The 144179-nt window shown below is 30.6% G+C and overlaps 1 protein-coding gene and 1 long non-coding RNA gene across 2 annotated transcripts; one reads left to right on the top strand and one right to left on the bottom strand.

Annotated features, from left to right (window-relative positions):
- Positions 1-26837: 26837 nt before the first annotated feature.
- On the bottom strand, positions 26838-107107 carry LOC142323756 (putative inorganic phosphate cotransporter). Its single transcript, XM_075363936.1, has 10 exons — positions 106657-107107; positions 59134-59267; positions 48755-48985; positions 46526-46613; positions 43487-43710; positions 34919-35068; positions 32925-33057; positions 31114-31355; positions 28261-28399; positions 26838-27103 (listed from the first exon to the last, which is right to left on the bottom strand). The coding sequence occupies exons 1-10, from the start codon at positions 106709-106711 to the stop codon at positions 27090-27092; spliced, it is 1410 nt and encodes a 469-aa protein (XP_075220051.1). The 5' UTR covers positions 106712-107107; the 3' UTR covers positions 26838-27089.
- LOC142323757 (uncharacterized) lies at positions 63935-141384 on the top strand. The gene is made up of 3 exons (XR_012756160.1): positions 63935-64523; positions 101778-102094; positions 141071-141384. It is a non-coding gene; the product is annotated as an uncharacterized LOC142323757 (long non-coding RNA).
- The last annotated feature ends 2795 nt before the right edge of the window (positions 141385-144179 follow it).

Below are 144179 nucleotides of genomic sequence, written 5' to 3'. Positions count from 1 at the left end.
TAATAGATATAATGATGTATTCATACTATGTTAAAAAATTCCTTTTAATTTGTAATTGTTTATTTTTTAGTATAATAATAATAATTTCTAAGCATTTATTATGACTTGTAATGGTAAGATTTGCTCAGCATTACTGTGTTTCTTGTTTATAATTTTTTAATAATAGATTTTTTAAGTATTTATAGACATAAGACAGAAAAAAAGTTGTATTTTAATAAGAATTTTTGTTTTGTTTTTATAAATAACTATTTTGTAAAAATTACATTTTTCATAAATAAAGATGTTCATTTGTTATTTCATAGAAACTAACTACCGTTCACTACAGATGTCCATTCCAGTGGACATGTTCATATTTTTTTGCCAAGAAAAAATGTTTGGTCTAAATGTATTTGAAGTAATAAAAATTACTTAAATAAACATAGCTGTGGAGTAAAAAATAATTCTGATGAGCGACAAAAATTTGGTAGTGAAAGGGTTAATTTTAATTTAATATTAACATTTATTTTAATTTTTTATTTTTTATTCATCAGTGTACACCCATAGCCATTCATTTTCATGGTACATTGTTTCCACATGTTCCATGAAAATTTTCACCAGACACTGAGGTTAAGATTTTGCTTCCTGACCTCCAGCTTCTGTACTTCAAATGTGGCTGGCACATTGTGCCAGTTTAGAGGGCACAATGGAAATAGAGGCTCTGCTGGTGCTGGTGGGCAGAACCTTTTTCTTAATTCTGTGATATACTACAAGAAACCTTTTTGTGTTTTCAAGTGATGATTCTGCCCAATAACTTTGCCAGAAACTGATGAAAGGCAATCGACTAATTTTTTCTGGTTGTAATACAGCCAGTTGCTCCTGCACCTCAGAACATATAGCAGCGTTTTTAATAGTTATCAAAAGAGCTGAAATAGGGATTGTTTTTACAGCATCTGTAATGAGCTGCATAGCTTGATTATGAACTAATTTAAGGTTTTTGCAACCATATTGGATCATTGGTTTATACATATTCAAAAGATGTCATTTAGAATTAACAGTGAGCTACCCCATTTCTTAACAAGCATTCGAGGATACTTAGCTTATCCTTTGCTGGTGACCTGTCTGATATGATTCTTCCACATAATCTTCCTGTCGATGGATGAGCCAAATATTGGGGTTATCGCTTTCCTTTATGTCTGCACTTCATGTTTCAGGATGATTTCTGGCACATAGTGAGCAAATGAGAAAATATGATAAAATGTTTTTTCTACTCTCAGTCATAAGATTTTCAGCAGCCCAGTCTGTAATGCTTGCATTGTCTCATTTAGCACTGAGGATAATTTATTTATTTTTTCTTTTGGCAAGGAAGCCCGTATGACTAAGTCATCCGCATACAATGCTGTTTTTATATCTTTTATGTTTTTAAATTCATGTGGCAAGTCATTTATCATTATACTGAACAGAGTCAGGCTTAGTACAGCTCCTTCTTGTACTCCAGCCCTTTGCTGCTTGTATCTTGAAGTCACCCCATTGATCCTGGTAGCACAAAAGCACTGATTAATAAAAAGATATATCCATCGTATCATCTTCCCCTAACCCCAAGTAAATGCAACTTGTCCAGTAGCTTCAGTCTCGATACAGAATTGTAAGTACCTTAAAATCATCAAACACAGTCACTACAATCTCCCTTCTGTCCATCACATTTTTAACCTCTTGATTAAGATGGAACACTTGCTGTGTGGTCAAACAGTACTTACGAAAACCAGCTTTCTCTTACAGATGATATAACTGGATTCTAAAAATTAAGCAAGCCTGTTGTTAATCATTTGTTCCATAAGTTTAGACATTACACTAGTCGTGAAATTGGGCAATAGAGTGACAGAGAATCTGGAGATTTCATAGTTTTTAGAATGGGTATAATAACTGACTTTCTTCAGGAAGCTGTTGCTCCTTCACCACAGATTTGATTTAAAAGGCAGATTACTGTCTTCTGATAACAAGTCCAAGATGTTTTAAAAATTCTGTGGTTATTTTGTCACAGCCAGCACTTTTCCTATTTTTTAAGGTACTCAAGGCCCACTGTAATTCATGAAATGTGAAACTGGCATTGGTTATTGACTCTGCTACATCACCTGATGCAGATTTCAGCTGCCTTCTAAAATAGTTTTCTTGTATTTTGGTTTGTCTAGTTGTTAGGAGAGAAGTTGAAAAGAGATTGTTAAAAGTATTTGCTAAGTCCAAATTCTCATAGAAAGTTTTTTGACCTGACTTAAGAGGCTGCCATGAGGATGTCAGTTATCCATCGTTTTAATTAAATCTGTATGTATACTTTACTGGACTGTGTTTTCTAAAAAAAAATATTATTTAAAAAGTTTGAAAAACAGTCTCTCTTAGCATTTAACACTTCTCTTTTCATAGACTGCCTTTTGCCTTCATTCCCTTACATCATTTGGATTCTTAGTACATTCTGCTCACCTACGTGTAAACTCCCTCTCCGTTTTCAGTTTTTCCAGATCATTTGTCCAAAAAGGTGTGCAATTATTACTCTTCCTCTTGGGATATGACATTTAGCAGCTTGCAATATAATTTCACCCAGGAGGATGGCTGAGGGGTCTGATGCTGTTGTAGATGTATAGATAGAATAGCAACTTGGGTGGGTAGGGGCCAGCTTGGCTGCTTATTTCACAAAGGTAGGCGTTTTGTCATCGAGCCGCAGTTAGCTGAAATATTTGCTGTTAGGGTGAGAATGGATGTATGGACAGCACTCTGATGGAGCTGGGGTGTGGGAGGGTGTAAGCTTTAACCTTGCTCTCCTGAACATGTACTATAGCAGACAGAGATGGGTATGTTTTCATTAGTGGCTTATTAAATTTGTGAATCTGTTTCTTTATTTTTAAATAAATCAAGAGGACTTTGAGTAAATTGAATTGTTGGACAAAATTGTCGTTTTTGCGATCAACACTTTTTTTGGTATGAGAAGAGTATTTTTGGTGTTTAAAGACTCAATGAAGTAATGATCTGAGTGCATAGTCTAATTGAAGTTAGATAAGGGAAGAGTTTTTGTGTGAAACTTTTGGTGTTGGAGAAAGGTGCAAGGATCATGTTTCCACGAATTGGTTAATTTGATAGTTAATGGTTGTAAGTTATGGTAGGTGGTCGTGGTTGGAAGAGGCCATACAAAGCTAATTAGGTAGCCATATAATACCTAATAAGGTAGTTGTGTAAGTACATTGATGGAAATGTCTGCTGAGGCATTTGCATCGGTGGCATCCTAAAGAAGCTAAACTGAAGACTGTGATGTGTTATAGATTTAGAGGTTGTAAAAGACTACTAATGAGTAAAGCCCATCAGAGCTAGGAACAGAGGGGGTAACGTGGTGATGGGATTGTCATGAGGCAGGTGTCTTCCTCTTTGGGAGTAAGGGTGGATGAAGAAATTTAAAAAGAATCAAATACTGAATTACAGAGATTTGTTCAAAATGCTTTTTAACTTGTATGACTGCAAAAGACTAGGAAAGAAATAAAAATGAGACCGAATAAAGTAATATTGAAACATAAAAAGTCAGAAATGAAGAAGTTACAAAGAATGGCAAAAGAGATATAGATGAAAGAAATATAACTGATGAAGTTCCTAATAAATTTGAGATGAGTGGTTATAAAATTCTTCAAGATAGGTTATTAAATCTTGTACTTTAAAAAATTGTAGGTCTTCAATTTTTTTACTTTTTCTAATCACATGTTTTAATCTTAGTTAACTTAATTTTTGTTTAACATGTAAATAAAGTGTTTCATATCACTAAAATATATTTAATAGTCATTTATTAATTACTGAATTAAATAAAAATACATTTAATGAAATTAAAAATAATAAATACAATTCTTAACTATAATTCTATAAGTAGGCCTTATTTTGCTCCTCCTTCTTGTTCTTTATTATCTATTTCTAATTCTCTCAGGTTTATCATTTCATTTTCAATTATTACACTTTCTGGAGCTTCTCAATTTTCTTTATAAACTTTTTCAAATTCCCAAAATTCATTCATATGTTTTAAAATATTATCCAATACTCTACATGCAACAATGGCTTTGAGTGTTTTATCTAACTTGTCTTTATTTGATTTTTGTAGCAATAGAAATCGCTTCTTCAGTTATCCTATTGTTTTTTGAAGTGTTGCTTTATCTTTTTTATGATGCATGTTACACGTTGTTTCATCTACAATTACAGGTAATTGAAATACATTTAATAGACATGGAGCAAGCCCCTCACCATCCCTAACAAACAACCAGCATCGTAAAATCTCTTTATTATTATTATTATTATTATTATATTATCCAACTACATCTCGTCAGAAGCATCAATACTTGTATTGTATTTTTAGTCTGCATCTCAGGTAATGTGAACTTTTAAACTTCTATCAATTTTTTGGTTAATGCAAGTCTCCAAAATTCGTGGGTTTTTTAATTTCTAAGTGGCTGCAGTCTACTATCCCACTCATTGGGATTCCAAGTTACTGGAATACACAATATATTAGTTCAATTATGTTTAGTAACATAAGTTTCATTTATGTTAAACTTCATTTAAATTCTGAGGAAAATGAATCCACTACTTAAAGTTTGCTACAATCTAATCTGTGGTTTACTGATTGCACTTAAGAGTACAAAAATCTTCATTTAAACCAGATTAAAAGCTGGAGTCAGAAAGGTAGCGTAACAATACTTCAATTTTTTGTCGACTTGTTCATATCATTTAAAGGAATAACATTTTTTATGTAATGAAGTTAGCGATGTTAAACTTCATCAGGATGAAGTTTAAATACGTAGCAATAAAACTGTAGCCATCTCTTTTTTTTAATATGATTATGATTCCGTATATTGTGTACGACAATGAAACTTGATGAACGAAACTTATGTTCTGATTCGTAGATCTAACAGTTTAATACCTACTTAACAATTCTTATTTAAGATTACTGCTTGTAAGATTTGTAGCAATAATTATACAAAGCTAATATACAAACTATATTTTACCAGCTAACCAATGACGGTTCAAGCTTACATGCGCAAAGATGAAGAAATTTTGAACACAGTTTAGTTTTGGTGGACGTGCAGACTTGTTTCCAGAATATATGTTGCAATCTAATATAATCTTTGCTGCATGATTTGCACAATCTGATAATGTCAACAACTTTACCTTTTAATTAACCTTTTATTAACGTGAGATATGTTTGGTTTACTTTATGTAAAAAGTAATACATAATAAGTAATTGATTATACAAATGTATAACCTATACCGGTGTACTTGGTTATTCTTATAATTATCATCATCATTCACTAAAGGCTATGCCTTGTCGATTTAACCACGTCACTCTCATCTCCGCTTCTCTCTTCAAGTCATTATATGAACCAAGGTTCATCTCTTCTTTAACATTATTGATGATGGTTGCTCTCGGTATATTTCGATGTTTTTTACCCAAAACCTTGTCCTCAAATATATTCGTCAAGAACTAGTCATGTCGTATTACAGGTCCTATCAATTTCGCTCTTCTTCGTATAACATTTAGCAAGGGCCTCCTCTCACTCACTTCTGCTAACACTTGATCATTTCTTTTCCTATCCATCCAACCTGTTCTTGTTATTCTCCTACAAATCCAGATTTCCATTGCTTCTAGTCTTCTTCTTTCTGCTTTATCAAGCGTCCATGTTTCACACCCATAAGTTAGAACATTCTAGACGTAGGTTTTAGCGAACTGTTTCCTTATTTGCATACTAATACGATTATCAGTCAGTATATTCTTTTTATCCTGGAAAACTCTTTTTGCCAGTGCTATTCTTCTTTTTACTTCTGTGGCACATTTATTATCGCTAGTGACAGTGTTTCCCAAATAACAAAAACCTTCTCTACAACAGTACAATATTTGTCTTCTTATTAGTTTTCAGTTTAAGTTTTGTAAGTGCTGTAGATAGTGTTTCTAACATTATCTCCATTACTCTTGCTGATTCCGCCAGTAACACAATATCATCTGCAAAGCAGATACAATATATGGATTTTCCATTAATTCTGATTCCTTTTGTTTTTTCTTTCATTTCTACAATTGCTTTTTCAATAAACAAATTAAACAGAAACCGTGACAGTGGGCAACCTTGCCTGACCCTTCTTATTTTGGCCTTTTTCTTTAAGCCATTGATTTCAATCTCCGTTTTCTGCATTATATACAGATTCAAAATTAATCTTCTATCCCTCCAATCAAGCTTTATTTCCCTCATTGTTTGAAGTAACAATTCCCAATCATCTTGTCAAAGGCTTTTTTTTCTATGTTTACAAAAGTCATTGAACAGTCAGTGAACAGTATTCACAGAAATCTAGCAGTCTTTCACCTCTGGCATTCATCTTTCCTAATCCAAATTTGCCCATCCATTTTCGTTTAGTGCTTTCACGGACTGATGCGTTGAAATCACCAACTATAATTAGATTATCCTTGTCTTTAACGAACTTCATTAAATCATCTATCTATTCATATATTTCCTTCACTTCTTCATCCTTAATATTAATTGTAGGTAAGTAGACTATGATAACACATAAATTAACAGGTTGGGCTTTAATTGTAACCATAATTACTCTGTCACTACGGTGGTATGTGTTCAAAATGTTGTTCTTCCATTTCCCTCTTAAAACTACTGAAACTCCATTTCTTCCTGATCTGGCACCACCACTGTGAATAACTCTGAAATCTTCAGACCGAAAATCTCCGTTTCCTGCCCATCTAGTTTTGCATATGCCTAAGATGTCCATTTCTGATTTCCTCGTCACCATCTTAACTTTCTCTAACTTCCCAGCTTTTAAAATAATTCTTACATTCCATGTTCCTATTCTAAAAAGTTCCTTCCCATGTGTACTCTTTGCAGCTTTATCCAAGACATTCGGATCTCCTCCCCGGAGATCTGATTGGGGGAATTAAAGCTCTGGATAATTTTGAATTGGACACAGCCATATTACTACTTGGGAATTCTATATGGGATAATTAATGCAGTGGTTTCCTGTTGCCTTCATCCCCTTGCTATTGACCATGTTACTGGTTTCTCCGCCTGTAGGGACAATTTTTCATCCCTGGGACATACATTACATTATAAGTACAATATTATACTATAATGCATTATACTGTAATGCATAGTTGTTTCCGTGTGCATAATTTCTAAAATAAAACTGATTAAAGTTAAAGTAAGTGGTAATATTGTACATATTTTTTTTTTTTAATTTGTACCTTTTTTGTTATAAAATAATGGAAAATATCAACTAGTGTGAAAATGCAGTTGGAATTAACATAAGAGATTACTTCTGAGTACATTCTGTACTCAGCTGGATTAATAATGATATAAATTATAAATAAATATATAAGGGTACATTATTCATTTGTTACATATTATTATTCTGTTTAGTATTAAATAGTTTTGCTTACTCAAGAGGTAAAGTGGCATTTCAATATTTTCAGATTTTATATTGTTACTAAGAAATAAAGAACTTTATTCCTTTTTACTATAATAAATTACAAATGAATACAGATTACTAGGAATCCAGTTTTGTAACATTATACCTGATTATTAATTAAATGTGTTTTATTTAATTCTAAACTGATGTTTGCGGATGAAAAGTAAAAAATGTATTACAGAAAATCTATTGTGATTATAACTAATGAATGGAATATTAATGAAATTCATAATAAATTCTTTAATTCAAAAATATTTTCTTAGTCCTTGTCAAATTTACAATTACAAAATTTGTATTTGTAAAGTATTACTGTTTTGACAGACTATTTCTTATTCACCATCCATTGCCTATAAATAAACCTTTCAAATTAATTTTTAAATTTGATTTTTAATTATTTTCATGACTATTATAAACGACAGCCAGTACATATTTTCCAGCATATGATCCACTGGATATGTAAAACTCATTTTTCTGTAAGTATGGAAAAGTTAGAAAAATAGATAAAAGCAAATAAATTGCATCTAACATCATACTGACTTGTTACTAAATATTCATCTTTATCTGTGAAACTATATCCTGTTCCAACCAGATTATCTACGAATAGGACAGAAGTAAATTCTCTCAATGATTATTTTCTTAACTGTATTTCATTATTACTTTTTACAAAATTTATACCATTTCCTCAAATAAACCTTACATTGATGATGCTGCAGGGTTCCTTGTAACTGTAAAAGTGTCTTTGTACTTGTTTCATGAACTTTCTTTGTTATTGGAAAAAACTAAAAATAGAAATTTGAATTGCATATCTTGAATAACTTATCAATTTTAGCATTTTTCAAAAGTGGACCCTTTGCAAGTTTTTGAACTTCAGAAAACTTTCCATTTCTGTAAATGCTGTAAGATATAGTCTTATTGCATGTTTCATTCTCCGTAAGATAATTTATTTTATTGTAATGAAAAACATTACTACCTGGTAGCTAGCAGATCGTCAAACAAAACAGAACACTGATAAATACAATTGTCATAGAAGTGTAATATTTGAAGTCTGTTTCCAGAAGCAGTATTACAAATTAACTGCTTTTATAGGATAAAGAGAAATGAATATTCATTTTTTTTGTTGTTCACACTTTTATTCTTTCACCTCATCAGTTATAATAAATCACACTTCACTAAAAGTGACATATTTCACTAAATAATGGCGCATTTTATTATAAAATTAATGTATTTTGTTAATTAAAAATGGACAGCACCATCAAACTATGAAACAGTTTAAAATTGTATATAGCATTAGTTTTTCCTGTTACATATATATTAGTACAAACTGTATTAAAAATTTATACTTTTGTATACCTTCAAATGTCAAAATATATTTGAATTCTATTTCTGAGAATTTTTAAAAATTAATTTTAACTAAAGTTTTTACTCTTAGAGCTAAGTTAATTTAAACTGTAAAAGGGATTTTTCTCTCAATTCTAACAACATAATTTATTATTATTCAAGAACATTTATGAGCATATAAATGCATTTAACAAAAATGTAATTATACTGATCATATTAGGGAAAATAAACACATACTTTCAAACAGTGAAAACATTTAATCAGTTTTGTAAATATGTAATACATTTAATGTAGATTATTCAAGTTTATATTTAAAAAAGTGTAATAAAATTATTGTATTAAAAACAATAGTTTTACTTTTCATTATTTACCAACAAATTGTAACAGCAACAATCAATTTTATATCTGTAACAGATATAACACATTTGTGAAGTTTTAAATTATATTTTTTGATTGAATTTTGTAACGTAACTTTTTGATAAAGTAGAGAGATTTCTCTGAAAGTATTGATTACGATAAATAAAATCAGTCAGTGAATAAAATTAATCCTCAAATATAATAGTTCAAATAATTTCAATTGTAAAATCAAATTTATATTATTAAACAAAATAATTGCATTCACATCATACGTGTAACAAGCAAGTTAAAAGTACTATCTGTAAAATTACCTTAAAAAAAGTTTTGCATTTAATTTTGATTACAATATTTATTTATTACTTTAAAAAAAAGTTTTGCTTTTAATTTTGATTATTCTTATTTCCATGTACACTTTTTTTTATTTCTAAGAGATTAATTTGCTCTTCTTGTGTTTCACTTTCCTGCTGTATTCCATTTTCTTTTTTTTTTCTTTGTAATTGTTTTTTGTTAATGTCCCCTGTATGGTATATGAGAAAAAAAATTAATTTAATTTTTATTATATAAAAGTTAAGTTATATTATTTTGATTTTTTTATATAAACTGATTTTGTGGTAAATTTCAGTACCTTGCTGTTTCCTTTTACCCATTGGTTGCATTGAATTAATAACTTACAATATGTAAATTGCTTTTTCTAATTTTGTTTGATCCAGGTTAAAATGTAATTCAGTTTATAGTTTAATTAGATTGTGTTCCTGTGATGTGTAGGTATATCAGTGTTGTGGTTCAGATTACCACAGAGAACTATCTAACTGTTATGTAAAATTGTTGCACTGTTTTAATCACATTCTTTCTTAAATATCATAGGCTATAATAATTTTTAATCACCATATACAACATAAATTTTTCTTATTTTGGCACCCCTTTATTGTAATATGATTAATAATCCATTGTGTCTTTCAAAGAAATGGAAACAATTTTAGGATATGTTTTACAAGTGAAAGAAAGAAAAATGTTCATATAAATATGGGTCCAGAAACACATTTTTGCTCTGATTTCTGCTTCAAGAATAAAATGAAGTTGAAATTCTTAAAATTTAGATTAGGATAAATTTGATGATTTCATATGATTTTGACCTGAAAATTATGGAAATTTTTGAGAAAGTTATTGCAAAACATAAATATTGGTGGTACAAACTTTGTTAAAATTGCCATAAACAAATAAAGTTTTGCAACAAAAATTTTTTTAGGTAATTTAGTTTTGAGAAAATCTATTAGTAACATCAGCTGAACATGAAGAGTTAAAGAAATTTAATTTTTAATAACAATAAAGATGCTTTTCCAGTTTTAAAAGTAAAGAATATGTAGACATAATTTTTGTTTGTGATGGAAATATGCTAACTGGATATCATGAATATCAAGAAAGATTTTCTAATATCAGTATTCCAAATCCATAAATCTTTGTAACAATAGTCAGTCATGAACAGTCGAACAGTTCGGATGTGTTATGGAGAGATAAACTTGTGCTATTATCCGAGTTTAAAGTTTAATATTTACTTTGGTGATTGTAAATAAAAATTTTGTATTTGATAATATGTCTTGCACGGTTTGTGCTAAATCTCTTACAGGCCAGCTGTCTCAAACTGTTTGCAGTGATTGTTCTTCAATATACTGTGCCTCATGTGTTAATATGAACAAGGAGGATGTTAAGTTTTTAAAAGAGGAAAATAAAACCTGGAGATGTGAAAATGCTCGAAGGAAGAAAGGTTAAGTATTATTTTACAAAATGTGGATGAAAAAGACATTACATTGAAAGATGTATTTAATTTAATTAAGGGTTTTAGAGGTAAAGTAAAAGAAATGGAGAGGAATTTGGGCAGTTCAATTGAATTTTGTCACACACAAGTAGACACAGTTATTAAGAGTTTAGAGGATCAGAGGGGCACAACTGAGGGAAAGTAACAAGAAGATTGAAGAGCTTACTATTGAAGTGTTGTCATTTAAAAAGAAAAATCTAGACCTTGAATTTAAATGTGAAGATTTGAAGTAGTACTCCAGAAAGAATGATAATAAAATACATAGAATACTGCAAACTAAAGGTGAAAATTTGTTTTCAATTATTGAAGAGGTTAGGCTCTTCATTTTCCTATTGAGAATAATATGATTGATGTTTTTCATTGGATGCAAAGAAGAAATGCCGAAGGAAGAACATCTATTTTTGTGAGATTTGTGTGAGCTCCTGGCAAGGATGAATTGATGAAGAAAAGAAAGATCAAGAGAAACCTTTCCATGCATCATATGGGTAGGCCAGATGACATTCTGGACTACATAAATGAGAGTGTTGGAAGAAGAAAAGTTTTTGGTGCTGCCAAGGCGATAAAAAAAAATAAGTTTTACAATTATCTCTGGATAAAAGATGAAAACTACTGATTAGGAAAGACGAAGGAAGCCCAGTAATATTGCTTAAGTCATTACAAGATATTGATTCTTTGTAGAATTATTTAGAGAGGAGAGGAGTTGTTGGATTTTTTTATTTTTGTTTATACATTTTTCTGATGGATAAGTTTGTGTCTTACAATGACTGTAAGTAGTGATAATGATTTTTATTTAATTCATAAAAATATTAGTAGTATAAGGAAAATTTTTTATTTATTTGTAGAAGATATAAGTAGAATGTTAAGTATGTGTTAAATTATTTTATTAACAGAGGTTTAGGAGTACGATTATGAAATGTATAAATATAAGATTAAGGATTATTTTTGTTTTTATAATTGAAATAATAACTACAGGGCAGGTGGAGTGGTTTCATTTGTTCATTAAGAAATTGATTTTTGCAAGTCTATCAATTTGACATTATTATCTGCAGACCGATTAAGACTTGAATGCAGGCATGGGAATTTTGATTATATTATTGTTTGTTTCTATCACTTTAATTTTTATCCAGAAAGAATTTTTGTTGAGGAGGTTAATTCTTATTTACTGAATTTGATAGATAGTATGTTTTTTGCTGGGGATATTAACTTGAATGTTTTGTCTGATATAATTTGAATGATAAATTTAAATTTATGTTAGACAGTCACAGTCTGCATTTGCTGACTAATGTTATTGTTTGCAGAGCTAGTGGAATGTGTATTGATCATTTAGCTTTAGGAATTATAGATAAGCCTATGTACAGTGATTATTTCATTGCTGATGTATTAGATAGGAATAACTGATCACTCCATGGTTATTTTATAGATTGATAAAAGTATAACTGATAAAGCTGTAATTAAATCAAAAATAGATTTTACTAAACTTAGATTATCTTTGTAGAATATAGACTGGAATAATTTATATAAGTATACAAATGTTGAGGCCACATTTAATTTTTTTACACTTAATCTTTCTGATTGTGTTTCAAAGGTGACTACTTTTTATCGTAGTTCTAATTAATATAACATTTTGAAACCCTTGATAAATGTTAATTTAGTTAGAAAAATAGAAAAAAGGAATATTCTTTATAGGAAGGTAGGGAATGAACCTGGGACTAACAGGCTGCTCCAGTATTATATTAATACACTAAATCTTTAGGTGACCAGTTTAAAAGTGTAAACAAACATATTTTAATGAAATGCTAGATAGTTGTAAGGATTTTAAGTCCTAGTGGAATGTAGTCAATAAGCTTATTAATAATAATAATAATACAGATAAATGTAAGGATATAGGGGATATGATATCTGAGGAGGGGAGTATTGTAAGGGATAATTTTTTAAAAGCCCACTGTTTTAAGAAGTGTTTTCTAGAAATACTACAAAAAATTAAAGCAGAGCTAGACAACATAAATCATTCTGGTGGAAATGACTGCAGTAAATTTTTTAGGGAGGAGTCTTCTAAGATGTTTTCATATATTGAAAAAGGTTCCTGTACCTTTGTTTAACAGATTTAGCTCAGTGTTTAATGTAAATCCTTCAACGTTGCTTCTTCTGTTTTCTAATCGTTGTGAACCCCAAAGTGGGTTATCAGTGTTGAAATCCCCTACTAAAATTATTGGTTCAGGAAGTCAGTCATATAATTTTTGCAGAATATCGATGTTCAAGTTTCAGTCTGGCAGATAGATGTTACAGACTGAGCCACCAACCGGAGATAGTAGATGCATAGCGACAGCTTGTAACACAATATTTAATTGTATTCGTCGAAAAGGCAGATGTGAACATACAAGAGTAGCAATACCACCACTTGCTCGCCAATCAGGTTCAACATCTGTAGGTATTACATTATATCCACAAAAATTGAAATCATGTTCTGGCTTAAAGTGTGTTTCTTGAAGACACATGCATGTAGGGTTGTACTCGTGTATAAGTAGTCGAAGCTCAGACAAATGTGAGACACGACCATTAATATTCCAGTGTATTGTATTTTCCATTTCCTTTATGGGCTTGGTTTAAATTTTGGCCATCCTCTCTTCTTTTTTGTAACCGTAGTTAAACTTGGGTCAGTTTGTGACCCCACAGAGCTGCAGTCACTCTCCTGAACTGAGATTATAGCAGTCTCAGGGTTTGGCAGAGTTGTGCCCTGTGTTAGATCAGGATTTGCTGGTTTCAAATATCCGGTTGAGGGTGCATGAATTACCAGCGGCAACGGCGAGGAAGGTTCCATTGTCGCGCCTTGTGTCGTTTCCATTTTCTCTAAAACCACTTGAACAGAAGTATCGCTCTTCTGCGCTCTCTGTTATTTTGGTGTTTGATTTCCTTGAGAGAGATCTTGAGGTCCAGAGGACATTTGATTTTTGAAAAACTCATTGTTCTTTCATCAGCATTGTATTGCTGTTTATCGTTGCGCCTAACCTCAGTAATCCCTTGTATTTGCGACATCGATGGTTTGTTTAAACTGGCGTTGACAATTGTCTACTAGTCGGCAGCACTGGTTTAACTGTAGAAAATTTCTGTTCTGTATATTTGTTTAAAACTGTAGTTAGAGCTGGCTTCATTTACTTTATTAAAATTTCAATTAGCTGTGGCAAATGATGCGGAGGACCATTTTTGTAGGAAATTTTGTCAGCTTTAATTTTTTTGATACAATATTTTGCTATGGATGATGTTTTCTGAGATATAATCGAAAAACTAAAAAACGCCACCATTAAAGGCCCCCCCTTCAAGCTTAGACTAACTCTAGATATTCTTTGTAATGTGTGGCGTGAAATTGAATATTATGTACACATTTTACATGCACAAATAGTGCAGATGTGGAGGAAGTTGTTTGAAGTTAGTAATTGTAAAGAAAACTGTTTTAAATGCCTCATTCAACAATAAAATATGTATGCAAGTACATTGCTTTATTATTTTTTTTATTAACATCTAAAATGTGCTGAATAATTTATGATCATTCTGTACTTTCTCAGTCTTGTTTGATTGAAAAATGGCTGATTTGTCATCTAATTATTCAGCTTCTATTATAACCTATTAATTAATTTAAAATTCATTACTATATGTAATGATTATTATTGGTAAATATTAGATTGAAGTACTAAAAGTTTTTCAGTTTTAATATGTAATTATTCATTTTTACATTTCTCAAGACTTATTTTCATACATGTGTGCAAATAGTACGAATGTATGTATGCTGATACTGTTATTTAGTATTGGTTAAATTTATGATCATTGTTGCCCAATATCTAAACAGTCCAATTTAAGATACAGAGTATGTTACAGTGATATCAAGAAGTTAAACAAATTATGATTCACATTTGGTTATACTTCTTTTTTAGACTTCAAGCACTACAACAATACTGTTTAATATTAATATTTTTAAAGAAAAATTTTGGTAAATGATATTCCTTGAAATCCTTGTTAGTAGAAACAGTTTATTTTCTAAACTATCTTCTCAATGCAGTACCTAGATCTTATTCTCTATTGTAGAACTTGTTCATTATTTCCATTACCTTTCTTTTGTTTATAAGGTTTTCTTCTAGTCACAACAAAGAAAAAGGCAAGGATCATCATTATTAGAAAAAATTTAAAAAAATATATTTAGCCTACTGGTATCATTAGTGAATCTTCGTATTGACATCATAATCATTACCAGTAATGATATTGGTGCAAACTTATTAAGTTATGATTTTTAAATTAAATTATTGATTACAATATTATCAGAATAATTAGGTTACCAAAAATCACTTTTTTATTAGACATGATGTTCTTTCTGATTTTTCTGAACTAGATCAGAATAGTTTAGATTAAGAAAACCAACTGGTTGGGCTGTATCATGAAAGGAGAAGGATTGATTAAAATTTGAAAAGAAGAGTGTGAAAAAGAGTAAAAATTATCTATACTGTAAAGAAAGTTGAGCAACCAAGAACAAAAAAGCTTAACTGAAAGCGGAAGTACATCAAAATAAAATGCTGTAAGTGATGATGACCTGCATAAATGCAGATGACAATGAAATGAGAACACAGTTATTTTCTCTGATTTAAAAAAAAAAATGTTATACTTAATTTAAAAAAAATAAAATTGTACTAATTTGTTGTTGTCTGAAGAAGATAAATCTGTTACCAAAACACAGAAAGTGTATTTTTAAAAGCAAATATTTAATCTTTTATTTACGTTTTATATATTAATTTTATGTTAAAACAATGATTATTTATAAGTGATTCAAATAATGATTTGTACCACTCATTTATATTTTCTTTCTTTTAATTTGATTAATGTTTGGCAATGTTAAATAGTGCAATGTAATTAATTTAACGGCAGGAAGTACATTATTTACACTGATTATGATTTTAATAAGTTCTAGTTCCCTTTTAACAGATGAAAACGCTATTGTAGTGATTTTTGCAATGAGACTTTCCTTCAACATCTTGTAATGAAGCCAGTGAGACTGCCATGTCCAAAATTTAACTTGTCTCCATTCTCATCTATTAACCAGGTAAACCTTTAAGATGCTAAAATAGTTCCTATTTCGTTTTAGATTGCCAATAATAGTCTTTACTCTTTTCCAGTCCCTCTTAATTGCCCCATCTAACACCACTTTAATAAATCCTTCTCTTGTGATACATCCCAGTAAACTACTTTCCTACTCTGAAATGTTATGATTAAGTTTCTATTTTCACTAATGATTCTTGTTACTTCGTTTTTCACTTTTGTCTCTCCATTTAATCTTTTCCAATCTCCTCTCATGCACACTTCAAATGCCTTTAGAGTGTCTTTTTCGTAGTGTATGTGTTTCATATCTGAGAAGTACTCTCCAAACATAACATTTCACAATATGGTTCTTCAATTCCACCTAATCACATACTATTTATTTCTGTTAAATGGTTCTTTGGTGGTTGATACCCTTGTTTCTAATTTGTTCTCATTTTTACAGGAATTACTGTTGGTGGAAAAAGAATAAAATAACTGTTTCCTAAAATATTTTTTTTTAATCATACCTTCTACATACATATTCAACAAGATTGGTAAATAGGCAGAATTCTTACCGTACTCTTTTAACTAGGCTCTTTATTTATTCTTTTATAATTGAAACTGGATTCAGTTTTATAATTTAAGATAGATATTTAGAACAAAATAAAAATCCGTTAACACTATTTTATTATTATTTAATGCTTTATTTAATTTTTAAACTTTTTTCAGAAGCACAAAAAAATATTTAATCAGCCAATCATATAATAATAAGTATTTACAAGTTTTAAAGTTTATTTAAAGGTTTATTTAGTGATAATTAATGGTATGCGACTGAAATTTGATCAGAAATTATCAATGTTATATTAGAATGAAGCAGGAATGTTATTTTTGAAAATAAATTTAAAATAAAATTTCTGGTATCAGAGATCCAGGAAGCTTAAAACTTGAAAAACTTGATAAATCAGGATGACTACATTATGTACGTCTGAATTTGAGATTATGTTAGATGAAATATTTAACCATCCTAAAAAAAGTACTTGAAAGCAGCCTTAGAGATCATTATTAGTAATTCAACCCATTTAGAAAGTTTTGCATGAGCAACAACTCCATTCCTTTCACTATCAGTAAGTATAACCTATTTTACTTTGAGATTATACTCACTATGTTCAGCTATGTCAATGGCTTATCCAAAAATTTACTAATCTGAATTTCTTGAATGATATTTTCTTTACCAATAAAGCCAAATTTACAAGAACGACCATTCTTAACACCCACAACACCACATATGGTCAGTTAAAACCCACATCCATTTCACAGAATTGTCACCAATATCAGTTTTCTGTTAACATTTGAACTGGTATTCTGGGTGTCCACTTATTTGTTTGTATTTTTACCAGAAACACTCAGTGGTGAAAGATATTTACATTTCTTGACAGCCGCTCTTCCACTTTTACTTGCAGATTTGCCATTAAATATACACAATAAAATGTGGTTCCTGTTGAATGGAGCTCTGGCTCATTAGAGATTACAAGTTTGAGATCACCTAAATTAAGCATATCCAAACAGATGGATTGCTCGAAGAGGCCCAGTAGCATGGCCTCAAGATGTCCTGATATCAATCCTCTTGTCTTTTTCTTGTGGGGCCGTTTAGACACTTGTATACAAACTCCCGTGGATACCAAAGAAGAATTGCATGCAAGAATTCTAAATGGGATTAAGAGGATTTGTCAGATACCTGGCATCTTTGAAAGAGTTTGGCAGTCAATGAAAAAATGCCTGGATGCTTGTATTTTGAATGAGGGCTGCTATTTTAAACAGCTACTGTAGTTTCTTTTATTAACATTTTATTATCTGATAGGATAATTGATTGTTGTTAAATAAATTTTAATTAAATAAAAAACTATTTGTTTAATAACCAGTGTCTGTTCATTAAATGAAAAGCATGTACTGCAGATTATTTCTCAATATTAATATTTATTATTATAATTTCTTCATGATTTCATTAATATTTTATTTTACTGCAATATGAGAGGTGGATCAAAAAGTAAGTTCCACCCTCTTGCCATGTTCTTGAACTGAAAGGGATATATTAATGTCTTGTGATGGCAGCACTGGTTATGTTGTCTTCTTGCTCCCCCAGCAGCAATTCTGTACGACATTCAGTATGTTTGTAGTGTCATTGTCAATATGGTGTGTCTTCTAGAGGTTTCGTCCAGCATAGAAGTGTGTTAAGTAGTTCGATTTTTGTGGGAAAAAAAATTACAATTGTTGTGAAATTCATTGCCAAGTGTGTTTTCGATTACTCATGATCAGCTTGATTTTTTTTCTTTCACAATCAGCTTGTTTACCGTAAGATGTGTGCATGATCTTGTGTGCAGATTCAAAACAACAACGTTCTGTATCTGCTCTTTCTTTTCTTCAACATTATTTCAGCACTGGTCCACAGTTTTTGAAACAAATCATCACAGGGGATGAGAGCTGGGTGCTTCATTAGACTCCTGAGACTAAACGAGCATCACATGAATGGAGACATAAAAATGTGCTGCAGCCAAAAAAAGTGAAAACATCCCCACATGTTCAAAAGGTTATGCGACAGTCTTTTTCAAATCTGAGGGAGTAGTTTATAGTAAATTTATGCCCTGAGGAGTAACAATCAATGCTGAATCTTACTGTGAGATTTTAAAAAAATTGTGTAAAGCCATTAAAGTTCGAAGACCCAGAAGATTGAGCGATAGGGTCGTTTTTCTTGACGACAACATTACTCCTCATTCAGCCTCATGTGACAACGGAATTACTGCAAAAATTCAAGTGGTAAGTATGGTCCCATCCATCTTAACAACCCTGACCTAGCACCCTGTGGCTACCACTGGTCCTCACAAGCGAGACCTGGGAGGAGAGCGTTTTGTTAATGATGAACTTAATGAAGCAGTCCTTAAATGGTTGAAGGAAATTGGATGAAATTTTTATGAGTGGAATTGAAAAACTTGTCACAAGGTATGAAAAGTGTTTAAAAAAACTTTGTGATTATGTCGAAAATATATAGTTTTTGTTCAATAAAAAAAAAATGTCTTATTAATATGTGTTTGTTTCATAGAGGAGGTGTAACTTACTTTCTGATCATTCCTTGTATTTTCAGCATTATTAAATTATAATGTATTGCATGATAACTTTAATAAAATTGGCCCAGTTGAAATAATGTTGAGTTGTTTAATTTTATTTAGGAGGAAATGAAAACTCTTTTTTTAATATAGAGTGACTCACTTCAAGAACTGCTGTTATTTATGCACAGATTTGAAGAAATAAAGTGTTACTCTCTTTATCATAAAACTCTTAACATTTTTCTAGTAACAAAATATTGAAATAAACTAGCAGTGGCAAAGGTATTAACATTTAAAAAGTTTACATGGTCGTTATTTTAAAATGGATTGAGAGATTAGGTTCATTATTTTTATACAGGTAAACCTCTAGTATCCTAGCAGTATACAATTTCAGCTCAGTATGATTAATTATTCCTGAAAAACAGATTTTTATGTTAAAAATAAGGAAACTTTTACGTCCAGAAACTAAGCATTTCTATACATATGTTGATATAAAGTTTTTTTATTTATTTCGGAGTGAGGGACATCCCCTGATTCCTTGAAACGGTTTTTGTAAACACCTGTATGTACAAGTGTATCACAAAGTTCTCCTGGGAGTTTTATAACCTATTGTAGTTGTGAAAATAATGGAAAAATGTCACATAAACGTATGTCCCAAACTGCTTCATTTGCGAGTTACAGCTAGTGAAAGATTTTGTTCTGATTTCAGCTACCCGGATGAAATGAGGTCATACTGAAATTTTTAGAATGTTATTAGAGGGGCAAATTAGTGATTTCTTATGGTTTTTGACCTGAAAAATCTAAAAAATAAATCCCAGAACCATATATGCAGTAGTTTTTTGAGAAATCTGGGATGAATACCAATAGATTTGGGTAAAAACCCTGTTTTTTTATGTTTGACGTATAGTAAATTTGTAAAATAGGTAATAAACACAATATTTTTAAATAAAACTTGCTAAGAATTTAATTGTAAACAAAATTATGCAAGATAAGTTGAATAAAACAAAGAAATATTAAAAAGTTTGAATTTTATTTAATTTCTCAGAACGTTTTACTCAAATTGATGTGGTTTATTTTTTGGCTCCCTTTACTTTTGTTCCTCCTCTGTGAATCATGAGACCTTGCCGTTGGTGAGGGGGCTTGAGTGCTCAGGGATACAGAGTAGCTGGACCGAAGGTGCAACCATATCGGAGAGGTATCTGTTGAGAGCCAGACTAAGGAATGATTCCTGAAAGAGGGCAGCAGCTCTTTCAGTAGTTGTTAGGGGCGTAAATCACAATGACTTAAACGGCCATATCAACATCACTCAGTCCTCTGAGTACTGCGCAGCTGAAAGCAATGGAAAACTACAGCTGTTTTTTTTTTCCAAGAAAATGTGGCTCTGCATTTTCAAAAGCAATAATGGAGGCGCCTTCCTTGGTAAAATATTCCGGAAGTAAAATAGTCCCCCGTTCGGATCTCCGGGTGGGGACTACTAAGGAAGGGGTCACCAGAAAAGTAAAAAATAACATTCTACGAGTCGGAGCGTGGAATGTTAGAAGCTTAAAAAAGGTTGGTAGGCTAGAGAATTTAAAAAGGGAAATGGATAGGGTAAACGTGGATATAGTAGGAATTAGTGAGGTTCGGTGGGAAGAGGAAGGCGACTTTTGGTCGGGTAACTTTAGAGTAATTAACTCAGCGTCAAATAACGGGCAGGCAGGAGTAGGTTTCGTGATGAACAAGAAAATAGGGAGGAGAGTGGAGTATTTCAAGACGCATAGCGATAGAGTCATTGTAATAAGGATAAATTCAAAACCTAAACCGACAACGATTGTTAACGTCTATATGCCTACAAGCGCCCATGATGATGATGAGGTAGAATGTGTATACGAAGAGATTGATGAAGCAATTAAACACGTAAAAGGAGATGAAAATTTAATAATAGTTGGAGATTGGAATGCAAGCATTGGAAAAGGCAAGGAAGGAAATATAGTGGGTGAATACGGGCTGGGCAAAAGGAATGAAAGAGGGGACCGACTTATAGAGTTTTGCACGAAGTATAATTTAGTAATTGCCAACACCCAATTTAAAAATCATAATAGAAGAATATACACTTGGAAAAAGCCAGGCGATACTGCAAGGTATCAGATAGATTATATCATGGTTAAGCAAAATATAATACGAAAGGTAAAGTCGATAGATGGGTGGAATATATTGAAGAGTTATACGGAGGAAATGAATTAGAAAATGGTTTTATAGAGGAAGAAGAGGAAGTTGAGGAGGATGAAATGGGAGAAACAATACTGAGATCTGAATTTAAGAGAGCATTAAAAGATTTAAATGGCAGAAAGGCTCCTGGAATAGACAGAATACCTGTAGAATTACTGCGCAGTGCAGGGGAGGAGGCGATTGATAGATTATACAAACTGGTGTGTAATATTTATGAAAAAGGGGAATTTCCATCAGACTTCAAAAAAAGTGTTATAGTAATGATACCAAAGAAAGCAGGGGCAGATAAATGTGAAGAATACAGAACAATTAGTTTAACTAGTCATGCATCAAAAATCTTAACTAGAATTCTATACAGAAGAATTGAGAGGAGAGTGGAGGAAGTGTTAGGAGAAGACCAATTTGGTTTCAGGAAAAGTATAGGGACAAGGGAAGCAATTTTAGGCCTCAGATTAATAGTAGAAGGAAGATTAAAGAAAAACAAACCAACATACTTGGCGTTTATAGACCTAGAAAAGGCTTTCGATAACGTAGACTGGAATAAAATGTTCAGCATTTTAAAAAATTAGGGTTCAAATACAGAGATAGAAGAACAATTGCTAACATGTACAGGAACCAAACAGCAACAGTAACAATTGAAGAACATAAGAAAGAAACCGTAATAAGAAAAGGAGTCCGACAAGGATGTTCCTATCTCCGTTACTTTTTAATCTTTACATGGAACTAGCAGTTAATGATGTTAAAGAACAATTTAGATTCGGAGTAACAGTACAAGGTGAAAAGATAAAGATGCTACGATTTGCTGATGATATAGTAATTCTAGCAGAGAATAAAAAGGATTTAGAAGAAACAATGAACGGCATAGATGAAGTCCTACGCAAGAACTATCGCATGAAAATAAACAAGAACAAAACAAAAGTAATGAAATGTAGTAGAAATAACAAAGATGGACCACTGAATGTGAAAATAGGAGGAGAAAAGATTATGGAGGTAGAAGAATTTTGTTATTTGGGAAGTAGAATTACTAAAGATGGACGAAGCAGGAGCGATATAAAATGCCGAATAGCACAAGCTAAACGAGCCTTCAGTAAGAAATATAAGTTGTTTACATCAAAAATTAATTTAAATGTCAGGAAAAGATTTTTGAAAGTGTATGTTTGGAGTGTCGCTTTATATGGAAGTGAAACTTGGACAATCGGAGTATCTGAGAAGAAAAGGTTAGAAGCTTTTGAAATGTGGTGCTATAGGAGAATGTTAAAAATCAGATAAGTGGATAAAGTGACAAATGAGGAGGTATTGCGGCAAATAGATGAAGAAAGAAGCATTTGGAAAAATATAGTTAAAAGAAGAGACAGACTTATAGGCCACATACTAATGCATCCTGGAATAGTCGCTTTAATTTTGGAAGGACAGGTAGAAGGGAAAAATTGTGTAGGCAGGCCACGTTTGGAGTATGTAAAACAAATTGTTAGGGATGTAGGGTGTAGAGAGTATACTGAAATGAAACGACTAGCACTAGATAGGGAATCTTGGAGAGCTGCATCAAACCAGTCAAATGACTGAAGACAAAAAAAAAATTACTTTTGTTCTTGGTAATAGTCATTTGACAATTTTATGAAATAGTTACAGATTTTTATGCTTTAAAAATGAATTTAACATGCAGATTGTTTTATCTGACAATTCTTATTTTATTAGAAATAAAATGAGCATCTTTAGGAATATTTTCTTTATTTAGTTTAATGAAAGTGTTATAAAGTGTCATTATTTGTCTTTTTTATACTGAGAGTTGAAAAGTCTGTATCGTGAACTAAATAAATTACATATTTTAATAATAATATTTAAAAATAAAACATAATTTAAGTATAATTTGTTTTATATGAAGTGCTAAATTTGTAATTGTTCTTGTTCAAGATATAATTCTATTTTTGTTATCAAATACACTTGTTATCCAATATTCCTTTGTTTTTTAAGTAATGGAAGTAGTGTGAATGGATGGAAGTGATTGTTTCAATTCTGTAAGCCTTGAGTGATTTTGCTACTATTTAAAAGTAAAAGTCACGATATCACAGACCAAAATACTTTTAAAATGATGCAGTTGCCAAAGACATCTATTAGTAGTACTGTAGATGTTTGAGTATGCATTAGTGCTATGTAGTTGAAAATACTACCAATTCAATATTTGACTCCTTTCAGTCTTCCTGATAAATGGAAAGAATTTCTGAATAAAAACATTGTGCATTTATGCACAAGAAAGAAAGAGAAAAAAAACCTTTTTATTGTTTGTGAGTTTAAACAATTAGATAGATAAATCCAAGCCTTGTTAAAAGAAGTTTCATTCAGTGTTTAAGCTTTGATTTGTTCAATGAGTCTTTTAAACTAATCACAATATTGTATTCTTTCAGTATGATCTGTTTGCTATAATTCTTAAGCAGTGACATTTGCGAAGGAAAATAATTAATTTGTTTTCTTACAGCCATGTTAGTTGTTTTTACAGTAACTGTTGATTGAAATTAAATATGAGAAATTCATACATTGATTAATATATTGATAAATATATATCAATGATTTATACATATATATATATATATATATATATATATATAGATCTATATATCTTTCTTGAAACATCTATGACAGGATCCATCTTACATTTTTTTGAATTAAATTAATTAATTTAAACTCCATGACTAACTGATAACAAACAGCATGTCTGTCTTTCATCCAAAAGGTTCCGGTTTCAGATCCTGCTCAGGATTGCCTTTTTCAGATGCTGCTACAAAACTCATTTATTATAAGAAAAGTCTAAAATAACTATGATTATTGAATGTATGCCTGCAGTTACTGGTGAGAGAATAAAAAAAAAAAAAAAAGTTAAACAGTAGCTTGGTGGTGGTACCAAAGTTTATAAAAAACTCATAAAGACATTTTCCACTAAAATTGTACATTTTTTGATGGTTAACATAATTAAATACTACACAAGTAAAACATTAAAAAGAATTATTATTATTTTTTATTATACTTATTCTTAAAAAATAACCACCCGAACCAAACTTGACAACAGAACTTTTTTTCGTGTAAGTCATCATAATACTTCAGCTTATAAGAAAGGGCCTATTAAGCTTTGTTCAGGAATTTTGGAATAAAACCATTTAAACATTTTTAAAAATAGAAAAATTTCTCCATCACCCACAGTTTGTTTGTTATTTTAAGTTTTTTAAATATTTTAAAACATTTTTTCGTCCATTTGTCCATTGTCAACTAAAAGCTCCTAAAGCATTGTAAATATAATGGAACCAAATGAGCTAACTCAAAGGGTAACATTGCTACTGTTATGCAGGTTCAGACTTGTATAGACATGTACAAATGTGATCTAGTGTAGCACACATCCATCAAAACGATGCGAGTTGTGAGATAGTGAGCCAGTAAAAATATCATTGTGAGTGCTTTGTGTGTCAAAATTATTGTTTATTCTTTATTGCATATTTACAACTTTATTTCTTTTAATTAGTCGTTAGTTACAAAATGCCTACAGTTTGTTTAAATCATCCTAACAATTTTTGTTATGTACGTGGTGAAGTGATACTCAACACCCAAAGGTGAAACCTAACTCCATTAGTAAAAAAAGTGTTATGAACTTTATTTTGGGTGTAAAATCAGAGACCAAACAAGGACCTGGACCCCGCATCTATTGTTTATCATGTTCTAGGCTTCTCACTGTATGGAAAAATGGACTGTGCCACATGCCATTTGCTATCTCCATGATTTGGAGGGAACACAAAGATCACTCTTCTGACTGTAATTTCTGCTTAATAAGCATTAAAGGGATTACATCACAATCAAAACATACAGTGGTGTACCCTAACTTGCAATCAGCAATGAGACCAGTTCCACAATACAAAGAATTGCCCATAGCAAAGCCTCCAGAACATGTGACAATAGATGAAGATAGCTCAGAGTCTGATGGAAGTAAGGAAGAAAACGAAATAGATTCTGGTGATACAACTTTTGAACAAAGCAGTTCATCTGAGCCTCATTTACTGACTCAAGAAAATATTAACGATCTCATATGAGATTTAAAGTTATCCAAAAAACACTTTGAAATGCTTGCTTCCCGGCTAAAGAGATGGAATCTTCTTCAAAAGAATACAAAGATATGTGTACTTATCGTAATCGTCATTCTGAATTTAAAGACTATTTTTCTGAAGAAAATGGCTTCGTGTTTTGTAATGACATTTCTTCTCTTATGGAGACACTTTGTAATGAACATAACCCAATAGAATGGCGCTTGTTCATTGATTCCTCTTAAGTTAGTTTAAAAGCTGTGCTTCTGCATAATGGCAATAAATTCCCATCAGAACATGTGGCTCACTCTGCTAGTATGAAAGAAACATATAAAAACTTTAAATTTATATTGGAAAAGCTTCAATATGCAGTGTATGAATGGAATATTTGTAGTGATTTGAAGGTAATTTTCTTATTCTTGGTCTGCAGCTTGATAACACAAAGTACTGTTATGTTTTGTGTGAGTGGGATACTAGGGACAGAAAAAACCATTTCATCAGAAAATAATAGCCTAAACGCGAATTGCTCATTCCTAAACAGAAAATGTAAAACATGACCCATTGTGTATTCCTAAAAACATGTTATCTACCTTCGTTACATATCAAACTAGGATTAATGAAGAATTTTATCAAGGCCACAAACAATAGTCCTGGTTTCATGTACTTTGTGTAAAAATTACCTAAAATCAGTGATGCAAAAATTAAAAAAAGGTGTATTTGTGGGCCCACAAATAATGCATGATGAAAAGTTTAAGTTTAAGTTTGGGAAATCGAAAGGCAGAAAATTACTGTGATATTGTCAACAATCTTATAACATCTTATAAAAATTTGGGTTGTAATATGTCCTTAAAAGTACACTTCCTGCACTTGCACCTAGATTTCTTCCTGGAAAATCTGTGCGATGAGCACGGGGGACATTTTCATCAGAAGATTTCAGCTATGGAAAAGAGGTATCAAGGCAAATTGAATCCTAATATGCTGGTTGATTATTGTTGAACCATCAAGAGGGATGCTCCAGAGGTGAAATATAGCAGAAAATCGTCATTTTTTACTTTCTAGATGAGTCAAATATTTGAATATTGTGTACTTAACAATGCAGAAAGTATTAAAATGTTGGAAATCATAAATGCCTGTCTCTTGGAAACCTTGCATGATGGGAAAAAACCGATATCATATTTGAATTTAGGAGAAAAAATACTATCAAAATTACATATTTTTCTTCCCACGACAAAAAAAAATTCTTTTTTTTTCACCAGTGTTATATATGTTATTTCTTAATGAAAAAAAATGACCAGTTTTAATAAAAATAGTATCAAATAATTTTAAATTTTGTAAAAACCTCTATAATTACTGGGTTTGTTGATGTCAATCTCTGTTATTTTCCTACTAAATGCAATTGCTTTTCTATAATAAAATATTTTTGTCAGTTGCAATAAATTTGTACCATCCTTTTGAAACAGAGTTTATGATATTTATTAAAAATAATATATAACTGCTTTACTAATAGTTTTTGTTTAAAAAAAATTTACAAATTAAGTTGTAATAAATATAATTAAATTAAATTTATATACATTGGAGTCTTTCTGAATGATAATTTCTTTTTTTTAATTTTTGTGATGATTTTTTTTTTGTTGATAAATGAACTGGTGATACTTGCACTTGATGATCATAATGAGAACTGTCATTTCAAATGATTTATTATCATGCAGTGGCTCCTGTAACATAAATAATTTGTTATAATTTTTGTAAGTTTTTTTATTAATGATTAATCTATTCTATTATATTAAAATGAATTAGTGTACTGAGATAATAAATGAAACATTATGAGAATCTTCCAGCTTTATATATTTTTACTTTCGTATATATAATAGTTAAAATTATCCTCTGTTACGCTTCATTGAAAGACTTGTTAAATTGTATTCCCTTTAACCTCTATTGATGGATCCTCCAGTAAACAAAAATCTAAAATATCATCCTATGGCAATTATTAGTGAAGAAATTACAATGAGAGTATTCTAATCTCAGATATTTTCAGGCAGCAGAATTCATTCTCTTTCCAAAAAAGTAACTAAATATTTTGGTGAATTTATAATAACAAAGACTAGTTTTGGGGTAAAATACACAACATGATGTGAATTTTAACATAAAGGGTTTTGTAATTCATAAAAAACTATAAAAGTGTTAGGCACAATAATTTTATCGCATCTCTGGTTCTATTCTCATATTCTTTTTAATAATAAAATTAAAAAAAAAAAACAATCCATTTTTTCTGTGGTTTGTTATTGGAGTTTGTTTATTTTCGTTGCTTTTCATCAAATATTTTTGTAAAATTTATTTTAGTTACCATTAAAAATATAAAGAAAATCTATGATAGTATCCCTAATATGAAATTATAGAAAAAATGGATATCCTCAGAATTTGTAAAAATTAAAGGCATCTTTTAAAATTGTGAAAACACAGTCTCAGTGTAAGAGACTCAAAAGTTTTTGGTGTATTAAGACAAGTGAACTTTCACCTTTATTATTAACCACTGATATAGCTGAAAAGTAGATTATTTTTAAATCAACTTTCTGATTTCAACTTGGACTGTCTTACAGAATACTACATAATGTTTTAGTTAGTGGTTTTATTTTTATATTTTTAAACTTGTAGAAATACGTTTTTCCCATCTTCTGAGTAATGGTTAGATAGTTATTTATTAATGCAATTCTTTGTTTATAAATTTTTTATTATATATACCTTTGTGATTCTCCTTTATTTACTGATGATGATTGTTCAAGTCAAAATGTGTACATAGTTAAAACTGAAGGTTTTTATTTTTGTAAATAAATAATTTTAGAGATTATTATCTAATTTTAATTTTGTATTTTACCTTCTCTCTTTTGCTCTTTTGATTCTGGATTGTTCCAGGTTTGTACATCAGTGGAACCAAATAATACAAATATACTGTTGCCCAAAAAGAAAACTGTTGCTGAAATGAGAAATACTATTCTCCATTCACTTTCATCTTTCTGTAAACATAATACAATACTATTATTAAATTAATCATGAAATTTTGTACTGATTCATTCAATAATCTTACTTCATAAATAAATTTAATGAACTGCCAGTTATATTTCCATCAGTTAAATTGCATTATTGGTTATAATGAGAGTCCAAATATACTTTTAGCGCTCCAAGGCAGAACACTATTATAGAACTTCAGTAAAGTAATGCTACCATACAATGGTTCAAATCCAGGTTTGGGTGTAACTTTGATTTAAGTGAATTTAAATGTATTTGATTATTGGAGACCAATTATTTGTTCTGCCTCATAAATTGGAAAAAACAATATGAAACTATAATTACATTTGTAGACTTTTGTATGGTAGTTATACTTTTTTTTTTAAATATAAAAAGAGCCAGGTGCGATGTGAGTCGCTGAAAATCATTACTGGGTGGGAAGATAAAGTATTGACACAGTAGCCATCAGGTAATGCCATCTAAAAATGTTCTAAATTAAACTAAAGAGGTACTAAATTAAACTTAAAGAGGTAAATTTTGTTATTCAAATATGTGTTTTACTTTAAACTAGTGTTGGAGTGCCATAGATTGTTACAATTGCCTTCGCATACAGGTGATAGACAGTTCAAGACCTTACGGAATCAATGTATTTGTTTAATATACATCTTGGCCTGGTGGTGATCCATAAACATAATAAAATTTCCTAGAGATATACTTACTACACAAACAAAAAACAGCTGCTTATGGACAATCATACACTACCTATTTGGAGATCTTCAAAATATCAGTCAGTATTAGTCTTAAAGTAGTAAATGTCATGAATTTAACTTGATTGAGATATTACAAGTAATATCTTGTAGTAATGAGATAATACATTATGTAAATTTTCTTGAATAAATTCTTTAAAACATACTGCATTAATGATCAGACTGCTACACACTCTTATCAGTTATAATGTGTTCTCAAAATTTTATTGTGAAAAAATTAATTAAATTATTAAGTTTGTAAAAAATAAGTAAGAAAAGTAATATTTTATTTCTGCAAAGATCTCTGCTTCTTCAGAATGAAAAAATTAAAAAAAGGTATTAAAAACTGCAGTGATACATCTTAACTGCTGCATTCACTAAATTTAAGTAAAAAAAAAAAAAAAAAAAAAGTAGTAATTTATTAATTTTAACAAAATAGTTCTGCTGCTAGGGGCCAATTTGCTAAGATAGTTATTAACACTAAGGGAAAAAATCGTAAGAAATGCAGCTAAATCTGATCTCCAAGTCTCCTTTAAAAAAACATAACTCGTTAAAAATATTAGACTCCCAAATATTCAAATCAAATCTCTAAAGTTAGCAAATTCAAGTACCTCGAAGAAACCAACATTTCTAAAAAAATAAGCAACAAATGAATGAGTATGCAGTCTGTAACCCGAATACCAATTCAGCTGAAACATCTACAATAAAAAATGCACCTCCATTAACGCCAAGGTCCGTCACTTCAAGACCATCATTTAATCAAAATTCCTGAGACCACTAATAAAACTCAGCATCTAATACTTGAATGCTAAGATAAAAAAATCCTCAAGAAAATCCTAGGCCCAAGGAAAACTGATAACTACAAACTCCAAGCTAACAAGGAACTCTACAGACACTGTAAAACAACTCTATAATTCAAAAGCGCAAGATCCAACTCTATGGCCACATTTCTCAGATAAATATCCTCACATACATCATAACTCAGTAGAACAATAGATTGATCAATGTTATCCATAAAAATATACAAGAAGTAAATGACTGTTGAAGAAACTCAAGACCAGAACATATTTCAAGATAAAATTAAGAATATCAGTAGGATTCAAGGATTTACAAAACAAGTCAACAACAACTTGGCATGGTTTGAGGAGAGAAAACCATTCAATTAAAAAAAATAATAAAACATTACTGGGGGTAAGAAGATTAAAAACTACATGTAATTTGTTTATACGGTCCATAGATGCCTTAAATTAAAAAAAAAAAAAAATTATTAGGGATCAGTACATAATAATACACTTATTATGTAAATATATATACACTTTTACAGTTTTTCTAATTGATCAGATGTTATTTAAAGTGTAATCAATACTAGAAAAGTATATTAGTCTATACAGAAATAAAAAATATTTGGTCACTTTTGTTCCTTCCCTCAAAAGTATGCTATTCTTAAAAAAAAATTAAATAAAATTACCCTGAATTAAATGTGTTCATACTTCAAAATTAGTATGCTTTCATTATTATATAGAGTCATATTGTATTAATAAACAGAAATCATAGCTAAATATAAGATTTAAAATAATACTTTATATTCTTGTTTACAAGTGTGATAAAATTTTCTAAACCATATAAGGAGGAGAGTTTCTATTGCACTTAAACTTAAAAATTAAAGTGGTATTATTTATTTATTTTTTAAACATTTTATATTATTCATTCATTTTTCTTTGATACCACTTTAATTATTACTTTGAAATGAATCAGTCTTTGTACAGTGCACCTATGTTAACATTCAGTTCAGTAAATATGCAAACTAATAAATCCTTCTCTTTCTGGAGTAGCTGTTGTATATTTTTAAGTTAAATCATAAGTTCTCTTTTTGAAAATTAAATTTTAGTTCTGCTATGGCAAAATTTCTTATAAGATTATACGAAGAAGAATTAACAAAAAGATACAAATTTGTTATTTACAAGAATTATAGTTACCTCATTTGTCACAATGAAACCAGCAACCATTGGACCAAGTATTGATGTAATATTTGATATACCATTAGTAATACCCATCAACACTCCAGCAAAATTTGGAGCTAAATCAAGGTGGTTTGTTAAATATCCCATGAAAGTACCACTATTTAGTGCTACTGCTAATGTTAGTAATGTGACAGCACTTTCAACACTTCTTGCAACTGTTGCAAGTAAAACGAGTGCAGCTGCACCTCCCCAAAGTCCTGAAAATATTAATTATTTAGTTAATTTATTATTTATATATATTTATATTTTTCAAAAATATTTTTTTTATTCAATTAATGCAGTTAATTTTTAAGTTAATTAGTATTAAATTTGACATTCAGTCAAAAATAGTGCTGACAAACTTTTTAAAATAGCACTTTTACGAATTTGTCTAATTTTTAACTTCAACAAAAATATTATAAATTATGTATTGTTTTAAATAGCAATATTAATTGTTAAATTTTTCTCTTGTTCCTAACCATTATTTATTAATATAATTTACTTATAATAATTATACATAATAAATTATAATAAAAAATAAACAAAAGAAAATCTGAAGTAAAAATAATTCATTAAAGTATAAAAGTACATTCTACTGCTAGGGTGCAATCTGCTTAGCTATTTAATAGTATAGTTACAAGTATGTGTGACTAACATAAGTACAGCATACATTACAGACCAGAAAACCTCCTAAATCAATATTATAAAATAATTGACCAATTGAAGCTAGATTCTATTTAACTTGACCTTTTTGGTTAATTGTGTGTTTGTTATATAGTTACACTCAAGCATATTCTCTGATCTTTGTGGAATGGAACATGTCATTAAATGGAACACATATGTGCAATGATTTCTCATAATTTTTTTTTCAAAACTGGCTGTTAAATGATGGTTATATAGCTGTTCAAAAGAGGACTGAAACTTGTGAAACTTGTTCATGCCAAAAATAAGAAGGAAAAATGCACTTGTTTTAATTTAATAGTTTTTTATTTCATGGTTTTAGGTAGCAAGTCGTTTGATATTCACATTAGATTTATTTTGTGGACGATGAAGAACATCTAAATTTTTATACTACATTAATCCAGTCCAGTTTCTTATATGAACTGAATTTATTGCAGTGTAATGTCAAATGTCAGCCATATATTAAAAAAATTCTTGTGAAATGGACCTTCAGTTTATTAGGGGTTAGCTACCCTTATCCATTTTGCACAAAACCCTTTAATTTTAACAGTAATTATAGTTTAAGTCTGAGTGAAATATATGCCATTGTAAAATAGTTCCCAGTTTATGTTCACTGAACAGTCTGTGAGGAAGTAATAATAATTGTCCAGATGCACCTTAACACTTTTGCAAAACATCATTCATCACTTCCATGTTAAGTTCAGTGTATGACCGTAGCAAACAGTCGGTATTCATTGTTACTGATATTCACTGTGAGATAACCACAATTTGTATGTTGCTTTTCTCTTAAAAAATATTATTAAAATTTTGTTGATGAAACATTTGTTAAATGTTATGCTTAAATGTATATTTTGTTTGAAGTGTCTGTCAAACTAATTATTGCTTTGATCCAGACCAATACTACCATTAGATATTGTGCAAAGCTTAGATGTACTGATAAAAATTTAGAGTTGTAAGAGCTGTTTCTTTCTTACTGTTGAATGGCTATAGAATTTATCAGAGAAAAAAATGAGAACAATACAGTTAGGTTGTACTAATTAATAATTGTGAATCAGCAATAAACATGGATTTTATATTAAAAAAAAAAATAATAAAAATGTTATTACCAATACTATTCCACATTTTTCTTGCTGTGCTGAGCATTAATATTTCCTTTTGATTAATTTTATCTGCTACCCATGAGAAGCATAACGTAAGAATAAAATTTCCTAGATATGGCAGTGCCGATAATGTCCCATTCTGAAAAACAAATTTATTATTTTTTTAAATATGAATAAATTTTGAGTATTTCTGTTAGTGGTTAATGATTTTTTTTTTTGTAAATATAAAAAACAATTGATGATTTTGAAAGCTTTCAAAACTTGTAGAAATAAAATAAAAGTTACAGTTTTTATTTCACCCCAGATTTTTTGAATATGTGTTAATCTAAATACTTGTCCTTTATTAGTATCACATGCTTAGTCCAGATACCAGCTTGCTTCCTATAATAAACATAATTAATATTTGTTATTGCATATTTTATCTCAGTGTTTACTTATTAATTACCTCAATGTTAATAATCTCTCAGTTACAGAGATTATTTCTTTTTTTGTTTGTTTAATGATGGAATGAATTAAATGATTAAAGCATCCCAAATCCTTGCTGGCAATCAAATCCAAGACCAGTTGAATGAGAAGCCAGCATGCTGATCAAGTACATAAGCCGACTGACCATTATACTGTTCTGTACTCAAAAAAATAATGTTTCTATAAAAAAATAATAATTAAAGTAATATTATTACTTTATATGTGTCTATTATTCCGTTTCTGAGTGGAGGTAGTGTGTATAATGCATTATTTACCACACAAAGGGACACATTAATCTGTTTCTTTACATCATGAATTACATGTGGCACTAATTGGAGTTGCTTTCTCTAACAATTCTGCTGTTCATACAGATGTACACAGAGAGTACAGCCAGACCCTGTGCTATTCTGAGTGAATATCTCACAATGCCACTTACATGGTTGAATTACTCCTATAATTCACTGGGTTCAGCATACAGATTTGTAAAAGTACATTTGGCTTCCTGAAGAAGTCAACAGGAAATCACTTCATTCCTTATGTTCCTTTAGTAAGCCTGGTGTGGGATGCTTGTTATTCTAGGAATGACTAAGGAATTTTTTGGAGTCGTGTCTCCTGTCAGGTCACCTGCAGCTGTTATAGTTATGGCACTTAACGTTCACAATTTTTTTTTTGTCAAAGATACTCTAAAAGCCAAAATTTAATAATTTTTACCCAATTGCAACATAATATAGTTAATGTTATCTATTGATCTTTGTAGTTGTAGAAATTTACTTTTATTTTATTGAAGTAGTGTGATCTGAATAGTATGAATAAAATGCCTTCTAAATTAGGAGCACCAGCTTCATAAAGTGCCATTTAATAATAATAATATTAAAAAAAAAAAATATATATATATATATATATACATTTTTGTATATTCACAAGTACAATTGTTTTCTAAATAAATAGGTATAAAAAGTAAGCTCATACATAACAGAGTTTATTAACCACCACATACAAATTTTACACACAGCTTATAAAAAGCCACAAACACACTCAAACATATATATAAATAAAATTTGACAAAAGTAATGTATATAATAAATGAAAAAATGTGTCAGTCAACTATACCATTCAGTCATTAATTAAAGGATTTTTTAACCATTTCAGATGAGAACTGTTCATAACTGCATCACTATTGATTAGGAAGCTGTTCGATTATTCTGCAAATAAAATTCCACTACAGGATCAAGGTAGGACAGTTTATTAGTAATTTGTGTAGATTTTCTAACTTAACTGTTGCTGTTTAAAATAGGGCCCAAATTTGTTAAAAATTTATAACCTAATGGATTATGTTAATCTAATCTTGATAATACAGTTACTTCTGTTTACATAAAAAGCAAATTACAAGCTGGTTTGACAGGTGTTGATCACATAATTCTTTTTTACTGTTCTTAATGAAATGAGGTTGAACTGGATGCTTCAATACTGAATCATACAGTGGGTATAATTTAAAATTGTGTTCTATTCTAAGAGTAATTTTTTATATACATTACACTTTTGATGTCGAATCCAAGAACAGCATTAATATACGATGGCATTAATGTTAATAAAGTCCAAAAACCCCAGTTTTGTGCCAAGTGTGTTAAAAGTAATGCCCACATCGGCACTGAAGTTACTATTTTTTTCCATGGTACCTTCATAGACTGAAATTAAAAAAAAAGTAATTGCAATGGAAATATGTAATTATAATTATAAATAAACATGTACTAGTATACAAAAAATATAAAATTAAAGACCCCCTACAAAAATCTGCACAAAGACAAACATAGTAAGTGTAGAGAAGTACCAAGAATTATGGATTGACAAATGTAAAGAAACTGAGGTACTTAAGAAGAAACACAATCACTTTAGCTTATATAAAAAAGTACAAGAGCTGAGTAGTGTGCGAAGGACAGTGTGGTCAAATTTTGAGAAATGCAAGCAGTGAGATTATCCTGGGAGTTAAAGAAAAACTTAAAAGATGGTAGGAACGTCTTTTCAAGGATAATAAGAGATGATCTCCACCACGCCTGACAAAATAATTAATGAAGCCGGTCCTGTAATCACAAAGAGTGAAGTATTAGTGTATGCTATTAAACTTCAGAAGAATGGTAAAGCCACTGATCCAGACAGAGTTTATGTTGGAAGTTATTAAGCAATAGTTGAACAGGAGTCGATTAGCCTTAGTCTTTTAACATCATTGTTGTATGTTATTAATGCATCGGGAAAGATACCTGCTGCTGGTTGAGATCAATTTTCATACCACTGCCGAAGAAGAGCAGTTCCCCACAATGTAATGATTATCATCTGATTAGTTGTCTCATGTGATTAGTTGTCTGATTAGATGTCTCATGTACTCAAAATATTTCTGAGAATTGTACGTACCCAGACATACAGGAAATATGAATCTCACATGGATCAGAATCAGTTTGGCTTCCGAAATGGTGTTGGCATGTGTGAAGCACTCTTTTTTTAATGTATTTGTGCAGAGGAGCAGGGACGTGAACGTCAATGTATATGCGTGTTTCATTAACACGCATGAAAAAGCATGTTTCAAGGCATGAAAAGATGGTGGAGGTTCTGAGATCAACCGGCATTGGCTGAAACGATTTACATCTTATTGGCTTATTGTACTGGATTCAGACCGCAGAGGTCAAAACTGACCAAAGAACATTGGAAGCAACTGCAATCAGGAAGTGTGTTTGTCAGGATTGTGTACTATCACCCTTTTGTTCAACATTAATTCTGAAGGAGTTTTTAGGGAAGTGTTGACAGAAGAAAGCAGTGGATGATGGTAAATTGAGAGGTTATCAACAGCATCAGGCACACTGACAGTATTGTCATTAAGCTGAACTACTTGTGCTTCAATGCATGATAGACGATTTAGTTCAGTGCAGTAAGGAATTTAGCCTGTTTGTCAGTCCTTCTAAGACCAAGGTTATTGTGTTTTGTAGAAGGAAAATTCAGGCAACCTGATCAATAGAGGGCCTATCGAGCAAGTATCCTCCTTAAAATACTTGGGTACTGTACTGTATGAGCAATGTGATTGATTGCAAGAGAGAGATAAAATTTAGAATAGAGCAGACTAGGAGGCAATTAATTGGTATGAATCAACTCTTTTTAAGATCAGATCTTAGTCTGCAGTTGAGAATCAGAATGATTTGTTGTTATGTGTTTTCCATTTTGCTCTATGGATGCGAAAGCTGGACCCTTGATCAAAGTGTGGAGAAGAGAATTAATGCTTTTGAAATATAACTGTATTACCATCTCTTGCGCATACCTTGGATGCTCAAAATTTCAAATGACAAAGTTCTTCATTGGATGAGGACATAAAAAGAACCGCTGCTCACTATAAAGGAAAGAAAGACTCAATATCTAGGGCACATAAGGAGAGGCGAGAGGTACCAGTTGTTACAGCTCATAATTGAAGAGAAGATACAAGGTAAAAGATCTGTTGGGAGCTGGAAGAATTCGAGGTTGAAGGATATTCAAAGATGGTACAATTGCGCATCAGAGGAAGATTTCCTTGCTGCAGCATCATGTTCAGAGCTGGTTACGTGGATCGCCAACCTTCGCTAAGGAGAAGGTGCTTAAAAGAAGAAGAAGTATACAATATACTTATTTAGGAATTATTCTTGTTTTACATTATGGTGTGAGTTTAAGAGTAATGATAGCTATTTATATTTATGTATAAATGTGTTTGCATGTATTATGCTACATTAATATTGGTAATTTTATCGCCAAATGTATTGCTATTTAGTGTTAAGAGATTATGTAAAGTTTGACTTGTCAACTGATTGTATCATTTGCCCAATATGGGTTTTGTGTTAATAAATATATTTATGAAGAAATTGTATAAATACTAATATAATATATTTTTTATGATTACACATCATATAGTAATTTTAAAAAATTCAGTTATTGTAAGAAATGTTGAAATGATTTACTTGCTTTAATAACTCGTATATATATTGTAGCACAATATCTAGTGTCATAGAATAGTAGTAGTAGTCAATCTGTAAATTTCTGACTAATTCTACCCTTAATTTTTAAGTAAAATGTGCATAATAATTTTCCATATACAGTGGAAAACGATATTGTTCCACTCTCATCCAGTTCTTTTAACTGAGCAGCCCTGCTACTCTTTCTGTTGTAGTGTGTATGTTTTTTCATATGACATGCATTGGTTTTTCATGTATTTAGCTCACCCACAAAGCAGTCTATGGATGAAATTGTTACAGCTGTAACGGTGAGACAAACTTGGTGAAAAAAATTATGAAAATTAAATGTATTAAACACAATTGAGAAAAATTGTTATAATACTATAATTGTTAGGTTTATTATCCTGCTATGGCCTTTTTTATTATTTTGTTAATTATTTTTTCTATTTGAATGTGTACTATTCTACAGCCTTTACAGATTATGATTTCTATGTATAATGGCTTATGGAATATTCTAAGGTAATCAAATGACGTCATAATGGGGGCATATCTTGTATTTTCTCTGATAAATCCCATGAAATGAGATTGTCCCTAGGGATTGTATCTCTAGACTCCTTAAGTGCGTTCAGAGGTCCTATGTTTTCGCTTCTTCTCAGTTATTTTCTGGCTGCTGGTCGAGTGAGTACCTTCCAGTAGTATCAAGGCTTCACTGATTATAAGGCTGTTTGCACAATTAGTGCTTATTCATTTTAGGCTTATTATTTCTTACTTTCACAGAGGTAAGAGGGATACATTTATTGCAACGCGTACCCGCCTCATCGCTGCTGAAAGGTGGCAACGACTCCTGGTCGTAAGTCCCTGAGACAAGCAAGGGAATTTTCCTTAGTCCTGCTTGCGCTCTTATTAGAGCGAGGGCCATAATCTGTGATTTTGTGCCGTACATTTAACGTATTGTACCCAACTGATCCAGTAGCAGCCAAGAGGTACAAAGAGTGACAGGGACAACCACTACCAGACAAGGGTCTGGTAGTGGTTGCGAATGACAAGGAGACAGTCCAAGTCATCTCGGAGTTTCCTGTGGTAAAGAAGCTCGAGATTAAGGTTGACCCGAAGCGAAAGCGTAGGCCCCGAGTCATTGTGTACGACATTGACCGGCGGCTATCCGATGAGAAGGTTCTGTCCCTCGTGAGGGAGCAGAACACCGAAATGGAAGCGGCCGAATTCAGGAAAGAGTGTAGGCTACTCTTCAAGATTGGCAGGCGTGATGTCCAGTGGTATCACAGTGTTTTTGAACTTGGCGCTGGTCTCTTTAAGAAGTTTGTGTCTGAGGGTATGTTGTACGTTGATCTCACATCCTGTAGGGTTAAGGAGTACGTGGATGTACAAAGGTGCTTCAAGTGTTGTCGTTTTGGTCACAGAGCCAAATTCTGTAAGTATGCGTCGGTCTGTGCGCATTGTGGCGAAGAAGGTCACAAGCGAGACGACTGTCTGCAGAAAGCCGAGGCTCTGCCGTGCGTCAACTGTAAAAGGTTGCTCAAAGAGTGCAAGCATTCGATCAACAGTGAGGACTGTGACTGTTACTTACGTGCGGTAGAATTATATTTCAATTCCTTCGTTGAAGATTGGTGTTTGTACGCAGAGTTAGGAAATTTGTTCTTGTGAGTCTCGGAGTTGTTTTCAACAACGCTCATCGCAAGCTGGGTGATCTACCAGGTCATTTTGTTGTCTGTTCTGTGAAATCATGATCCATCTCCTCTCTGATGCGGAAGGCTGTAGGTTTATTTTTGCGATGCCAAATCGCTTCTTTGGCAACATAAAGTTTCGACCGCGGTCTTTTAGTGGTAAGACTCTGTTAGCAGAGTCGCTTCCGCATCGGACAAGAGTGGATCTATCTTTTATTTTTGTTAGTCTCAGTATTAGACTGAGTTGCCGTACTTATTGATAGTGTGGACCTGGCAGAGTTTAGATTTCCTTGCGGTTTCTGCTGCTGTTATTACTTGACTAGTCTGCTGCTTCTCTAACCCTCATTGGGGTTTGTGGGTACCTTGTCCTGTTAGGATCTCGGGTGGCTAGGGCTCTGCCTAGGCAGTTGAACTGGCCAGAGGTAGGCGTGCTAGGCACCGGCCTCGGTTAAATTTTTAGTTTCAATGGGCCCGGGAAGTGTACTCCCCGAGCGTGATTAACTAACTTTAGCATGGCGATTGGCCGAATTGGAGTGCACACTTATTAAGGGGGTAATAAGTTAAACGTTGGTTGTGATTAACCTAGTGCTAATCCGAGTGGTTCTCAAAATTAGAGCTGAAGTGAGAGACTAGAGGTTATACTCAGCTCCTGACGGACCAGACCTGAGGTCCTCTGGGACTTAGTTTATGCTGGCTGCACTCCAATCGCTTAAATTAACGATATGTTATTGCGGTGATTTAGACTGAATTTGCTGTTTGATATGCTGTCGTGGCATACTTGTTGCATTAGTACGAACTGGGTACTTAAAGTTTAGGACTTTAAAGTGGTGACAGGTGCGGGGTCTTTGATCTTCCGCGTGTAGGCTTCTAGCTTAGTTCCTGAGGGCTATGTGGTAGTATTAGGTGTCTCTTGTCTTCTTCAGAAGGGAAAATTTTACTGATGTAGGGGCAAAATTACTGATGTAGATGTCCCTTGGGGCATCTGCATCAGTGGCATCTCACAAGGCTGGACTGAGCACTGTGAAATGTGACCAGTTTGAGGGCAAGAAGATGTCCTCCATTAAAGCCACAACTGGCAAGGAACGGAGGGGGTGGTGTAGGCGACCAGACACGCTATGAGGAAGGATTTTCTCCCCTCAGGGGGGAATCGAGATGTCCATACGTATTACTCCTGTTAAAGCCCTTCCCTTCTTGTTAAAGAACTTCCATCAGATGGGCACTACTAGAAAGCAAGACATAAGTTATATTGTGTTATTATATGCAATTGAAGATCTTGAAAATACTTTTAATCATGTGATTTATAAACAATTATTATAGAAGGGTAGTTCGATAAGTCAGTGACTTATTTTTTACAAAAATTCAATTTATTTTTCAACATAATTTTCTTTTAGTTTTGACACACTTTAGTCTTATTTCCTTATTTAGTGTTGATTTTCTAACATTTTTATGCTTTCCAAAAAGTATGATTTGTCGAACTCTCCAAAATACTCATCATTTGTTACAACAATAACTTGCTCATTTGATGAAAATTGCTTTCCACCAAAGCACCTCTTTAGGTTTGAAAATAAAAAGAAGTCAGAAGGGGCTACATCTGGATAATAGGATAGATGAGGAAGTAATTTATAATGTAATTTAGCTAATATTGCAAGTGAAATCTCAGATGAATATGTTGGCGCATTGCTGTGGTGAAAGAGCATATTTTCTTGCTAAATGAGGACCTTTTTCTTTAGTACCACATTGAATCCCCGAAATGAGGTATAATACTTTCCATGATCATTTTTCCCTTCTGTAGGTAATCAATCAATATTGTACCATATGTGTTCCAGAAAACCATGGCCATGACCACACCAGCTGATCAAACTGTATTTGCCTTTTTTGGTGTGGGTTCAATTTCCCCAAACCACTTTTTTGACTGCTGTTTTATAATAATGAATCCATATTTCATTGATGGTAACATAACACTGCAAAAACTCATTCGGATTGCACTGGTAAATGGTTGCTTTAAAATCGTTACGTGGCACCACCTTGGATCAGATCTCAGTAATGGCAGACCTATCTTGCCGATAGCTTCCACAAACCCAACCACTCGTAAAATTTACCATACATGTTCAGTTGAAATATTTATGATCTCACTAATCTTACATACCTTTGTTCAGCGATTTTCCAGTATAATGTCATTGATTTTATTGATCATTTCTTGAGTAGTCACCTCTTTTGACATCCTGAACATTCAGCATCACTTGTTCTTGCATAACCATAGCGAAGTTCAGTAAACTACTTTTGAACCATTCCATGCAGAGGAGTAGACTCTCCATAATACTTTTGAAGTTTTTGTTATATTTCTTTCATTGTTTTTCCTCACAAATAGTATTATTTTATGAGTACATGGAATTCATGTTTTTCCACGTTTTCTTGTGTCATATCTAAGTACCATCACTAATTATCAAAATGAGTTGAAATTTTGTATGCAAGCCTAGATAAGATAAGACTGATAAACGATGAAGAGAAAGTAGCGATTGGAATGCCATCGTCTGAAGAGTCACTGATTTTTCAAACTGCCCTTGTAAATCATTGTTTTATATGTTTTAATAATTTCTTAAGTATTTTTAATAAACTGCTGATAGTACAGACACGTTTAGGTAGTTGAACAACAAATGTAGAATAATAATAATTATATGACGCTTCACAATTGTGTTAATTGACATTAGTTGGCTTGACAAAGTGGAAATCCTGCAGCGGCTTCATCAGTGTTATTGTTATGGTGGTTGATTGAAACCAAAAAATCTTAATTATTGCCAATTTATTAAATCATGAGCCATATATTTTTCTAACCAATAAAAACTATTTTTTTTTAAATCACAGAAACCTAAGAATAAAATTGGTATCTATTTATTTTTTAAATTATGATTCATGGCTAAAGGTGTATAAATACTACTGTCACTAATTATAATGACTGCACTAAATACCTAAGCATTCATCGAATTTAGAATGAATGATTGGGTATTTAATATTAAGATAAAATTTAAAAAACATATAAAACAGTATATTTAATGTAGTATTTATATAATGCTATATAGTGTATTTAGTATTTAATATAGAATTAATAATAATTTTTTTTTCTTTTTTTACAATCTGTTTTATTGATAAAATAGTATTCTTGTTATTTTAAATTAAAATGTTAAGAAATTTAACTTTTTAATCTACCACAGATATTTTTTAAATGTGCACACATTATGTGTATGAATTCAGATATTCATTTTCTTAATTTTAATCTTGTAGTTTTTAACATTTGTAGCCAACTTGTCATTCATTCTCGTAGAGTAAGTAATATTCTACTGAGGGGTATACCTTGTTAAAATTTCAATAAAAGTAGTTAATGAAAATTAGGGGTTGTAAAATTCTTAATAGTCTCTGTGATATAAATTAAGTGAGTAAATAAAAAGATTGAGATAAAAAACAGTCATTATATTAGAAGAAACCATTAAAATAACAAAAACTATTATCATCTTATGTGTGTGGATTAATCCTATTTTTCTTATTTTGCTACTGGTTTTGGAAATTAGTAGCAACCTTGCTCCATCTTTAAGCTCAAACCTTGCTTTATGTTTAAATTAAATATATTAAACACCAAGATATTAAAATTCACAGTATACATTATAAAAAAGGCATATTTTTAATTTGTTTGTTTTTGAAATTATGCATATTTTGGCATTAGTATCTTTAATTTTATAATTTTTTTTCTCCAAAATTGCCTACATATTATTTGATTAATACATTTATTTTATTTTATTTATAGTATAGTTTATGTTAAAAAATTAAGCTAATTTACACTCAAAGAAAAAGTAAAGTTTTTATTGTAACTGCACCACTTAAATATGTGCTATAGTTAATTTTTAAAATCTTAGCAATTTTTGAAAGTTTGGATATCAAAATTCAAGTGAGGAGCTATTGATATAATGTTAGTTTTAGTATTTAATATAATTAATGGATATATGAAGATTGAGCAAGATAATTAATTGCCAAGTTCCGTAATCAACTTAAAAATAGGATTGGAGACTACAAATAAAATTTAATATTAATTTGTTTCCTTTAATTAATGTAAATTAGCCAATTTAGTGACCATACAGTGTTTATTCTTTTCTTTACAAAAAAAATTGATCAAGTAAAATGATGTGATAAAAATCCTGAACATATATATAGTTTACATTTTTTATTTACATTGTCATGCACGCATTCCAAGTAATTCTAGACTATTATTATTTGTTTATTTAAAGGTTGATGTATTTGTTTACTATATCTTGAAAATTTGTTTTATTTGGCCCTAAAAACAAAAATTAAATTAAAATTTTGTGACAGTTTTTCATAGTTTAAATCAGTGCAATATTCAGTTTGTTATATTTATCATGTGATAACAACCTACCTGATTGTTGGCTTTAAGAAAAAAAATTAAGTAACATACCTTACTATTAGCTGAACTATGAATCAGTGAAGTTTGAATGTAATTTTTCTCTTCTTCTGATATTGATTTATGTTCCGAAGGACTATCAGCTCCAACATATAGCCACAATAATGCCCATATTACAGAAAAAATGCCAGTTACATAAAATATTGATGGCCATCCTCCTGGTCCGCCTGCTAATTGTCCTGCTACATACAGTGTTATTACTGTACCTAACTGTGTACCTGAAACAATTTTTATCAAAATTTCCTGAAATTCATATTACTCTAAAAATCTGTTGTTATTTAGCATTGTTCTTATTATTACTTTAAAGTTTAGAAAGCTCAGTTGAGATACATGATGGAGATAGATTGCTGGACCAGCTACTAGCTTCTTGCTACCTACGATGTCCTATGATGTGTACACTATTCCCTCCACTGTATTATTAGCAGTAACTACTTTACTTCAGTCACCCCTGGTAAAATTACTGCACATCTATGTGTTTGCACTTTTTAAACTTTGATGAGTAATATACTTTTGTAGGTAGAGTTTTCTATTTTTAAACCATTAGTTTTAGAAAAAACGTAATACATTATTTAAAACTATAAACTTTAGAAACAACAGTATAAATCAAATTTATAAGTATAACATATTTAATAAGTTCAAATATTTTTCTGTCACTTTTACAACTATCTTAGTAATTTACTGGAGGTAGTCATAAGAATTACCGAGAATGTTTTGAAATAAGTTATTAAAAATATTTCATTTGTAAAAATTTAATTCCATTTATTTTTTTTTCTAACTTTAAATAACTTTGTTTGCTGATCGTTATTGAAAAGTTTTAATAGATTTTAACTCCAGCAATGTGCAAAAAACTCTTGTGGGCCAAAGCACATGCTAACTGGTCCAAAGAAGACTGGAAAAATGTTATGTTTTCTGATGAGTCAATTTTTATGTTCAGGGGCAAAAGGATCCATACATTAGCAAAGCATAAGATGAAAATAAATCACCAACTCATATCCAACAATTAGTTAAACATATCCAGAATAAAATCTTTTGAGGTTGTTTCACATTTTAAGGCCCTTTTTCATTACTTACAGTAGATGGATGTATCAAGATTCTGAAGGAAAGGGTTGACACAACTTCAAAACAAATTCCTACAAGGCAACAGAGTGTTACAATTCAACTACATTTGGCACCATGTCATACTGCTAAATAAATTGGAAAATTTTTTTGAAAAACGAAACATTAAAGTGCTCCCATGGCCAGACAACTTTCCAAACTTAAACCCAATGGAAAAGTTTTGGGAATTAGTAAAAAAAATGACTAAAAATGAGTACCACAAAAACTGACCTCATTAAAGCAATCATGAATCATGTTGGTACGGTTTCATGATGAAGAAATAAAAAAAAAGTATAGTATGCTTGTTGAATTGGCACCAAATCATGTATGTGATGTGATTAAGAATAAAGGACTGTTAATTACTTACAAATTGTACAGGTATGATTTCTTTTTTAAATAAAGCTACTTATTATTAATAACATCTGGGTTCAAATTAATTTGCATGCTACTATACTTAATGAAGGCACTGAGTAAGCCAGTAAAACTACCCTTATCTTTTGTGATAGTCCCTATGTAGATTATTTATTGCTTTGCTCTATCCCCTCCTTTTATTTACCTTCATCCTTTTCATACCTACTCTTTCTAATGGGCTTACTGAGGGATGATAACATCATTTGTGGACTTATCTAGAAACTCTGTTTCCTTTTTGAAGTCATGCATAAAACCAAACTAATGAGCAATATGCCTGTTAAGTAATGATGCTTCCTATTCATAAAATCAATTACTGTATTTAAGTACAAACACTTTTAGTCTATGAATGCACAGGCTATATGTATTCACATAATGAGTACATTATAGAATTTGTCTGTTAAGCATAATATCTGAGTAGTTTTATGGATTGTCATAAAATTTTCTAAACAGCATTATCTTCATCAATATTGATTTCAAGTTGAATGATTAGTTAACCTAGAATTTGGTGGATTGTTGTAATTAAATATATATACATCTAAAATAATTTTCTTGCTAGTTAATAAAGCAAGTACAACATTTTCTCCCTCAACTAAATCTCAATGAGTGAATGACAGCGTGGTTAAATGGATACTATCTTTATGAGGTACCCACACTGTGTGAGAATAGTATCAGGCAACTTACGTTATTTATTTTGAAGTGATTGATGTTTTGATATAAGTTTGAGGTTTCTGTGTTATTTTATTTAAATCAGACTAATAAATTATTAAGTGTGAAAAGCCAAATTTGAATAGTTTCTGTTCATTTACTGTTATAGTTCTCTTTATGTGCATGTGTGTGTGCACACTTGTGTGCGTGTTAGGGAGTATATGTGTTTGTAATGTAAAGGTTATTTGTGCTGATTAATCTTTTATTTTCATATATGAAATGGTTGGTGAATGTTGGCCCCCTATTACTTTTAATGATTCAAAGCTGCACTCTGGTTGATCACTGTGTATAGAACATTATGCAGTAATGACTACATAAAATGCTTTGGCAATTCAATTTTTATATTCTACAGATAATGTATTTGTTGAGTTCTGTTAGATAACAGTTTTTATTTTGAAAGTTATTTGTATCCGGTTTTTTTTTTTAATTTGTAATCTTTTTAAATATAATTGTTTATGCATTTTAATGTGATGTGTTGATTTTGTCTTGCATATTTTTATGAATTTTTTAATTTATTTTATTGTTGAAAATAGTTTGTTATTAAAATAAAACTTGAAAAAAAAAAATTTTTCAATGTTATCAGTTTTTCAAAAGTTCCCATTTTTCTGGTCCGTTTGGATTATACTTCAAAAACTAAATGATGTGAGGTTGGTTGGTTTGAAGTGTTGTGAATGAAAGTGTCTGTCATTGTTGATTTTATTTATTAAATAACATTTTTATTTATTGAATTTAATTTGGTTTTTAATCCACTGATTGATAAAAATTTGTAATTATTGGTGTTATAATATTTTTTTGCTGTTTTGACAGAATTTTTATACATACCACTGAAAACAAAAGCAAATAATCTGCTTCGTTCTGGTGGTGGTGCCCATTTTGATAAATGAGTATTTACACATGGGTATATGCAGCCCTGTTGAAAAAAAAATATTTTAAAAAATTTTATACACTTTTTTTCTTAAAAATTAATACTTAAAAAAACTCAATTATATTTATGTGCTCTATTATATATATTTAATAGAAGATTCGAGCACTTCACAATTTAAGTACATTTTCATGATTAGGTATCAGCATAAAATTCACATTTCAACCAGACTGGCCAGCCTAATAAGTAACTCTGTAATCATTAAACATTTCTACTGTTTACTAACCATCATGTTACGGTTAAATATGATTAAGTTTATTTTAGTGCTAAAATGGAGAAATTTTTATAATATTAATTCAATAAACCTGAATTTAAACAGGAATAAAAAAAATTTTTTTTAAAATATATATAAAACAAAAAATATATATAGCATAATTATAACAAGAAATCTCTCTTCAAAAATATAAAACTGAGATGTTATAAGACAGTAATGCTTCCAGAAGCTGCATATGGGGCTGAATTAACAAACATTTTCAGAAAAAGAAATCAGCAAAGTAAAAAAAGAATTTTAAGAAAAAATATAAAAACAATATTCATAAATTGAGAAAAACATAAGAAATTTATAAACATTTTGAAAAAATTGATCATACAAGAAAAAGAAGATTAAAATTTTACAGACACCTCTATAGAATGAATGAGAGCAAATTAACTAAATTAATTTTTAATTTTTTTTATAAAAGAAACACAAAAATAAACTAGTTTAGAGAAGCAGATAAGGATTTGAAAATATTTAGTATATCAAAAAGAATTCTGAACAGACAGATTTTCGGAAGAAGGATAGATGAATCTGAGTTAACAAAAGAAAGAGTAATCGTTAATGGAGGGATGAGATAAAAACAATGGATGAAAAGTTTTTGGAAAAGAAAGAAATCTGTGCTTTGTAAATATGATTCTATCACACATTATTTCCTATCTGCTTCTTTATTTTGTACTTTATTAGGTCGTCCTGTTGTAATATCTTTCTTAAAGGCATCTTATCTGCTTCCTTTCTGTTTTTCTTATTGCCTATGTTTTACCACTACAAACTTAGTGAAATATTCCACACAAATACTATTATGAATACCTTTTTAATTATTACATTTACTTCTATTAAACTTATTTTACTGCATGAAAGCAAAAAAAGAAATCTGTATCTTACTTCATTCATCATTAGATTTTACTATCTAATTAAAACATTTTTAAACTTTCAGTAAATTATTTCTCCTATTTAATATTTCATTTCTCATTGTCTTCATTTTGTTATATTTTTAATTATTAAAAAAAATCTTGGACACATATATTTTTTTTTTTGAAATTTGCAAAAACTTTTCTACCTTAATAGTTTTTCCTACAAAATTCCAATTGGGTTATTAAATAAGTAAATATTTTTTTCAGATCAGAATGTATTTATTCTCATTACTGATCACCTCAAGAAAGATACTTGTTCTATAAATAATAGTAATAGTTATAATTAAAAATAGTAATTATGGGGGTTAAAATTTTGCCTTTATGGAAGTAACCCAATATAATTGGTTTCTTAATGTTGCTGTTAACTTTTCCTTATACTTTATTGCCTTTTTTAATGCATTACAATATTTATTATGTAAATAAAATAAATAAATTAATGTACTGAAGTACATTATAATCTACATAAGTGACATTTTTATATGCAATTAACTTCTGTAAATTACATTTCTCTGATTCTATGCAGGTAAATATGTTTTCTTGTTTATCTTAAAAATATTCAGAAACTGCATAAGAAAATGTAAATTACTTTTTTATATTTCCAGTGTGATTGTTTCTTTGCAATTAACTTCTGTAAATTACATTTTTATGATTCTATGCAGGTAAATATATCAGTTTTCTTGTTTATTTTTAAAATATTCAGAAACTGTATAATAAAAAAATGTGAATTACTTTATTTCCAGCGTTTAAAGGTCTTGGCAACTTATATGATGTAAAACACATACCAGTCATATAAAGAACTTCATATTGTTCATTAAAAAATTAATATATAAACTTCTATGAGCCTATGTTTTCTTATTAATCTATTTTTAATAAAGTTTCAATTAAAAATTTATATTCAGAGGTTTTTTGTTAAGATTATAATTAAATATGTAAATAATATTGAATATTAGTTTTTAAATTACCTGACCGAGACCTTGAAGAACTCTTAATACAAATACAGCTAACCAATCACCTTTTAATGCAGCTAATGGTGTTAATAACGTTAACAAACCACAATATAATACTGCACCACCAAGTAGATATTTTGGTCCAAAACGACCAGCAAATTGACCTGCTGGTATTTGTGTTACTAAATATCCCCAAAAGAATGAACCGAGTATTATACCTTTTGTACTTGAATCCCAGTTAAGTTCCTAAATAAACAACATCAATAATTACTTTTACCTTACAATTACAAACACTTGCTTGATTTTTTTTTATTATACACAGATTATGAATAGTATTTTCATTATTTCTTTACTAAAATATTGTTTTAGTAAATGCATTATTTTCTTACTTTTTATTTATTATTTAACTAGTTAATAACCAGTTAAATTTACTTATATGAAAAAATATTTGGTTTTTATATATGTTTATTGACATGTATATATATATATATATATATATATATATATATATATATAAAACCAAGTGTCAAATCCAATAGTGGGTACTGATGGAACTTAATTTCAACTTCAGTGCATCAAACATCATCATCCAACACTGTCAAGTTTTTTTTTTTTAATTTTGTATACTATATTACTGACAGTCTGTTATTAATACATATTTAAAACACTAAAAGTAATTGATTTAATAAGAAAATGGACAAAAAGTAGGTTTGGTTCAAATCTTGTAACTATATCACAATTTTAATGGGAATTACAAAATTTTATTTTGTAAAAACGGTTTTAAAATACGCTCAACATTATATATAAAAACTCTTCACCTTTATTGTTAAAAGTTTAATTTTATTTTTATTGTCATTATTATTACATTTTATGTTAATTTTTTTCTTTTTTAATACTATTGTCACAAAAATTATGTCGTTATTAATTGACCCAGGAAACAAAGTCGTTTTGTAACTTAACTTTCATCTCTTATTTAGTTTATTTGTGACAAAATTATTATCTTTTTCCGATTTTTATGAAATTCTACAATATGAGTTCTTGCTCTTAAGTGGATATTGGTGTATTTGTAGGTGATTTTTCATTTCAAATTGATGGATGCTATATTCTCTATACATTGGGCTGTGCCAAATGTTCCTTCAGCGTACTGATTTTAAAGAAGAAAAATTTAGTAATTTAGATCGACTGAAGTTTGTCATTAGTGTGTTTAGTTAGTATTGGTTTATGCCTTGAGGCCTTTATATTTGTGTTGTAATAAACATTATAAATAACAATAATTAATGTTCTGCATAAAAGCTGAACAAAATGCATTGTTTTATTTGGACGCTACTTGACGTTGTGGTTTAGCGCTATCAGATGCTCTGTTTTAATTAAGTTTAATTTAAAAATGCACTATTTTTAATAAAATATGAAGTGAATAAGAGCATTAAATGTAACATTCAAACATACAAAAAAAAATAATTAGAATTTTAAAAACAGAAATGCCAATAAGCAGATGGTTTATTATTATTTTTTTAATTTTTCAGTAGGTAATAAAAACGAGAATCAAATCACTAGATAGTTATTGACAATTTATTAAAATAGATGTTCTTTTAAACCCGTCAGGTTAGTCTAGTGGTTAAACTTGTCATCGCAAAATCAACTGATTTTAGAAGTCGATAGTTCTAACGTTCGAATCCTTGTAAAGCCAGTTGCTGTTTGATTTTGAATGCTAGAGTACATATACCGGTGTTCTTTGGTGGTTGGGTTTCAATTAACCGCACGTCTCATGAGCGGTCGACCTATGTACATGTTTAGCGGTGTATTTACACTTACATTAGAGCTACTTCAGGCCTGGCAAGCCGGTAGCAGTAAGTGCATTTGTCTATACACACGCACACCCAACAGTAGCTAAAAACTGGTTAGAAAAACATACAGAATGATTTTAAATTGCACGGCAATTTCTCAGGAGATGATTCTACAGAAAAAAATAAGAAAAAAAGCTCATACAACATAAGTCCCAAAACGGTTCGTTAGCGACTTTCGGCTCGCGAAACATTTAGCCCTGCTTTCTGCTCCCTCTATTAAATTAACCGTACTCATATTCTTGGGGTACAAATCTAAGGGTTTGATGCTTTCTTACGGATTTTGATCTAAGAAGGTGAATAAAAGTGGTCCCAGGCTTCTATCTCACTTAGGTTTTAAGAAAAACGGGGTAAAATAACTTGTTAATTTTACCGTTAAATAAATAAAGATTTGTAGTTAACGTTGTAGAGAATTTGAAAAATTTTTAGAATTTTTCAAATGTAAAAAGTATATTTTCCAACAAAACCTTTTCGTGTTTTACCCCGTTTTTCTTAAAAATTTAGCGGGATAGAGATCTGAAATCACTTACATTCAATTTCGAAGATCAAAAACCACAAGGAAGCACCAAATTTACCCTTAACTTGTACCCACAGAATTTTAGTACGGTTTAATCTCAAAGAGGGAGCAGAAAGTAGGGCTAAATATTTCGCGAGAACACGGTGACGAACCATTTTATGACCTATATTAGATGAGCTTTTCTTTCTTATTTTTACCTGTGGAATCATCTCCCGAGAGATTGCCGTGCAATTTGGAATCACTGTGTTTATAAATGCTCCTTTATTAATGGATTCGTGTTTGAGAAAAATTAAACGAGAACTTTAGATGTTAAATTAAATAATAAAACTTTGTATATTCCAAAATAATTGCTACAGTAAGATTTGTAATTATACTGTTGTAAATCAACAATCATTTTTTTAAAATAATTATTTTAACGTTCACTATTATCATTAATATAATGAACAAAACGTAAAATGTTGCGTATAATAATAGATTTAGTTTTAAAGTGGGTAAAATAAAGCTTAAATATTTCCAATTTTAATACTTGTTTTATTACTTTGAAATCCTTCATTGATAAAGTACTGATAGAATCAGTTTTGCAAAGAAATGACATATTTAAAAAACTTATTTGGGTCTTTAGTTGAGGTAATTCTGAGAATGGCTACTTATAAGAATTAAATTTTTACATGTTAGATTATTTAAAAAGAATTACGTGATGAATCTGGCAATTGACGAAATTATTTATAAATGATACTGAAACTTTTTTGGAATTATTAACGTAATTTAAAGCAGAAAATTTCTATTGCAGAAAGTGCGTCAGAAGACCAGATTTTCGGTTTTAATTAAGAAAGAAAGTTTAATTAGAGCAGTAATGATTTTTGAAAATGATATTGCTTTCGATGTTTTAGTTAGCTTTTCGGTGTTTTTTTACTTTCTTGTACGAAGTAAAGGAAGTACTGTGATCACGAAAAATTTCGGTTTTCAGATTTCAACGGAAATACAGAAATATCCATTTTGACGATCCCTGAATCCATTTTGACCAGTTTCGGCGTGACATCTGTACGTATGTAACTCGCTTAACAGAAAAACTATTAGCCGTAGGATGTGAAAATGTTGGATTTAGGACTGCTGTAACATCTAGTTGTACAAGCTAGTTCTCCGTTAAAGACCATCAGGTCTCGGAACGGGGAGGAGTGGTGACCGGAATCGTAACAAGGCGGGTGTCTTACCCTATGGTGGTTGGGATCTAGTTGTGCACTTCCCTTTTGATTGCAATTGACTTGACAAAAAGATCTAAAAAAAGTCCAAAATTAAAAAAAAAAATGCGAATTTTGGACTTTTTCTTAACCACAGTAGTAAGCCCTGATTGAAAGTTATATCAATGATATATCATAAGTGGTACTTATTTCCATTGGTTCCAGAGTTATAGCCAAATAAAATTTTAATTAATGATGTATTTGGATCTTACAAGGGAAAAACACATCGATTCGAATCAGACTTCAGTTCCTTTTTTTTTAAATTTAAATATATTGATTTATTAATAATTATTAACCTGTGATTGTAAAAAAACATTTTACAATAAATAATATTCAATAACAATAAAAAAAAATATTAAAAAAAAGAAATTATTAGTGAAATTAAATTTTACGTACTTTTAAAAATGTGTATATGTAATTTAATAGGCGTACAAGGAAGTCACATGGTGTCCACATCAGATATAATTTATGTTATGTTAGTATCATCTGTTCTTTTATAATATTGCAAGGTACTGTGATATTGTTCCAGTAAATACATTATACCTGTATATTTTTGTTTTTTCTTATTCCTTTTCACATAGTTGTTGAGATATGACTGCATCATTTGCTTAACACTGCTACTTGCTAACAACCCATTTTGATACTGTTACCCATAATTTGTGTGAATTTGGAGCCGTGCTGACAAAAATGAAAATGTTCAAATTGACCCATATGATTAATACTTCAGAACTGACTTTTTAGACACCAACTCCTTTCCTTCATACAAGATCACATTTTGGATTATTGCAAAACTGAAGTATTACAATGAAACTAGCTTGCACCTGGTGGTGCTCGCAAAAATCTGATTTGAGCTATAAACTTGGTGTTTTGGGACCATTGAGAAACCAGCATGCACCGTTGGTGCTCGCAAAAATCTAATTTTGGCTTTATAGCATGTCACCTTTCAAGTTGCAACATAAAAATTTTGAAAATGTAACCAAAAACCCTGTTTTTTTTATTATAACTTCAATTCTTGTGAACCAATTCGCTTTAAAATCAATAGGGGTCCATTCCAAAAAGATTTATATCAACAGTTTTGAAAAAACTTGGTTTCATCAAAATCGGTTAAGTTTTGTGTCCATTAGAGTGGATGAGAAATGTACACAGCAAACAAAAAACATGTATGTAAACATTTACAGCTGCAAACTTACTTATAATTGTAAACTGCTGGCACTACAATGAATCAGATGTAGTTCCCATCCAGACCAGATATCATGTAAGAGGAATTCTCAGAGATTTGAAGAATTCTTTTAGTTTTCTACTTCCATGCAGTTCTATATAATTTTGCAGTCCTCAAATAATCTTCAGAACTATGTAGATAAAACCACCGTTTTAGAAGCACCCTTCTAGACTTAATTACTGATAATAAAAATGCCATGAATTTATATTCTTTCAGTAATGTATTCTGTATATTTTTCGTTAATAGGCAACATATTGTTAAATGTGTATGAGTGCGTTTTAGTTGGATACCTTTGAATATTCAATATACAAACACTGAACTGTGATAATCAGAAGTTAGAAATTCTTATTTTTCTTGTAATTTAATATATTCCTTTTTCATTATACTAACAACAGTTTTTGTATGATTATTCTATACTTACCTCTTTCTTATTTTACAAATATTAACTTTTTAGATTTAATTTAACCATCTGGTGTTTATCATCAGCTTGATTGTGTACTCAGTATTGTAGAAGCCAACTTGATCTAGCAACTGAGTAGGTATATTTACTAATTTTATGTTATTTTAGAAATTCTGGCTGTTAAAGCAATGTAAATATCTTTTTTGTATCAGATGGACCAGTAATTAATTTTTATATTGAATACTAGTGAGGAAGAAAGGAACTGATTATATTCTGTATTGCTTAGCTAAGGACTCTGTGAAATGTGCTTAAATTTGTTATAACAATTGATATTAGCACTGGGGTAGGTATGATATCAAAAATAAATAATTTTTAAATAAGCCCAAAAAAAATCCATGGGTGGCAAATCTGGTGACCTAGATGGTCATAGACCACAGGAAATGACTTTTTACCCAAAGAACTCACCTAGCACCAATTTGTGTTATTTTCTGTGTGAACTTTTGAACCATCTTGCTGCAATCAACAATTGTGTTCATCTACTGGTAGTTATGAAATCAATTAAAATTTAATGGTAGTGTTCAGATATTACTGTTTTCATGTCAGATATTCTCTTTTTAGACATTGTGTACTACAAACTTCTATTTTTCTGAATGTAATGTTGTCTTGTGGAAGGCGTAAAGATTCTCTGAACTTCAATATTAGTTGTTCTGGCAGTTATACAGATCTGTATCTACGTGGCTATATGAAAAATATAGCCACATAGATGAAACCATGTCTCATTACTAAAGAAAACGTTGTGCAAGCTTCAAATATTGCAGCAAACAAAACATATGAACCATTTTCAATAATTTTATCTTTTTCTGTGATCTGGTTATAGCAATTTCTGAATGAAGTGTATGACAGTAAAGAAGTAAATTTGATTTCTTTGTGGCTTTGCAGACACTCCCTTTTGATATTCCAATCTATTGAGACTTTTGAGGTGACTGTTCAGAAGCACAGACATGTTCTAAAGATTCATCATTTAAAACTGTTAATCAAACGGACCATTTACGTTCATCTACAATACTGGTTTCTCTAAAACTAGTGACTATGCGTGAAATTACTGACTTATTGGGAACATTTGATAAAGGAAAAACTACAGTGATTTAAAATAAAAGATTAAAAGCTACACGATTGTGATTTAAAATAGCTCTCAAGAATAAATATATGTTGAAAATGTTTGATAATCTTTTTATAGCAGACCTGCCATTAACAAATAAGATAGGGAGAAATTTTTTGTGTTTACATTATTGCAAAAATTAAACATTACCATCCTACCCATTAGTCCCAAGGTGAAAGAAAATTTCCCATTCATTCGATTAATGAATTTAGTGTTTCATAACTTTACGCCCACTCCATATATGACCACTCTTTAGAGGAGGAAAATAAGATTCACCAATTTTGAGCCATTTTCTCTGATCCTTAGATAATTTTCAGTCTTAATTTTTAATTATAACTTAAAATAAAATATTCTTATATAGTAATTAATAAATTATATAAAATGATATAATTTATGTATTATTAATAATTAATTATTAAGATTAAATATTAATTAATTAATAAAATACAAGTATTATTAATGCAATAGTAATATTTTATGTTGGATAACAGACTGAGTATGGTTAAATTTTATCATCTCAGCTTCGACCAAAAAATGTAAAACATAACCAATAAAACAATTTGAAACCTCTCTTAATATGATACCAAGCAATTGCCCAATCCAATAATTTATTTTTTAATTAAAAACTTGTAAATATGTAATTATTTATTTATTATTTTTTCTGTAACTAATAGGCCTAAGCCTAATTTCAGTTTCCCAACTTTTTTTTAATATGAGAAATAAGTTTTGTAGTATATGAAAAAATGGCAAGCCTAAATGTGATTTAAAATCAGTACTTTCTGGATGAAGGGTAGTTACTACTACAGCCACGAATATGTAAGGAGAATTGCTTTATCATTATTGCAGATAATTTCGAGTATTTTTTTATATTTTTTATCTTATGCATGTTAAAAATTAAATGTTCTACCATATTAGGTAAATTTGAATTTCCATTTTTAAAGGTAATAGGTTTAGAGAAATGTCTGAATAATCAATTTTTTTTTTTTACTGTCATATGTCATGTTAGCTACAACCATTATAGTTTAAGCATGTAATTTATATACTTGAAAGATTTACAGTGAAACTGCTCTATTATTTATTTATTCACATAAAAGTGTAAATTACACACATTAGCGGTTACTATTTTTTTTTTTTTTTTTTTTTTTTTTTTTTTTTTACTTTATGAGTTTTCTCTCTTTGAAAATATAATTAGTACTTTTTAATATAGAATGTAAAAATGATGAGTTAATATGACTTACCTCTAATTTTTTTTTTGTGCTAATTTTGTAAAAAAAATTCCATTTTGTTTTTATTATACCTGTATTATTTGATTATTTTACCACCATTATCTACTTTATATAATATCAACAAGTTTATATGTTCACCTAAGCCCACATCTAGTAACATTTTCCAAAAATTCAAAAACCTAACTTACGAATATGGTCTGTATTAAATTAACAAAGTGCTCCTGTCCACAAACATGCTCAACATATGAACAGTTCATAAGAAAATACATAAACTGTAACGCATGCATAAACAAAACAACACACATCTCATTTACAAGATAATTAATATCAGCGTAACTCACAACTTAATATGAACATTATCTAATTTAACAAATTTCTAATACCCTAGTAGTGCAAACACTCTCCAATCTTATAAGCAAACTTAAATTAAATAAAATAGAAAAACATATTTCTGAAGTAATAAAATTAATTAATAAAGAACAAATTACTAAAAATTTAAAAAAATGTTATACATAAACTTGATGGCTTTCCTATGAGTTGTAGCAGAAATCTATTTGTAATTTATAAAACAATCACCCACTCTAACAAACAACAAATCTCCCAAAAAAATAAAATAAATTGGTGCACAATTTTCTGACAATCATCTAATTGTATGAACAAAGTATAACAATTAACATAAAAGAAAGTATGGTGTAAATTAAACTTTCAGCTGAATATGATCATATTGAAGAAATATATTTTCTTGATGTTACCTGTACAAAAGCAATTAACAAAATTACTCTTTCAAAATATGGAGAAAACCAGTACTGATTTATAATATCTGAACATAAAATATCAGCTTTTAGAAATGCGATGAACCGACTAAACAACACATTCATATTATCTAAAAATTATACAGTAAAATTCAAAATGTTTAAATACTTAGTGCATGCAAACTGATATAACAATAAAGTTACTTGCTCATTCCTACATAAAATTAATACAAATAAAAATAATTTTAAAAAATCATACACCCACAGACAATTCATAGAAAGTAGATGAAAAATTTAAAAAAAAATCTGAATACAATGTAGCATTTAGTAAAAACCTTATACAGTAAATGCAGTCATTAAACAAACATATTGTTCAAGGAATATACTAATTGCTTAACATTCTGCATTGAACAAACAGGATACAGCTTCCAACCTAAAATATGATCAACATTTAAAAGTACTTACTGTAGCTCTTAAGACATTAATTAATCACTTTACACACTTTGAAAACCCAATAAATGCCAATCTCTGTGGCACAGTAGTAGGTCTCTCTGTTTTCATTCAGAGGTCTAGGTTCAAATCCCAGTCAGGCATATCATTTTTCACACACTACAAAATTCCATTTCTATATTATATTCCACACACAAGCTTCAAGCCTTTGAGGCGATATCATCAAGCCCACCCTAAAAAAAATATGCATACCAGGTACATAGAAAGAACACAGCTGCTGAAGTTCTTAAATAGAACAAATTACATAGATGATCCACGTGTGATCACTGTTTTGGAACTTCTGAACATAAAAATATATATATAGTTTTGATCATTCTTTTCATTTATTATAATCTCATGTTATCTAGATTTGGGAAAGAATTATTCAGGTTTGTGGGTTAAATAAATAACAAACAGTCATAGTGAATGTATTAAACTTTAGTGTCAGTTTGATTTTCAGTATAATTTTTAAAAAAATACATGATCATTATATGACAGAAAAATTAGCGTCATCAAGAATAACTAAAATTTAATTATTAAAAACAAGCTGTGATAAACAAATTTCTACTTCATAATTATGCTAGAAATTTTGTCATTTTTAAATCATTTTGTTGTTTGCACAATTCTAATTATTTATTTACTGTGCATTAATTTTTTTATAATTATTTATAAATTCACAGCCGTTTATATTATCATTGTACTATTATTATATTATTCATTGTTGTTCTTTTTATTAAGAACAACAGTGGACACACATAATCTGAATGCTGAGTATTTACTGATATAGGTAAAATTATATAAATAAATTGATCATTTATTTTGATTGTTGCATAATAATATATTATATAGAATATGTCCAAAGTGGGTAGGTTATGCTACTTGAATAAAAGAAGGATTTGCAGTGTTTACCTGGATGGAAAGGGAAACTGTGATAAAACCAAATCAAGGGAAACTGATAAAACCACAATCAGAGCTACATTACAAAAAAAACAAAAATGTAAAATAAAAAAAAAATAGATGTGATTAAAGTCATATTAATTATTTAAAATAATGGTAGAGGTGGATATTATGCTATTTTTTATACCAGAATCAGTTTACATGATTATGCTTTTCGGCACCAAACAATGATTCATTTTTGTTTTAATTTAATCTCTCAGCTTGTTAAAGCTGGATTGTAAACAACTTTATACATTTATGGTCTGGTTACACAGTTGTTTGATTTACTCCTATTACAGGGAGTATATATCTTTCAAATAAGAGGATATGAAAGTATAAATAAAATGTCAGTAGTCAAATGCTTGTTTAATGACCCATTAAACAGCACAATGCTGAGTTGATTGTCTTTTACTCAGGTAGTTGCCTTTTGTTAGCATTTAGTAGCTAATGACCTTAGTAATTGATGTCAAATATAATTAACAAAACACATTAAAATATTACACAAGCAGAATAGTTTACACTTAACAGAAAATTTTAATTTCCCTCCAGTTAATACACATTTGAGGTCTCTCATTTCAATTCACTTATACGATATTAGTACTTTACAGAATAGTTACCGGAAAATCAGGATTTGAAGATTTGTCTGTCATAGCTACAATTCCTACTGATAAATTAACACGCATTGCATATGCACTAACTACACTAAAAAATGTAAGAAGTGCTTGACCATGTCTTGTACCAAATCTTCCACCTGCAAAAAAAAAAGTAGTCCGTTATTAATATATATAATCTACTTTTATTCTGAATGTACAATCTAAACTGAATAAATGATAAACATGTAACACTATTATTCAATACAAAAAAGAACAAAATAATAATTGAAAAATAAAATAAATTTTTTTCATAAATACTTGTAGGTCACTTTTTAAGCTATAAGATGACTTGTAAGCCTTCTGTCATTTTATTTAAGATAACATCTTGAAAAAATCAATCCCTTCAAAATACTGTCCATTAGATGATATGCACTTGTGCCAAAGGATTTTCCACTGTTAAAAAAAATTTTTATATTCTTCTGAATAATGCTATAAAGTGTCTCCATTTTTTTTTCTTAACCTCTTCTATGTACTGAAAATGCTTTCCCTTTAAGTTTTTCTTCATTCTTGGGAATAAGAAGAAGTCACAAGGGGCTAGGGCAGGTGCATAAGGGGAGTGAGAATCCATTTTCATCAAAAACTGGTTGATTTTCAACGCTGTGGGGGCAGGTGTGTTGTCATATTGAAGCAAGCAGCCAGTTCTCTGAGCACCACAATTCAGGTAATTTTTTTCTCACTCTCTGACACAATTGCTTCAGCACTTGCAGATTGAATTTGGTTCACTGAAGTGTCGTGAGAAATAAATTCAACATGAACGACTTCTTTGATGTCGAAGAAACAAACCATCATGGATTTCACATTTGATTTCACTTGCTGTGCTTTTTTTTAGGAGATGAAGCTGTCTTACACTGGCTGAACTGCTGTTTTGTTTTAGGGTCATAGCCATAACACTAAGATTCATCCCCTGTTATGACTTTTATCAAGAAATCCAAGTCAGTTTGTGTCTGTTCTTTTTTATTTCCTGGCACACTCTCAGAAGGTTCTCCCACTGGTCATCAGAAAGCAGTTGTGGAACAAACTATAAATCTTCTAGGGGTTCATCTTCAACTGATACTTAGTCAGTTCTGAACCGGGCAAACCACTCATAAAATCTTACTTGGCTTAGAGCTTCCGACCCATAAGATTCCTGCAGTATTGTAACAGTTTCTGTCGCTGTTTTCAGAAATAGAATTTGATGTTGGTGTGTTGCTCTTTGAAATTTCCCATTGCAAAATCGCCAAGACCATTAGAAGGAACTTAAGAAAATATTCACTCTATCCACTATGGTGGTTTCTCAAGAATGATACCTGGTCAACTGAGCAGGGAGAGTGTCTAGTAAACATACCTATTAAGAGAGAGCAGTACTGCCAACCCACTTGCCTACACAAGGTAATTTTTGTTTTTTTTTTGATACCTCCTTTTATGTTTGTGATTTCTTTCATCTTACATCAGTTGTTTGATTTACCCTATGCAATACAGATTTTTATTTGTAAATTTTTACTTCCTTATACGACGTAAAAAAAGTATTGTGATCACAAAAAATTTCGGTTTTCAGATTTCAATGGAAATATCCATTTTGACCATCCCTGAACTCATTTTGACTAGCTTCGGTGTGACGTCTGTACGTATGTATGTATGTATCTCACATAACTCAAAAATAATTAACCGTAGGATGTTGAAATTCTGAATTTAGGATTGCTGTAACATCTAGTAGATGTTACAGCAATCCTAAATTCACCTGCACCTCCCCTTTTGATTGCAATTGACTGAACCAAAAGTGTTAGAAAAAGTGCAATATACCAAAAAATTTGGATTTTGGACTTTTTCTTACCTGCAGTAATAAGCCCTCACTGAAATCTTTTTATATAAGTGGATATATAAGTGGTACTTATTTTCATTGGTTTCAGAGTTGTAGCCAAATAATAGTTTAGTTAATGAAATATTGGGATCGTACAAGGGATGGCACATCGGTTCAAATCAGACTTCATCTCTTTTTTTTTTTAATTTAAATATATTGATTTATTAATAATTATTTATAAAAAAAATTTACCATAACTAATAATTCAGTATTAACAATAAAAAAAAAAAATCAGAAATTATTAGTGAAATAAAATGTACTTTTAAATATGTTTACATGTAATTTAAAAGGAATTATTACATGTGTAAAAGTAATATATTGGGTGAAACATCTGATTATTTAATACTAATTGAAAATTATAATTTAGAATTGTACTATTTTTGGATTTTCTAGTTTAATTTTTGTTTAATCTATTTAATTATACTGGAATTTCTGTTTAATTTTATCTACATTAAAGTTAACTAGAGAGTGACTGAAAAATAAACCCTCACAAAAACAACATACAAACTCAGGCATACATGCCTGATCTTTAATAAATTGCAATAAATTAAATATATTGATGTGTTAATAATTATTAACTCGTGATTGTAAAAAAAAATTACAATAAATAATTATTCAATAATAACAATAAAAAAAAAGAATATGAGAAAAAATCAGAAGTTATTACTAAAATAAAATTTTATGCACTTTTAAAAATGTGTATATGTAATTTAATAGGCATTATTACATATGTGTATTTGTAATAGAGTTGGTGAAACATCTGGTTATTTATTAGTAACTGGAAATTATAATTTAAAATCGTATTATTTTTGGATTTCTAGTTTAATTTTATTTAATTATTCTGGAATTTCTGTTTAATTTTATCTACATTAAAGTTAACTACAGAGTGACTGAAAAATAGACCCTCACAAGAACAACATGTACACTGAGGCATACATGCCCAATCTTTAATAAATTGCAAAAAGTGTTAACTTTTAGTTCATTATTCCTCTGCTATTGTCGGACAATATTCTCCGTAAGTAGGAGTTGATAATTTCGTTTATTTGTTTTTTGTTGCCAATCATTTAATCGCTCTTTGATTTTTTGATTTGATATAATTCTTCTGATCTTAATTTGTGTACAGGTTCTATAGTTTTCAAATTTTCTCTCTCTTTGTATTCGTCATCCGTTCTTAATCTTTTTATTCTTTCCTTGATCTTCTTCTCTCGTCGAGTAAAGATTTATTGCAGTACTCGTTCGATGCACTTATCGTCCTATTTAAGTCATCATTAGCATATACGCAGAATAATGTTAAAAGTTAATTACTTACAGTTAATCTACACCAATTGTAATAATGTTAATTGTATAAATAAAGGTTGCGACGATCTTCTCGCACTTTGTTGTCACCTCCTGCAGGTGGGCGGTGAACAGCCCCGATCTATAAATCCAAAAACCCATGTACTTGGCTCTACGCTGATCCACCACCCGAACCCCATCGACCTCTCTCTCAATTTGCCTCAACCTGCGTCTTCCCACGACAACTACTACCGCTGTTTTGTGAGGGACAAACCTCATTCCGTTCTTACGTAGGCAGCCGCTGATCCTTGCTACCGCCACATTAGCTGCGCCTTCCACCTCCCCTTCCATATGGTCGGCAACTAACAACTTTACATACTAGGTGTACGAAATCGTTCTGTCGACGTGAAAAACCAAGAATATTGGATAGAAAAAGAGTAGATTGTTGATAGTCGATAACCAAACCCGGATTGATAGATGGTATCCAAATCCTGATCGGTCGTAGCGTACCAATAGTGAAACAAGCTTGACAAAATTCAAAATGAGCTAGGCAAGACTATGGTATCTCACTGGTTGGCAGATGTAGTACATGATAGGTTGGACGTGTTATAGTGCACGAACTAAATGAGGACGTATGCATTGGCAAAGTGCCTTTTACTCGTTGATAACGTCGTTCAAATACCAAAGAAATGAAAAGTTGCGGGAGAATAATGAAAATACCTGAGATTTGTACGGAAACCGTTGCTTAACAAAGAGCACGAGCGTTTTAAACTCTCTCAAAGAATATTTAATAGAGACAGATGTCAATTATTCGGCGAGAAATAATATATAAAAATTATAGACGATATGTTATCAAACAGTTACTTTCGTGCGGCAAATGACTTAACCGCAACTAAAGATTAGGCATATCAGATACATTTGAATTTGTGTAGTAGTAATAGTAATAATAATAATAATACATTTTTGCATAATAAAATTTTGTAACTCCGTAAAAATAAGTTTCATTGAGAACCAAAACTGTGTAATTGAGTTTAGACTTGTAAGTATTTGTATGATTTACCCTACGTAAAAAATATCTGACTAATTAATTTTGCAAGAATTTTCTTTTTGCGTTTGCAGTCTTGCTCAAATAATGCGCCATTGAATTAACCACAATAAAAATGATCGCCACTAAGATGCAATATTATTTATTAACTTTAGTAACTGCTTCGTACAGTAGCAATAACTTCCCGATTTAAGCTGTTTCTTTCTAATGTTCTGCATTAATATAATAAACGAATATTTTAAGTATGTTCTTGCTATTTTGTGTTATATCTAATTTTTATTAGGTCGTTATAGCAGGAAATATTGTCATCAGTTGATATTTGCCTACAGGACATGGATATTATCTTTTCTGTTAGATAACACTTAAGACTATTATTATATATTATGTTATACAATAGGTTAAATAAACATTTTTCTGTTGCTGGTTTAAAACTTCTATCATTGCTACCGTTTATAAAAAAAACCCTTAAGGCTATTATTATAAATTATACAATAGGTTCAATAACACATTTTTCTGTTTCTGGTTTCTACCGTATATAAAAAGAAAACGTTTTTCTACTATGTAAACGTACTTTAAGCGTTAAAGGTTAACATAGAAAAGAAAGCTTGTATCAGTTTTTGTTTTAACAACGTAAATGTGTTGTAGTTCATTCTTAAAGTGTAAATTCATTAACTAATAGTACTAAAGCAAAATAGCTCCTTCTGCTGAATAGTCTGCCATTCAAGTAAGTCCGGATATTAGCTAGAAGTGGCGGTTATTTCATTACTAGATATAAAGAATTTTGGTTTACGCTGTTCTCAAGCTGTTGTGAATAACAAATTTCATAAGGTGTAGGATGTAAATGTCAAAGTAACGAAATGATGTTACATAATTAAAAATTCATGTTTTGTACAGATTTATTGCGGCAGCAGCAGAATTGATAATTTGGGAGCAAATGTCATATCAATTGAAAGGTTAGAATATATGAAACTGCATATTCATAAAACGACAGTCGCTGTAAATAAGTTAATGAGTGTAATTTTGAAATCTTGGTTGTATTAAATTAAGAAAAGTGATAAAAGATTTAAATGTATTTCTTATTCGTATGTTGTTTAAAGTATGCAGAAGTTGAAAGTTAAAAAGAGGTTAAGATGTGTACAGTACATATAATTTCGGCTGCATGCTCACGTGAAGAAGCCTTTATTATTGTTTACTCTGGTAAATATAATACATTTTTCTTATTATTTTACAGGTTTATATTATGTCTTTTATGATTTGCTGTGTATACAAATCGTACTTATTTTAGTATTCAAGATATGATTTTTATTACAAGAGTCAATAGCTCAACCATGAATTTGTGTATTCACAATTGCCCCTTTTTTATTATGAATTGTTCAGTTTTGGTATATTTTTATTTCACGATTGTTTGTAATTGTAGTTTAGTGATTTATTTATTACATAGTTAATTTTAATAATCATATGCAAGTACAATGCTGAATATTAAGTTTTATTTATTGAAAAACTTATTGTTTTATAATTAATATGTTGTTAGTAATTCTGCAGTGTATATTTGATGAATGACCAATTTTGGCAATATTTCTTCTAATGGGAAAGGGTCTGACTTCACTCTTTGTCAGTGTACTGTAATCATAAAGAAAGTAACTGTAATTAGATGCAAAGCCACAGGACATAGTGAAAGTATATATTTTTAACATCATCACATGTAAATAATTCGGTATGACTAGTAAACTGACAGGAAGTTCCTTATTTAGAGCTCATAAACCCCAAAATGTAAAGTAATGTTGGATATAATGGCACAAAATATTGGTGTTTGTCTACATTTGGTAATTAAACAGTCCTAGGGTCTTTCAAATTGGCTATATTTTTAATAAAATCTTACAGAATTCTGTGGCGGAGTGGTAGCATTTCAGACTATCATCTGGAGATCCTGGGTTTGAATCCCGGACAGGCATGGCATTTTTCATGCTTTAAAAATTTTCATTCTCATAAGGCAAAATGACCAAAGCAGTCTATACTCGCCACCTCAACAAAATCATTAGTAACTCCAGGTCTCTATTCTGTTGTTGAATTCTAATTAATACCAGATCCTGGCATTGCAGTCTAACAAAGCAGCAAGCTTCTTTATATGCTTGTATATATTAAGCGTCATATGCCTGTCTATGTAGTATTCTGTTGTGAATAAGGACTGTAACTGTATACAGATTCCAAATTAAGGAAGCCGCTCTAAATATTTGAAGGCATCAGTCATGGGACTAATTATTATTTTTATATTTTTTCATTTTGTTGGTTTAATTTCTGGTATATTTATGATTAAATTATAATTCTGCCTATTTAGTGAGTAGCATTCATAATTTGCAGTGGTTTTCTTATTAGATATAAATTATATTGTTTCTTAATACAGTGTTGAGTTTTTTATTAATATGTTGTAAAAATAAAATAAATCGTGGCATTACCTCTTGAATTTGTGGTTTTTTTTAATAAATGTCTTCTTAATTTACACTACCCTATTTTAATTTATTAAATTTATCTATTTGTTTACTGTATGTATTAGGACTCAGTGAGCCAAAATATGTCATGAAATTTTTGCTCTGTCAATAAAAATATATTTGCTTCAGTAATATATCTTTGTTCAATATAAAGGTATGATTAGTAATTTAATATTTTTATTCATTTTATCAATACTATTCGTAAATTATATACGTATTTTATTAGTTTTTTCTGTTTGAATTATTTTCTGAAAAAAAAAAATTGTGTTCAAAACAGATTGCATTAATAGATTTTATTATTAAGAGATGGTGAGTAGAATTTTATACTGTTTTCATTATAAATTTATTAATGGTATTAATGTAAAAAATGGATTTATAAAATATATATCTTTACAAATGATTACTCATTTTCAATGTAATCCACATTTTATAAATAATGTAGGTCACGATTTTTAATATTAATTTGTTTGATCAGCTCTTAGTATTATTATTCTTGTTTTTTTTTATAATTGTTTGTAAATCTTTTTATTGTTTATAAGCAATTATGGATTATCTAAAAACAATAATGTTATTGCGAATTAATAAAGTAGCGTTAGCTATATAACTTTGATTTAGGTTAAGTATGACTTAAAGTGATACTTAAGTGATATGAACTTATGTCTTACTTAATTTCGTTTTATTATTTATTTATTAATATTTAAAATTATTTTTTGTATAGACTGTTTTGATCATTAAGACATGTATGGTGTATCATGACACACCATTTGTATGCTCTTTCCTATCCTATAAGTAAGTCTTTATTCTAACATCAGTAAATATATATTATATTTTCCCAACTGAATGAAAGATATTCTTCTTTTTTTTTTTGTCTTCAGTCATTTGACTGGTTTGATGCAGCTCTCCAAGATTCCCTATCTAGTGCTAGTCGTTTCATTTCAGTATACCCTCTACATCCTACATCCCCAACAATTTGTTTTACATACTCCAAACGTGGCCTGCCTACACAATTTTTCCCTTCTACCTGTCCTTCCAATATTAAAGCGACTATTCCAGGATGCCTTAGTATGTGGCCTATAAGTCTGTCTCTTCTTTTAACTATATTTTTCCAAATGCTACTTTCTTCATCTATTTGCCGCAATACCTCTTCATTTGTCACTTTATCCACCCATCTAATTTTTAACATTCTCCTATAGCACCACATTTCAAAAGCTTCTAATCTTTTCTTCTCAGATACTCCGATTGTCCAAGTTTCACTTCCATATAAAGCGACACTCCAAACATACACTTTCAAAAGTCTTTTCCTGACATTTAAATTCATTTTTGATGTAAACAAATTATATTTCTTACTGAAGGCTCGTTTAGCTTGTGCTATTCGGCATTTTATATCGCTCCTGCTTCGTCCATCTTTAGTAATTTTACTTCCCATATAACAAAATTCTTCTACCTCCATAATCTTTTCTTCTCCTATTTTCACATTCAGTGGTCCATCTTTGTTATTTCTACTACATTTCATTACTTTTGTTTTGTTCTTGTTTATTTTCATGCGATAGTTTTTGCGTAGGACTTCATCTATGCCGTTCATTGTTTCTTCTAAATCCTTTTTACTCTCGGTTAGAATTACTATATCATCAGCAAATCGTAGCATCTTTATCTTTTCACCTTGTACTGTTACTCCGAATCTAAATTTTTCTTTAACATCATTAACTGCTAGTTCCATGTAAAGATTAAAAAGTAACGGCGATAGGGAACATCCTTGTCGGACTCCCTTTCTTATTAGGGCTTCTTTCTTATGTTCTTCAATTGTTATTGTTGCTGTTTGGTTCCTGTACATGTTAGCAATTGTTCTTCTATCTCTGTATTTGAACCCTAATTTTTTTAAAATGCTGAACATTTTATTCCAGTCTACGTTATCGAAAGCCTTTTCTAGGTCTATAAACGCCAAGTATGTTGGTTTGTTTTTCTTTAATCTTCCTTCTACTATTAATCTGAGGCCTAAAATTGCTTCCCTTGTCCCTATACTTTTCCTGAAACCAAATTGGTCTTCTCGTAACACTTCTTCCACTCTCCTCTCAATTCTTCTGTATAAAATTCTAGTTAAGATTTTTGATGCATGACTAGTTAAACTAATTGTTCTGTATTCTTCACATTTATCTGCCCCTGCTTTCTTTGGTATCATAACTATAACACTTTTTTTGAAGTCTGATGGAAATTCCCCATTTTCATAAATATTACACACCAGTTTGTATAATCTATCAATCGCTTCCTCACCTGCACTGCGCAGTAATTCTACAGGTATTCCGTCTATTCCAGGAGCCTTTCTGCCATTTAAATCTTTTAATGCTCTCTTAAATTCAGATCTCAGTATTGTTTCTCCCATTTCATCCTCCTCAACTTCCTCTTCTTCCTCTATAACACCATTTTCTAATTCATTTCCTCTGTATAACTCTTCAATATATTCCACCCATCTATCGACTTTACCTTTCGTATTATATATTGGTGTACCATCTTTGTTTAACACATTATTACATTTTAATTTATGTACCCCAAAATTTTCCTTAACTTTCCTGTATGCTCCGTCTATTTTACCAATGTTCATTTCTCTTTCCACTTCTGAACACTTTTCTTTAATCCACTCTTCTTTCACCAGTTTGCACTTCCTGTTTATAGCATTTCTTAATTGCCGATAGTTCCTTCTTCATCACTAGCATTCTTATATTTTCTACGTTCATCCATCAGCTGCAATATATCGTCTGAAACCCAAGGTTTTCTACCAGTTCTCTTTATTCTGCCTAAGTTTGCTTCTACTGATTTAAGAATTTCCTTTTTAACATTCTCCCATTCTTCTTCTACATTTTCTACCTTATCTTTTTTACTCAGACCTCTTGCGATGTCCTCCTCAAAAATCTTCTTTACCTCCTCTTCCTCAAGCTTCTCTAAATTCCACCGATTCATCTGACACCTTTTCTTCAGGTTTTTAAACCCCAATCTACATTTCATTATCACCAAATTATGGTCGCTATCAATGTCTGCTCCAGGGTAAGTTTTGCAGTCAACGAGTTGATTTCTAAATCTTTGCTTAACCATGATATAATCTGTCTGATACCTTGCAGTATCGCCTGGCTTTTTCCAAGTGTATATTCTTCTGTTATGATTTTTAAATTGGGTGTTGGCAATTACTAAATTATACTTCGTGCAAAACTCTATAAGTCGGTCCCCTCTTTCATTCCTTTTGCCCAGCCCGTATTCACCCACTATATTTCCTTCCTTGCCTTCTCCAATGCTTGCATTTCAATCTCCAACTATTATTAAATTTTCATCTCCTTTTACGTGTTTAATTGCTTCATCAATCTCTTCGTATACACACTCTACCTCATCATCATCATGGGCGCTTGTAGGCATATAGACGTTAACAATCGTTGTCGGTTTAGGTTTTGATTTTATCCTTATTACAATGATTCTATCGCTATGCGTTTTGAAATACTCCACTCTCCTCCCTATCTTCTTGTTCATCACGAAACCTACTCCTGCCTGCCCATTATTTGACGCTGAGTTAATTACTCTAAAATCACCTGACCAAAAGTCGCCTTCCTCTTCCCACCGAACCTCACTAATTCCTACTATATCCACATTTGTCCTACCCATTTCCCTTTTTAAATTTTCTAGCCTACCAACCTTTTTTAAGCTTCTAACATTCCACGCTCCGACTCGTAGAATGTTATTTTTTAATTTTCTGGTGACCCCTTCCTTAGTAGTCCCCACCCGGAGATCCGAACGGGGGACTATTTTACCTCCGGAATATTTTACCAAGGAAGGCGCCTCCATTATTGCTATGTGAAAATGCAGAGAGCCACATTTTCTTGGAAAAAAAGCAGCTGTAGTTTTCCATTGCTTTCAGCTGCGCAGTACTCAGAGGACTGAGTGATGTTGATACGGCCGTTTAAGTCGTCCTGACTCACGCCCCTAACAACTACTGAAAGAGCTGCTGCCCTCTTTCAGGAATCATTCCTTAGTCTGGCTCTCAACAGATACCTCTCCGATATGGTTGCACCTTCGGTCCAGCTACTCTGTATCCCTGAGCACTCAAGCCCCCTCACCAACGGCAAGGTCTCATGATTCATAGAGGAGGAGATATTCTATATAATGCTTTGTTTTTCATAGAAAAGAGTACATTTATTTTTTGCTTTAAATTATCTGTCTACCTTGAATCTTTCAAGTGGCTGGCCACAGTTACTTAGCAAGTTATTGTGGTAAAAAGTATGAAGGTTATTTGTATGGCTAAATATCTGTTGAATTTTAGTGGGTTTGGGGGTGATGTCCAGCAGTATTTTGTCTCCGTAAAGAAGGCAGTAGGGAAACCACGTGCTCCTTCCTTTTTATTACGGTATGCTTATAGTTCATAGGAATGGCTAAGCCATTTACATGCTGATGACAGGTGTTTCATATCAGGTTGTTTACAATATTAAGGTTATGGTAGCTTATTATGAATATATTCCAGTAATGTTGTATTGTTAAATAAAGGTATCTATTACTTAAATAGTTTTCTTTTGTTTTTTATGTATTATTCCTTTATGTTAATGTATATTTATTTCTAAATGCTATTGTTTGCATTATTAAAAACAGTTCAAATGGGTATTTCCTTCTTTACTGTGAGGATAGTTTTTTCAATTTTTTTAAAGGTGTAATTCTATTATACCATTTCTAATGGTGTTGACATAAATATTCAGGAGATTCATTGTGGTATTGTATCTTTTTTTTATAACTGTAATGATATAATACATTATTTTAATTATTTATTACAAAGAGCATCATTTGCAAAAAAACATAATATTTTTTTTTTTACATATACATCACATCATTGAACTATTGCTGAACAGGAGTGTGTACAGCCCTATCAGCAATACATAATTCAAACCTCTACTTCTTTTATGATCTCAAAAAGTGGGTATTGATTGAATTTTATCAATCACATGATTGTCAGGAAATTTGCTATCATCATTTCCCTATTAATATCTCAGTTGAGCTCAATGATAATCTGAAATAGCTAGTATTTAATGTAAAAATCTATATATCAAATCCTGATAAAATAAAATGTACGCTTCTAATAGTGTCTTTATCACAATAAGATTTTCAATTAAACATTTAAACACTGCTGATCTTGGTGGTAGAGTACCATCTTGGCCTTTCATCCTAATGCATGGCATTTTTCATTTACTACAAAATTCCATATTCTCACATACAAACTTGAAGCTTCTATTAATTAATCAAGCAATTATTTCATCAAGAAAAAAAATTACTTTGTTTTGTGATAAAGTAGTTGTAAATAGTTTAATTAAATGCACTAGTTAAACTATCTCTACTCTCTCTCTCTCACTCACTCTTTATACAGGATATTTTATTGTAATATTTTCAATATTATTAAATTATTGTAATTTAGTACATGATAAAGCTAATAAAATTATTCCATTTGAAATCATATTGAGTTATTCAAGTAAATCCCTCTAGGTACCATAGCAGTGTACAAAATTTCAGCTCAATATGGATTAACCTTTCCTGAGAAATAAATTTTTATGTTAAAAATACAAAATGGCAGATAATCAAATGTCTGTTAATCAAATTATTTAAAAAAAAAAAAAAATTAAACAACCTATTTGTAATAAATCGTTCCAGCATGCAATTATGGATTGGATGTAACATTCTCTGATGAGAATCCTAGAATCTACCCACATTTAAATCTTTACATGTGTTTTTCTTGAAAAGATTATTGGTTTAAATTAACAGTGTAATTATATTTTTATGTAATTAGTTAGATTGTGTATGAAGTGAATAATTAGGATTAAATTATATATTATTGAAAGACAATAATAGTTATTCTTTATTTTTTTTAACTGAATTCTATACTTACTGTTTTAGAAACTTCTAAATATCAGAAACTAAAAATATTATAAGTAAAAATATTGAAAATTTAAGTGCCAAAAAGACAAGAAACCCCTGTTGGAGCACTTACTTAGTAAGTCACTAAATAAGTATAGCTTATAACAGGATTTTTTAATGATTTTGAGAGGTTATAACTTTTTTATTAGTACAATACATAAGAAACTTCTTTATTTGCCATAAACATCTACAAAAAAACTGTAAGTTTTGAAAATTTGAGATTTTTATCACCAGCCCCTTCAGAGTTATATGAAGCCAAAATTTGAATTTAAAAAAAAAATTAGTTTTCAAAAATTCATAAAACTTTAGGGATAAGTATATCACCATTAATATTATTTACGGTAAAACTACTGACACATACCTACATATAAAAAAATAATAATTGAAACTGTGTATGCCATCCCTGCCTCTTGAAAAAAATTACCAAAAGTGAAATTTCACAGTTTTTCATGTTCAACTTTACTGGTAATTTTCTCATAGAAAAAGGAGAGATAAGTAAATAAATCACTAGACCAATCTTTTACCTTGAAAAAATATGAATAAATTACTTTTTGTTTCATCCTTCCATGACAAATAGTTTTTATGATATTTTTCATAAACCCTTACAATCACAAAATAGATGTGCGCACTGTAACAAAAGTGGCTGCCACAAGTAAAATGCTTAAATAAAAATTAAAAAAAAATACTTTAAGGAAACAATTGGGTAAGTTTCTTTCAGTTTTTTGAATTGGTCAAGCAACCAGCTTATGTTTTTTTGGGACACTTCAAATAGATTGACCCACTAGAATGGGATTTTTTGATGTTTTAGAGTGTTTTAAAATGCATTATGTTTTAATTATGATGTATTTTAATGTGTTATTCGGATAATGGTGTACATTAAAAATGTTTTATAAGCAGACCATATTTTTTTACTGTTCATGAGTATTTTGATGTGGTTCATTGGATCTTTATCAAACTGTATTTAGTCACAAACAACAATTATTTTTAAATAAATTAAAGGTTATTATTAAAGGTTATTAAAATAAAATATTCTCTTATCTGCCTTTGTTTATACCTACATTTTACTCGTACATATATATTTTTAAATGAAGATATTACTTTTTTAAGAACGAATGCAAATAATGATGTGCTCTGTAAATACAATACATAACTTCTTACTTTTTCAAATAACTCTCTTAAATCTAAATTTTAAGAAATATGCATTCTGATGTGTTGTATTAATGTAATAATGTGTTGTAATATAGTTGTTCTGTATATTATTTAACAGTGTTTTGAAATCATGTCAGTTATTATTGTACTGTATTTTCAGTTAGGCCATAAGTGAAAGTGCTTTAAAGACTGTTACTGTAATTTACCATTACAATAAAATCAATGTGAAAATTAAATCCAGCTATAAAAATATAATTACTTTTCTTAATTAATTACTATTCATATTCAGTACTGTATTTTTATTTTTCTAGATATTATTTTATCCCATAATATTCTCAATTTAACTGTAACATTCAGTATTGTTAATTGTATTGTAATTGTTTTATAATATTAACTCAACTGGCATTGTTTTTGTTTTTATCATTCTACCTTCAAAATAATGTGGTTTGCCTTTTAACATGGGTGTAACAGTTATTTCCAGATGGCGTCATTATAGTAGACGTAAGTAAATGTATGTCCAGACATTTATTTAATCAGTTTAGATATTACTTTGTAATATTTTCTAACAATTCATTTAAATTATATTTATTTGAATTTGATGAAAATGTTAGAAAAATAATTAGAAAATATTTTGTTTAACTGTTTACCATTTTAATTCTTTTTTCTTTACTTTTGGGGATATATAGACTGATGTCCTTATTCTGAAAACCTTACTTTTTATAATTATAATGCTAATATCTTGTAAAAAGCCAGTCTCCAGTCACCAGTCTCTTCTTTTTTTTAAGTTCATGCCTTATCAAAATGTAGGTTTAGATTTTAGAATATAAATTTGACATAAGTCTTGCTTTATCTCATAGTGGCACTTAGGCTAAATTAAAAAAAACAGTTGTTTTCCTGTTTATTATAAGGTATGATATTGTACATGGAATCAGGCTAATAACTAACACAATTCTCATGATTCTTATCTGGGGCTGAAGAAGTGAATTAACTGCCCTTGATTAGTACTACTTTCAACGTTTATCATTATATTACAGTGTTGAATTACCCTCATACAATAGATTTAGTGATTATTAAATAAGCTCCCTTGAATGTATACTGTACACGAGTACATGTGAATGTGTGTTGTAGTGTAGTAGTAGATTAAGTTTGCCACTTTTATTTTACAGTCCTTAAGCTAGGCAGTAATTACTTTTTTCAACATAATTCTGACTATAATTTAGATTTATTTTTATAGTGCAGCTCTATAAAACTGCTAAACACTTTAAAAATTAAGTTCTAATTATACCATGGATATATTATTTTTATTAATATTTAAATCCCTTACCTTTTTTAGTTTTATGATTAAAATAAAAATTGTTTTTATGTGAAACCTTTACAATTTTCTGTACTTGATTTTAGTTTATATGTGATAATAATCCGTTTTATTGATTATTAATAAAAAGTAAAATTAAAAAAAAAAATAACAAGAATATATGAGAATAAGTTAATAAGAAGTTAACAAGAATAATTGTACATGCTATTCTAAAGTTGAGAGATGGAGACAGCATCCATCAACTATTTGGTTTTTCAGTGTAGACAGTCATAGGCTGACTATTTATGAAATAGTCTTATTGATTTATTTCAAAATAGATGTGAAATATATGTTCAAATCCAGTTAAAAGTAATTATATATTATTAGATTTGAACTGTATTCATCCAGCATTACAGAAACTATTATTTTAATAGTTGATGTTTGATTACATTAAACAATAAATGAACCATATTATTATTTCTTCTATAAATGTGGACATCAATTTTTATTTTTTTCAATTACTACTTTTGAATAGTACATATAGAATTGTTATATTTATTGCATTATTTTGTTCATTAAAGCAAACATCTGGCTTGTTCATGGGATCATTTGTATTTGAGTTAATGTTAACAGTAACTATTCTTGATTGTGTCATATTACTAATTAATTAATTTTACTTAGTATTTGTATAATACTATTAACTATGATTATAATTTTTGTAAGCTGTAACTTTCTAATTGATCAATTGAATGATTCAGTATTTGCTGTGTAGAGATTAACTTTCAGTATTGTAGAACGGTTACTCTTTATTCTAGTTTTCATGATTGTGTTATTTCAAAAAAGGTGTGTAAAAAGATTTATTGGTAGTTTGATTGTAAAACTATAAAATATATTGATATTAAACTTTGTTAAAATTTCATTATTATACTGGCTTAAAGAATTTGTTAAAAATAATTTGCAGATTCATTAGGCTTTCTTTATTTTGATTAAAACACATCTAGAACTGAATGTCCTGGTGGGACAATCAGAAGCATCATTGACTGCTAAACTGAAGGTACCAGGGTTTGATCCTTAGTGAGGATTTGATTTTTACAGCAAAATAATACTATCTTGGAAGGTCTCCATGTAAATAAAAGCTTTACACTGTAAAACCCTTAAACCCAATTTATCATAAATTAATTTTATGGAAGATAGGATTTAAGCACAAACCACATTAGTCCAGGTTCAGTTTGGTTTATTTATGACAATAACAAATTTTTATTAAAAAACGTTCAAAACACATGTTTAATACAAGGATGTTTTCAACACTAAAAGGAAATTTGGAAATGTTGGATATTTTTTATATTTATTCTTACTTTTTAATTATTTATTAACTTTATATTAAATGTTATTCGTCTTATTTTACGGTAACTGATTTGTGAACTTTCTGTTTAATGTACGTTGGTTAACTTGTTAAATTATAGTCAGGGTGTACATTAAATGTAGTTTTTTCTGTTTTCAATATACAATATTGTATATTTAATCTGCATAAATTTTTTTTTTTTGTTAATATGTATATTTTAATATAGTAGTCCCGTAGAATATTCCAGTGTTGTTAGTGCATATTAAACTTTCTTTTGTAGATTCTTATTATTTTGTTATATCCTGCTTTGACTTTTTCAGTATCTGTATAGTTTTAAAATTTTTTTCTATTTACATGAACATTATTTTATCGTTTATTTTTTTAAGCAGTACCAAATGTTATGGTCATTAGGCATTAAAATAATGCCAAAAGCCTTATATTCCAACTTAATATAAACCAGGCTATAGAAGGAACTATTGAAGTTAAAAATCGTAGATGAAGACAAAAATTACAACAGTGATAACTACTGATTGAACATGTAATACTAAAAAAAAAAACATTGATTTTAAAAGATTAGTTCTGAATAGAAAAAATACCAGAAATGATCCAAACTACTCTCTTGACTGATAAAAAAGGAAATAAAATAGCTGAATTTATAATATAAAAAAATTCTTCCAGAAAACATACTTTATCTTGTGTAGTATAAAACCATTTTTTTTTTTTAAATAAAACATGAAGTACTATTTTTAAAATATGTGAACTTTTGTATTATTTTGAAATGCAATGGAAATATTTATTATAAATAAACAGAAAACAGAAATATTTTTTTGTGATAAATAAAAGAAGAGAGAAGCTAACACAAAACGAAACAAATTAGAGAGAGGGAGAGAGGAATATATATAAATTAAGTAGATTATTAAATTGTCAACTGTAGTAGAATGAAGCAATAAGCATTATGTAAATACTTAACAAACAATGTAATCTTCATAGGTAATAGGCAAATAAAATAATTAGTCATTTTATTTTATTATAATGAAAAATATATTTCTCTTAATTATGTTAAAAGCAGTTTTTTTTGGTGCAATTTTCATATAATTTTTCATTTTCCTGGTCTGTTCTGTTGATTTTTTAGTTAATTTAAATATTAAAAAAAAAAAATGTTTTAATTTTTTTCTACCTAACTATATTCTTATTTGTCGAGCAAAATTGAAGCAAAAAAGACATTATCTTTTTTTTGGATAAATTAGGGAAAAAAGGATTCTGTTTACAGAAGAATTTTTAACAATTAACACAGTATCACTGGTAACTTGGAAGAGATGTTTGCAAACTTATGTCTGCAGTGTAGCTCTGTGAGACTTGTGTAACTGAGATAGAAGAGAAAAGAAAGATTGAATTGTTCAAAACGTAAAACTATAGGATGCTAAAATTAAAGTGGTGTGATAGAATGATTAATGAGAAAGTTCTAGAAAGAATAGAGAAGGAAAAGAACATGATTAGTGTAATAAAGGTTAAAGAAACCTCGACAAAATTTAAGATCAACATATAAGTTTTGAAATATACTAACTGTAAAGTTATAAGGCCTTGAAAAATCAGAAATTCTTAGAGAATTTGCTGCCAACCATATTAGTATAAAAGAATTATATACTGCTTATTTTTTCAAATTGTTCTAATTTAGTTAACCTCTTCAATTTCTAAGTTGATATTTAAATATTCATGAATAAAACTCATAGTGCAGTATGTTAATGATTTTATTTTTAAATTTTCGTAACTGAATTGTAATTGTTCTGTTAGTGCCTTTATACTTCTTAGCTTGAGTTTCTACGATATTGCTGTCTTTTAATAATGAAATTATGATTATGTTTTGTGATAGTCTTATACTCATTTCAGAAATTAAAATATTTAGTACAATTATGCATGATGCAATTTTTTTTCTGATGGTGTAGATTCAGTTACAATTTATTTTTATTTTTTGAGTTGTTTAATTTATAAAATTGAAAAGATACCAATATGAATGAAAATATTTTTTGATTTAGACGATTCTGATTCCAGATTTATTCGAGCAGACTAGAATAGTCTTTTGCTCTGGTATAATACAAATAAATGGTATTTAAATCCAAAGAAATGTAAAATGTTAGTTGCATCTAGGCAGAGTATTTAGTATCTGTAGCTTCTTCTGGAATCTTTAACGTGTTACTTGCAGTTGAGTCTGTTAGGGATCTGGGAATTGCATTTGATAGAAGTTTTAGTTTTATCTTAAATTCATTTTAGATAATTGTAATGGGTACCTGGGTTTTATAATAAGATATACTAAATATTTTCAGTATTTTGAAGCGATTAGAATTTCCTGTTATGGCTACGTGAGAAGTCACCTTGAGTATGTTGTTCAGATATGGACCCCATTCACCAGTTATCAGATGCACCAGTTAGATTTAACCTAAAACACATTTTTGATGTTTGTCTTTTAAGCGTAATAATGAATTTTGCCCCTGTAACATTTTTACATCTCTTACTTGCAGCGTTAACATTAAGCCTCATAAATTTAGACACAAGTTATAGAAGCATTAATTTTATATAAGGTTATTAATAATTTAATCAACTATCAGTGTATTTTATGTACATAAGTTAGCTAAATTAGAATTTTTTTTATGCCTGGATCCTATTCCTTGCAGTAAACCAATTCCACATTAAATTCTGCTCTTAAACAGTTCAATACTGTGAGGTTAATTAACAGCAATGTTGATCTGTTTAATGATAGTTTTGTAGGCATAGATAAGGATGTTCAGAAGCAATGGTGTAGCTAATTGTGTATTTTTCCTTAAAGTGGACTATCCTGAAATTTTAATTTTTTTATATTTTCTTAATTCATTTTTTTTCTATTTGTTTTTATATATTACTTTTTCTATAAGTACTTTAGAGAGAAACTATGTATTAGTTTAATCTTAAGAAGGTGTATTTGGGCTGACATCTATTACCTTCATCTGTAATTATTTTGGATTAAATAGAAATATAAAAAATAATAATATTAATGATTGAGTTCTAGTCTGCTCCAGGGACATTCTATATAATTTTTTTTTAATGAGTAATTTTATGTATTATTAGGCTCTATCATCATTAGTTTAATCTATCCTTCAAGGCGTTGTGGTTTAAATTAATTATTATTATACTATAAAATTAAACTATAAAAATTATTGTGATTTATTTAATTGTATTCATGGATTTATTTAATTGTGTGTCATTAAAACTTTAATAAATTTACTAATTTTCATTTATTATTGAATTCTGTATATTTCTTTTGGTACTCTGATTGTAAGGACACTTTTATTATTAATATTAAAATCATATTTCCTCTATTAAAATATTTATTATGAAATATTTAATTTTTATGATTAGTAAAATTATTTATTTATTTATGATTGCCGCTAAAAATATATAAAAAAAATTAATCTGAATATATAAACATTAAACATGTTGAATGAATTTTATTAATTTTTTAATGTATTTAATATTGATTATAAAACTTGACTTACCTATAAATATTTCTTTTTAAATCTAGATTCATACTGTAATAAGGCTTGTGTCATTGACTAATCTTGTTTAGTTATTGTAATATTGATTTAATTCATTTAGAATTAAAATTACACTAAAAAATACGTTATTTAATTCTATTCAATCGATAGTAGGAGTTTGTTATTAAAATAAAAAAAATACGTACATCTGTATGTTAAGTTTAAATTTGTAGATTTTTCTATAAATTTTCTGGGTAAAATAAATTTATAAAATTATATTTTAAGATTATTTTTTACATTCCCTTCCCTTTCCCAGTCTGTCAAGTATTGAATCATAAAATTTCCTGGTGACAGTCTTCCCTTTTTTCCAGTTAGTCTAAGAGTAACTTACCACAAGAGTTCTAAATCCATGGCTTTTCTTTCAGATAGAACCGTTTTTGCTATCTTTGAAGCATTTTTACCTGCTTCTGCACACTTTTTAGACTGCTGTTGGTCTCTGTTTAAAGAAATGTCAAAGAAAGTCAACAGAAGTGCATTTAAATAAGTTTAAACACCATTGAGAAGTCTTCAGTCAGATAAATTTTCAGAAAACATTTAATTAAATTATAAAATTAAATATTACAATAATTAAAGTAAATAATATTGTTTGACATAGCCATTTAATTTGTTATAGTATTGCAAATTATTAGTTATTGTGAAGGCTGTTATTATTAGACTTAGGGCCATTATTTTCAACATTAACTGTTTATTTTGTTATTGGACGTAATTCTGAAGGTAATACAAAACATAAAGAAGTTACTACTGGTTGTTTTACCTCATTTTTTTATTACTGTAATTTTTCCGGTTTTGCAACTTTTTCAAGAACACATTTTCAAGAAACGATTTTTGCCATCATTTTTCTTACAAAGTTTTACATTAAAATCATGTATCATATATCCCCTTTCTTATTTGAATAAAAAGTTTGATTCAATATGGCAGATCTAAGGGGTCGGAAAAAAATTTCAAACACTATAAATTAGTAATTTTGTAATTATGTAGACCTGCATTTTTTCTACGTCCTAGTATCCTTAAGTTTTCAAAGATGAAGCCAATTCCATACTTTCACATCACTGTATGTTAAGTGTGCCCAGTAGCTGTCACAGTTCTCCTGTAACAAAAGCTGGCAATGTATTACATAACTTTTTCGTCTATACCTGTGACGTTATGTAATTGATTTTAGAAAAACTTGGAAAGATTTTTACAAAAATTCTTTTATTTATTTTTTTTCATTTTGGGAGCTCCGTTACTCCAGGGGAAGCATTTAGGTAAAATTAATTTTTAAGAAAATAATCCCTATATGGTGAAAATAAATTTAAAAAAATCTTTTTTATTGTTTAAAAAATACAAAGATATAACCATAATTATAAATAAATAAAGTTGTAATTTTCTAGGAAGAAAGTGAATACTTTTGGCTAATTTTATTTTTCAAGGAAGTAAGGACCATAAAAAATTATGATTTTTACATTTTAATTGCAATGGGTAACTTGGAGATGGACTTGTTTAAAAAACATTTTTTTTAGTTAGAAAAATATTTTTTGTTACCACAGGCTATTGGAATGGGCAAAAAAGTTATGGAAAAACATTTGCTAAAGTTCCAGAGTAAAGTTTTGAAATTTTATTTTTCTGAGAATACTCCCACCCCTTTTTTAAAAAAAAATTGCAAAAATTTAATAAACATTTTCCCCTGAAGGTTGTACCATCTACCTGTTTGAAGAAAATACAGGCCAACATATGTATGCACAAATAAAAATATATATATTAGACTTTGAAGTATTGTAATGAATCATTTTTCAGATTATTTGCAATTTATTTAAATCTTTTTTTTTTTAATTTTTCTTTTTAAATGTCTCTATAAGGCACAAAACTTAAAAAGACCAATTTTTTTAGATTGTTTTTTGACTGATATATATATATACTTTCCCATTATGCTACAGCAGCATATATTGCTATAGCCAGGAGAGTAATATTTAAGGAATAAGGAATGAAAGATAAATAGCAGGGAAGATTAGAGAAAAGTGATGAATCACTAATTAAAGGACTGCCTTTTTATGTGGTTGATCAAACAAGGTTGTTAATTTTCTTGGACTATTTTAAGTAGCTTCAAATACTGCAGTCATTAATCACTAAAATATACCAACAATGCACAGTAAATTAGACTCAGCATTCATAACTTTGGTAATGTATGAGAACTGGTTCATTGAACATGGGAGTTAGCATTTTACCTCACTTCATTAGCTCCAATTTCCTGGTTGTTACTTCCTAAGATTTTTTGAATATTGTGTAACCATTTAATTGTAATGACTGCAGTTTACCATCTTAATGAAGGAACATTTTTATAAGTTTTTGGTGTGGGAAACAGCTCATATGTGGCAGGTTTTTTCCAATGTAAACTCTTAAATTTAATAAGGGCTGTAGGGAGTGTAATACTTCGCTAAATGGTAAATATAAGCTAGTTTTTGCATATTTATTTGTAATTAGTAGAAGAGGTACTGATCATAACTACTTTCTTATGTAAACATAACTAATTTTTTTTCAAGGTCCGATCGCTTGCGAAATAAAAACCCGCGCAAAAATCGGATTAACCTTTGCGCATATGTGTTGCGCAGCGTCTCTAGTATGGCCTTCAATCACGCCTCGTAACATCGTTTAGTTCTGAACACGCAGCTGGCACGTAAACATGTCTACAACAATATCATCTCCCGCCAAGTGTGAAGTGCGTGCGGTAATTCGATTTCTTCAGGCTGAGGGGTGTAATGCAGCTGAAAATCATCGATGAATAAGTAATGTGTACGGTGAAATTTCAGTGAGTGACAGCAAAGTGCGACAATGGTGCAGGAACTTTAAAGCAGGACGTGCAGATGTTCATGATGTAGGCGGTCAGGGAAGGAAGCGAGTGTCAACCGATGATCTCGTTGAACGAGTGGATGAGGCAATTCGAGAAAATCGTCGGTTCACAATTACATCCGTGCAATTGTTCACACAATACATCTGTATTGTGTGATTCGTTTCCTGAAATTTCAAGGTCAGCTCTCTACACCATTGTGAGTGAGAGACTTCAGTACCGCAAACTGTGTGCGAGATGGGTTCCCAAGATGCTATCCGATCATCACAAAACAGTGAGAATGGACGCCTCCCTAACGTTTCTCCAGCACTACCACAACGAAGAAGATTTTTTGAACAAAATTGTCACAGAGGACGAGACATGGGTCCATTTCGAAACTGAAGAAACAAAAGAACAATCCAAACAGTGGATGCATTCTCATTCTCCCAGTAAACCAAAGAACTTCAAGCGAACCTTTTCCAACAGAAACTGTATGGCTACTGTGTTCTGGGATCGGAATGAAGTTCTCTCTGGAATTTATGGAACGTGGCCCAACCATCAACGTCTACGAAGGGCAATTTAGAATAAGCGGAGAGGAATGTTGTCATCAGGCATTGCCTTTCTCCATGACAATGCTCGGCCGCACACTGCAGCTGTAACAAAGAAGCTCCTGCAGCGTTTTCGTTGGGAAGTGTTTGATCACCCACCATACAGCCCGGACTTGGCTCCATCCGATTTTCACCTGTTTGCTCACATGAAACGCTGGCTAGGAGGACAACATTTTGGCACAGACATCGAGCTGCAGACCAACGTAGAAACATGGCTGAAAACACAGGCGGCTCGTTCTATGACTAGGGTATTGGAAAGTTGGTACCACGCTACGACAAATGTCTAAATCGTAGTGGCGACTATGTAGAGAAATAGCGTAACTATGTAAGTACTTGTTACAAATAAAATTTTTTTTATTTTCACTGGTTTTAATTCGTGACCAATCGGCCTTGAAAAAAAAATAACCCTCGTACTTGTATTTCTTTTATAAAAATGAATTTATGTTTAATTTTCTGAATATTTAACATTGATTTCAGTTTTACTACACATGTGTGATGTACCTGTAACATTAAATGACCTATAATGATTTTATTTATGGCATATTGAGAGAACACATAGTTTATATGTGTAGTTTAATTTTTTTTTCTAAACACTTGTATTAAGTGTGATATAGAGGAATGTGATGTCAGTTTTCTTTTTTAAAGTGAAGTGCACATGCTTGAATAAATTTGAACTGTATATGATTTATTATTACAAAACATACCATCAGACTATATTTTAAATAACTTTCTATAAATCATTTATGTAATTTATTTTCTTTGACTTAAAATGTATGTTAATTACTCACAGTATACATTGTTTTAATTGTTTTTGTTTATGAACTGTTTTGTTTTATATAAATAGTTTATGATTTGATAAAATTCAGTTTCTTTTTGTTGAAGGAATTTGATATGAACTCATGAACTCTGAACCTCAATTTTAAGATTGGTCTGTAGTAAACAAACAGTTGTGTTTGAAGCAATCTTTAATCGATAATGTTATTATCTGGAGTAACCTTTGACAATAACTATTGTTCATTTGTACAGTGTGTACTTATTTGCATTTACTTGCATAGATTCACTATTTACAGTTTTTTTTTTATAACCCCTTACCTCCCAAGACTGTCACCGCCCTGAGGCACTACTCAGTCTTGGGGGGGGGGGTGCCCTGTATCCTCTAACATTACAGGTGCCCAAACTGGGCCCGGCTATGCTGTTCCCAGCAGTAACACCTGATCAACCGGTTCTAGGTTCTTTAATTGTCATGCCTCAAATGGAGTTGCCCCAAAAGGCTTCCCCACCGGGACTCCAGTATTAACAAACCCTCCCTATCCTCCCCAAGAGTCCCCGTTCACTTATCAGAAATGAGACACCAGAGCATCTCGCCCCTCCTGAATGGGGCTGTCCATCCAACCCTAATCTGATATCCCCACAGTTCCTTCAGTTCCCCACATCTTCAACTTCTTCTGCTGTCTTCCTGTTAATGATATTGCTTAATATCACCACCCTTCAATTATAACCACCCTTCAATTATTTTCTCTATGAAGCATAGCCTCTACTATATTACCTGGGGTAACCATACCCACTTTACGGTAAACCTTCTCCCTCTCTTCATCCCGTCTCTGGCAATGAAAAACTACGCTCTACTGTATCCTCTTCAGTACAGTAGAGATATACATTGGCCCTCCTCCTCTTCCTTTAAATAAGTAACTATTAAAACAGCTGTGGCCTGTCAAAAATTGAGTGAGTTGAAATGACAGCTCCCCATGTCTCCTTATATACCACGGCTTAATGGATGGGATCAACCTCCACGTCCACTGCCCAACCTTCACTCTCTTCCATTGATTTTGCTACCTTTAACAATTCTTCTCTTGCACTCTTCTTACTCTTTCCATTTTCTTTATAGCCAATAACTCAAAAGGAGGCAACGATGCCACAACCAAAATGGCCTCTGTAGAGACTGTTAGATATGCACAAGCTACCCCAATAACCAGCCGCCTCTGCAGCCCCTCCAATTTCCTGACTGCCTTCTTCTTCTCTAGGGCTCTCCTCCATACAGGCTGATGGACCGCACTACTATAGCTAACATACTACGCTTGGATGTACTTGGCCCGTCAACCCTACTCATAAACCTGGAGAGCTGATAAGAGTCCTATTGGCCTTATCAACTGCCTCCATCATATGTGGCTAACAGGTGCGTTTGGAGTCAATCCAAACTTCCAAATATTTAGCCTTCTTCACCAGCTCTATAGCCACCCCTCCAACCATCAATGTAATTTCCTCCAGACTCCTCCTCCCTGCCATTACCACTAACTTTGTCTTCTCTGCCGCAAGAATGAGGTTTCTCTCTCTCTACCACTTGTCCACCATACTGATTGCCAAGTTGCCTCTTCATATCACCTCCTCTTCTGTCTTTCCAATGATCACTAGAGACACATCATCAGCAAATCCCATAATATGGACACCCTCAGGATACTCCAACCTGAGGATGCCATCTTAAACAAGGTTCCACAGAGTCGGCCCTAGCACCAAACTCTGCAGAACCCCACACTCCACAGTGGCCTCTAATACTTGTTCTTCAGCCACCCCAACCACCACCCTATTCGTAAAATAATTCTAGAATATGCTCACCAAATAGGGACTGATTTCTCTTCTCCATAACACTTCCAGAACACATCCAAATGGCAGCACATTGAATGCTTTATGTACATCCAACAAAATAGACATTATGTACCGCCAAAATAGACCTCGTCCGCCACGTGCCTGCTGCAGCCTGGTCCACCAAGCTCATGACCCTCTCTGCCGCATCCATCATGGTGCACCCCTTCCTGAACCTATACTGAAGGTCACTAAGACCTCCTTCAACAGTCTTTTCACAATCATCCTTTCAAACAACTTACTTAAGCAAGTGAGAAGGCACAGTGGTCAAAAGTTGTTTGGATCTTCAACCATACCCTCTCCCTTGCAGAGCAGCACCACCTTGGCCCTCTTCCACTCATCTGGCACATTACCATAAGCATTATTTGGTTAAACGCATGCAAAACCTGGCCCAGCACTACTCAACTGCAGCCACAATTGCCTTTTTTGGGATGTCGTTCAGTCCTGGACTCTTTTTAGATAACTGCCTTATAGCCCTCTACATCTCCAAAGAAAGTAATGGGATCTCCACTCCAGCCACCTCCACCCCACTCTGTCCTTGGTGCCTGGAAAATAACACCATAATACATTCCTTTGTTACTTCTGCCAAGAGAATGGGTAGCACTCTACCAATTTCCTGGCCACAATCCTGTAGGCGCTACCCCAAATATCCTCCTCAAGATTAGAACAAAGTTCTTTCCATTACTCCTTCTTATTTCTCGAATGGCCATTCTATACACCTTCCTCTTATCTGCCAACACCACTCTACATTGTCTCCTCATTCTCACCAACCCTCCTTTTTGCTCTCTGCAGACCACGTCGTGCCCTGATACATTCGGCCCTTGCCTCTGTCACCTCTGCTGACCACCAGTAAAGTTTTTTATTACGCCAACCGCCACTTTCCAATGACTCCTTTACCGCCCTTGACATCACATCTGTTAAATACCCAGGCATCACCTCCTCCATATGCCTAAGACTTTCCACCTTCTTACTCTTAAATTTGCAGAGCTCTTTTTCAGAAATCACCTTTCTCTCCTGCATACCAGTGTGACACACTGAGTCTCTCACTTCAAAGAAAACTTCATGGTCACTAAGACTCTCCTCCTCCTTCATCACCAACTCCTCATCCTTTGTGCCAACCTTGATGAAACAAACGTTATATCAACAAAGGAACATCCATTATACCTCACCAAAGGTAGGCACCTCGCCATCATTCTGACACATCAGTCCTTTACTCACAATCATTTCTTCCAAAATAATACCTCTAGGGTTGGTAAAATTACCCCTCCCCCAGGCCACATTTTTGGCAATAAAATCTTCTGCCAAAACCAAGTCCTTCCTTGTTTGATCTAACATCATACACAAGTCCTCTACTATTTCCTCAAACTCTTGCATACTGCAATTGGGAGAGATATACCCATTAGCCAACACCATATCAGAGAACTCTATAAAAACAAAGCCCCTACCCACACCTCTTGAGAGTAGAGGTCTCCCTCTAACTACAAACAGCGCAGCACTCTTCTCCCTGTCTGCCATCCATCCCTGTTCCTCCACTCTCCTCCAATCGGGCTCTGATGCCAATAATACTTCAATGTCCAACCTCCTCCCTTATTCCAGCAGGGCATCATGCACCGTCTCACACCTATTTACATTCAACTGAAGGAATCTAACCATTTTTGGGTTTGCAAAGGGCGCTACCTATCCGATGCCCCTTCTCACCACACTTGCACCTTATCTAACACCTCATCTGCACCTTACAGTCCACCAACCTGTGCCCAACTTTGCCACAGTTAAAGCACACACAGTCCTCTCTACTCCACTATATCTAGCAGCCATGTGTCCACTCTCCTGACACTTATAGCACCTAGGCTCATTTCTTTGTTAGGTTTTCTGACTCCGTAGGGGAAGATACCCACCATGTGACAGTTGTAATTACCACACCACTCCCTCCGTTCCTACCCCTTATGGGCTTTACCAGAAGTAATCTTCAAAACCTCGGCAAAAGGCATCTCTCAGCCTTTTTCTTACCTCAGTCAGGATGCCACCGATGCTAATGCCACATGTAAAATTCTCATCGATTTACTACCATCCCTAAAAAACAACAAAACTAAAAATAAAATGCATCTTACACTAGTCTCAAACAAGACTATGTAAACAAAATAAGGAAAGGAACTGAAATCCACTACCTACCCAAAGGTAAAAGAAGTGAGTTCAACATGCAATTACAATAAAATAGACCAGCAACAAAAACTAGCAACTACAAAACAAATAAAAGAAGAATGCGGTAAAGCCCAGGTTTCACCCTAAATGCCCTCGGTAATCCTTTCTTTTGCTTAATAGTGTATGAAATTCTTAACTATTATCCATTCGGCCTGGTTTCACCAATTGACAAGGAGATCCAGCGCTGATCCGATAATATTGAACCAACAGATAGTCTCCATACATATTAACTCATACTTTGAATAAATGTACAGAACATGATGTACATCGTCCAATTGTCTGCATTTCAGACACATTCCTAAGTTCACCAGGCCGAACCTCAGCAGCCTGTCCCAGAAAGTGTCATGGCCAGAAAGATATTGTATCATGTACTTATTCAGATGTACCCAAGAAGCACTTGCAAACTAACAACATTAGGAAAGAGACCATGCGTACAACATCCAGCCTCTGCTTCATCCCATCTGGCCTGCCACAAAGCATAACCATGTTATTCAATTTCCTGAACTTTTTCAGAAGTTAATTCACTTACTGAAAAAGAATTTGGATGATAAGAATTAATAGTTATTTTATAATCTGAACTTATACCATGTTAAACATGTGCGGGGTAGAGTATATGATTGTTTAAACAAAAAAAAAAAAAATGAACTGTTCATGATAAAAGGGATTAAAAACAAAATTTTCAAATTAATTCCAAAACAATTTTAGAAACAAATAATTTTATTTTATCAAGGGTCACCGAATGATAACAGTGACATTAAATCACAACAAACTTGGTTCAAGGCTGACAAAACTCATTTGCTGTGACTATAGAGTTTAGTAAGCTCTGCTTCTACCTGCAGTGGTATGCAAGCTTTGATGTAACAATTATGGATCTATGTTAAAAGAATAACACAAAAATAATTAAAAAATTATCCTATATTACAAGTTAAGTGCTTTACTACTACTAACTACAATTATTATTCATTAAAACAAAACATATGAACTCTATTTAAAAAAATTCAATTTCAGTAAACCTGGTTTCAGAAAACTAAGTTACAATTGTATAAAACCAACAAATTTATATAATTCTAATAAGAAGATAATAATACAGAACTTTATTTACCTCAGGATTATCCAGTTCCGTGCTGTAAGCATTTGTTCTAGAGTTAGTATTGCTTTCATCAGTCGTTAATAACTGATCATATTGCTGCATAACATCTTTTAGGTTTGTTGTTTTTAGGGTTGATCCAGTAACCATTATTATAACTTCGAAGAAGTGAATCATAACTTTGTTGTGGTAAACTAACATCGGTACTTACAGGTGATGATTTTATACCACTGGTTTTACCATGATGTTCTTCAAGTGAACTGACAGCTTTGACTGCATCAATTGGCTGTACTAATTCACTGTTATTAGTACTTTCTGCAACAACTGATTGTGCATTAATCTGCAACTGAAAAATTTCCTCAACTTCTAATTCACTCACATCTCTCGCTAAATCTTCATTTTCTTCACAACTATTTCCAGTATTCATTTTAATCTGTAAAGGAGATTCATTAACAGGTGTACCTAGTATAATTTTGAGAGCTTCTTCTTCATCAACTATCAACTTTGGATTCTTAATACGATTTGTATAACCATATATAGATATCGAATGACCGGCGCAGGTGTCCTTTCCCCCACCGTTCTTTCAAATTGTGCCTTGCTCGCTATGCCGTACAAGACCACAATGTCATGTCCACCAACATCAAAAATTGATTCTTTAACATATTCGTACTGCAAGAAAGATCAGTCAGCTTGAATCAGATGGCAGCTTGTTTGCAGGCCTACCTAGGTATTTGACACCATTTGATTTTTTTCTTTGGTGTTTTATTAAAGATTTTGTGTATCTTCCTTGCCTTTCTATCCGAATATATATATATTTGAGGTACAGGATGGAAGCAGATGTGCTTCCATTACTCCAGACTAGCTGGTTAAAGTATGGAACTAAGAAAAAAAAAAGTTTTTTTTATTAATTTCTTGTGAAAGATTTTTGAGTAAAATGAATTAATATTTTATATGTGGTGAAAATGAATGATTAACTTTTTCATTTTGATCAGTACATAACGAATGATGTATTACATAAATCACTTTAGGAATAAATGCTATTCTACTCATTGGATAAAAATATAACTGCCCAAGAATTTTCTTGGACGGGTAATGGGAAATCTTACTAAAACCATTATCAGAACAATGGCATAAAATAAGTAATTGTATCCAGTAAACTCTCTCTGTAATGAATTTGACGAGGCAGCGATATTCCTCCGTTAAAGAAATTTTTTTTTATTTAACATCAAGTCCTAAAAGTTATTTTTTTTAATTTAAAAAATGTATTTTTTAAGTTATGTACGTTATTAATCACTAAATAATTATTGTCTAAAAATAGATTAAGTTAAAAAAAACATGAAAAACATGTAGGCGTATGTTTCTTTACCAGAGGATATTTGCAGATAATCTCATTTTCAAATACGTATATAATATAATCAGTATACGTATCACTGGAAACTACGTATTAAAAAAAAAAAAATTAATTTTACTAAAATTTATATTTAATGACCTAAATTTGTTTTAAAAATCATTGAACTATTTTAATTGTTCTAATGTATTTTTAGTGTATTTTTTTTACAGATAATTGTTTTGTGAAATACTTTTTTTTTAAATAATTGTTTTAAAAACAATTACTAAAGTTACAAACTGGTGTAACTTTGTATTATTATTGGTTGCTTACGATTTAGTCGCTAATAGTCAATTCAATCGTATTTTCTATATTCATTACGTACTGTTGCAAGTAGGAAGCAACTGTTTGGCATTTAGAATAGTCGAAATAAGTCTAATTGGTTCAATTTCTGCTTCTTTTTCATTATCTTCATTATTGCGAGTAAGGATGATTTTAACAATACCTTGTGTACAAAAAAAAACGGGATTTTAATTTGTTATAATATTTCTTAATTTTGACTTACAGTAATGAATCATAAATAAAATGAAAGAGTAACTTTCACCGTTTTTCTTACACGTGTTCAATGTGAGCACTTTTCGTAATGCGGCACATATCCAACAAATAGGAAAGTTCGTCCCATACTTTAACCGCTTGTCTGGAGTAATGGAAGCCACAGCTGCTTCAATCCTGTGGCTCAAGTGGAGTAGGAAGCGAAGGCACACACACACACAAGATCCTTTATAAAATCCCAAAGAAAAAATCAAATGGTGTAGAGATAAGGTAACCTTGGGAGGTTCTCAAACAAGCTCTACATCAGATCCAGCGGTTGGGGAAATCTTCGTATAACAGATCCCGTACAGCCATGTCAATAAGGAAGCGCACCATCTTGTTGCCAAATTAAATTCTCTTGGAAAAAGGACGGGGCCCGTAAACTTGTCATTGGTATATTGCACAGAAAAAAATTAATTCTGGGGAGCTCTCTCGCATTGTAAGAGTATGTAGGGATTTTATAACGACTAGACTCGAACTTTATGTGTTAACTTTTCCTCTAAGATGAAATATTGACTCATCACTAAACGCAATGCGATCGAGAAAGTCGTCCATCTTCGTGTCGCAACTTCCTGACAAGATCAAGATTTTCTTTATACTCCCTGTCATCCCGTACTGTTTCCTTTACACAGATATCCGGTCGTTTCAAACTGATAATGCCATCGACGAATTTATTGTCACTTGGAGGATCACAATTAAACTTTCTACGGAACGGATGTTGAACTGTAATTTATACATTCACTTATATCAAACTGCAAAACAAACTAAGATTTCTGTACATGAGTCGCCATCTTTGTTGATTGTGTTGTCAAGCGGAAAATAGGGGCGCAATCTACGGTAATGCGTGCAACCAAACTCCTTTTGCAATTTGACGCTAATCTTAAAATAACACTATACACTTCATACAAGAGATATTATAACAAATTAAAATCACAATATTCTTTTTTGTACACCTGGTACATCTATAGTAAATTCGCCTGTTGTTGCTACCTCATCGTTCTTTGGATATTTGTCAATATCAGATAAATGTACTTGAAGATGCTCTGGCACATTAAATTGTTTAATCCATTTGCAGGGCGAATGAATCATGACGTAAATCCACGGTATCCACGATCTAGTATTCAAATCCGTGTAAAAATAACTGGCTTTACTACGACTTGAACGCTGGAACTCTTGACTTCCAAATCAGCTGATTTGGGAAGACGCGTTCACCACTAGACCAACCCAGTGGGTTAAAAAAAAAGAAAGTGTTTTAAGTTACGCGAAAGTAACGGCTGTTTCAAAAAGGACGCAGCCCCTTTGTTTGACGACGTGAATTTATTACAAAAATATGAATGTTGATAAAATACTTATACAGCAATATTCAAATTACCTTCATTAACTTTAACGATATAGAATTCACATCCGATTAAAAGCAACTGCTTTAATCAAGATTCGAACCTGAGAACTCTCGATTTCGATATCAGCTGATTTAGAATAAGTCAATTTACGATTAAAATTTTCGATTAAGACAAGAATGTGTAATCGCACCTGTTAAGCTTTACTTTTAGAAATTAAAATGGAATGTTTTACTCAATAGAAAACTGTACAGATATTCACGTTAAAATAAAAAATAATTTAAATACAGGAACTTTTTTTTAATCTTTCCGTTTCAATCACTTAACCTTTATGTTTACGCGGTACCAAATTACAAAGATATAGAACTTTGCACATGTGATTTTCATCAATTCATTTTAAAAGGCTCGTATTACTAGATATAATTTTATAGGTTTCGATATTACTATTATTCTAAGTAATAATATAAATATTATCATTATTATTAAACTAAAGCTTTCTCGAGTTTGATTATAAATAAATAATTTTGAGATGTGGTTAATCTTTCGTTTACAGAACTGTTTATTTCATAAAAATCGATTATAAAATAATGGAGATATTTAGGACAGCGTGAAACATGTTTTCTAGATGGGTAGATAACGAACCCTATTTATAAAGTTTTTGTATCGATAACTGTACGTATACAAGCACGTTGAATGTCTATCATGGAGATAAAAGTACGTTGGTTATAAAGTAGATTGTTTCTACATTTCAGAGCTGAGTTATTCTAAATGTATATATTGTATGTATGAGTAATTGATATGATTTATCATTATATTATTTGTTGTAAAAATGTTTGAGTATTGTTGTGAATCACTGGATAATTTTTATGGCGTGTTTTATGTGTTACAATGCGAGTAATACGTCGTTGAATAAAACTCATTACTAAATGTAAAAGAAATAAATCGGTAAGATTTAATTTCAAATTTAAAATAAAAATTTTTATATTAAAACACACTGTTATTATTTTTAGGAATTCACTTACATAATTGCTATTGTTATTGCAACGGACACAATAAAAATTTATTAGATTTTTAAATGATAAAACTTACATATGTGTGCTAGTAATGAGTTTATGAAGTAATCTTAGGTTTCTATAGTCTAATAAATTACAAACCGTTTTGAAGATTGTAGATCAGGAGGACACACGGATGATATGATAAGAAGTTCGCGAGCTCAGATATCGCTCTTGGTGATTTAGCTGATCTATTGGTATGTAGCCTCTAATTCAATGAATAAAGTTAGGAATATTTTTTCATTAAATAGAAAGTATGCTGTATTTCGTTTATGAACTTAGAATTGTGTGAATGCTTTTTTTTATGTTTCGCCAACTAGTCGGCGACCTTTATTTACCGCTGCGAACTGCGGTCTATACAAAAGTCCTATCTATGCAAAACAAAATGTTAAGTCTTAAAATTATTTAATTATGTATAATCTAGTTTACCAAAGTTATAAAAAGATAAAGGGTATAAATAAATTAATAAAATGTTAATTTCGCCATCCTCCGTGGTGGAATGGTAGCGTCCCGGCCTTTCATCCAAGGTTTCCGGGTTCAAATAACGATTAGACATGGGATTTTTTATAAGCTACAAAATTTCATTTCCATATTCCCACATAGCAGCTTCTCTGTAAACTTCTGTGTAAATTAAAAAAATGAAATATTCAATAGATTTTTTTTCTTGATGAAAAAACGAGCATCAACAATTATGGTTATTATCCCGGCGGTAATTTTGTGCGTAAGGAAAGATGTTATGGCTGACCGGGATTTGTACCATAGATCTCTGTCTGAAAAGACGAGACGCTACCAACTCAGCCAAGGAGGTCGACGAAATTATTGTTGTTTCATTTTATTGTCGATCATATTTTTTTTTTTTTTACAAAACAATAGTGTACAAGATAAGTTATTTAATTTTTCCAGGAAATTCGTGGTTTAATTTTGTTTTTTTAAATGTTTTTTCCTTGATCGATTTTCTATTGTACTGTGATTCATTCCACCTCTTTCTGTTTTCTACAGTTTGCTTTGCTATATAAAAATATTTTTAATTTAGTTGAAAATTTTTTCCGCCACATTTTTTCGTTTTCTGGTTAAATGTAAATCGAATTTCTTAAATTTTTGTTTCCATTTTTTTAAGAATTAAATTTTCTACATATTATATTACAGTTTCATTTTTTATGACGATAGTAGTCAATTATTACATCAAATTTAAAAATAAAAGTTTTTCGACTACAGTGATTGGGGAAATTATAAACGTTTTCTCGGAAACTGATGGAGTTGTATAGTTCTGTGACCAATCTTTTTTAAATTTTTCACGTTAAAAAGAACTGCCATCTTTGTCCTATAATGTAATTTGGATCTCAAGAATTTCACTACATTCTCATTTAAAAGAAATCAGGGTAAACCTTTTCGCTAGATGTAACTCAAAAACAAGAGTTTCCGGATTCATCTTTATGTAAACAATTTTTTTTCTTCAAAAAAAGTAAAATCTAAAGGTCACATGATAAAAAGTGTTACTTTTTATTTTACCTTTTTAAAAAGTTTTACTTTTTACTGTTCGCAATTTTTGGTATAATATACGAGGACGTAGAAAAAAATGTTGGTTAGAATTTTTATTTTGAAATTCCTCAGATATCTTAATTAATCATAGACTGAAATTTTTTTTTAAAAAATATGTATATTATTTATATACAATATTGTAGTGAGAGAGAGAAACAATTAAAATATTTTTGAGATCTTTGAATCACTCAAGATATGAGAAAGTAAAGAATGTACTAAGGTTTGCTTTTTTCGTTTTATATTTATACAGGCTGAAGTATTCGTAATTTTTCGGTGTACCAGATATTTTTTTATTATCGGGAAGGGAATCGTGAATCAAAATTCTAAAAAAAATTCATATTTAAAAATAATACAAATTTTATTTGCTTTAATTTTTATGAGATTTTTTACTAAAAATTAATACCACTGTGCAAATCATAAAAAATTACTCGCAAGTTGATGTGAAGAAAACACTTTTAAAATTAGAAAAAAATAAAATAAAATTCTACATAAGTTGTTTTTATTTATGTTTGTTTTAATTTTCATTGCTTATAATTTTTCACCATTCTTAGTAAACCATAAAAACATTAATTAATAATTATATATATATATATATATATATATAATAATTATATATATATATTATAATAATTATATATATATATATATATATATATATATATATATATATATATATATATATATATTATATTTGTTGCAATATTGTAGTGAGAGAGAAAAAATAAAAATAATGTACATTTTTCAGATCTTTGAATCACTGAGTGTATGAGAAAGTAAAGGTTTGAGAAACTAAGGTTTGTACTTTAGTACAGCCTTGTACCTTAGTATTGTTAATTTTATCACTATTTATTAAATCGATAATATTTCAGCATTACACGATTTTTAAAAATAAACTATCAAAAATATAATCCAATCCTTTTTTAAACTTAATTCGCGGGAACCGCTTAGTTATCTTAAAGCACTTTTTTAGTGAGCAGTTTTTCTCATGTAAAATACGACACGACTCCCTGTTTAAAGTTCACTGAGTAATAGAGAGATTTAGATAAATTTATACCATAAACCAAACTTTACGTTAAGGTAAGCAATAACAATAGTGGTCAAAAATCATTCAGATCGACCTTTTGGTTACTAAGTTTTAAACAAAAATCGAAACAGGCATATGGACAATTTATTTAATGTTGTAAGATTAATATATATTTATATTTAGAACCGTGTAATGATTGTAGTGCTACAAGCCACCTTCCTTAAAAGCATAACCATTCTCAAGAAAAAAGCTTCCCACACCTTACTTATAAGGAAAAGTAAGGATTTAAGTGATTTTCCGCGTTGACTTCGTTATGCCAAATATACGGTAGCACAACAGTTTCCAAACCGACCGAAATACAAGCGGTATTAAACCCTACAATTGATACCTTCACTCTTTTTACGTTAGGGATTGGCTATATATTAAACGATGTTATTTCGATAGAAAGCGGCATTCTTGTACAGTAATATAAATGCTTTACATTAATCACGGTTACACACTGCAAAGCGATAAAGTAATGTTCCCTTTTTTCTTTCTTTTATTCAATAATAACAATAAAAAAAAGAATATGAGAAAAAATCAGAAGTTATTACTAAAATAAAATTTTATGCACTTTTAAAAATGTGTATATGTAATTTAATAGGCATTATTACATATGTGTATTTGTAATAGAGTTGATGAAACATCTGGTTATTTATTAGTAACTGGAAATTATAATTTAAAATCGTATTATTTTTGGATTTCTAGTTTAATTTTATTTAATTATTCTGGAATTTCTGTTTAATTTTATCTACATTAAAGTTAACTACAGAGTGACTGAAAAATAGACCCTCACAAGAACAACATGTACACTGAGGCATACATGCCCAATCTTTAATAAATTGCAAAAAGTAATAACTTTTAGTTCATTATTCCTCTGCTATTGTCGGACAATATTCTCCGTAAGTAGGAGTTGATAATTTCGTTTATTTGTTTTTTGTTGCCAATCATTTAATCGCTCTTTGATTTTTTGATTTGATATAATTCTTCTGATCTTAATTTGTGTACAGGTTCTATAGTTTTCAAATTTTCTCTCTCTTTGTATTCGTCATCCTCTCTTAATCTTTTTATTCTTTCCTTGATCTTCTTCTCTCGTCGAGTAAAGATTTATTGCAGTACTCTTTCGATGCACTTATCGTCCTATTTAAGTCATCATTAACATATACGCAGAATAATGTTAAAAGTTAATTACTTACAGTTAATCTACACCAATTGTAATAATATTAATTGTATAAATAAAGTTCATGTTTGATTTATTAATAATTATTAACCTCTGATTGTAAAAACCTTTTACGATAAATTAGAATTCAATTAGTTATTAATGAAATAAAATTTTATGTACGAGTACTTTTCATTTTTTTTAAATGTGTATATGTAATTTAATATTCGTACAATGAAGTCATGTGGTGTCCACATTATATTTATATTTTTGAAACAACGCAGTTATATATATAATTTCAACTGGGTAGGGAAGATAAAGACTGAATTTATTATATACGTGGGGTGGCTGAAATGTAATGTACAATCTCTTATAACTTGGAGATGAAACAAAAATGGTGTAAAAGTACATTCTATTTGCTACAAAAACTTACATTTAGTTTTCCACTTCTCAACATTTACAGTTACATATTTCTTTTAAAGATGAACCGATTTTCTCATTCCGTCAATGAAGAACGCTAGCGATTCTTTACTTGATCCATGACTTCAGTGAATCTTAAGTTCATCATCCGTTGTGAAATGAATATCTATAATATTTTTCTTTAATTGTAGAAAGAAGTGAAATCGCAGGGTGCCAAATCTGGTGCGTATGGAGGTTGAGGAATAGGTAAAAATATCAACCTCATAAGAGCCTGGACGGTTGGACGCGGTGCGTGTGGATGAGTATTATAGTGTTGCAGAGTTATCGGCTCCATTGATTGTCAAGCAAGACATAAATACTGTTACATATCTGCCAAGGTGTCTTAACGTCTTTATGTATCGCATAAAATTTACAATTACCCGGCTTCCTGGTAGTCAGTAACGTACTCGTATAAATGTTAGGAATCCCAGACAACTGTCAAAGAATTTTATTTTTTAGAAAGTTGTTTTGAATTTCTTTAATTGTAGCGAACCTTATAATGCCGGTATACCATTCCCTACCATTTTTCTTCAGGGTCGTAATGATGTACCACGCCCTTGCCTCCGTCATAATATTGATAAGGAAGTCAGTCATTAACTTCGTTTTAAAAGCTGTTCACATCTTTTAGACGTGTTGACCCAGCAGGTGTACTAGATTCGATAACAATGACAACTAACAGAAAAGAGAGGGTAAGGGTAAATGATTTTTAAATGCTAGTTGTACGGGGATAGGACTACAAGATGGCAGCACCTGTCGTTTTATGCAAATTTTGTTCTCACGTTACGTTCCAGTGTGCATTAGGTTTTAGCCGCCCCTCGTATTATTGTTTAAATGTTGATGGTTTTTCGATAATTCGTTCTCTGACAGGCTTTACATTTTTTCTTTAGGTGAATCGTCGTAAGTCATTTTAGCATTAACCTATTTAGCCTATTTTAATTCTGAAGCTATCACCTGATGCTGAAATCGGTCCAGTGATTTTTTCCTTTATTATATGAGATAGATACATACAAACGTAGTTCAAAAACACGATACAAAATTCTATAGGTCGTTTTATTTTCTTTGTTGAACATAAGGTTTTATTTATATGTAATATTTATGAAATATTTCAACTTGGTGTTTGTTATTTAGTATTTTAACATTTTCTCCACGGTTTTTTTTTAAACTTTTAAATAGAGACTAACTCTAATTAAATCTGCATTTTTCATATTTGTTATAAATCGTTTGGAACGCTGTAGTTACGGTGAAATAATTTTAACCGTTAAGCCTTTTTTATTTTATTTTAAGTTTGTGATTGCAATATTTTTTTCATTCGTAAATGCTATCAAATGAACTCGTGCAGATCAATTGATATTTTATGCTCAAGGATAAATTGTAACCCTGTTATTCTGTAATTGTTGTCATTTACTATTACTGCAAATGTGATTGCGATTTTTAATTGTGTGTGTGTGTGTGTGTGTGTGTGTGTGTGTGTGTGTGTGTGTGTGTGTGTTCTGGTTTGAAATTATTTGATAAACGGTTATATATAACACATTCTATACGTAACGTATAGTATGTGTATTACATTCACATTTATGCATTACTGTAAGGAGCCTTGTCTATTACAGTTTCTATAATATTTGCATGCATTCTTGTTTCAATAATTATCAGAAATATGGTAATTTTATAAATTTGCATTATGATTTTGTAACCTAATTTACATTTCGTAATAATTATTAGAAAAATATTAAAATATTTATCTCATCATTTCTTTTTGTTTAGATAAAATTTGTGTTAAAATCGCATATAATTAAATGTAATTTTTTTCTGATATGATTTTCGTAATTTCTTGATTCCCAATTGATCAACTGGTTTAAATTTGAAATATTTAAAAAATTAATTTATGCTTTTTTCATTTACTAATTCATCATTAATTAATATATTATTATTTGTTAACTTCAATTAAAGTAAAATTTTTTGTATGGGTAATTTTTTTTTCGGTAAAGATTTTACTTAACACTTTGAAATTCTATATTAGTGTATTTAAAATTTACAGAACGAATTATTTACATTTTAAATAGTGTTGTTAGTTTAGCATAAACAATTAGTTAGGCATTTTTCACGTGACAAAAAAAAAATCATTTTTTGTAATATAATAAAAATAAATAAATAAATAAATGCTGTGTTTTTAGTCGCCGGAATGAAGAAAAATAAACAAATGTAATCCCGAATTTTACTTCGTAGTTGCTCTGGAATCTATGTCCTTCAATGGTCCGAATAAAAATAAATCGCGGTGGAATAAAGTCGGACCGTACGGGGAATTTGCTAAGGTTTGCCATTAAATTTCATCCAGTTTATCCCTTGTGCCTGTGTAAGGCCTGGCGTTGTCGTGAAGGAAAAAATCTGATTGACTGATAGCGTCTTTTGTTCCTGTAGGCGGCTTTCACTTTGTCCAAGAGCTGAAAATACTTAAAATTCACAATGCGACATTTGTAGAGAAAATCAACGAGCAATACACCTTCCCAGTCCCAAAAGATGTTTATGGGGACTTTTCCAGCTCATAATGGATGTGTTTTTGCCTTTACAGAACAAGATTATCCACTCCTTCGCCACTCCTAACTCGCCGATTTTGACTCGGGATTGTAGTGATACCCATGTCTCATCACATTTTATATCAATTACACAGCCTGGCACAGATTTTGAGGAACCCAAAGTGCTTTGGGGTAACGGATTAGGCATTCCATGATGCATATCCACTTCCGAAGCAAATCCATCGATTGTAAAGTGCCAGTCGTCTTTAATGAACTCACGGTTCGATTGAATGTTATCAACCGATACACTTGTCCTTGAACGACATTGTAGTTCACATTTTCTACAGCTTCTCGCCCTCCTTTAAAGGTAGTCGTAGAAATGGTCATGGCAGTGTCATATTCCCAAACTGCGCTCACAGTCTAGTCAACATTTTGGATTTTTAGACACACTTATCCGTGGGAATCTTCACGATAATACGATATACATCCGGCATTAGACCTCTTGCTCCGACAAGACTGACTACATAGAGACGTGAACAACGGGGCGGCTGGAGTGTCCTTCCCCTACTCACATCTCCACCGATAATATCCCTCCCTTATAGCCCAATCTTGTTCTTATGCGAACCGTGAAGACAATAGTCCGGTTTATTTTTGACTGACCTTTGTAACAAATACTGTGGCAGATTTTTCATATAATTGTCATGAAGTACTACCTAAAATGTTTTATTATATACTTGTTACAATTAAATATTTATTTATTTCATGCCTTTGTGTTATTTTGTAAAAGTTGCTTTACAGATTGTTTTTTTTTTGTAACGAAAATTTAGTACCTTCCAGATAGTTTTGAACAGTCATTGAGCAACAGCGTTTTAGTAATCTTTTTTTTTTGTTTTAATTTAATTTTATGTCACGTGTCGTATGCGAAAGAATTAGATGACAGCATATACGTGGAACGATATATCACATCATTTTGAGGCATTCAAAATTCAAGTCAGTTTATTCTGTCTTTTTGTAAATTTACTGTATCAATAGATTTATATCTTCTCTAATGTTTGCAAAAGAAGCTTGGATATTTAGTATAAAAAAAAACTCTTGCGCAGTTATACCTAAGAAGACCGATTTTTCGTTCCTGGCGCAGTCAGAAATGCATCATATCTTATGTTCTATAGTTTACTTCGATTACATGGAGTTTATAGAAGACTTTTGATTAGAGAGGTATCCGGAAGCTATTTTCACTGTATATAGGTACTATCGAAGCGGGGTGTAGGCCGACCTCTATGCTTATTATATGTGTTCTTCTATACGTCGTCTAGTGCTAAAGTTCGCGGTCAGGTCAAGATCAACGAAGATAAGTCAAAAGCCGTGATCCTCGCACCGAACAGGAAACTGAAATAACCCAAACCCTCTCGAAATCTGTATCAATCCTATTGAATACAAAAGGTCGGCTAAGTACATAATGCTGGCCGCCCTTGGTGTCGAGGCCATGTTTCAGCCAGAAGAAACACAGAGTGTATTGATGAGAAGACCCATTGAATGGAAGAGAGTTGTATGTGAACAAGGTAAACGAGAAGTTAACAGCATGAAATGAGTCCCGTCGGGAAACGAGGCGCCGGAGGGTGACGGTCTGGACAGACTCGCGGCTGAGCGTCTAGGAGGCTCCTGAGCATCTGGAGTCCGCCTTGGTGTGATGAGGCCGCGGGCACTCCCCAGAAGACCGATGGCGTGCTCGCTGCGTCTTCGGAATGATAGTGGCTATAAATGGTAAGTGTTACTTTGTGTACATTGCTGGTGTGAGTTTGTGTGAGGAGTGTAGGTATGATTTTTGTTTGCGATTACTGCGTGCGTTTCTTTTGATTTTGTTCTATGTTTTTCTTTCTGATAGATGTGTATCTGTGTGATGTTTTTGGTTTTTGCTTGTTTCCTCGGGTGTGTTGTTGATTGCATGGGTTTTCACGTATGTTAGTGGTATTTGATTGTGCGTGTGGGCGTTATACCCCCTACTGAAGTAATACCACATCTGCGGTTTCCAGAAGGGGTGGTTAGCCAGGAGTAGAGGTTTAGTCGGTAGTGCGCAGGCACAAATACGCACTTAATACCATCTTGCGGAACCTGTTAGCGAGTCCGAGGGACTGCCTAGGCGCCCGTAAATGGGGTTCCTTCACCTCTTACCTAAGTACCTGGAAGTGACTCTTGATGACCGGTTGACCTTTTGGAAGCAAGTACTCCATGTAACCGAAAGGGCTATTGGTGTCGGGCCACACTCTAGCCCTACTGAGCTGACGTAGTCCCGTGCCAAATTTTATTGAAATTTTACTTTTCAGGTCATACATTCTGCCCGTCCTGGTGTAGGCCTTTCCCGCCTGGGGAGGTCTAACGAGTGCATCACTCCGGAAAAGGGTGGAAGCGGTCTAGAACATTGCCTTGAGGAAAATCATCGGAGTCCCAGGGTTCATCAGGGACACTGCACTTCGCAGTGATGCCAGGATGAAGGCGATCTGCGAGCTCGGAACAGAACAATCGAAGAGATTCTACGAAATAGCGGCTGCTTCAGAATTCCAACATATACGAGATCTAAGTTGGGAATATCCAAGCCTGACATCAGGAAGCGTCTGCATGCAGTCTTGGACGAGCCTCCTAGGTAATTTAGTATACTCACTTTTTACAACACAAAACAAAAATAACTATAAAATATTAATTTTTTCTTTTACTTTAGTTTTGTTTCAAAGGTCAAAAACTCATCCGGAGAAGATTCATCGGGCACATCATGGAGGAAGAAGGGAGCAGAACTCTTCGTTTGCCTCTGTATTATTTTTTCTGTTCAGTTTCTGACTGTTTTTAGGTACCACAGCGGGTTACGACCATTCCAACCCGAACGTTTACCCAATCCGCTGACCGTTATTTGAATGGGGCTGTTCATTAGGGCCACTAACATTTTTATAATGCTGGGGGGCCGAATTTTGCAAAATTCTAGTTTACCCACGCATGGTACCCGATAACACCCTGCATAATAAACACATCTTGCCAGCCTGCCCTTCTGGCAAGCAGACTTTTAAGAAAATCTATTAGTGAGATGTTGAGATGTGTCGCGATTAGATATTGAATTATTAATTATTAAAAGTACACATACCGGCATTATGCCATGTATTTCACAGTTATGACGCAGTTATAACGCCACATAATAAATCGGAAATATGCGCTTGCACTATGGTTTTTCATAAATCATTCTTTTCTCCTAAAGCAGAACGAAGAAGAATGTGAAGGATGAAGAATCCTGTTCTCTCGCCCGCTTATTTCTTTTCAGAACTGGCGATTATATGAAGGTTAACAGAAAAAAGAGACAGGCGCTGCGATACCCTGCAGAAGTTTGTTATTTCGCCCGTTTAGTTTTTTTCACAACTAGCGGTTATTCAAAGGTTAAAAGAAGAGAAGAGAGATAAGATCACTCTAGAAAATCACTTCCATTATCTCCATCCCCTTGCTTATCCAATATCACTGACCGGCTAAGCCTAGCGTGTACCATCCTAGAAGAGCCCAACCGACCGCACTCGACTGTAAACTAGTTAGAGTAGAGGGCGACATAGGTCGAGGCCCTAAGATAGCCTCCGGCACCCATCCTTTACGGGAGGGTGGCTCCTAATTTCAAGGCTTTCTGCCCATTCCGGATAGAAATGAAGCACGTCACGGAAGATAAGCTTACAAACAAATCGTTCCGTCAGGACTCTGCCACGGAAAACTCCTTTGGATCGGAACAAAGTCCAAAAATTCACGTAAACCATGAATATCAATAATTTTTCTATTTATTACCTGCCAATTCACTAGAAAGACACAGCAGAAAAGGACGTAAGTCCGTATACTGCAACTGGCTGAAGAGTTTAATAACAAGTGCGCATGTTCTAATCAGTGTTCTTAGCGATTCAGTTAACTTGTACTCACGGTCATTAACTGTGCATAGCATCATTACCAAAATGTACATACCGTTAAAGTTGACTGCTGTAGTAGATATTTTTTTTGTTATTCCATTTAAAAATTTAATACATTTTTTTCATGTTAAAAAATTAGCGCACGTGAAATACGGTTAATGAATGTAAAGAAACGTAAATTAAATCTTTAGCTTAATCTAAATTTGAATTCATAAAATTAGCAAAAACATTAGATGAATTTGATAAACTAACTACTAATTTATAATGCTATAAATTATGTTAATTTTATCATTATTTTAATAATTGATATTACGATAACTTTTCAACCGAATAAACTTGGAAATGTGGTTACACACATGATTAAATGTTTAATTAAATGATTAATTCATTTTTGTTTGAAATACGGGAAGATAAATATTTATATAAACTAAATTAATTACTTATGGGAAACAGGAAAAATCATGAAACAAACTAATTATAAACAAGCGTTACAAATTAATTATAAACATATTTGTGAGTATAAAATGAAACGGTCTATGTGAAGCATACTACACCGTTTAATTGAAATAAATGAATTCATTTTATTTTTAAAGGCACAAAATAAACTTGTTTATTTCTGTTAGATAAAATTTAATTTTTTTTTATGTTTACCTGTTCATTTAACAATATTTGCTAATTTTATCAGTTTATATGTTAATATATCACAAACTGATGTTCAAGTTGAGCTAAAAATTTTACTGAAATGTATTTATATTCACTAATATTTTTAAACGTGCTAAGAAAATTTAAAAGTGTTTAATTTCTGAGAAATTTAACAGAAAAAATCCTATTTAAGACAGTTGATGGTCTTTTATATTGAACAAGTATTTTCGTTTCTTGTTTAGTTTTGATTTCTGGGAAAATTTTACGTTTAAAAAAAAAATGTTTATTTCTGCTATTTATTTATTTATTAGGTTTTTTTATGGAGATAAAGAAACTATATTAGGCCCTAGAAAGTACAGTGAGAAAGAGGTGATAAGCGATTTACTGTAGTATTTCTACACTCTCGTATTACTTTGTAAAGTTGCAGTTTTTTTGTCACTAGTATTATTATAAATCGATTACCGGAAAAACCTTTTCTATTGAACATCCAAAAAGATTCAAACTTATAGGGAAAGGTATAACAGGGTGCAGTTAAATCTGTTATTTGTTTATTTTGTAAAAAATTGTTACAACGTTTTTGTTGTTAGCTATTGAAATATGTGTTGTTTTACATTATTATGCGCGCATTAAATTGATTTTGTTGTAAAATGGGATTTCGCTCCCTTTTTTTTATATTTCCAAGATCTGTAACCGTGATGAAATAATTACAAACGTTATAGTGGACGTTGAATAAAGAAGGCACCTTTTACCTCACCAAATTTCAGGTAATTTCGTCCTCTAATTAGACGAAAATGTCCTATAAATAACATTTATGTATCAATCTCAGGTATAAAAAAGGTTCTTTTTATAGTAATAAAGAATCTTAAAGTAAAAATTAAAAGCTGTTTATAAATTTGAACTGCAGTTTTTAGAAAAAAGAAAAAATTAATGAATAAACTTTAAAAAACGAAATCGACATAAAGTAATAAAAACATGCACTAAAAGATACGTCAGCAGTTCTTTAAATTATTTTTTTTTTGAATTTGCATCAAATTAAAAATAAACTAGTAACGCATAATTTGACGTAATATTTCAATTAGGGGTTATGAAATTATTGTTAGTTGTTTGTTGCTTTTTTTGTTTTTTTATTTGTGGTCGAGTTGAAAAAGTCCAAAGTTAAAGAAAAATTTAAATATGTATTACTTTTTTCTTTTTACTACGAAATTTTATTTTGCGCTTTACTTTTTATTTTAAAATGGAAATGCCTACAAAACGCCTTAACAATATGAATTCAAAATAGCTTCAAAGAAATAGAAAGACAACAACCTACATTTTGATAAAAATTAGAACAAATTTGCAGAAACTGTGTAAAAAGTCTAATAGTCTGTTTTGCTTTATCTCTTAAGTTTTCTAATTATTTTTCTTGAATTTGTTTTTTTTTTTTGGTTGAAAATAAACCATTTTAGAATGTATGAATGATATCAGATTAAACAGCATTGTTATAAATTGATAATTGAATATTAATTATATATTATGAGAAAATGTTGAAAAATATCAAATCGTTCATATATATATGTATATTATTTGTCTAGTCTAGTGTGCATATTGAGATTGTAACTTTTTACAAGATCTTTTCTTTAAAAAAAATCTTCTACTTAAATTTATTTACTTTTTTAAATCTTACAGCGAGATTATGAAAGAAAAGTAATTATCAATTTTGTCAACAGAAACGATTTGAACATAGATTAAAGAAATTCATGGCACCAAATTGAAAATCTCATTTTATTATTTTTTTAAAGATTTTTCAAAATAGGACGACACACCGTTCGCTATTTTAAAGCTATATTGTTTTAGAATGATTACATAATCTTACTGAAAATTTCTTCAAAATGTTCATAAGTAGTTTTAGAAGAAATTTGATTACAAATTAATAAGCTTTCCCTATTAATAACGTTTTTCTCTTTAATAAGTAAAAGAGCAAAAAAAAACATACATTTTAATTTTAAGAGTTTTTTGGGGATTATTTTTTACATGCATTGTAACCACCAAATCTGCTTTAATAAAGTTTTCCTTAAAATGCCTCTGAAGAAAATCGAAATTGGTTTTTCGCGATTTCTCCCACCACCTTAACGAATTTTGAAAAAAAAAAATGTAATACATGCCTCCTATGTAGAAATATTTGGCCTACATCCTGTCAAAGCCGGTCTGTCCTGAAATATATGCCCAAAAGTAATGGGACACACATTGTATAAACTTATGTATTTTTTTATTTTTATTTAGATGAACTGGTTGGACCCTAAAACGTAAAGATAACAAAATAACTCGATAACCCATTTTTGATATGATCAAAATACTTTCTTCTTTAATGTATAGCTATTCTAACTACATTCACCGGGAAAGTGAAAGTTGATAATGCCAAATTTCCTTCAAATATGTTTTTATTTATTTATTAAATCGCATAGTATCAGTCGTTTAATGGAAAGTTTTTAAAAATATTAATTATTTTATAATTATATCAGTTGTTTTTTTTCTAGTTTGTCATCAGTCTGCTTTTTATATTGCGTACGGAAAACGTTTTTTAGTTATTTTTTCTTAAAGTATTTTCTACGCTTACATAAATACTAAAGTTATGTGTAAAAACTATTAAATGCCTGCTTACCTGGAGGTATTACTGGAGCAGGTTGTTGTGACATCTCCTTAATAACTGTTGACATATTTTTAAATAAAATATGTATCGGTATTATAAGTAATATATATGTATAATATTTAATTATTATAACACTGTTATCCTTAACTTCATCATTTTGTATGTGTTTAACACAATCGTCACTTCGTTTTACGTGTTAATTTAACAGATCGCACTAATAGTACTGTTAACGTGTTTAATACTGTATACAGTATAACGGACAAGCATTAACTAACAACATTTATTCAAAGGTTAACGTGATATTTCCCCCCACTTAAGTAGGTAATACGTGTTTTAATTCTTCATTAGTATTATCCCCTCCCCTTTATATCTGTTTTCTCTTTTGTATTTATCTTCCAGTGAGTATGAAAGAAAGTTATACTCTGAAGCATACAGTTGATTGGTTTCAGATTGTTGCAAAAATTATAGATAAATAATACGATTTGCTAGCTGTAGAGTGTAGGAGTATCAACTGATATTTTTGTCTGTATCAATGTTTATTCGACTTTTTATCGAAGTTATTTTTCTTTTATATTAATCGAGAAATAATAGTGATTTTTTTTTTTTTTTAAATGATAATTTCTTATATAAACAGTAAGTTATATAAATAGATATATATATATATATAAATAGTCATATCAAGTATAAATTATATTAATATTTATACTTGATATTACTATTTATATATGTATATGACTGTTAATGATTTTTTTTAAAATTGATAATAGCTTCGTAAATAAAACTATCTAAATTCTATTTTATCTATTGGAATCTTATCTAGGGACAGTTAGGGTTTTTTTTATGAACAACCGGGTAGGTACTCTCTTGGAAAATTCCACCAACAAAATGAAGTAATAAGAATATATCATGTACGTTACGTAATTTACTCAAAAAGTTAAAAGAAAAAATGTATCCAGTCTAATATATATGTATGTATGTGTGTATGTGTGTGTGTGTGTGTGTGTGTGTGTGTGTGTGTGTGTGTGTGTGTGTGTGTGTGTGTGTGTGTGTGTGTGTATGTGTGTGCATGTACATGTGTGTGTGTGTGTGTGTGTGTGTGTGTGTGTGTGTGTGTGTGTGTGTGTGTGTGTGTGTGTGTGTGTGTGCATGTACATGTGTGTGTGTGTGTGTGTATGTGTGTGTGCATGTACATGTGTGTGTGTGTGTGTGTGTGTGTGTGTGTGTGTGTGTGTGTGTGTGTGTGTGTGTGTGTGTGTGTGTGTGTGTGTGTGTGTGTGTGTGTGTGTGTGTGTGTGTGTGTGTGTGTGGTTAGTGTGGTTATAATAACATCTCCCGTCGCGGCTTCGCCTGGGGTATATGGTACAGAACTTCAAAAATTGGAATTAATTTTTTAGTAATCATGTGTGAGCTCTTAGTTATCACTAATCACCATTTACTGGATAAAATAAAATACGTTTTCCCAAAATCAAAATTTTAATGAAATCAGAAGAATATTGAAGTTGATCTAGAATTATTTTTCCCCCAGTACAGAAAATTCTGTAGTTTCATCATTCCATTTTTTGGCATTGAAATGGTTACATATTTTAATCGTGTTACTTATTTGAATATCTTTCAAATTCAAATAGTCAATTTCAGGGTGATAATCAAAAGCTGATTTGAGACCTAACATATTTCTCAAAGGTTGAATTCGATTTTGAGCGGAGCATATACGTTGCTCTTCAGGTCTTGGAGAAGGCTCTGGAATGTACGCCGATTACGTGTATGGCTTAACCTGATGGAACTTCTTAGTTCAATATATAACAAAGTGCTACTTTGCTTGCGTGAGGATGGGTTCTCGCGGGTCACCGCCAGATTTAACAGACATTACATTTTGTAAATCACATAATAAGCTTCTGAAGAAGTTGATATTGACATAGAAATCGATGGATATAAACAATGTTCAGACAGCGAGTTAAATTTAGCAAAAGAAGTTCTTTCTTTCTTTTCCTGTTTAGCTTCCGGGAATTACCGTTCAGGTATTACTTTAGAGGATGATATGTATGAGTGTAAATGAAGTGTAGTATTTTACAATCTCAGTTCGACCATTCTGAGATGTGTGGTTAATTGAAACCCAACCACCAAAGAACACCGGTATCCATGATCTAGTATTCAAATCCGTGTAAAACTAACTGGCTTTACTAGGACTTGAACGCTGTAACTCTCGACTTCCAAATCAGCTAATTTGGGAAGACGCGTTCACCACTAGACCAACCCGGTGGATTAACAAAAGAAGTTCTAGGTTACTTATTTATACGATTTTTTATTTGTGATTTATATAGTAGTGAAGTAGGTGATGTTTGAACTATGATGAACATTCCTGGAGGTCAAGAAAGCTGCAGTTAAAATTTCATAATGATTGGTTTAATAGTTATCGCGGTTATTGGGAACAAACGAAAAAATCGTCTCTTTATGTACGAGTAGTAGTGAGGTGAGATATATCATTAAGTATTTTTTCTAAAGACCTCGCCAAAAATACTGTATAAATTTGTCTTTTGTATATATGCGTAAGTGTGTATTAATGCCATGACCTAAAAGGTTGTAGGCGTCTTGGTATGATATAAAAGTTACTCCTAAGACTGGCAGACGTTTTCTAAACAATAATCATCCAGTACCAGGCTTATTAAGGAAATGCCTAACATACTACCGTACATCAGCATATCAAGACTACCGAAATACAAGAGATATTCAGTTCTGCAAGTGAAACGTTTACTCTGTTTATGTCACGGATCGGGTATATAGTGAATATCGTTACTCATAAACAAAGCAACTCTAGTGTTTCTTACGTCTGAGACAGATAGTGTAAATCAGTAAATTAATTTACCACTTCTTTCGAGAAATAATGCATTTACATTCCATCTATTTAGTAGTAATCATAACAGTACTTTTTTAGTTCGTTTAATTTTAAATTTTTACGTTTCCAACCGTATAAAAAAATAACAACATTAATTGAATTGTTATAAAAATAATAAAGCCAAACAAAAATGTTCTATGATTACGTAATGTTTCACTTAAAATCCTGGGCTTTTTGTGCAAAAACATACACATAAACGCATTATTAATTGAACTGGATTGGCCAGTCCAGTCCAGTTTGATCAGTGTGCGCACGTGTGTGTTGTTTACTCATAGAAAAAGGATAGGATATTACGATAAACATCGTGTAAGTTTACAGTAATTTTTGCTTTGTGTTATTTTTTTTGTATGACTTCAAAGTTTTTTTGAGTCGCATTCTTGTATTGTATTTTGTATCGTTTGTAAGATAATGAATTAAAATATATATTAAAACTAACTTTCAGTTTTATAATTGTTAATATCCAACCAAGAGTGTTTTAAATGCGATTTATTAAACAGTTACCTGCTGTCTGTGGCGGAGTGGTGGCCATTCAATTGGAGATCGAATTCCGGTCAGGCATGGCATTTTTCATACGTTTCGAATTCCGTATCAATATTCGCAAATACAAGATTATTTTTAAGCTTCTATGGTAAATTATTTCATCAGTCGAAAAAAAATATGCATATATATTACACATTTAACTTACATTGTTATATTTAGGAATTAATATCATAAGGACTTATTGGTACATCGATAATTCCCTTACGTTTTCTTACAATTAAAAAATTAAAATTTAAAGTTCTAGTTGCCGGGTGAGGCTATCCATATAACACCTAAACAGGTGGTTTACTCGGTACTAAAAGTAATATTATATGAGGTAAAATTCAACTATACTGTTCATGGTTATATTTCTATAGTACTACATTTTTTGTAACAGTTACTGTTACGAAATAGCATTATGTTGCAATTTTAGAGATATTTATAAATATTTCTAAATTTATATTTTAAATTTGTATCATTTAATGTGGTATTGACTTCTGCTGTGCTGTTGTTCTGCTGATTTAAAAAAAAAATAAAATCTGATGTAATCTATACTCCGTGTTGCTCTACTACTATTACTTAAGTATAATCCTCTTGGAAGGGGGACGGCTCCCAGGCTACTCAGTCTTCGCTATGGTACCTTTGGAAGGCTTCCTTCGGAGGTTTGTGGTTGCTTCGACTGCGGTCTCGGCTGTGGTTCCAAAGTTTTGACGGCAGTGGATGTGTCTTGTGGGGATTTTTTTTGATCTCGTGAGGCATGTGCCGACTCATGGCGGCACTTGCACCTTACTAACGCCTTTTCGTTGCGGCGCTGTTAGTACTCGGTCGCTTTTACATCCGGGAAACTAGAATGAATGCTGTGAATTAGGGTTGCTGATCTCTGGAAGTAGCGGCCCTTAACATCAGGATAATGAAGTCCGTGAATTACTGCAAAGTTCCTCTATCACCTACTCTGTTGGTGCCTAGCGGTAGTTCTAAATTCAGTACGAATCTAGCTATGCATGTGGAGCAGGAGAGTGCCCTTCTTCAGAAATAGGTGCTGGAGTGTGTGATTCAGGTATTGTTGGCTTTGACCAATGATGCATGACGATTTTGCCGACTGTCTACGGAGGAAAGTGGCCTCCACCGGGCTCCCTGCAGGCGTACAGCCGCCTGTGGTGCGCGTCTCACCAGTGTCAGTAATCTTATCTCTGATGTTCGGTACTGGTGTGTGGCATGGGCTATGGTGGCCGTGCGGTGAACAGATCTTTGATCCCGGGCCGAATTGGCAGTGCTCCTCCTATTTTCTTCACTGCGGGTCAACCTTCTGCCTAGGTTCACTGTCCGGACAGCAGTGAGTCAGTTGATTTTCGGCTTTTGGAGGGGATCCAAAGTCATATCTCGGACGCAAATTCGTAGCAGATTATCCTGTCCACAGGGCTCCTTGGGCTTCGGTCCAAAACAGGAGGTTTAGTGGTTGTGTGGATTGTCAGCCCACATGGCTTTTATTAGTATTAGCCCAAGGAATTCAGGAAAAGTTAAAAATTCCTGCCGGGTTTGACCTCGAGCCACAGGCCAATACTTAATCAAGAAAGTCCTGCCGACCCTCCAGGTGGACAATCTTCTACTTCTTTTGTTCCCAGAGTTTCTTTACATCTTGTCGGGAGTTAAATTGCAAACTCTGTTCCTCCCAATACCGTTCAAGCTGCACTGCCAATTGGTTACAGTTGTTTGAATTGCGACCGGGTTTTTACAATAAACTCTGGTCTTGGTGTCCACCCTTATCATACCTACCTGGACTCATATGTGGAATGTGTCATATGTGAAAGTTAAGGCGCGGTGGACAAAGGAAAACTCGTTGCTGTTGACCATCGACGAGCTTCAACAACGCTACTTGGGGTTAAATTTCTTAATTTCCACCTTGTGTCTCGTGCTAGTGGTCGGTCTTTAAAGGTCGTAAAAGAGGTTGAAAAGAAGTCTGAGTATAAAGCAATAGTTAATGCTGTGGTTGAACATCTTCGATGCTCAGCTCGGTGTTGTTGTTGACCCGTCCTCATCTGCTGCGGTGAGTACTCGGAGTTATGTATTCATCTGTGACCGCTGATGTAACCGCCACTTCAGCGGCTTTATCTACATCTGAATCCGCAAGCTTCTTCTAGCGAGACACTTTCTACTACCTCTCCCTTATTGTCATCAGATTTACCCATTCTCTTCCTGTGAGTGGTAAAGGTTGTACTGTTGGTAATGTATTTGCTATGGACACGTCCGCGGCCTTACTGATGTCCGGCATTGTAAATCTTTCATTGTCACAGGATTGGCCGCTGTCGCCGAATCATATCATCGGGATAAGCCTGTTCTTTCTTCATTGGAGGGCTGGTACACTGAGTCTTTTCCCATCTCTTGGTAGCTTCCATCGAGCCGCGAAGAGGTCGTATTTCTTCTCTCTACAGCCCCTCTGACAAAATGATCCGTCGGTGGGAATATGCTGCGGGTCAGCGTCAGTTTAAGCATAATGCTTTTAGAGTGGCGAGGGCTATTCTGGACGGTGCATTCTTTTTGGAGGATCGGCATCGATCCGTGCTGTCATTCTTCCCCGAGCAGTTTATAAATACTAGACTGAGTTTGTTGGCGCTCCATCTTACCCTGTCTCTAATGCGACAGCACAGCACAATCCAACTTATTCTTCTGTGTGGGCACCTGTTTCTTTAGAAGAGGTGGTGAAGGTCAGACTCGTTGGTTTTGTTGTGTGGCATTTACATAGGATCTTGGCTACCAGGCTCTTTGCGATCCAGATCTTTGATGGGAGCCAGAGTTGCTTTCAAGACAGGTGTGCGGAAAGTAATTTATTCTAGCCTCAGTCACCCATAACGCCCCCACTAAGTATAGACCCATGAATATCGCTGCTTTGGGTGTGTCCTATCACAGTGATTCTATTATCAGGCAGTTATCCAGGTTTTACGTAGACTTGGCTTCCCGAAGGATTTTATTAACTACATCGCCCAAGTCTACGCTAATTCCCAAACTCAGTTCCAGTTGTACTGGAACTGAGTTTGTTGGCGCTCCAGTACAACTGGAACTGAGTTCCATCTGGTCTCGTTTTTGTTACTCAGGGTGTGCGTGAGAGTGATCCCTGTCGTCCCTGCTCTTTTCATTAGTCATGGATGTTGTCCACAAGACGGTCCCGAAGAAATAGGCTTCGACCTACGCTGGCACCATATTAATTCTTTAGACTTTGCAGATGACATCCTGTTGGTTTCCACCACTGGAAAAGGCGTGCATTTGGCACTCGACACAGTCGAGGCTGCTGTTGTGAAATACGGCTTGAATTTCAACGCAACTAAATGCAGTATGCTGCCCATTAGGGCTACTGCAAAACACCGTATGATCAAGGTTGTCACCGGCTCTTGTTTTCGTTTGTTAGGGGGGTATTATTCCGCAACTCAATCCTCTACCCAATTAAAATGATTAATTTAGATGTATTGATCTTGCTCAGACATCTTTCGCTCTGCGGTAGATATAGGAAAGCATCTGCAGGGCCCCAATCAAGCCTCAGCAGCGTCTCTTAGTGCGGAATTCCTTTTTGCTGTCTAGACTGTTTCATTCCCTTGACTTAGGCAGGGTAACAAGCGGTCATCTCCGTCAGGTCCGCAATTCTGTAAGGTCATGGTTTCTGTTTCCAAAGGATATGGCAATTGGATTCTTCCATGCACCGACTCGGAGTGGTAGCTTTGGCTTCTCCTGTCTGCAGTTCTCGATTCCTCTTTGGATGCGCAACCATTTTCTACGGCTTAGCTGCTCTTTGTCGGCGGCAGCTGATTCTCCGTTGACGGTCTCTCGCCTAGGCTGAGTGGACGGTGCTGTCGCGTCGCGTGGAGGTCGGCTTTTTGACCTTGTCAGATTATTGCGGTCATTTTTGACGGCCAAGCTTTACCAGTCAGTTGACTGCCGAGAGTTGAGGGAAGCAGCACAGGTTTTTCTATCACCGCTTAATTGCGTGTTTTGTGTTCGGCGACCGCAGGTTGAGACTTTATTCAATTCATTCCCACTTGAATCATGCCCTTCCGACCCGTATTAGAACATCTCGGCGACTGACTTCTTTACTTAATATCCGGTGCAGGTCCGTTGCCTTACTACCGAAGTGCGACGAATGTCATTCAACAGTGTTTTCTTATTCATAAAGGGGACGTATCAAGCGCCATGATGCTATTGGTGGGGTCTTGTCCATTGCCCAATGTGCTGAGTTCCAAGGGTTATAAGGTTGAGAGACAGTGTTTGTATTATACTTCAGTGGGCAACCTCTAGTCTGGGAGGGACGGCTTGATAATTGATGCCCAGGTAGTTTCTGGTGCTGGTTAACTAGAAAAATGTCATCAGGTCAAGATTGATAAATACCATAGGCTTCTGGATTGGGTTAAAGAACTTCTGGTAGTCGATTTGGTTCGGCCGAAATGCGAACAACATCTTGCAAGTTGTCTTGGTATGGGATTAGGAGTAATAGAAGTACTGCAGATCTTCAGAAATTGGCCTCTCTTTCTAGGTCCTTACATCAATTACAATTTATGTGCTTCAGGGAAGTCACACAAATTTTACCCAGTTCATGTAATTAACATCTTGTTGTGTCAGAGAGAATGGGGCAGACAATTGAACTGGAGTAGGATAGGATTTTCTGAGACATTTTCTCAGTGAACTTGCCACCATTATTTCTTCTTTTCTGTTACTGTCTCTTTATAATTCTTCCTTTCTGTTACTATCTTTTTAAAATTTTCCCTCCTCCTATGTCATTTTGTGTTGCTGAGTTTTCATGTCTTCATTTCTTATGTATTGTGGGTAATATTCTCTTTTATCTCCACATGAACCCACACCATCCTTACCAAACAGAATGGTCCAGGCAGCAAGAAATATTTGGGAAAATTAACTTTATATTTTGTCTGAACTTTGTATTGACAAACATTGTATTTTGTGTCTCTGTTGTGTGAATATATTAAAATATATTGTAAGAAGTCAAAATATTAAAAACTTGTTAGGATAAAGACATCCTGTGGCATAAAATATTCCTTTTTTTTCTTACCTAATAAGAGCATGTCACACTTAAAACTATGAAAATATAATAAAAATTAAATAAAGTATGCCCCCCACGGCAAGTAGATTATATGTATTAAATATCTCTTGTAATTTCTTTCTATTTTTTATAACTATATCTAAATATCAATGAGGTCCTGATATTGAATTGCAACATTTATGGTCCTAAAAATAGAATTGATGTGGCTTTTCGTGATTGTGTAAAATTGTTGTAATTTCTAACTGACATCTTGAAGCTCAACTGACATTTTTTAACTTTAACGACTAATCAGTACTCAATAAAATAAAATTAAATCATTCACCACTACATATCATGATGCAATTATTGGAAGATGTAAGAACAATCAAACCTCGTATTATTAAATAACACTATCTGATTTTTAAATTTATTTCTTAGCCAGCATACAAATTCTTACTCTGTGAAGCATCAATATAGCCACAGTACAGTATTGAGGCTTAGTGCAAGTATTACGTCCACATTATAAGCTCTAATCATATTCCAAATGTGTATTATATTCAAGGTGATTACTTGAAATGTTTGCAATAAATAGAAAAAAAAAGAAATGGATCCAAAATTGAATTTACAGCAGCACTCTGATCCCTCTGAAAATTTCACTTGAAGTTGCACCTCCATATCTTATAAAAAATACCTGTTAAGTGTGAAGCTATGCTTTTTGAAAACATATCGCTAGAACAAAGTTTGGTAGCTTTTTTTAGAACACTAATTTTGTCAATTGTACTTTTTTTTATAAAATCAGATTAAACATATATTTGATTTTGATTTGTCCTAGCTATTATTAGGGGAAAAAAAACGTAAATTAATCTCTGTAGACTGATCTTTCAAAAAGCCATGCTGATTAGAAAAGATAGTGTATTCAACATATTTACATGCAGAGGAGTGTACAATTTTTTTAAGAATTTTAAAAACGGTTCCAATTAAAGAGACTGATCTACAATTGTTTGTAGATGATGGACCAGGTTATGGAAGTGGAACCAGTGCATAATTTCATAATCACCAGACTAAATGCTCCAAATGAAATTGAAGCGAGGATAGGATCAATGAGTTGACTAATTCATTACGTAATTAAAGCCAGAATACTGTCCAGACTAATTATCAATCTTCCATTTACATTAGTGGTTACATATTTAGTATTTATCAAATAACAAATTTCTCATATCTAAGTCTGAGTTTTAGCCATGATTCTATCTGTTTTACTTCACGTCATCCTGATAAACTGATGCAAAAAGGTTTCAATACTCTGTACGTATCACAGCCGAAGGAACTGGTTCATAACTGTAGTACATTTTATATTTGTTGATGCACTTCCAGAAATTGTCTTGTTATAATTGTAAGTCTTTTCCATAACAGCTTATATATATACTCGTATATGCCAATCACATTTTGGTAGAGATATAGCCAATTGTCTAAGCTATTTTAGCAGTCTTCATAATCATGTTCAGATCACTTGTAGCACCATGAGTATTTTTCTTACTTTTGAAGCAGTCCACCAGTTTTTGTTTTTTTTTTTAAACCACAAGGATAATATTTTGTATGTTTAGACTTTAATAACAGGTTGGTTTTCTTTACAGCCTCAACAATTACACTCACCACAGCAATATTAATATTCTTGCACAAAAAACATTTCTCCAATATCACATTCAGTAGTTACTGAAGTTTTAAGTAATCAGCTTGCTTTTGGCTGAACTTTGAAACATTTTGCCTCTCAGTGTTGAATACAAATTATTACAAAAGTCGATGGAAATTGTCAGGTCGAATTAAGTCTTCCATGTTTTTTTCCCTGACAAGATTACATTTTCAATTGCTAAATCCAGTCTTCAGTCCACAGAAATTTCTCTGACCATTATCAAAAAATTTTAATTTAATTTTAATTAAATTTATTCATATTTAATGAATTTATTAAAGAGAATTTTGCTTTTCTTTTTTCATAGAAATTTATTTTGGAACTGAACGACTGACAGTTCCAAGATAGATTATGGATATTAAAATCACCCAAAATTTTAATTTCTGAGTGAAATCTATTCAGAGTTTTTATGAATGAATTAAAATATAATTCAATAACAGACGGAGAAACAAAAGTTGAAAATTAGCGATCAGAAATCATTTTCCCCTATCTTGACTGGTGGATTTCAATGTGCAACTAAAGCTGTTCATCTTACACACTTGTGTTATAGTACGAAGCAACCCACATATAATATATAATGTTATATAATCGCAATCAGCCCTAAATATGTGATATTTATTTGAAATAAAATGAATTTTCTCGTACTGTTTACCCAGCTAAGTTTTTTGACAATGCTACTACATCATAATAAGACTCAATAAGGCAGAATAAAGTTTATTATCCTTAGCCCTCTGACATTCTGATAAAAACTAAAATATTTTTCAGTTTCTTCTGGTCCATCATTAGTTTAGAATTATCTTTCACTGACATACTATTATCACGAACCATATTTCCTCCAAGTCAATCAAAATATATTGAAATTAGGGTGCCTTCTGGCCACATGTCTGGATTATTCACTAAATTAAAATCAGTTTTGTTTACAACCATATGGAAGGTGTTATAGGTATTAAATGTGGTTCTTAATTGCAAACAATTGGGAAAATAAAGATTAAGTCCAGTTAATGAATTTGAAATATTTCTATACTGTTTGTGAAATTCCAGTGACAGAGGGTCTTCCTCTTGGATCATCACTTTCTTTTCACTAAATTTGCCAATTTTATAATACTTGAGTCTCTTATTTTCCAGAATCATAGAATCAGATTTATTTTACTCCTATTTTTTATTACTTTTTTTAACGATTGTATAAACACAGATTTTGTTCTATATCATTAGTACTCATTTTTATTTTTTAACATTAACATCTTCCTCTGTAATATCAGTGTTACCGCATTGGGTAGTTTTCAACAGATCCTTGTCAGCAATTGTAGCAGAATCTTTACAGAGTTGTTATTTATTTTAGTATCATTATTATGATCTGAGATTAATTTATCAAATCTTTTATTTCTATTATTTCTTTTAGAATCCTTACTCTCCACTTTCCAAATAAGAATAATTGAATTTTTTCGAGATTCAATCAAATTTACAATCATTACTCTTAAAACAGCTCCAAAGACCTCAACTCTGAATTTCTATTCCTCAAAAGCAACACCTCAGTTTTAATTTGACTTAGTTGATTTTGAAGGGTGTGAATTACCCGTTTAGTCTAACCATTTATTCATTTCAGTCAAAGCATCCATATCAAAGCAGAATCAACCTTAGCAGTATCACCTCTTATAAAAGTATTAACATCAACAATCTCCTTTTCAAATAATCTTCACACTTAAAACTTGATTTCTAGTATATAAGATACTCATTATAATTTATTTTTTAACACAATGCATGAAATCTTAAATTATCATAAATCATCTTACATAAATATCAAGCCCTTCATTTGATATTTATTTACATAAATATCAAGCCATTTGTGCTGCAGCACATGTCAAGGTTAGCCTTCTTACTCAAGGTAAAGTAATGGCTGAAAAAAATTGAAGAAAAAAAAACAGTACCAAACAATTGAAAGTTTTTGTGCAGTACAGGAATACTGAGTGAGATGATGGTGTGAGAGGCCAAGAAGCAATCAAATTAGTAATAATAATAATAATAATAAATCATTTACCAGATGTAGCACATCCCTTTCTTAAAATTTCAGAAATTGATTCTGATAAAATTTTATCTAAATTGTTAACTGTTATCTAAATTTTATATAATTGTTATTTTATCTAAGTTTTTATTGTTAAATTTTTATTTTAAATTGTTGAAAATTGTATTAGTTTTACATTTAAAGAAGTTATTAAAAGGAAATTGATACAACCAAAAAGAAATTTTCTTGCTGAAAAAAATTTGCTTCTAGATTTTCCTGAGTCTGCTTGCAGATTGGAATTGGAAAGAATCAAATTAAAAAAACATTTGTGCATATCGTTTATGGTATTGAGATACATACTGTACAGAATGCTGAAGAATGAAGTTTTGAAATGCTGACCTCCAAGCAAGGATGGTAGCATCTTATCCTTTCAGTTGGAAGGTTCCAAGTTCAAATTCTTATCATTGTGGATTTTTTTATGTTGCAAAATTTCCACACATATTCCATTTCAGCTTTTTAAAAATTAATTTAGTGAGGTATGTATTACAGAATCCATATTTAGTTAAAGTAAGTTGTGTAGAGGTTAAAATATTATGGAGGAAGGCAAAAATTAGAATTAAACCAAAATAAAATAAGAAGTCATAAATATATTTAGGTTATAAGATTAGACCATAAAGAAAGAATTAGAAAAAGAAGCAAGTGCTGATGATCTCTTCCAATGAAAAAAACTTGGTTTAAAATTAGTTGATGTAGCACAAAAAATGTTCATCAAGAAATTGATTAAACCCTCTTGAGACAAAACATATACTAAAATGAGATGCACCCACTATCATGATAAATCACTTATACTAAAAGTTTTAAATGAATGGTAGTTGTGAATTTATGGGATGAATGAAAGTTTAAAATAACACTGTTAATTTTGTTTTTAGTGCATACATGTTGCATACATACCACATACACAGAGATATAAATCTGATATGTTTGTGTATATGGATAAATTATGTTGGTCACCCAAATTACTTTTTTTTATTGCATAATTTCATTTTTTGATTAATTTATTTTTCTGACTTATTTTATCAAATCTTATTTTAGTACAAATATCTTGCTGCATGTTTACTGCTTAAAAATATTGGGTTTGAGTTATATTATTATTTCACTTGTGCTGTTATTACAGTATTTTCATTCCACTACAGAAATTAATATGCTATACTTTTTCTGGTTAACCTTCGGTCTGGCATTATATAATTGTATTTGTATTTTTTTTTTTTATTATTAATAATAAAATGTAGTAACAGCAGCTGTCACTCTATATTCCATTGTATTGTTGAGCTGCATGGAAATTTATAAACATGAGAAGGCTATGAAGGACAAATTTTTATCACGGTATATATTTTTTTTAATTGTACACAGATTGTACACAAACTCTCTTCTCTCTTTCACTATCCCCTCAGTTTATCAATTCTCTCTCTGTAATCTATTATTCTTAGTCAGGAAGTTGTTTGGACTATACAGTTACACCCATCATTTTTAAACACTTTACTTTTATAGACTGCTGTTTTCAAACCCAATGTTGTATTTAGTTTATAATTACATTTTTTGTATTTTGTTTATTCTATTTCCTTATCATTGATACATTTGATAATTCAAAACAGTATAATTATTTTCATCTTAATTTGGTATACTGTGTTTTATATTAAATAATGATTAATAGTTTTTTAATTTTCTATTTTCTCTGCTAGTTCAATGAGTGATTTAAGTGTTACTGTTGATTAGCTGTTGGTACTACATTATATCACCTCTTCACAAGCTATTATTCCAATTTTATTTTTATTTCATTTCATTGGTCTTGTCCAGTTTGGGCCCTACTATTGCTAGTAATTGAGTTAGTTTGATCACATTCTCTGGTATAGTGTAATATTTTTGTTTTTTATCTGAAAGATAAAAAACAACTGTGACTGGGTTTGAATCCCAGTCACAGTTGGCATTGTTTATATGCTGAAAATATTTTGTACCATATTTTCATGTACATGTTTTGAGTTTATAGACAATCTTTAAGTTTTAAATAAATAAATGTTCTACTAGAATTGGTACATGATATTTTACACCCATCATATGATTAGAGCAACATCACAACTACATAATTAATTATTAAAAAGATTAATAAAAAAAAAATAGGAATTAACTCGTATTAAAAATACGTAAACTTGTAATAAAGATGATAAGTGTATAAAATAATGATAAAGCAAATATAATAAAAACACCAAAATAAAATATTAAAAAATTAATTTGTTTAGATGGCATAAACTGACATTATTTACCACATATTATCTAACTGTACATATATTCAGGATTTTTCTCTTTAACTTTTATTTGAATCGACATCAGTCTCTGTAGATCCATGGTAAATAGTTTTTATTTATTCGCATCTCTGTTCTTTTATTCTTAGTATTTTTTTTTAATTTTGCATGATTGTTCGGCCTTTGCTGGGTCCATTCTCTTCTTGTTCTTTTCCTCTGGAATCCTTCACGGGTCTGTGATTTTTATGTTTCTATCTTTACTGTTTCTATCTTCTTTGATCTGTTTGAATCTCTTGGTAGTTCTCTTACTCAAATATCTCCTTGGTTAGTCCCTTTTTTTCTCTATTTTCATCAAGTGTCCCTATATTTAAGGCAAGTCTGCATTTCTTAATCATATCTTATAATTTGTGAAGTTCATCATTTTTTCATACATTCTAACCATCTTTTGCTTTTCTGAGACATAGTATTTTCGTTTTTATGTTGAATTTTTAATGCTTCTGGCAGTTTCCCTTTACTAACTTTATTTTGAATTTCATCCTTGTTAGTGTTTCCTTTATGAGATTAATTATTTTGTTGTTTTCAAAGTTTGGTAGTTTGGAATATATCCCAAATTCTGCAAGTTGTTGAAAAGGGTTTGTTTATCTTTTGAGTCATTGGCTTTCTTGAAGTCAAAAAAATATTCTAGTAACAAAGGTTACTACAATATTTTTGTTTGTTTATTTATGCAACTAGAGGATTGTTGATTAAGTATCTGCTCTGCACATTAATTGAATTTTCTATAGCCATTTTGATATTCATGCATTTGTATATCTTGTTTTTCCAATCAGTTTATGATCAGTTTGGACAGGGTCCTCTATGTCACTGGTTATAGAATTGCCTGTGTAATTTCCGAGTTCTTTTTTTGTCTTCTTTTTTATTTAGTGGGTGATTAGAGTTAGTGATTTGTTGAAAAAAAGATTTTATTGATGAAAAAATGTTTTCTATACTATTATATCTTATAATTGGAACTGATTTTTATACTAATAGATAACTTATGTATTGTTTTAGTAGATAATTTATTGGTATATAAGTAATTTTATATTTGGAAAAATTGTTTTTACATTACTATGAGCCGAGTTTAAAGATGTTTTGTTATTATTATTATTGTTTAAAGAAATGTGGTTTAATAACTTGATAAGGCATTTGTGATAAAGATAAACATTATCATACTTTATACAAGTCTCTCTTTTTATAGGGATTAATGTAAACCTATTTTACACAAACACCTACCCACAACCAAACACACACACGCGTGCGCGGGTATTTTTTTTATATAAATTGTATTTCTTTTCTTCATGTCAAAATTCATTATTTTTCTTAACATTTTATTAGTCTTCTTTCTGTTATTATATGTTTTTTGTCCTTTTTATTAACTGTAATTTTTTATAATATTTGAAATAGTCAAATTCTCTATTTGCTTTGCGTTTTACTTGTTTCAAGTAGATTAGGAGAGACCTCATAAACTACTGAAAAATCTGAGTTAATAACTTGTCAACTTTTCTTATTTTTTATTAGAAAGGGCATTACTGTCTTGAATCTAATTCATACTGAAACAACAGTGATTGATTTAGTATTATGATCATATTAATTAAAGATATATTTCCATATTATTAGAATTTTATCGCAGAGTAAATTGCTTTATCAAAAAGTAAATACTTTTCCCTTTTTAAAGAATTCACATTCACATTTACTAATGGTTAAAATAATGATGTCTTGGTTTTTTTTGTAAGTATTTTTTTTTTTTGTATTTATCCTTTGAGAATGACAATAAAGATAAAAATAAATTTTATTAAAATAGTTATCATATAATGTGAAAAGTTCATCAGTGGCTATAACTTGTCTCTTATTAGCAAGTTTTCTGAAATTCTTATATAATAGAAAATCATAAAAACATATTTTCATTAATTCAAATCATTTATTTATTTTAAATTGGTGTGCATACAGCTATATGTAGGAAAACAATTGTTATTCGGTTTTCAATTCACGTATTTATTTGTGACTGCACTTGTGATAAATCCAATTCATATAAATATTCTAATACAGGCTTTTAACTCACAAATTTAGTTCGGCAACTGAAAATAGTAAATCATTAATATCTTAAGTCCTGCTGCTAAAGATTCAAAATTGATAACGTGCTCAGTAAACAGAGATAAAAGAATATTGTGATTATCTGATGACTCTATACTCAAAAATTATTTATATTTTATTTTTTTATTTGTTGGATTTATTTGTAGTTTTTTATTTGCAAATCCATCATCAGCTTATTGATTTGCAGTGTTAAAGTTTTTTAGCATTTAATCTGTAGTATGTGGTTGTTTATGCATAGCTATTCCAAAATTGGCTTCTAATTGACTGTTTAAGTGGTTATTTCAGCAACATAGTAAATATGCAGTAGCTGGTAGAGTTTTCTTATCTTGTTAAATGCCAATCTACCATCGTTTTTGTTTACTACTTGTTAAGAGTAGTACCTATTGTTACTTTCATAGGCTTCTTCTGCAGGTCAACGAGCCATTTGTTTTTTTGTGAACAAAAGGACATATTGCTGGCAAGAATTATCAACAATCATGTTTAAAGTAATAATGCTTAGAGTAACAAAATTAATGTGAGGAAACAGTGCTGAAAACCTAGAGGATTCCACAGATATGCTATGTATGTCTGTAAACCATGGAGAGTTGTATTCTTCATGAGCACAACTCTGTTAATAGCTTATTGGCATTCAAAACTGATTGATTACCTTGGTAGTGGAGTTATCAATGAAAGTCTGAAAAATAGTTTTATGATAGAATAAGTACTAAATATGGGTAGCAAAACATATGAAATAATGTGTATATAGGTAATTTATATATGTAACAAAATTGTTTTTTAGCAACCTACTAGAATTCAGTTTTAAATTGCTCTCATAATATTTGATTATGAAATTCTTAAACTTATATATAATAAAAAGGATTTTTAAATTTGATGTGCATCATATTTCGAAATATGAAATAACAGATTTCAAAATTTTATCTGAAAATGAGTAGTTCTAAGGAAGTCTCATGAATTTCCTGGTATTGCAATTTTTAGGGAAATGCATTCTTTTGTGAGGTGTATGAAGATTATATTCGCAATAAATTCCATATGTTTAAATGAACAAGTGCCACATTACATGCAGCCAGTGATTCACGCAGTGTTAGCAGCACATTTTCAGGTCATTCTATTAACAAAAATAATGAAAAAAGTTCTTATAAACATGGGTCCAGAAACAGTCTGTTTCTGCAACTTATGGCTAGTGAAAGATTTCACCCTAATTTTGCATTGATTTTTATTACACTATAGCTGTTAATTCATCACATCTAATTAAAGGAGGAGAGAGTTGATGACATATTATCTGGATGATGAAATCTAAAAAGGTTGTTTTATTGAAATAAAAGTTTAATTTTTTGATATGTTTAAGAATATTTTTAAGGCTCTACCTAGTGGTAAAAAGACTAATATTTGATCAGTATGGAAATCTCATTTTTCAAAATTGATTTTAGATCATCTTCTGTCATCCTGTTTAAAATGTTATATTCCCGTTTTAACATGCTTCAGTATTTTTATAATCCAGCATCTCTTTTTTGGTTTACCTGATTTTACCTTCTGTATTAATTTGAAAAACTACTTTTGTTAATCTTTATTTTCTGTTTTTACAATTGGACAAAGGTAATTATTATTTTGGAAATAAGTTCCTCGAATTATAACTACAATAATTCTGGATAACAACAATCATATCTTTTGTGATTATTTTAAATCCATATTTTCTATTTTCAAACAAAATATACTTGCAGTAAGTTTGTATTTTCTTCTTTGGTCTATATAGATTTAATAATGTAGTGAAATATTGTTTTAACTTTTTCATCATTGAATGTAATTGGTATGTTTTGATGAAAATAATTAATTAACTGTTTCAAGATTTCTGTTATGTTTGATTACATGTTACTTCAGTTTTCTGTTAGTATATTTTCGAATTACATAAAGGGAATGTAATAGAAAACTAATAAAATTTTGTTATTGTTTATAGAATGGGAAGGAATTAGTAATAAAAAATAAACGTAATTGAAGAATGACCTTGATTCTAGCAAGTTGTTTTAGAGTTGGTTCACTCTCTAGTAATTTTTTTTTTAAATAGTCATGTAACTGGTTTGTTATGATAATAATCATTTCTTTCCCATGTATTAGTACTTCAGCCAAATTAAATTTTAATGCAAGAATTTGATTGATTTTAATAAATAAATTACATTTCTTTTATAGTGATTTACAATTTTTAAGGAAAATACATAAAAGTATAATATTTGATCTGTGTATTTTAAACTTTATATATTTTAATTTTTTATTATGTGAAATGTAATAAAAAAATAATTCACTGGTCAATATTTTAATGAATTATATAATATTTTTACTTATTTATATATTACAGCATAGTTATATGCGTATTAATAATTATTAACAGTATAATAGGATCAATTTCCTCATCTGTTATGATAACAATGATTTGATATCAATTTATAATCCTAGATTGGAGCTGATTTATTTTAAATTTGAAAATTTAAATCTGTAGCAAGCATGTTTACTGATTTTTACTAGCTACAATTAATTAAAATTCTTTTGTCAGATTCATACTTGGTATAATAATTATAATTTATGAGAAAGCAGTGATGGAAGTTGTGTAAAAAAGTTCTAGAATATGTTTGTTTATTTTATCATAATTATCTACATCAGTGATCCCCAAATTGTGCGTTTTGGCATCCTAGGGAGGTGTGACTTTCTCTCAGGGCCAAAGTAATCCACAATGAAAGTGAGTAAGGAGAAGGAAATGAGGGTCGCTGTATTCAGTGTAATGACAAGATTTGAGAAAATGTGCAGTGACCAACAGGTTCATTCATCCCACTAACTACACTGATAGACAAAAAAAATTTTTTTTAATGTTTCTCTAAGTGTGATGCCATTTCTTGAATTGGTTTTTGTGTACATTACAGATCTGTAAATACAACCTTGCATGGCCATACCTGTGTTAGAATGATTTCACTGATGCTTTTCTTTTATAAATTGCCTTAGGCATGTCCCGAATTAATATCCCAACAGTAATCAACTTGCATGTTAGTATCCCATTTCCCTTTATAGCAACTTTCCATCACCAAAATGTCTTGGTGGAAACGTTCACCGTGTTCATCACATACGTCTCTGAGGTTGTCCAAGAAAAATCCAGATATGAGTGAAGGAAATGTATTTTCAAAGACATATTTCATCTCATAGCTCTGTATGAAGAAAGAAGTTAATTAAAAATTATATTAACAATATCGTGGTAATTGTCGGATTTTTGTTTGCCGAGAAAGGTTTTGCAAACATCTTTAAATGAAGCCCAAGCTCCACTTTCTACATGATTTAACATTGTATTAATTACATCATCTTTGATCGACTCTCTTATGAGGACCAGCAAATATTCCTTCTTTAATTTTTCCTTCACTTACCTTTGAAAATTTCTGCCTGATGTACAAAACTCCGGGACTATCCTTCTTCATTGCTTTTACAAAATTTTTCATTAGTCCTAGCTTGATATGGAGAGGGGGTTAAAATATTGTTTTTGGGTTCAACTAAGGGCTCATGAATAATATTTTCCCCATTTGGAGTTAAGTTGTCTAATTTCTTCCACTCTTTGGTAACATAATGTTTATCCCTAGCTCAGCTGTCCCATTCGCAAAGAAAATACATGTACTTAGTATAGGCTAACTGCATGCCTAACAAAATAGCTATAACTTTCAAATCACCACATATGTTCCAGCTATGTTTTTTATAATTTATTTTTTCAAGAATGTCTTCCATAACGTCGTATGTTTCTTTCAAATTAATACCATAAGTGATTGGTATCGAAGATTATTTGTTACCATTGTAGAACCTCTTTTAAACTATACTTGGATGAATCTATGAAAAGGCACCTGTCCTCAGGTTTGTGAGCTTTTCCTAAGTGTAACATAAGCTCACCAATATTTGTGCAATAAACCAAATTATTTTTATTAATAAACTACTGAGAAAGTTCTTTTTGTTGGGTTCGAAAGTCTGAAATTTTTTTATTTTTTTGAAGTAAATTCCAACCTTGCAATCTTGATCCTAACAGTTCAGCTTGATTTTTTGATAAATTTAAATCCCTAACCAAGTATTTAATTCACCTTCTGACATAATATGTGGCTTATTGGAAGATAATTCAAAATCAAAATCATTGTTGTCTTCTTCAGTACTACCTGATTCTTCATCGCTGCTTTTGAAACATACATTCACAGGTGGCTCAGGAACTGGAATAATTTCACTGTGAAGTACAGGCTGGATTGCAGATTGCAATGAAGGATATTTTACAGTATGTTTAAATTTTTTTGAAATTCCAGACACACTTGTTAAACAAAAGTAACAATCGGTTACATGATCCTTTGTTTCACACCAAACCATAGATACACTAAATGGCAAAGCTTCTATTTACCTTTCAACCATTCTCTTAAATATACAGAATAATTAGTGCATACTATATGAGGAGCCCACGTCTTATCCTGATCACCAATTTTACACTGAAAGTACAAATGATATGCTTTTTTAATTAAAGGTGTAATGTTTTTTCTATTTAATTTTACGGTAAACTTACCACATACATAACAAAAGTCATCCACATCATTTACACAATTTCAAGGCATTATGACACTGCACTGTTAACAAACTTAACACAATAAGGCTGAACAAAATTAATTGATTCCTAAATCCAGTGCTTAATACAAACAACACAGCTGTGTTTTCAGCTACATGTTTTGACCTGCACAGACATGATTAATCTTGTCTATGAAAGCTCGCTCTTCAGTATTTGATATGATATCATAATATGTGTCTATGATATGATTTAATTCTTTGTCTAGTATTGTTTATGTATACCTTAAAAATTATGTTAAAAAGTTAAATAATAAAAAATGAACTAATAAAATACAATATAGGAGCTTAAAATGCTAACTATAAAAAAAAAAATAAAAAAATAAAAAAACTACGTTGAAAAATGAAAAAATTCTTTAATTAAAATTTACAATTTTTTCAAAAATAGAGGGTGATAGAAAGATTCTAAGCTCATATTCGTTTTCAGAACATTGTTTTATATCTGTAGTATTACAAATGAAGGATATATCCAAACTTATTAAGGCATGTAAAAATAATTAACTTTCTGAACATTTCAACCTTTAAACCATTTCATTATGTTTTTAAATAAACATTTCATTAGCTTTAAATCCCTGAAACTGTAACATTCTCTTTCCTTCTTCTCTTTTATGAATGTTGTATAACAGTAGTAAATTCTTTATTTATCATTACAAAATGTTACATCTTTTTCTCAATGAATATTAAAAAAAAAATAATATTAATGATGTAAAGTGTAGTTTTTAAACTATTATTAAATTTTAATTTTTGCTGAAGGGTAAAGCAATAGATTCATAATATAAAATTCTTTTGCAGAAATTCAGTTTTTAATTTATATTTTCAGTTTAACTATTTCAAGCTACAAGAAAGTTAACTCTGGTTAATCATTAATGATTTAATAAAATTAAAAATATTATTATGTAAGAATAATTATGTTTAACAAACAAGAACAATTTATTAAAGATAATTTTAAAAAAACTATATCAGTAAAATAAATATTTGTTGATCAGTGTTTTTTTTTTTTGCATTTAGTTATATTTAAAAAAAAAGATATGGCCTTTAAGTGCTCTCAAGAATAATATTTCAGGAAGATCTTTTTAGAGCTGTTTAGCAGATCTTTTTTTAGAAGTATTCATAATAATAGGTTTGAAAAGATGTCTAATCATTTTTCCTTATACTTAGACTATTAGTTTTTTGCTACCTTCAGAGATGGCAAGGTAAGGTTAGGAAATATTACAAGTAAGGATGTAGAAGTAGAAACAATAATGGAGGTGGAATGGCAGATATAAAAGAAGATGGCTATCTGTAATCCATTGTACAATTCATTATTCTGTATATGAGGAAGTATATGAAATTGATATAGACTATTTTACTGAAATTAATCTTTTTAAGATTCATAATATTCCACTGTACTGGTAAATTAAATTTTAAATTTTATTAAAGGAGACAGTCTTAAAAAAACTGCCACAGCAGCACTTAAATAATAAATTAATAAGTGCATGTTTCATTATTCTAGTATTTTTAATTTTATATTTGCAGTTTAAATATTTCAATGACTGAAGATGCAGGATCCCACAAAAGTACTTTCATGGTAAAATTCAGATCTCAATATTCTGTACTAGGTGGTTTATATTAAACACTATCTGATGGTTTATCAAATTGAAATTATTTTTGTATTTATGTAATATTTCTCTAATATATTTAATTTTATGTCATTTTTTTTTAATTCTAACATTTCTAAATCTGTGTTAATATCATAATTATAATGTCTATAGTTTATTAAATAGTCTGCTACATTAGATAAACCCAATTTATTATTTTTATAATTTCTATACCATATCTAAAATACCATCACAATTATTATATTTAATTTGATAAATTCCTCAAGATTGTTTATTTTATTATTGTTTTTGTTTTTTAAATATTTTATTATGTGGTTATTAGGTTTGTATGCTGGTTTAATATTTCTTTATTGTAAGTTTTAGAAATGTTTGGATGATATTATTAGTGTTCAACATTATATATATAGTTTTCACTTTTTTGTGTTTTATTACGTATTGGTTATAAGGTAGTTTATTTTGTTATTGTGTTTTGATAGTTGTTTTTTTTTGTGAATATTATTAATTAAAGTAATACCATTTCCATTTTCAGCTGCTATATGTTTTATGATTTTATTTCATTATTTAACTTTTCTTTGTTATTGTGTATGTATTTGATAGCTCTACAGCTCTTATTTGTATGAGTTCATTTTATGAGTCCAAGGATAATTTGATTTTTTATGAATTGTTATATAATTAGTTATAGGTTTTCTATATACTGTTGTTTCAATTTGTTTATGTTACTATTGACATCTAAATAATTAAACATTTTATTATTATCTATTTCAAATGTGAATTTAAAATTTTCATATTAAGAATTTAATTTGTTTAATATTATTAGATTTCATTGGTATTATTAGGTTATATCTAATAAGAATATTGTCAACATGCCTTGTCCTTATACTGACACATAATAAAATATTTAAAAACAGAAATAATAATAATAATAAAATAAACAGTCTGTGTGGAATTTATAAAATTAAATATATTAAATGTAAAGTAATCTATAAAATTAAATGTAATGATTGTGATGGTATTTATAAAGAAAAAAACAAATAGATCTTTTAAAACTAGATTGTTTGAAAATTGTAAAAATTACAAATAGTATATTATGTTTACCCAGTATAAAATTTACATTTATCTAATATAAAATACCATCTAATAAAAATAAAAAAAAAACATTCTATTTCTGATACTAACACAAATTTATAAATATTATAAATTAATAAAGATGACATAAAATTAAATATATTACAAAAATATTACATGTATACATGTACAAACATAATTTCAAGTTGATAAACCATCAGGCAGTGTTTGAGGTAGACAGTCTTATAAAAACTGCAACAGATAGCAGCACTGATATAATAAATTAATATGCAATTTTCATTATTTTAGTATTTTTAATATGCAGTTTAATTAAATATTTTAATAATGACTGAGGTTGCAGAATCCCGAAAAGTACTTTCTTCGTAAAATTAAGATAAGATATATTTCATATTTCAATTCTGTACCAGGTGGTTTATATTATTAGAATTTAAAATATAATTAGTATAGAAGTTTAATATGGATTTTTCTTGCTCTTTCCTTGAATTATTGTATCAACCAGTAAATCATCTACATAATTTTTTTTTACAGTTTTTTCTTAATTTTTTAATATAGATTATAATACAACATAGTCCAAAAATGCTTTAAACAATTGATTTTAAAAGTTGAAGTTAAATGTTAAATTAAAGAAAAAATATTTCATTGGAACTTTGCTGGGTTTTTAAAATCACTAATCACTAAAATAATTTTTTTTCACTTGTAAATCAATGAGTAAGAGTGATTTAAGTTATATTAATATTAGTAAAGTTCATGTAGTCATTTTATTGTATTTATTTATATTTAAATCAAATGAAACCCACACAGTTATATTCACTCAAAACTTGCTTTATTTTTAACTCAATAAATAAAAATATTATTCCCCCCCCCCCAAAAGAAATAGAAGTAATAACAAAAAGAAACTTATAAAATAAATTAATATTAATTACAGCTCAATAAAATACAGTAAGAAACATTTTATACAATGAGTGTGTTAAAATGGTTTTCTTGTTATAAGTTACTAAAAATAATTATAAATAACATTATTAAATATTAAAATAAAAGCTATGAAACAAATAAATGAGAAATATACATAAAGCCATCTTTAAGTCAGTTAAATAAAATTTTGTAACTCATATATGAATCATTTAAATATTACCATTTTAATATTTATTATAAAAAAACAATATACCATTATAATACACAACAACAAATAGATTATCTATATATTCTATAATAAAGAATGTTGTCTTACCATTATCTTAGAAACGACGAAATACACTGCTGAAGTTAAATACAGTTTGGGTTAGTAAACTGTTGATGATAAAAATATTAAATCATACCTAGTCTTTAAATGAGGCCTATTATATATAGCTATCAAATTGACTGTCAGAAATGATGTTTTGGATTTTTAAATAGAGAGATTCATTTCATCCTTTTTTATATTGACAGAAAGAGGATAAAAAATTTATTTATTTAAACTATTTCTTAATCAAATGTATGTGTATATTACCCACACACAGTCGCACAGGCAGGTGCTTGTGTGTGCATATTTTTCTTCTCTTTTTTAAATACTTTTACAGAGATCTTTACTTTGTCAAGACGTATTAAAATATAAATATCTTATAAAAAATACATTTTAAAAATTGAAATGCATAGACAGTTTTGAAGTACAATAACTTTGATAAATGATTAACAAATACATAAATTTTATTATCAAAGCTTATAGAAAATTTAATTCTAAGAAAAGTTATGTAGTAAAGTATATGAAAAACAAAAAACTTTTATTATTAAAAACTAAACAGAAGAGATTTTTTATCTAAGAATTGTATTACTTCATTCGTGAAACTTCTTTGTGCCCTATCTAGCTCAATTTATTTCATCAGTGAGAAATTTTCAAGCACTGTAAGAAATTCATTGCTTAAAAATTCCAGATAATTTCTCCTCGTGACACGTTATTCTAATATGTAAGGGCCTATTGATTGGTTGTTGATCATACCACACCAAATATTCACAGAAAATCATTCCTGGAAATTTAATTCAATTACAGCATGGGGGTTTTCTTCAGACCGCCTATGTGAATTCTATGTTGTTTATTCCATAAAGGGTAAACAGGTAAAAGTAGCTTTGTCCAAAAATAATAAATAATATGAACGGAATTAAATGGTAATCATTGTTAACCCATTGACAAAACTGCAGTTGTCTGGTTTGGTCACGAAGCTGGAGGTATTGAACTTTCTGAACATGATAAGGACACAGTCTGTGAGCACATAATGTTCTCCATACTGTACTTTGTGGAATGTTTTGTCGTTTGCTCATTGTAGGACTAAGCTGTATCACCTGAAGAATGTTGTCCCTTTCATCACCGTGTACCGGTGGATGTTCAGATGAAATATGAGAGCTGAAGTTTAAGTGTACCATTCATACAGACTATTAAAAATTTTACAAAATTCTTTACGGTTTGGAATAATTCGTTCAGGATACTTATGTTGGTATTCTTTCACCACAGCTGGAGTACTTCTATCGCAAAAGCCGTACACCAAAATCATGTCATCATATTCTGCATGAGTGAAACGACACAGAATTTTTCAAAACAAAGAATGCAAAATGGAATTTCAGTTTTTAAATTCAGATCCAATTTTAAAAATTTTGTACAGTTTGAAGTACAAGAAACTCAAAAACTCTGCATAACTTGATTATCAAAAATAATTAAATACTATCAAAATTATGTCAAAAACAACTAAACCACCTAAGTTTATTATTAACATGTAATCAACATTTTACAACAACAGTGTATTCAAATTAATTTCAAAGAATTCAGTTAGTATTGCCAACCAAATTTTTAAAGGTCTAAATTTGTTGTACTAAAGAGAGCTGTTTTTAATTTTTAAAGATTCAGAATATTTCTTTGTTAAGTTTAGATCTATTTATTTTTAATAATAAAAGTTGACTTTTTTTGTTTTTCATAAACTTTGTTACATAAATTTTCTCAGAATTAAATCGTCTACAAGTTTTGATGATAAAATTTACACATGTTTTAGTAATTTAAAAGTTATTGTACTTTAAACCTAAAAAAACGTGTTTTTCATTACTGAATTTTTTTTGTTTTACATTGGTATCACGAAAATTATGTGAGATAAAATTCTGGGACCTATTTTATTCAATCTTTGAGCTCAAAAACCTTAAGAAATTATCAAGTTTACCTACTATATAATGCTTTAAAAATTTCAGTATTGCCTTATTTCACCAGGGGAACTAAAACCCAGACAAAATTTTTCAACAGCATAGATTAGATTTTTTGATAACAAAGCGTTTTTGGACATATGTTTATCTGAACATTTTCCTTATTTCAAGCAGCTCTAGAATAAGTTCCTAAATTATTTACTTTTCCTCCTGAATTCTGAATAATGCTCAAGAATTTTTATGAAGTTTTCCCATTTCAATAATCACTTGCACAGATGATTTTTTTAAAGGAGAAATATTATGGTAAAAAATCAGTTTTTATTATATGCCTGTACATTGCACAATCATGTTGATATTATTATTTTTTGGGATAAGTAGTTGTAACTAGTAATTATTTTTTACTGGCTTATCTATTTTAATTTATATGTCTGTTTTATAATTATTATTATTAATTCATATTGTATATGTCCTAGATTATTTTTATAATTTTTAGATTTTCCTGTATATCCCTTTTTTGTTTAACTACACGTATTACAATTTTTAAATAACACAATATCATGCAGAATAATTTTCACGCTGTGATGTTAAACATCTGCAATTCTAGTACACACAGAAAATAAAGCCTTCTGATCAAAACAGGCATCCAATCACCTCTGTGCATGCAATCCATGCATCTCAAATCCAGTTTTTGTTGTGGAGTGGTAGTGTCTCAGTCTTTCAACCAGGTTTGAGAAAAGAAACCTTCAAATAACTGTTGATCCTTCAACAGTTATGAGATTTCACTTCTGCTACTAAATTTCCATTCTACATTCCTTCACAAATTTACAAACCTAGTGTGATGAATTAATCATCATAAAATCATCAGTAGCAAATTATAAAAAAATAATGCATTGCCAAAAAATAGTAATATAACTAAAACTTATCTTTATTGTCTTGAGACAATATTTATTTTGTTAAACATGACCTAATCATTCACATAAGAATCCTGTATCAGGCAAAGGTAACTGAGGAGTGAAGTGCTTTCCCATTCGCTTCTTCTGAACTAAATAAACTGATGTATATCACATCAGACCCTGTAAACTGCAGATAATATTTAGACCTATAAGTAACATTGTTATTGCATTCATCACAGGAATTAGTGTTATAATGAATGTCATTATTCTCAGATAAAGCAGGATGTACATAATGTGTACCTCAGTTTTTTTATCTGAGTTTCATTTCAAAAATACAAATAACACAAAAAAAAAATTATCTATTTCTTTAGTAAACAATGCATTATACAAACAGTAGAAGTATTCTCTACATGAATCAAATTCTTTTCTACATACAGTTATTTGAGAATAAGACAAGCAAAAAAAATAAATTAAATTTTCTGACTTTTGAATTTCGCACTCCTACTTAAACTAAGATAACTGTAACTGGGGATCAGCCTGCTGTTGAATAAATAAATAAATAAATAATTTTCTTTTTACATAGTAGTTACTAACAGACTATGGTAAACAAAGATTTAATCTGGTAATTGAATACGGCAGAAAAAATATATATGCTAAAGTGAAATTTTTATTAAATTATAGTTAATAAAATAAATTTCCCAATAGGAATCAATGTTAAACTATAAAGAGGAACTGGTTCAGTAAAAGTGTAGAAATTATCAATGAGATTCAACCATGATAAAAAACAATTATTACTCATTGTTTGTTTTAACATGATAGTGTTTCCTTATACTCATGTATTAATCTATATTATGTATTTAATAAAAGTGAGTTAACAAAAAACACACACACACATATATATATATATATATATATATATGTTTTTTGTAATTTTTAGAATATTTTCACACAGAAAACTAGAAACTTTAAATGATGTTTAAAATTCATTGAATCTCACGAGTTAAAGAATTCCAGAAACTTTAGGATAATATTTTTAAAAGTAGTGTCTTAATGTTTACCAAAAATGAATCAGTTGGTGATATAAATGAATGTATATTAGGATAATATTTTTAAAAGTAGTGTCTTAATGTTTACCAAAAATGAATCAGTTGGTGATATAAATGAATGTATATTAATTTTTTTTTTTTTGTCTTCAGTCATTTGACTGGTTTGATGCAGCTCTCCAAGATTCCCTATCTAGTGCTAGTCGTTTCATTTCAGCATACCCTCTACTTCCTACATCCCTAACAATTTGTTTTACATATTCCAAACGTGGCCTGCCTACACAATTTTTTCCTTCTACCTGTCCTTCCAATATTAAAGCGACTATTCCAGGATGCCTTAGTATGTGGCCTATAAGTCTGTCTCTTCTTTTAACTATATTTTTCCAAATGCTTCTTTCTTCACCTATTTGCCGCAGTACCTGTTCATTGTATATTAATAACATCGTTTAAGAAAATATGGTAAGAATGGTTTTTCAATTAATTATACTAGTCATTGCATGACAAGTGAAAAAGAATTTAATATCCCTGATTTAAAATATTATACAGAATGATCCAAAAGTGGCAGTATAACCTATTTGATTATTAGTTGTAAAGAAAATGAAACATTTGGATATACCAACGTAAATTAGGTATGAGGGCCCACTTTTAAGGCATAACACAACAATGGCCACCTTTTTGAAATCTGCCACTTTGAATCGCTGTCCGTTTATTTAAATGGGAAGGGGGTCATTTGACTTATCAAAACTGATGGAAATTTTAGCTGGAATTCATTTCTGCAATCAGATTTTACATAACTATTATGGGTAGGATTTATTGGCACCCAAAGTTGACACCGGAGGGCTACATGATGTGTTCAGTATGTTGATCGTACAATATGTTGATTGTTGAATGCATGACTCCAGTCGCTTAATCCAGTCAGCAGACACTCACAGAAGCACTTCTGTGCAATTTTTGTGCAGCACAGCGTAATTCTTTGTTGCATATGGTGAACATCACGAATCTTCTCTGGGTAAACAAGTTGCTTCAAATGCCTCTCTAAATAAAAGGCCATAGGTGTGAGGTTGGGTGATCTTGGTGGCCATTCCACTGGGCCATGCCGACCAATCCATTGCCCAGGCAACTGGACATCAAGCCACTGACAAACATTTAGTCCAAAGTCTGGCGAAGCACCAACTTGTTGAAAAAACAAAGGGAAGGAAATACAATGTCTCTTAACATGTCCAAGTACCGCTTGAAATTAAGGGTTCTATTGATGAAGATTGGTCCAACCACATGGGTATCCTATACCCCACATCACACCATAATTTTAACATTTCCAACAAAATTGGATGGGTCAATCCAATAGGGATTTTCATCCCACTAATATCGGTGATTCTGCCAGTTCACCTTGCCACTGACATTAAACATTGCCTTGTCACTGAATAGGATACTTTATAAGAATGTGTGGTTGTTCTGATATTGACGTAATGCCCACATCTCTTCATCATTAGAAAGTTTTTGCAGCATTTGCATCTTAAATGGGCGCCATTTGTTGCTTTGAAGAATATGCAGAATGCAGGAACGACTAACACCAATTTTACTTGCAAGATGTCGACTGCTGCATTGTGGGCTCTTTGCAAAGGCAGCCTAGACCATCATTGAGGTTGTCTCATCAGTGGAAAATTTTGAATGATCACTACATCGCCTGTTGGACACATTTCCAGAATTTGTTTATGAACCTTCCTTAGTTAGTTTCCTTGGATATGAGATATGCAACAGTGTTATGTGAAATCGGTGGTCTCTCTGGGTGGCGCCTGTTGAAACCTGCTGCAACAACTTGACTGCTTCGTTCACCAGACTTCAGGATCACCTCAATTTGCTCTTCCTTTGTCAAAGCCATCATATGTTGCCTGCAAAAAATAAGATTTTCAAACTTTTGAATGCCAATAACTCCTACACCATAACAGTTATGTGAAATCTGATTGCAGAAATGAATTCCTGGTAAAATTTCAATATGTTCTGATATGTCACATGAACCCCTTCCCATCTAAATAAATGGATGGTGATTCAAAATGGTGGCCATTGTTGTGTTATGCCCCAAAGGTGGCCTCTCATACCTAATTTATGTTGGTGTATCCAAAGGTTTCATTTACATATGATTCAAAAGAAAAATTTTAATTATTTTATCTTCAATCAAGGCTGATCATTTTAAACTTATATACTATCCAATTGATTTTATAAATTGCCTAAATATCATTTCTGATGAGATTTATATTCTTACAGTTGTAACTTTTTTTTTTATTTAAAGATTTTATAATAAAAAAATCTATTAAAATGATAAATATTTAGTGAGAAAGAGTGATGTTATCTTAGTGAATGATGTATTTATATTTTATAATATAATATGAATTAGTTGGGTAGAATTGCAATTCATTAAATCTTTATAAAGTTACATAAACAAAATCTGTCAGTTTTTTAAAAAAAATATTCATCCAACAATTATTATTGACATTTTGATTGAAGTAATATTTTTTTTTTTAAATTTGTGTCTTTTGTATAAGGTGAATTAATTTTTATCTAATCTTATTGGACTCTTTTTAAGATAATGCATTTCAAAAAACAAAATTCTCTCTTCGATTCCCATGTTTTGTTTTTTTTTTTAATATATGTTCATTCCAACTCTTACTATACTTCAGATTCATCAATTTTGATGATTCTTTTTTATTTTTTGGCCTCTAGTAATGCAGCGGTAAGTTTCTTCAGAATTTTACTGGCATTTGAAGATATATTTTTTTGAGTTTTCTTCATCATTGATTGATATTTACTATGTAAGTATATATCATCTGATGTTCTAATGTGAGTATTTTAATGTCAAAAGTTAGTTTGATAGTATTTTTACATCCCCTTAATATATAAAGTTAATTTAAGATTGATTTGGAAGAAGTTTTGATTTTATATCAATGTGCTTTCTATATTGTACAGTACAATAAATTATAGGTTATATAATACATATTCTAACATTCCAGAGAGCCTTAGCTCACAATCATCAGTAATGTCTTTCATTTTTTCTGTGTATTTTCATATTTTTAACAAGATGCTGGTTTCTTATGAATGGTTTTTTCTCATACAAATGAAATTTATTTACACAACCAAAACTGAATTCAGTTAAATAAAATTTAATTAAAACTTTTAAATTTAAATGAAAAATAAGTAAAAATAACTAAACGAGTATTGAAATCTAAAATAATATATTTTTCCATTCCTTCACTGTATGATACTTTAAAGTCAGCTCAGATTAATTTTATAAGTTTGTACCTAACTTTTATGCTAAATTCAAACAAAAAAATTAAGTTTTATTTTTTAAAATGTATAGGGTATGTTTAGAGTATGATAAATGTAATCATAATTAAAAGAATAATAATTAAAACCACTAATACACAATTGTGAAATTTTTAATCCTTATAATGTAGTTTACTAAATTAAAATATAAACATTTCTTTGCAACTTTTTAATGAAAATCTTAAATTATTATTTTAACATTGTATAGTTAATATTTAAAACATAGTTTACTAATTAATTTCATGGTCCTTTTTTTTCTTTTGTTTGTTTTTCATCACAATTTTGAACTATGTCTCTAAAGAATATTTAGCTGTCTGATTAAATTAATTTTTGTCTCTTTTTATTCATTTCCATTACATTTATTTATTAATTTATTTAAAAAAATTATTTTAATTAATTTCTTAATATATACTTATAACTTTTCTGATAAATGATATATTAATTTTAACTTTAATGAATTTTTTTTATAGACAAAATTGTTACCCAGAAACATATAATACACAATTTCTTTTTTAAATTTTGTTTTAATCACATTTGTTATATGAATTACAACCACATATGTATCATATATATATATATATATATTTTTTTTTTTTGTAGCGTTCAAATTTTGGTATATCTAAAGATACTTACATGATTGAGGTAAATTGTTTAATGCTTATTACACAAAAATTGGTACAATCATTCTGAAGTAAAGTAGGTAGTAAATGAACAAATCTATCAAAGAGATTATCCTTGCCCTGATGTGGTTAGGTAAAAATGTTCTAGTTAAAATAAGGTTGCACCCTTTCTCATTTTTAATCTACTTTACAATTTACTTTTAAATGTATTATATGAATTCATTGATTTCCTATTTGTGTAAGATTAGTTGGAAAAAAATTAATAATATTGGTCCTTTAACATATATTTAACCAAAAATTAATGAGGCCAAATATTTATAAGCTATTTTTTACTTGAACACTTTTATGAACTTTCAATTTGTATCTTTTTCACTATAGGATATTTGTAATATTATTTTATTCCTTAAATTGTATTTGATATTTGACTGAGGTATTTTGTACGAGTTACTTATTAAAATTAGAAAAAAAGGTGAATTTTATTCAAGACTTTTTTTTATCAAAATGAAGCCTCTGAATATGAAAATTTGAAAGCATTATCACAAAAGAAAAAATACCATATGATATTGTAGTAAAATACTTCTTTTAGCTATCACATTTCTTCAGTAATTTTTCTTGAAGCTGTTAAAATTAGTCATGAATTAAGCATACCAGATATATGAAATATGACATTAATAAAACAGATTGCAAAACACCAATAGTTTTAAATAAAATTTTGTTCAGCCTTCATTGTTTTATTCAATAGTATAAGAAGTTACAGTGACATCTGTGAAAAAGAAACAATAGCCATCACTTAGCATTGAAGGAACTGTGTAACTGTTACTCAAGGATTTTCTGTTTGAACCATATGAACAGCAATTTATTTGGATTTTATTTTTATTCAAATATATTACTTTCTTTTTTTTCATTACTTGAATAATAGATAGATAAAACTACTTTTTCATTTAAGAAATATCCATTACATTTTTAACTTTAGTACTTAATTATTTTCAATAAGATTTTTTTCAATGAATTATTGTAATGAATATTGAAAAAGAATTATTATGTATGTAGAGAAAACTGCTGCCATCTAAAAACAAAAGAAAAATTTAGTTATTTAAATGAAATTTTATCATTTATTTGTAAATTTTTATTTAAGTATGTATAACATACTTACTTTCAGAAAGTCTTCTTCTTTAGATAGTCTCTTTCAGTGTTTTCGTGTTCTGCTAGTACAAATCGATCATCTTCCATGTAATAGCATAAGTTTAGAGATTTTCTTTCCACCATTAGATTTTTCTCTAATTCCAGACTATTGACAAATATCACTTAAGTTTTATTTTAATTTTATGACTTTTGCTGATTATTTATTACTAAGTCATTTGGATATTACTGTATACTACTATAAAAAAAAGTATATAACATAAACTATAAAATATAAACATTAAATATTCATTTAATTAGAATTTTACAACATTTTTAGCAGGTTTTCATTGAGTAATCTTTTTAATGATTCCATTTTCATTTCATGGATAGCTTCAAAAATTTTAAGGTCAGGATTAAATCTAAGTACTGTTTTGTATGTTTAGAGCTGAATAATGATTGTGCTGGGATGATGTCCAACAAGTTTCATGAAAACTTGTTCTTGTTGCATCTGCCATGGTTTGAAGTACAGGACAGAAATCCAGAAATTTTTCAATTGGACTTTTAATAATGTGTTAGTTAAAGAACTTTTACTTTTTTATCTTTCATCAAAGTGACCAGGGGACTCTGTAAAAGATAATAAAAACTGTTTGAAACTAATTGAGTGTGGTATTAAAAAAAGTGTTAATGGGTTTTAAAAATGTTTTATTTTATACCACTTTATAACAATAAACTGCATGCATCAGAATTATGAAATAAAATAAAAATTTTTTATAGAAATTTAATTAAAATAATTGTTAAAGTGTTAATAGAAATTATTAAAATAAATTTTAATTATTATTACTTCAAATTTGATCCTTAATTAGGCTTGAAATATTGTATTTCATCAATCGTTAAAAATATTATTTAATGTTCGTGAAGGTGTTCTAATAATTCCTGCTTTGGAAAAATATGTCATGAGAAATCGTGTAGTTTTCCTCACCCTAGCCTTGTAATATTTTATTTATTACTTCCACTGATATGTCAACATGACATAATCATAATTTAGTAAGAATTATAAATTGATGAAGTAACTATAGGATGGTGTGCAATTATGTTTTTTTTCATATGAGGGTTGAATTTTGTAGTGTGTGAGATTATATATATAAAATATTATTGCCTTGAAAAATAATGTTAGTTTTTTTTATGAAACACTATTACAGTCTTAACTTAACAGACATCTAAAGAAATTTTTTTTGAACTTCTTTTCTTTTTTTTTTTTGAGGATGAAAAATTTATATAGGACCACATCCTACAGTTCATTTTGAATACTAGTTTGAAATTTGTGTTTGTACTTCATTCATTCATTCTTCCAGTGATTTTCATCCTCAATAATAATAACCAGTTTTTGTGGAAAAGATTTGTAGTAATCTCAAAATAAGAAAGTGTATCTAGATGATACTCTGTTTGTTCACTGCATCAAGGTGAGCCTTACACTCAATAAAATTACCATCTTCCCAAAAAAGGAAAATATATTTGACTGCGAATTTTTAGTATTATAGTACCGGTAGATAAAGTTTTTATAAATATTTAAATTGTAGGAATGTTAATGTTATTTATATTGTTAAATGTTTTAAGTTTATTTGCCATAAACTTCCCAAATTAATGTTTGCAAGTGCATTAAACCCTATACATTGTACATTGAACTTAATTTAATATTATTTAATTATATAGAATGTTTATAAAAACCATTTCAAGAATTCAGGGGATATCCCCTATATTGGAATGAAGGAAAAGCTTTATATCAACATGTTCAGAAATGGTTAATTTAACAGCTACCCACAATTTTATATTTTTAACATAAAAATTTATTTCCCAGGAATGGTTAATAGTAATGGTCAAGGTGAAATTTCATATACTGTTAGGATACATGGAGGTTTACTTTTTAAATATAATGAATCTGATCTTTCAAACCATTTTGAAATGGCAGCTTTTTAATTGTTAATATCTTTGCAATTGGTGGTTTATTTAAATGTTTTGTTATTACAAAAAATGTTAAGCGTTTTATAACAAAGAAAGTGACAGTTATTTATTTAAATCTGTTCATGAATAACAAAGATGGCAAAAATTCTTGGCAATAATATTTTATTTTATTATAATACTTTAAATATTATTAAATTGTTATAATTTATTACATGATAACATTAATAAAATTATTCCAGTTGAGATTGTGTCAAATTATTTAATTTTATTCTAGAGGAAATGAAAACTGGTTGTTTAATCTAGAGTGACTCGCTTCAAGAACTTTTTCCATAACTTTGTTATTTATGAATAAATAAGATGTAATTTTCTTTATCATAAAACGCTTAATATTTTTTTTTTATGATATGGAATTTAAATAAACCAGTAGTTGCAAAGATATTAACAATTAAAAAGTTTACATGGCTGCCATTTTGAAATGGATTGAGAGATCAGGTTCATTACTTTTATACAAGTAAACCTATAAGTACCCTAGTACCATGCAAAATTTTAGCTAGATACAGTTAACCATTCCTGAGAAATAAATTTGTATGTTAAAAGTATAAAATAGCGAGATGTTTCCGAAAGTATGGTGATATAAAGTTTTTTCTTTATTTTGATGTGGGGGGACTATCCTCTGAATTCTTGAAACAGTTTTTATAAACACTCTGTATACTTGAATAAATTGACTGTACTCATTACCATTTATATTGGCGGTTTTCCCCACCGCCTGTCGGTAGTATCTACTTGTTTTGTCACCACCACTGTGATCCAACTCTCCTACGCCGCGTGACCGTGTACAAGTTGCCGCGAAAACAGTGCTGTACTTTCGTTGTGTAGTGTACGCGTCTTTATAACTGTAATTGTGGGAGTGTTTTCTTGTGTGTGTCGTCTATTATTAAAAATGTCTGTGTCTCACATTATTTACGAAGTCAGAATAAGAACATTGTGTATAATGTTTATTGTTATTTTCAACATTTAAAAACTTCCAGTGATGTTTTTCGTGAGTATTTTTCCAACGCTTAACAAGCTACAGCAGATGCTTGTTGTGTTTCTCTCAGAACTGTTGAACGAATTACTGTAGAGGGTAATAAGAGCGCTACAAACAGAAAGCCGAAAACAAAACAAGTGTAAATTCTTTTTCTTTTCCAAAGAAAAACGACCACATAATAATCCCATGACAGATTTGAATAATTTTGATAAGAATGTGATCCGTAGAACCGTCCTCGAGTTCCGTAACCGTGTGGAGTATCCTTCTCCCAAGTAAAACTCACATAAAATAAAACACGTTGTAAGAGAAAATTAATTACAATGGTAGCGTGATGTCTTTGTGGGAATTGTTAAGATCTTGGATTTTCATCCAAAAAATTTAACGATGGTAAAACGTTTTTAACGGAAAGGTAAGGCATTGTTTTATTACGGGAAGCATTCCATCAAAAAAGCATAATATTCGAAACGAAGAAAATCCACGTCCTTTGTGTATTTAGATGAAACTTGAGTAAATCAAAACCACTCGAAAGATTATATTTGGCAAATTTCGTCAAGTACAGGCGGCTT

The sequence above is a fragment of the Lycorma delicatula genome, chromosome 4, assembly GCF_047948215.1.
Source record: "Lycorma delicatula isolate Av1 chromosome 4, ASM4794821v1, whole genome shotgun sequence".
Classification (NCBI taxonomy): Eukaryota; Metazoa; Arthropoda; class Insecta; order Hemiptera; family Fulgoridae; genus Lycorma; species Lycorma delicatula.
The sequence above is the reverse complement of the archived record's forward strand: the minus strand, read 5'-3'. Positions and strand labels throughout refer to the sequence as shown.

Coding starts and splice junctions, on each gene's coding strand:
- LOC142323756 (XM_075363936.1), bottom strand. CDS start 106,711: ATGTCAACAGTTATTAAGGAGATGTCACAACAACCTGCTCCAGTAATA. Junction 48,986..59,133: donor CTTCAAATCCTGATTTTCCG/GTAACTATTCTG, acceptor TTGTTTATTTAG/GAACTTAACTGGGATTCAAG. Junction 46,614..48,754: donor TTCTTCAAGGTCTCGGTCAG/GTAATTTAAAAA, acceptor TTTTTTCAACAG/GGCTGCATATACCCATGTGT.